This window comes from Trachemys scripta, chromosome 11, assembly GCF_013100865.1.
Source record: "Trachemys scripta elegans isolate TJP31775 chromosome 11, CAS_Tse_1.0, whole genome shotgun sequence".
Classification (NCBI taxonomy): Eukaryota; Metazoa; Chordata; order Testudines; family Emydidae; genus Trachemys; species Trachemys scripta.
This window is the reverse complement of record NC_048308.1, coordinates 56,166,079-56,308,039: the sequence shown is the minus strand read 5'-3', so window position 1 is coordinate 56,308,039 and position 141,961 is coordinate 56,166,079. Positions and strand designations below refer to the sequence as shown.

Below are 141,961 nucleotides of genomic sequence, written 5' to 3'. Positions count from 1 at the left end.
TTTAATGTTGAGTCTTTTGATAGACTATTTCTAGTCAGTGAATTAAAATGGAAGAGCAATACCTACAGGCTGATGTACTGTATTTCTGATGCCATCTTGTCCTGCGAGTGAACCATTAACAATGTTTTTTAAGTTCTTCTGGTGGACTATTAAAAATCTGAATCCATGTAGTTTCTTTTGTCTCATGTTCTTGTCTGTCTTCAGGTTTGAGGTGCTCGGCTTTCTCATGCTGTGCTACAACTCTGCTATTGTCTACATGCCTGCCTCCTCCTATCAGTCACTTTGCAGGATGGGTTCCAGGTGAGGATCTCATGCTTAAGGAACATTCCTAGCGTTATAAATATGCAAAGAAAGAGAATGGGTTTACTCATTCCTCTCTGGTAACTTGACAGATCATAATTTAATTAGAAACATAATGCTGTTTTTGCATACAAAAACAATGCATTGATTGTATATCAGTTGCATTTGCTTTAGTTCTAGGTCTTGTAATGTTTTGCTTTGTGGAACATTAATAGTAAAAATTGTAGTGTGTCAAGACCTGCAGTAAAGGCAAATGAACTGCATCTCTTTATAGTGACCCAGTAACCTACCACCTATTTCCTCTTCTTCTGAATATTAGTCCAATTTATTTTTCAGTTGGTTTGGATGGCTGACTTGAACAGCATTTTGACAGTTTGTTTCATAACAACACCACACTTGGAGAAATTGTGCCATCATTTCTCATTCTTTATACCCATCCTTTCCATGACCTCTTACTTGAGTAGTATTTAAAACAGCTTGTTGACATAAAAGCTCTTTTTTGTTCTAGAATCTTAAATATCTCTGATACCCCTACACATCTTCTCCTTTGTACCAGCTTTTTATGCTAAAACAAACAGGCCATGGGTGGCTAATCTTTCTCTATAATACATACTCACGAAGCAGCAGAATCCTTTTCTCTGTTTTTTTTATATCCCTTGTCAGCTTCAGCAGTGTATTTCCTGTAAATTGCTGACAAGCATTATACACAATGCAGATATTGTTTTTCCCAGTGTACAGCAGGATCAAAATAGCTTCTATCAGTTTATATTCCATTAGAACACAATACGTACTCCCACCAAGGGTTCTTGCCAGAAGCTGGGAATGGGTGTCAGGGGATGGATCACTTGATAATTACCTGTTTCTGTTCATTTCCACTAGGGTACCTGGCATTGGCCTCTGTTGGAGACAGGATACTGGGCTAGATGGACCTTTGGTCTGACCCAGTATGGCTGTTCTTATGTTCCTAGTCTATTCTTTTCTTTTACTTGTTCTTTCTACAATTCCTTTGTTCCTGAATCTCAGAATGGAATTTTTCCTTGATATGCTTCTGTCACCTTCAGTTGAGTTATACCAGGGCTGAGTATGGCCAAGTGTACTATACTTCTTTACATTTTAAATGTTTCCTTTCTTCAGATATAGAGTGGAATAAAACCTATAACAATGGACTGAATTTTAACACTGAATAATTTCACTATGGAAAATGGTGCCCCGTAACTGGAATTGTAATTTGCACATTGAAATAGTTTGAAAATTTTATTCAGTTTCACCATAAACTGAGCTTTCCTGCATCCAAGTTGACTATAATCTGGTTCTACTATATATACACTTCACACATATGTGGAGAGCCTCCAAACTCCTGTTCACCAGTGCACCATCTTCTCCCTGTCCCTCCCTAAAAACTAGCTTCTGCATTGTTGCCTACAAGAAGTGAGCTAAAAATAGTCATGTGGCTATCAAGGTGTGCAAACCAGTAATTGTGTAAATTGTTATTCTCTTATCTTAGCTCACCCTTTCCCATCTCCTTCTGTTTGTTTGCTACCCCCACTTCTTTTATCATAATTTATCACCTGGATTTTAGACATTTGTGGCAGAAATCTGAGTTTTACTACTTCTATAAAGTGCTTAGTACACTTCTGCATAAACAATAAATAATGCTTACCTCTAAGCCTTCTGATTTTTTCTTTCAGTGCATGTAACTAGTTTTGAAATGATACTCTGTCCCCTACACCCCAAAAGTCACTTGTATACATATTTGAAGTAAGTGATCCTAAAACTGATTGTTATATCACCCCACTCATCACTCCCCATCCTGAATGGCTCCTTTTCATTGGCATCTTCTGTTTCCTGTCCTTAAACCAATTTTGTGATCTCCTTTCTCATACTTCCTTTCTAACTTTGTAAGTCACTCTGTTCTGTGATACATTATTAAAGTATTTTATGAAATTTAGGTAAATCATGTCTACTCTTTCATCTTGTGCAACAATGCAAGTAATGTGCAGAAATTTGTCAGGCGTGATTTTCCATTTATAAATCTGGGAAAGTTTTTTCTTAACATTCCTTGATTTAGAATTTGTTAATATGTAGAAATGTACCATATTACTTCAAATTTCAGTGTTCAAGTACAAACCTAAAACGTCCTATAAAATCCCAGAGTACCACAATAACAGAAACTTGCCTTTGTTAAACTTCTCACAAGGTTTTTGTTATGAAACTTATGAATTGCAACCTTACAAATGTTCCATTACTGCTCTCTAACACAATTTACAATTAACAGTGTTACAAATGGATGGTTGTATGAGAAAAGAACATTGCATATGTTCCTATATGGCTGAATCTATAATACATACCTTTGTGATTGAAGTTCAAAGGGAAGTTAGAACATAAGAATGGCCATGTTGGGTCAGACCAATGGTCCATCTAGCCCGACAGTGGCCAATGCTAGGTGCTTCAGAGGGAATTAACAGAACAGGTAGTCCTCAAGTGATCCATCCCCTGTCACCCATTTCCAGCTTCTGGCAAATAAAGCATGGTTTACATCCCTACCCATCCTGGCTAATAGCCATTGATGGACCTATCCTCCATGAACTTATGTCGTTCTTTTTTGAACCAGGTTATAGTATTGGTCTTCAAAGTATCCTCTGGCAAAGTGTTCCACAGGTTGACTGCGTTGTGTGAAAAAATACTCCCTTTTGTTTGTTTTAAATCTGCTGCCTATTAATTTCATTTGTTGACCCCTAGTTCTTGTGTTATGAAGAGTAAATAACACATCCTTATTTAATTTCTCCACACCAGTCATGATTTTACAGACCTCTATCATATCCTCCTTTAGTCGTCTCTTTTCCAAGTTGAAAAGTCCCAGTCTTATTAATCTCTTCTCATACGGAAGCCATTCCATACTCATAATCATTTTTGTTGCCATTTTCTGAACCTTTTCCAATTTCAGTATATCTTTTTTGAGATGGGATGACCACATCTGCATACAGAGAGTAGCCTTGGAAAATCTAATGCCCTGTGGATTTTCCTGTATTTCTTGTATTTAACTTCCAAGGATTTTGCTTTTCTAAGTGCATGTCTCCACTAAACTCCACCCAAAATTCAGCTGAATAGTCAGTGGCAAATGACTAAGTGAGTTGGTTATTCCTGAGTAAATCTTCCTATCTAAACACATGTAGTTTGTCAGTGGGAGGCATATTCCAATTTTGCTGTATGAAAATAACAGCTCCTCCATTAATCTTGTAGCAGCATCCTGAAGTTAATTAGAAATTGGTTCAGTATGATACAACTATTTCGTTACATTATCTAGTCTGTGCTGAAGTGCAGCAAGGCTTCAAGTCAGTGCACTTTCATGTCTTGATGTTCAGGTTCCCAGTCAACAGATTTTCTAGAGATAGCAAGATATGAGGCAGAGGCTTTAGGAGTAAAGAACAAGTTGTTTGGTGGAATAATTTTAGATTTTGGCATGTTGACAATTTGTTCCTAACAAGGTTGGGAACAAGAAGCTAAGAAACAAGACCATACCTCAGAACTATGGCATCTGCTCTTCATCTCATGCAAGTTGTACCTTTGATGCAGTGCTTGGTTTTCCTTTTTTCCTTTCACCCATAGCTGAAATTAGACCTCCAGGTTTGTAGATGCTTGCTGGGTTAACTTATTTTCTTTCTTAAATGATTGCTACACTTATTAAATTATTTCTCAAAAAGAAGAACAGGAGTACTAACACGGCTGTTACTCTGAAACCTAAATTATTTCTGACACTTTAAAGCACCCAAACATTTGCTCTAAGTGAATCTACAGTAAAACACTTACAAAACAAACCCATTAAAATAATAAAGCCTTCCTTACCTAGTAAGACCATCAAGACTAACAATAGCAGCCAGCTAAAACCACATACACCTTGATAACACCCACTTCTTAAAAAGATGAGGAAACTATAGGCCAAGGGCACAAGTGCACTCTTCTCAAGTTGACTGCTATTCTTATCCTCCATGACATTTCTGAAATCCATGCAATGGATTTCCAATTTTCCTTGTCACTTGAATCCTGGGATAATCTGGGTCTGACATTTATAAACCTGAGTATTCCTGCTACCTAATGATCATAATCTGCCCTGGATAATGGTCTCTTCCACATTTCATTTTTCCTCCTGAATATGTGTTTTACCTACAGGAATATGTTGTAAATACAAATATGTGAGTGTCTGTCCTTGTTCTTGTATTGCAAACAACCTTGAGTGAGGAACTCTCACTTGTATAAACACTTGCAAGTTCCCCTTAAAGAAACCCTTTCAGAAGTCAGTTTAGGAACCACCTCCTTTCCATCAGCATAATTTTGACATGCTAGTCTGTGAAACATTGAGTTACCTTTTCCCCATTGTGTCTGAATTTATGCTCATAAACCTGTAAAAAAGTTCCCTAGCTATTCTCAGAATAATTACATAGAAATTTCCCCTCCTGGCTCCTTCCAAAGTTCCTCACTACTGACTTGGAAGAACACTGGCACAATGATGAGAGAGTTTGGTTAGATCTTCATACCCATTCATTCCTGACTTTCTCTGCCCAGAGTTGCCCGTTAGTGCCATGTGTGCTATCAGTTTTTGTCCATATCTCTCCTTGCCCACTAGGAAGGGACTGGACTACCAATAAGTTTTATGTAGGCCATTAAACACATATTGAATAATAGATTTTGTGTCTGGATTGGATTAGAACCAGCAAACTGGAGATTAAATTATTTTAGTATTTTAGGCTAGATGATTCTGTATATTAAACAGTGGTTATCTTATTCTCTAGCCAGATTCATTCCCTCATATTTTTGTTATGAGAGAGAGAGATAAATATTCAGGCATCTAGGGTCTCTTCTGGACAAGTGGTACAAAATGCCATTTACAGTATTTACTGAAAAGAGGATTGTATGTGGTGCAGTGCTGGCCAAAAGGAATTTTTTTAAATGGAAGATTAGCATTCTCAATACCTTCCTCTGTCATTATTAATATCATCACTGTGCCCTTTGCTTGAGTTAGGTGTTTATACAGCCTTTTCCCAGCTCTGTCCAGAACCTTCATAGAAATTTCCAGACCCAATATTTTGTAAAACTCACTGTAAAAGTTGAGCATTGAAATGTCTGATGCAAGAAAGAGCTAAGATGTTTATCATCAGCCCCTAGGCTCCATTGTGTTGCTTGCTCTTAAGGGCTAATGCTTGTTACATTAGCTCTTTGCCTGAGAAATCCTTGTTGTGAGTGTAAAGAATAAATACTTCTGCATTAAATACATTAGAATGGTTGTGTGCAGCTTCCATGTTGTTTGGTATTCAGATCTCAAAGCTCTAAATAAAAGAGGTGATTATATTTGTTGAATATATATGATGTGCTTCAGCACTGAACTGGATCAGGGCCGGTGCAACCACTAGGTGAATTAGGCAGTTGCCTAGGGCGCCAAGTGGTTGGGGGCGCCTGAGATTTTTCCTCCCTTCCCCTCACGCAGAGTGGGGCGTGGCTGATTGGGCTCCTGGGCCTGATTTAGCTGCTCCCATTGGCCTCCAGCAGGCAGAGTCCCTCCCCCGCTCTCCCCTCCCCTAGCCTCAGCATCGCATGGCCAGCACGCTGTGGGGGAGGGGCTGTGGGCTCCGCAGCCTGTTTGTTCTGGTCCCTCATGGAGCCAGCGGCTGGAGCGACATGGTGGTAAGGGGAGTCCGGGGGGGAGGGGGAGTGCTGTCAGGGGGCGGGGGGAGGGTTGGATGGGTCGGGAGTTCTGGGGGGGCCTGTTAGGGGGTGGGAGTGTGGAGAGGGATTGGAGCAGGCAGGGGGAGGGTTGGATGGGTCAGCAGTTCTGGGGCAGTCTCTCAGGGGGCGGGGAGTGGTTAGATGGGGCGTGGGAGTCCCAGGGGTCTGTCTGGGGATGGTGGTGTGGATAAGGGTTGGGGCAGCCAGGGGACAGGTAGGGGGTAGGGTTCTAGGGGGGCAGATAGGGTGGGGGGGTCTCAGGAGGGGGCAACCAGGGGACAAGGAGCGGGGGGGGAGAGTGTTGGGCATTCTGAGGGGGGCGGGAAGTGGGAGGGAGTGGATGTGGGTGGGGCTCTCCCCCCTGGTCCTCTTTTTTGATTGTTGAAATATGGTAACCCTAAAAAAGCATTACCCTGGCTCGGCAGGGAGGAGATACCTTCCGGAGGCACCGGAGAGCCAGAGCGTCGGCTTGCGGGGATGGCGCGCCCCAGCCATGGAGGAGCTGGCGCAGCAAAGGGGGAAGCCGGGAGGCGCACGGGGGCTGCCGCCCACATGTATCTACTGCAGGAGCCCCTGGGGGGTGCCAGGTGGGTTGCAGCCTGGGCAGGTGCACCCCCCCCCCCGGCTTACCCATCACCACCCTTGGGTTCTGTGGTTCCTGGGCATGTGATCCACCGCTGCCCCTCCCGGAGCAGGCTCAGGGCTCTGCGCCCCGGTGCCGGCTCACGTGCCCGGGAGCCTCATGGCCTGAGCATGGCGAGGGGGCAGCCAGGAGATACATGGGGGGTCTGCATCCGCTGCACCCTGTAGGAGCCCCGGAGGAGGGTGCCCAGCTGCAGCCTGGACAGGAGGGGCAGAGGACGCTGCTACTCCCCACTAGCTGCGCCACCGCTTTTATAGGGCTGCTGCCCCCCTGCGCCGCGCCTGCTCCTCCATAGCTGGGGCTCGCCGCCACCACAAGCCGATGCTCTGGCTCTTTGGCGCCTCCAGAAGGCGGCTCCTCCTTGCCGAGCTGCTGCAGTGGCCCAAGCCCGGCAAAGCCAGTGAGTGGACTTGGGGCGGGGACCGCCGGGGTGGGGTGGGGAGGGCTCGTGGGGGGGCTGTGCACCCTCCAGGGGAATTCAGGGGGCGGAGACGGGGGAACCTGGTCTAGGGAGTAGCCTCTGGGCACGACTGGCCCATGGGGTCTATAAAGGCTCGTTGGGATTTGTCCCTCAATGAACCAATGTGCGGGGGGGGCGCAAGGTGGAAGTTTCGCCTAGGGTGCAAAATATCCTTGCACCGGCCCTGAACTGGATGTGGGGAAGGCAAAGCACCTGCTCCAAGGAGCTGGCAGTATAAAAAGATGCCATTTGAAATAATAGTTCTTTTCATAGAGAAAGCAACTTTGTTTTCCCCAGTTTATTTTTTGAAATGAAACACTCACCTATTAATATGTAACAGTATGTTACAGAGGAGATAAGCTCTCTGTTCTGTAGCATTAAACTAAACATTCTATCTGAGGCACATTCACTATTGTTCTCACATCTTCTGGCTAGCTTCTGAGAAAGTTCTGTCTCCCACACTCAAAACTAGCTGATTGGTGATTTCACCCAAGCTATTGTGAATAAGCGTGTTTGGAGTCAGACTACTGGAATTATGGCCAATGTTTCAAGGCTCTGCTGTGAAGATACTTGCTAAAAGCATCAAGAGCTGACTTGAGACTTTGCAGCAAGAAACTGAACAGTTAATGTTTGGCAGAATAATCAGAGCTTATTACCTGAGTGTCTCACATTTAATGGATGTAAAGCAAGTTTTCTTAAAGTGTTCATGAGGTCAGAGTTTTGATTCTGTATTATGTTTTGCCAGGCTTTGTGTGAGTGGATTTCCTCGGCAGCATGAGAAACGCTGGAAAGAATTCTGTAACAGAGTGGTACTAGATCCTGACTTCATGGTGCAACTGCTCACAGGTGTCTATTATGCCATGTAAGTAGGTGGAGTTTGGAAGAAGAAGAGCTGGATGGCTTCTAGTGAATTAAAATACTCTCTTTTCTCTCTGTCTTTATGCATGAAAACATGAATTAAGCCATTACTTCATTTGAGGATCAACTGCTTTATTTCCCTTATTTTCCTTTGACTTGCGATCTTGGCCAGCTGACATTTTGGGAATGCCTTTATCAGCATTCAGTCACCAGAGCTGGGTGCTGAAGAGTGGTGCTCCTCGCTTCCTCTTCTTTCCCAGGGATGTCACTTCCACAGTATCCCTTCTCTTCACCAGTGTAATGTTTGCAAGCTTCAAGGTAGCTGATAAACCTGGGTCCCCTGGAATGGCAGTGTGACATGAAGCCACTAGGTTAGCCTAAACACATGAATCCAAAACAATTATACCAAGTAATGTAATTTTCGAATGGTGCCCCTCCATCCTTCTTTACTGTGATCCTTACCATGATAACATCCTTCTGGCTGGGAGATGGGAGGGAACAATTAATTGTAATATAAATTAGAATAATAACTGAGGTGCTCCATCTATTCCTTTATGCTTTGATAGTGTATGTTCTTTGTAGATACAAAGAGAAGGGTTTGGGTTCAAAAAGTACTGAATAATAAATGTCTTGTTTGTTTTGTTTTGTAGATATAATGGACAGTGGGGTCTTGGCCAGGAGGTATTGGATGACATAATTTACAGAGCACAGCTTGAACTTTACTCTCAGCCACTGCTGGTAAGGAAGAGGCCATTGAAATCATTTTATTTGATTTTAAAAAGCATATGAATGTGCTGATAAAATGGATTGCTTTTAAAAGGTTCATTTAGCAGTTACAACCATTTACTACATTCTAACCAGAATTTTATTTGTAGTCTGATGCTTGGTATTTTAACACAGCTACTATTCAGTCACGCTCTTTTGCTTAAGTGTTAAGCTCTGGTACTTAGCGCTTATAATAACTTCTTGGTGCTAGGAAACAGGATTTCCTAATATAATGTTCTAGTTTAAAATACATACACTCTTGTAGCAAGAGCTACACAAAGATAACTCCTAGGATATGTCTATATTGCGATAAAAAACGTTTGGCACCGAGTCTCAGAGCCTGGGTCAGGTGACGCAGGTTTGCAGGGCTCAGGTTGTAGAGTTGTAGTGTGGACATTCCAGCTCGGGCTGGAGACCAGGCCTGGACAGCAATACTGCAGTGTTATAGCCCTGCAACCCGAGCCCCGTGAGCCCAAGTCAGCTGACCTGGCCCCGCTGAGGCTGTGCCACGTGTCATTTATTGCACTGTAGACATACCCAAAGGGGTCAAATTAAGTAATCATCTGATATCACATGACATTGGTGGTGAACAAATTGGTATTCTGCTCACCTGTGGTTCATCGAGGTTTAGAATTTGTTCAACTGACTCCACCCACAGTATTCTTGGTGATAGGAGCAGAAATGGAATAGTGCTGAACTTTCTCAGACGAACTTCATCAACAGAGCTATCTGCAGTCTTAAACTGACTGACTGTCGCCCAGTCTTAATCCATTCCATTCCATTCTGCAGCCAGCCCTCCAGATAAGACATTTTTCTCTAAGAATATAACTTAAAAAAAAAAAAAATCTACTGCAGTTGCTAGCCTGACCCTAAAAGATGAAAGGAGAGAAATAAAAAAGGAGACAGAGAAGGAAGAGGAACAACGAGAGAGACAGACAAAGGTGGAGGTGATTGAGGGGAAGAAGAGAGACAAATAGAGAGGAGGAATTCAATATTTTTTCTTTCTGGTGGTGGTGGTGGTGGGGAGGTGGGGGGGCAGATTCCAGGTAAGGAAACAAAATCAGCAGAAGGTAGAAACATGACTGTTGCTGTCTTTGGCACCTTGCACCGCTTTTGGATCAGGAATTAATGTGGGCAATAGGCTTTGGTGGTGGTCTTCTGGACTAACACACAGTAAATCAATTTGATAACTCTAAATATTATTTTTCCCCATAACTTAGAGTAGTGGCCTGTTTGCAGAGAAGAACTGAATGGGAAAGATCCAAAGGCCAATCCCAAGATAAATTCTGCACTTCTCCAATAAATCTGATAAAACTGTTCTCATGATGAATTAATATTGGCTAGGACACTTAGTTTTGTGCTTTCTGAGTGAAGCATTTTAAATACATCTTATCCAGTGAATTATTAGAACAGCAATTTCGTTTAGGAAATGACTCATTGCACCATTAGATTGGAAGTTTAAATTAAATATTGAACCTGAGGAAGTGGGTACCTGTGAGAATATGCTACAGTACAAAAGCATGTAGGTGGATCTGTATTTGAATTCAGTTGATGGTGTAACAGCTTTTAGTCCTGATTAAAACTGAACAATCAGCTAAAAAAAAAAAAAAATCTTCTGAGTGATTGTAAATCCTTCTAGGTTATCTTTATTTTTACAATGTTAACAGCGTTTTCTCCCTCTTCTCCTCTTGAACAAGCTATTTGGTAGTTTCTGTCGACTGTTAGTGATTGTTATAGCCTTGTCTCTTACCTCCTCCCTGCTCTTTACTACTTCCTTTTTTTCCTTCTCTGGTCATTTGCTTGTCCTCCCCAGCCTGCCTTTTTGCAACTATCAAAGGACACTTCAGGAAGCCCTGCCTTTTTCTAAGCATGTTTTACAAAAATTGTAGTTAAGTTCTAGGACAGATGGATTGCATGTCCCTTGTCTTTCTCCATATTAAGGCAGTTGACCCTTCGGGTTCTTTAACAAACAATTCTCTTTGTTTAAATTTTGTTTAAATTTTCCAGAAGTCACATGCAATCTAGCAGCAATATAAAACAATGTTTAAAATAACATTTAAAGCAATTGCTGTCACTCAGTGAAGTACTTCATTTAGTCTCCCACGTGATTTTCAATCCCATCCCCCTCTGGCATATGTAAAGACAACAGCAAATTATCTGAAGTCCATGCAGGAGTGAAAGTTAATTTTTTTAGACATTTGTACCAGGGCATTTGCATAGTTGGGGAAATGTTATTGGTCTACGTTAAAAAGAGCAACATCACAGCCCACTGTATTTGGTGGTGGTTCTCAGAAAACTCCATATAATGTATCAGTGCTCCTGTACAAACAAGATTATGTCCCTTTGTGTTCCTCTAAATAGAAAACATGACCGAAATAGCAGCCTCAGTAAGCTACAAAACAATTGAAGGGTAAATGACTGAGTGCCAGCAAGCACCTTTAATGTTGCCCAGGGGCTGTACCAGAGGTGGAAAAATAATGCAAGAAAATTAACTTAGTCCAGGAAGAAAAACTGAGCCCTGGTCTATACTGCAAGGGGATCGATCTAAGTTACGCAACTTCAGCTACGTGAATAACATCACTGAAGTCGCCGTACTTAGATCTACTTACCGCGGTGTCTTCACTGCAGTAGGTCGACTGCTTACATTCCCCTGTCAACTCTGTCTATGCTTCTCATTCCGGTGGAGTACCGGACTCGATGGGAGAGTGCTCGGTGGTCGATTTATCGTGTCTTCACTAGATACGATAAATCGACCCCTGCTGGATCGATCACTCCAGAGGTAAGTATAGACATACCCTAAGTTGCTGCAACCAAATGTCCTGTGCCAGTCTCACAGCAAAGAAAACTTTGTGGGAGGGGCTTCCGCAGTGGGAAGTTAAGCAAAAAGATGCAATATTCCTGCCCAGCTACTGTGGACTAAAGAGTGCCTCTCTATCATTCCATCAAGCATCTGCCCTATACCAGTTCAGGTCCTCTGCACAATGCTTCAAAAGGAACTCCCAATCTTTAGTTCAAAACAAGATATCCAGGCTACCCTAGTAAGCATACACCCTCAGACAAAGTATGTTGGGCAAAATAACAGGTTTCAGAGTAGCAGCCGTGTTAGTCTGTATCTGCAAAAAGAAGAACAGGAGTACTTGTGGCACCTTAGAGACTAACAAATTTATTAGAGCATAAGCTTTCGTGGACTACAGCCCACTTCTTCGGATGCATATAGCTATATGCATATATATATTTATATATATTTATTATATATATAATAAATTTGTTAGTCTCTAAGGTGCCACAAGTACTCCTTTTCTTCTTTTTGGGCAAAATAGTTGATTGTAAGCAAGAGACAAGCATCACTATGCCCACTGACCTGTTAATTTGATTGAGATGCATCCCATACCGTCACTGCTTGATGCCCCAGCTTCTTTTACTTGACTAACTTTGGCTGAGCATATATTCCTCCTGGGAAAGGATGGATGTTTCTGGCCTGTGGCCTGTTCTTTGTCACTGATAGTTGCAAGCTCTGTTCGCAGAGACAGAATGCTGCTTCCTCCATGAAGTGTCTTCGGGCCTTTCAGGTTGGGATCACCAACCTTGGCCTTAATGGGCCTGGTTTGGGATGATAAGGCAGTAAGACAGGATAGTATCATAGAAATGTGGGCTGGAAGGGATCTCAAGAGGTCATCATGCATCCAGGCCCCTGTGCTGAAGCAGGAACAAGTAAACCTAGATTATACTTGACAGGTGTTTGGTCTAACCTGTTCTTCAAGCTCAATGATGTGGGGATTCCACAATCTTCCTTGGAGGCCTATTTCAGTGCTTAAAGTTAGGCACTGCATCTTTTTGCATCACCTTTCTCTCAGGAGGAGCTGGGACTGATGCAAGTGGACTTTTTAGCAAGTTTTTCCTGCTGGTCTATTTTTCTTGCATGATTTCTCCCCCGCCCTTTTCCCCTTAGCCGTACAATCTGGGTTGAAAGTGCTTGTCAGTCAGTCTTCCACACTTAGGGTTCATATTTTTCTGGAGCTGCTGTTGCACTGAGATTTTTCATTAGTTCTGATTGAGCACTGCCCCGTTCCTAGGTACTGACAACGTAAACAGACTGAGATCAGGGAAGGAGAAAAACAATGTACATGTTATATCCATTTCAGCTTGATTTGCAATAAGCAGCACAGCAGGAGTTTTTAAGAGGGAATATGAGCAGGGTGCAGATGAACAGAGCCATCCCTTGGGTAGGGCGAATCAGGGCGACCACTCCAGGCCCCGCTCTTTGGGGGGCCCTGCAGCCTGGTGCGATTGGCCACAGCAGTCAGTACTGGAAGACATAGGTGCAGGAACTAGGAGTGCGGGGGTGGGGGTGGGGTGCTGCAGCACTCCCAGGCTCCTGGCCCTGCGCACCACCGGGGGGGGGCTGATTTGTCCCGGATCCCGCACCCCCTAAGGATGACCCTGCAGACAAATGCAGGGAGATTGTACTTTGCATCAGGGAATGCATGGAAGGGGATTGTGAGAGATGCTCACAAATCAAATGGATGAGGTTTGGGAGCAATAGCGGAACAAAAAGGGTGTGGGGGGGTGAGACCAAACAAAGTTTGACAAGGAAGGATAAGCGGGGAGGGACAGAGTTATGTACAACTCTGAAGGAGAGAAGAATCTTAAAATTTGTTATGTCAGATGGGAAGCCAATGGAGAGATTCGAAACGGCGTGTTACATGATCAAAACAACAGGCAAAGATCAGGTTTGTATGGACTGAAGTGGGTCAGGGTGTGTGTTTGGAGCCAGAGGAGATTGTTGCAGTAATCAAGACAGAATGTAATGAGAGATTTGTCTCTAAGGATGGAGAAAAGGATGAATTTTGGAGATGCTGAAAAGGAAGAAGTAGCAGGATTTGGAAATGGCCTGCATGTGTGCGGCAACGAAGGGGGACGAGTTACAAATAACCCCCAGGTTACATGCCTGGGTGATGAAAGGATGGCAGCATGGACAACTGTAATAATAATAAAAAAAAAAAAAAAAGAAAGAGGAGAAGCTTGTAAACATTACACAGTATTACTCTGCTTGTTCCTGAGAACATCCACATACATTGTGTAAAATTCTCCTTTCTTTTCTCTCGTGAGTTTTCCAAGATAAACTGTTACACTTTTCCAAAGGGCAGATGACTACCCAACTGACTTATTTTTCCTTAGACCTTTTGTGGGCACTATAGAGAATTTTATGCTGTGCCAATAAACTGGGAGGAGAGATTACCCTCTACCAGAATTTCCCCAATCATGGGGAACAATGGGATTACAGTTTAAAATTAATATTGTTAAACAAGACACATAGTTCAGATATCACAGCCACTACTTACCCTCCCTTCCTTGGGTAGAACTCCTTCCCAAAGGAATATTTATTCATAACTATGTACAAAATATTTGATACAACCACAGGAATTTAGACAAAGGATGTCTCACAGTTTAAACAATGCATTTTCCTGTGTTTCTCTTCAGTATAGAAGAGACTAAAGGTATAGAGCAGGGGTCGGTGACCTTTCAGAAGTGGTGTGCTGAGTCTTCATTTATTCACTCTAATTTAAGGTTTCACGTGCCAGTAATACATTTTAACGTTTTTAGAAGGTCTCTTTCTATAAGTCTATATTATATAACTAAACTATTGTTGTATGTAAAGTAAATAAGGTTTTTAAAATGTTTAAGAAGCTTCATTTAAAATTAAATTAAAATGCAGAGACCCCCGGACTGGTGGCCAGGACCCTGGCAGTGTGAGTGCCACTGAAAATCAGCTCCCGTGCTGCCTTTGGCATGCGTGCCATAGGTTGCCTACCCCTAGTATAGAGTATGGACTAAAAGAACACGTTAACAGAAAAGTAAATATGACACTTTCTTGGGGTGCCTGGGACTACAAGTCACCTTGTTAACCCTTTGCCTCAGACAAGAGGGAGTCTTTCTTGTGGTAGTGAGGTGTCAGCTCCCAGATGCCACCAGTCTTTCAACCATTCAAGCAATCACCCCAGGGCTCTACCAGCCGCTCCTTTGCCTTACAATTTAACAACTCTTGGACCCCAGCCCCTGAGCCACTCCAAAAGCATCCCCCTCTAGAATCCAGCCCCTGTCACTTGACACTCGCAGCAATTACCAGGTTCCCTACTCCCAAGGGAATAGTATAAACGCACCAGCCTGTTTGATTCAAATGACTATCTGCTCCAAGATAACACAGCACTGTAATCTGTTTATTGTGAAAGCAGGTACAGTAGAACCTCAGTTACAAACACCGGAGTGACGAACTGACCGGTCAACCACACTCCTAATTTAGAACCGGAAGAGTGCAATCAGGCAGCGGGGGGGGGGGGGGGGGAGCAAACACTGTACAACACTGTGTTAAACGTAAACTACTAAAAAAAATAAAGGGCAAGTTTAAAAAAAATTGACAAGGGAACTGTTTCTGTGCTTGTCTCATTTAAATTAAGATGGTTAAATGCAGCACTTTTCTTCTACATAGTAAAGTTTCAAAGCTGTATTACATCAATGTTCATGTGTAAACTTTTGAAAGAACAACCATAATGTTTTGTTCAGTGTTATGAACAACCTTCATTCCCAAGGCGATCATAACTTTGAGGTTCTACTGTATAAGTTTTAGTAACAGAGGTAAAGATTTTAAGAGATCGTGAGAAAAGGTAACAAGAATAACAGGTTACAAATAAAACAAAATTATAACACACTTCTGGAAGACTTTGAACTATAACAAGCTAACCTCGTCTAAAGCAATTTCTCATTTAAGAACTTCCTTACATCATTTCAGCCAAGGTTGTTTGAAATCTTGTTTTCATGGGCATAAGCGCACTGCCTGGTTACCCCCTCAAGCACAGAATAAAAGAGTGGTCCCTGTGCTTCCCTCTTATACCCCAAAGTCCATTGTCTTTGCACCCCAGAGACAAGACAACCCCCTGTGGATTCTAGTCTCTAGCATCTTTCCATCTGCCTGTTTCACGGTATTCAGATTTGGCTTTCAATGCTCAATTTACATTTGACAGAGAGATACATCTTATCTCCTGTCTGGAAGAAACCTGTTTGTCAGCTATGCCTGGTTAAAGACTTTAGATACTACAGTATCTAAACAAAACTTTTTAAATGTCAGTACAGTACATATATTTCTCAACAATACAATGACCAGCTTTCATTTGATACTTTACAGGACACTATTTATGGATAAATACTATGAAAGCAATGTGTTAGGTATAGTGAGTTTGTCAGGCCTAGTAGGAGTTGCTGACAGTCATGAACCCTTTGCCAGTTGGTAGCAATGAGCCTCTATGTCACAGTAGAGCCTCTTGTTAAAGGTGTATACTCAAGCTATGTCTGCACTACCGTGATAAATTGACCTATGCTACGCAACTCTAGCTATGTGAATAACGTAGCTGGAGTCGACATACCTTAGGTCAAGTTACCGCAGGGTCTTCACTGTGGGGAGTCGACAGGAGAAAATCTGCCGTAGTGTAGGGGGAGGGAGGGGTAGAGTACAGGGGTCGACTGGAGAGCAATCTGCTGTCCATTTGGCGGGTCTTTACTAGACCCCCCCCTAAATCGACCGCCGGTGGATTGATCCTAGAGTGTTGATCCCGGCTGTAGTGAAGACCTGCCCTCAGTTAATCTGGATTTCAGTTGAACTGATATAGGACTATCCATCTCTGGGTTTTGTTTTGTCAATTTAAAAATATATTTCACTGATGTTTGCATGTCTTTGCCATGAGCAACCAAATAAATTACTTGATTTAAAAAGGGCCATGTCTTGCAGCTCTGTTATACATCCCAATACAAACTTCAGTCTTTAAAATACTTCTGTCTCTGCAGTTTCGACTTTTGATAAATCACTGATGACTTTAAATGATCCAAGAAAAAAAACAGTTGGGTGACTACATAGCATTGTTCTTCTTAATGCCTGTTAACTGCATTGAAGGAAGAAAAGCTTGTCCTACTTACAATAGCAATTGTTGCTGTATAGGATGGGACTGAGTGAGATTAAAGGCAGAAAAATAACTAGGGAAACGATACCTTGTTACTCAACTTATCACTCCCCTTTGAGTAATATCAGCTTGCTTTGTTAGGGGAAAGTTTTAATAAATGTTGAGATCCTTGAATTAAGATACGTAAGTGCAAAGTATTCATATTTATTATTTTATTAGTGTATTAGTATTGCAAAGTCAACACTGCCACAGATGATGAGCTGGATTCTATTTTTCTCATCTGTCAAAAAAGGTGTGAACCAAATTCTGACTGCAAGTTTATTATACTGGTGATGGTGCACAAGCTGCAAAAACCCCAACTTGACTTTCGTATCCTAGTTTGTTAGCAGTTGGCTATTCAAATGGCTATCTTCTAATTTGTAAACTGGGAAGTTTCATCTGGAAATTACTGAAAGAATAAATGTGGAACCCCATAATGCCATTTTTACAGCTGCTTTTATGTTTACAATAGTATGTTAAGTCTCAAAGCTGGAAGAGATCAGTTGCTCTCTCTTAGAGCTGCAAAAATAGAGTTCCAGCTTTATCAGCACTTCTCGTACCTATCGTTTATTGTAGAGAACAACTTATTGTGGAGCTTCTCTAATTGTCATGCTGCAGTTCTCTAAAATTTTGTAGAAAACTGACAAAAAGGGGTAGTTGAAGATTGAGAGCTAATTATGTGACCGTTGTGAAGGAAACACTACTTTTATTCATGTAGCCATTGATTGCACTTGTGCTGTTTGCATTGACATGGTTTGTGACCTAATTCTTGAAGGATAGTACTACTGGGTTTCATTTGAAGTTTGACTCTGTTGGAACACTCTCTTTTTGTGCAGTGAATCTGCAGCAAAACAAATAGATCATTTAATAAAATAAGAATGGGGAAGCTCAAAACCTCCTAGGGAGAAGGAAGTCCTGTATAGTCCAGATATGTCAGCTTTGCAATGAGCCTGTCAGTGGTCATGAAACATGAAGTCCTGAAGTCGCTGCCATGTCTATGTGTGGCAGCCTGATATACTGTTGCCAAATCTTTGTCTCCCCATCCAGTCTGACAATGAAATCTGGCACTGCTCTTAGTATAGTTGAGGGTGGTGAATTTGCATAGGATTTTACTGTTACCGTAGGTTGCGAATGCCATGAAGAACTCGTTGCCCTTTGATGCCCCTGATATGTCGCAAGAAGGCCAGAAGGTACTGAAGGTGGAGGTTACTCCTACAGTGCCCAGGATCTCTCGGACTGCCATTACGACAGCTTCCATCCGCCGCCATCGCTGGAGGAGAGAAGGTGAGCAGTCCCATGGCGCCGCGAATAACATACTGTACTGTGTTCATCTCCATCGTTACCAATTAGCTTCTGAATCTGAATGTTGGCAGAATAGTTTCATTTAATTGTTTTTCAAACAGCAGTATTTTGTAACAATATATAGCGCTTTACATCCTTTCAGAGCACTGCATGGCCATGAACTCTTTAAACCTCACAGTACTCCTGTGAGGTAGGTAAGTAAATGTTACCCTCCTTTTACGGATGGAGAAGCTTGAGAGGTTAGGTATCTTTTCCATGTTGCGTAGCATGGCCAAGGTGTGATTAGATCTTGGGAGTTCTTGGTTCCCAGTCCCACACTCAGTCCGTTAGACCACATTGCCTCCCATCTGTTGGCCTGACTTTTTCAGTGGTCCTGAGCAACCACTGATCCCACTTAAGTCTGTGGGAGATTGAGTTGTGCCCCTCTAAATCAGACCATTTGTTCTTAGAGAAAAATTCCTAAACTACTTTTGGGTAACTTATCTCATTCCCCTTCACTCCCCTATTTTTCTTGATGGATACCTGTATTGCTAAGAATAATATTTAATTGTGCAAGGAAGAAAAATAGATGTGGTGGTAGTTTTTTCTTGATGTGGGCAGGTGCACCTTCAGTATAAGTATGGCAAAAAGCTTGCTTAGAAATCACTGTCATATTTAAAAGCTTTGTGTTCCTGCATGTATAAAAACATCCATTGAAAAAGCTGCATAAATGGCTGAAAGTAAAAAGTGGGAAATTAAAATATCGCAAAGGGAAAACTTGATCCCTGGTTTCAAACCCCTGTCCCTTCTTTTACAGTTTATTTTTATGCATCAAGAATTGGAGTGCTTCATGATCTGTCAAGTCAGGTTGCCCAAGCCTAGAAACAAACGTTACCATTTTGCAGATTTTCAGTCATGTTTGTTCTTACCACTGATATCGTTTTGTTCACTTGCCAGTCTCTCACACGTACAATATATTCATCTGCCTCTTTCTGTGGTGTGCACACAAATGTACTCGTGTGTGTATATAAGTAAGGCTATGTCTACACTGCATACAGTGTGGATTATGAGGGTGTGAATTGCGGAGTGCACCAAAAGCCCTGTGTGGAAGCTGCTGGCATGAACTAAAAGGTATAAAGTTTGCATTTAACATACTCCTCTTTCAAAAGCTTAGGTATCTTTTAGCTTGCTCCAGCAGTGTTCACATGGAGCAGTTAGAGCATACCATTGTTGTGTACTGTGCAATTTGCTCCCCCTATAACCCACTGTACAGTGCAGTGTAGACCAGCCCTAAGTGTGGATAGTGCTTTTGTTTTTCCATGTCCACATAAATCTTCTCTTTTCCCTGCCTGGATTGGAATGCCTAGAAAGGAATAGAAAAGCACTAAAATTTTATGTGTTGAATCCCAGATGGCTTTGACTTCTCAAACGAGGCTGACTCAAGCATTCCTGGCTCCCCGATCCAACACGGCTCCACAGACCTAGGGATCAAACGTGAGCAAGAGGGGGAGGTGCTGGTGCGCAGGACCCCTGAGCATGGCTCACCGGAGCCCACCTTGACAGCAGCCACAACAGAGGGTAGGACAGAGAGGAGGCAGAAGTCAGTGAGGCAGTTGCCGGAGGAAGATCCTGGCTCCCTATCCCCAAGCAGAACTTCTTTCCATTCTAGTGCGTGTTTCCACTATCCCAGGGTGTATTAGCTTCTCTTTGCAATACACACATCCCCTATATACCTAGCACCAGGTCAGGTACTACCTTTTGTTATCATGTGGGCTGGCCTGGGGCTTGCATCTCTGTGTGGTGAAAGGCAGCTTGGCATGGCTAACGAAAAGGCAAGGGCAGCATCTAAGAGCATTGAGATTGCTTGGAAATTTCCTATTACTGAGCATGTTTACTCTAATATTTGCAAGAAAAATACTGCACCAAATGAGCATGAGCCCAGTTCAGAAAACCCGTTTTAGGGTATAAAAGAATCTTACTACAACTTTAGATTAACAAGCTAGTATTGGAACAATGTTTCAAAATTCAAAAGTGAATTTCCTGTCACTGTTAAAGTTGGGTTTGCCTAAGAAGTAGATTCCTAGTGTTCTGCTTTGAATAAATTCTTTTATATTTATTCCCCACACTTCTATTCACTAAAGTGTCACCATCTTGTCAGCCTGCGTGAGTGGACTGGCTGTAAACAACCACACCAATCCCCTAAATGGAATCAAGTTGTCACGTTTCCAGCCACTTTAAAACAGTGACTGTTTTTCTTCACAAACAGGTTCTCTTAGTGTATGCTGTTGGATTTTGCAACAGCTGCCCTTGCAGCCACATGTAGTATTCTGTGGGTTGTCTGATACAGGTTCATTTTCCTTTAGTGAGTCTATTAACTTATCATCTGTACTTGGTAAGAGGTATGCTTTCATGCAGTGAATTTGATTCATGACTTCTCTTGGTGGTGGTGGTGGTGGTGTGCTTAATTCCCTGGGCTTTTAGCTGAAAATGTATTCCCAAGAGTCCTCTGATCTTCCTAATCTGTTTCTGTAATTTAAGTTTTCTTTTCTGTGTGAACATTCCTTTGGCATTTCCAACAGCTATAAAGGTCACAATTTCTCTGAAACAGAGAAGGTATTTACAGACTGTTTCATATGTACTGCATACCCTTCGGGGTGTCCTTGTGGAAACAAAAATCTGAGATTCTTCTAGATTTGATGTATTGTTACCATGGAACCCACCGCAGTGAATCAGCCCGTAATGAATGAGGGTCACAACATCCCACTTCTTTGGAAAATAAGATACTTACAAAACATGATGCTGTTGAAGTTTTAGAATCTGCTCCTTGGTGTGTAGTGAGTTTGAGCATGCTCAGTAAACAAGAGCCCTACCCCAGCCTTACTCCATTTGTTCTGATTCGTCTTATTCCACTGTACTGACGATTGCATGTGCATGTCCTGAAGGATATGGAGAAGGCCTCAGCTTTGCAGAGAACCTTCATTAAAAATGGTTGCCCAGAATGTAGCCTCCCCTTTCTAACACTTGAGTTATTAAAATATCCATGTCGTTTGACTTGTTCCTTTGGAGTCTGCATCACTTTGCATGGTTTTCCTGGATATGAAAGTGAAGAATATTTGAGCAGATAACTGAACATAGAAAGCTGACAATTGCCTGTTTGCTCAAATTGAACAAACTTTGCCATTCAGTAATATTATGGGGTGGAAAGTGGCCATGGAGCTAAAGCAGATTTGACTACTAATACTTAAATTATTATTTTTATGTTATGTATATTACCTTGTTAATTTATTGATGATGATAATTTTGCAGAAAACTTAAATTTGCAAATACCCTCAATTGAGTGACAATGTCCTACCTGACAGCAGCGTGAAACGAGAAAGATCTTTCTTGGTAAACCCTAGTAATCCCTTTCATTGTTCAAGTTTGTTTATGCATCTAATTATGAGAAGGATAAACAGAATAAATACCCCTTTTAAACTAGTGTTTGGAACCAATACATGGAATGTTCTGCTGGTTTCCGAGAGGTGGCTTAGTGACACCTCAGAAAGGATGTGTGTTTAAAAGGGTTACGTGTGTTGATACTCTTCTGTTGGGTTGCAGCAGTAGGTATACACAATCATTTGTGGCCAGTAGATGATGGTAGGGGGAAAGCTGACATGGAACAAATCCAAAAATAAATGTAATACTTCTGCTGGATCTACTTCGTATTGACTTCTGTGTCACACTAAAAGTGCATTCTTTAGAGAAGCACTAATTCCTATAGAAAATGTTGAGAAACTTGAAGACAAAAGCTGTGTGGTTGACTTGTCATTTTCTCTCTCATTTTTATATCACACGAGCTCCTTTCCTTTCCAGGATTTTAGTCAATTATGGGGCTGTTCAGGAAAAGATGCTGTTTTGATTGTTGCTATTCTCTTGGAAAAGAAGAAACCTACCACTTTTTCTGAGTTCCCTGTTCCAAATAAGGGGTATAGAGAACTGAACTGCACTCTCCCTTTCCTTGTCTTTGAGGGTAGTGTTAGAGGAAAACTACCATCCAGTCTGTATATATTTAAGGTGTATTTTACTAAGGTGAAAGACTTCACTCCAATGAGAACTTTCCTGAGTATCTGGGATCTGACTAGCGAGAGATTTTCCTGCATGTTGTTTTGTCTGTTTTCTTCATTCTTCAGCATTGCTGTGCTGCCTGGGCCTCTGCATGGTTGCAGCATCCGAAAGCTTGCACCAAGCCTCTCATTCTCCTCTCTAAATTGAATGGATACTTGACAGTTTTACCTTTCCAATTTCTTTCTGCTGTCTCATGGTGTTTTTTCTGAAGTAGGATAATCTGTTTAGCATCCCTGATTATTTTCTCATGAACACTTCGGTGCTTCTTCACAGTGTTTGCATCAGTGTTCAAATAAAGCTTTTCCATATTGCTTAGGGGTGTCTCCCTGCAAGTTACACATCATCCATTTGAATAAGGGAGGGTTGAGAGAGGAGGTGTTAGCTGCTGCTGGGGTTCCTAATCAATGCACTTTCATTCAGCTTTGCATGATGGTATAAAAGAATATAAATGCTGGGTCTGATGGGAAAAGCTTCTTTTGTTTTCAGGGTATTTCAGTTGTATTATCCTTTAACCAGCACCTTTGAGGATGGTGGTGGTGGGTTGTTCGTAAAATGTCTCATTGTTTAATGTGGGGAAGTATTTGTGTGAATAAATGAGAAGACAAACACTTTTATATTTCTAAAGGACTGATTTGATCAAACAGGAAAAAAAACACATTTTAAATATATATTCAGGAAGTTGTAGTAAATGCATTTTAATAATTAGAAAATATCCCTTAGAGTTTAAAATGCTTGTCTTGTCCTGAGGCTAAAGTTTTTTCCAGGTATGAAGATTGCAGTACTGTGAAGTTTCCTACAGTTATGGGAGGTTGAATATTAGAGTAAACCTATGAGGATTACATAATAAAGCAGACCAGCATTGTACTCTACTGAGAATGGCTTTAGGTTAGAAAGTGGCTGAGTGCCCCCTTGCAAGGCTGAAACCAGGAATAACAGTGATCTTAGCTTCAACAAAAAGGGTTTCCTAAAAGGGAAAGGGATCCAAAAAACCCCATCTGTAAAGCTGTTCTGCTTTCTGCTTCTGAATAGGGCCGGCGCTTCCACTAGGCGACCCTGGGCAGTTGCCTAAGGAGGCAGGATTTGGGGGACGGCATTTTGCCGCCCTCGGCGGAAATCTGGTGGTGGGGGGTCCTTCTGCTCTGGGTCTTTGGCGGAAATTCAGTGGCGGGTCCTTCACTTGCTCCAGGACCCGCCGCCAAAGTGCCCTGAAGACTCGGAGCAGAAGGACCCCTGCCACCGCCGAGACCCCAGGATCCCTGAATGCTCGGAGGAGGAGCGCTGCCACCTAGGGCGGCAAAAACCCTGGCGCCGCTCCTGCTTCTGAAATATGATGCATAGCCAAGCTAGATATTTTTGCGTGGTGAAGGAGCACCAAGAGCCAAAGTACTGGCCTCAATAGGCTGCTGTGTAACTCGAAAGTTTAAAGACAACTTGTCACCTTTGTCAGTGCACTGGCAACAGTCTGTGGAAGGGTAGGTTCATTCCTGTATGTTAGACTCATAAACCTTTTGCCACCATTTAATGAGCTTCAGATAATCTCTATGGTATGTGCCAGAGCAGAGTGAGCAAACTGCCACTGGAATAATGCAGCAGATGAAGCTGTCAAACATGTACACTTCCTGGGGTTTCCCGCAAGCAGTCATACTTAGAGTTATCACAGGGAAATCTGAAATTCTTACAAATGGAAGGCCTTATTTAAAAAAAAGGTGAAATTTTGCTTTTTTAATCTTGAAAGTAAGACAGCTGGAGTGAAAATGAGCTCACTTTCACTCAAATGCAAAAACTACAATTTTTGAAATTCAAAGTCCTGTTCAGTTACGTGAGAAATGCATATTTTGTCATGTTTTGATGTAAAAACTACTTTATGAATTTCCTTGGGGTTTCAAAATGGCCTGAAACAAAATTGCATTTTTTATGAAAATACTTGCTATTTTTTGTACAATCCTTTTTATGGTATAGGACTGAAAGCAAACACTTAAGAAGTAAATGCATCTGTTTCCTTAGTAATGGAAAATAAGGGAGCAAAATGAAAACCACAAACTAGAAGTAGTTTGCAAAGGAACCTGCTGCCAGTAAATACAGCCAGTAAAACAGCAGAGCTCATCCACCTTTGCACCCTGTCAAGTCAGACTTACTTCCAGAGATCACTGACTTAATACACTCAAGGTATGTCTACACTGCAGTTAGACACCTGCAGCTGACCTATGCCAGCTGACTCAGCTCTGGAGAAGGGTCTGTTTAATTTTGGTTTAGATGTTAATGGGGACCCTGCCACTTTGCAGGGTCTAGAGCCTGGGCTCCGGTCCTAGAGCCTGGGCTCCAGCCCAAGCTCGAACATCTATACCAGTTAAACAGACCCTGAGCCCAAGCCCCATGGGCCAGACATGGGTTTTTAATTGAAGTGTAGACATACCCTCACAGTTGGGTTTTAAACTCCTAACTTTCAAAACCAGACTTCAGGTTGCATCCTAGGAAACTGAGGCCACCTCTAGGTATTCTCTGTTCTCCATTCATGGCCTGGAGTGATAGGTTCCTGTTTGACAGGTAGGTCCTGTTCAGAAGCACAAAGTCTCTTCCACAGGGTGCAGCACTTTGCAGCTTAATCTTGTATTCCATATACAAAGAGGTATTTTATAGATAGAAGATATTTAGGCAGCCAGGTTACAAGTGATATGATGGAAGCCAGCTTCATGTAATTGCTGGAAGTGCAAGGAGGACTGGGGTTTGGGGGAGAGATGACAATTAGGAGTTAGGGTTTATCTCCAGGAGAAAGTTTAGTCACATTATGTGCCAGTTAGCATCTGCTGAAATCTACTACACCTGCAGGCGGGGTGGCGATTGGTGACCAATGGTCTGACCTGTTCCTAAAGGTTGCTGAGCTCTTGCAGCAACTCACATTGACTTCAGCAGGAGCTGCATTTACTGTACTCAGTACCTCTCGGGATGCAGCCCTAAATCAGGATAAAAATAGCAAACTAGGCTGAAAGGATGAGTGAAGGGGTTGTGGAGAATCCTTCAGACTGAATTGGCTAATGGATTGGATAGTCAAGCAGAGTTGTTCAGATGCTCACAATTATCTGTGCCTCTACTAGTAATGCTGGAGCTGATCAGTTCTACAGAAGGTGATAAAATAATACAGATGAGAGGTTTACCCAGATAAAAAGTACATACACAAGAGGCTCTGATTCTCCTCTCACTTGTGTAAACAAAAGCATAATAGATTTATACAAGTGTGAGAGAACCAGGCACAGTGCATATGAATGGAACAGAGATAAATAAACCATATGGAGCCTGAGTTTTCGTATTTACACATGTAAATCAGGAATAACTCCCTTGAAGTGAATGAGGCTACATCAGTGTAAAATCAGGCAAGTGAGAGGTAAATCAGGCTGCTAGTGTAGAGTACTGGAATTTGGTGCTGACTAAAGTTACTATCCACTATGTATAGAGGGAAGATTTTTGGTTGCAGGAATCCGTTAACAAGTGGAAAAGTGTTTGGATCAGAAAATGAAGTTCGTTTTTAGTGACGTTTTGTTTACATCTGTACACATCTACTTCATATAACTTGACTGTTTAGTTTCTGGGTCTGATTTATTTGTGTTGGGTTTTTGTAGATACTGAGGGTGTAAATGGAAGAGAGGAATCCGTGAACTTCAATGATGCTGACGAAGGATTTTCATCAGGAGCTTCCCTTAGTAGCCAGCCAGTTGGGACCAAACCTCTATCGTCCACATCCCAGAGGGGCAGTTTAAGGAAAGCAGCAAGTGGGCGTTCAGCTAAGGATAAAGAAACATCATCTGCCACTAAATCCAATGAGAGCCCTCGAGATTCAGTAGCTCGGAAGCAGTACCTGCACCAACCAACTGACCTTACTGCAGAAACAATTGAGATGACACCTACAAAGAAACACCTCAGCTTGCCTGCTGGGCAGGTGGTACCAAAAGCCAGTAGCTTGAGCCTGATCCGGACCGCCAGTGCTTCCTCCAGTAAATCATTTGACTATGTGAATGGTGGTCAAGCAGCTTCCATTGTTGGGGTTGGCACTGAGGGTGTTACTAATCTAGCAGCTGGCAATTCCAATCGGTTTTCAACTATCAGTCTACAGGAGGACCGGCTAGGCCAAGCTGGGGAAGGTAAAGATCTCCTTACCCCAGGGGCTCCCCTTACCAAGCAGTCTCGATCCCCAAGTTTCAATATGCAGCTGATATCCCAGGTGTAGCTTTGACTCCCCTCTTCCTCTTTAACCAACAGACAGTTCATCCTTGGGCAAAAACAAGAACCTTCATCCCACAGTGTGAAAATACTGACCATTGTGATCTCATTTGATTCAGTTTAGATATCATCCTGTATTTTGTATGAAACAGCAATAAATCTCCCCTCACCCCCAGTCCCTACCCCTTGTGAACATGGTTGTGAAGCAGTATAAAATGTACTGTATGCCTTTTCCACACCTTCCTTTCTCCTTGGGTGATGTGCAATCCATCGTAGGCTGATCAGTCCCATTTCAACACTGTGAGACTGGTGATATTGGAGGAAATGGTGAATGTGATCCCTATGAGATGATGCTTTGCTTTGTTAAGAAATAGAAACGGGTTAGTTTTATCAGTCTACAGTACTGCAAAGACTACTGGATCATGATTTTTCTTAGAACCAGGAGTGCCTCAGAGATTCTAATGTGACTTTGGACCTCTCTGAGTTTGTGCAATCAGTTCTGGGGGAGGGGAATGTCATTGTTGCTCCTGGCTGACCAATGCACTTTTCCATTAAAATGAGAATTGTTCTTTTCCTTCCCCACCCTCACACCTCCACTCTCCTACTTCTGAAACTCTTCCTGTTCAACAGTGGAGACATGCCTATTACCAAGTCGTTGCCCCTCAGATAAAGAGAGGCCTGTAAGTAGAGAACGTAGGTCACAGTGTACTACTTATGGCGTTGTAGCCATATTTGTTATATGTCTTCCCCTCCAGGACACAGGGTCATTCCGCTTACACACTGGAATTTGGAAAGGCCAGACCTGTTGAAATAATTCAAAAGTGGGAAGGAGAGATACTTTCCCAGAAATAATTAACTACTAGCTCTGCTTCTCTTTGTGTGAGGTGATGATCACTGAATTGAAACAAGCGCATCTTCAGGTAAACAGAGGGATTCTCAGGCTGCATTCTGTGGTATCATAGCTGTTAGGGAGCCTCTCCTGCTTTCTTAGCTGTTCCTAGCTCAGTCACAGTATAGATTAAGAAATCTGTAGTCCAGACATAATCCTCCAAGGAGATGCATCAGGGATTGAGATACTGGTTTGCTGGAAACACTGAAGCGTCAATGTGCAACACTTTCTAGAAACAATGTTGGTATAACGGGGTACTCAGTCTTTTCTCCCAGAAGGACCACACTTCACTGCCTTTGTATTTACAATCCATTGCATTTTGTAAATATTATCTGATCATTTTGCTGACGGAGGCAGGCAGTCTCCTAGAAAACTCTGAACTCATGCCATTGAGCCAAGTCCTGAATCTATGTGATTGATGTATGGGCAGCAATTGGTACCTGTGCTAGAGATCACTACTTAAAAGTACATTTCTGATTACAAAGGAGGATGTTCATCATATTTTAGCCTGTGTCTTTCTTTGGATAACTAAGGAGAAAAGAGGAAGCTCAGTCTTTTCTCTCTTCTCTGTTGTGACCTGGAAGTTTACAGGCCATTAACCCCTGGAACAGATTAGAGTTACATTTTTTCATTATGTAGGCACTTTTGTTTTATAATTTTCACTGTGAAAAAATATACACAAATGGCTACAAATAACAGGCTATCTTTTGATTTATAAAGATTGTACGAAATTCAGAACTAAAATGGCATTACATTGCTAGTGGTTATTTAATGTTGTTAAAATGTTATTTCGAGCTTTCTATTCTTCTCTTTTTAACACCCTCATTTCAAGTACCATTTTTCCAAAGTGACTTTCAAACTTCTAGTTTAAACAGGTAAAGGAAGACATTTTTATGGTTGAATGAGTTACTTGGTCTCTTAATCTTCATATTTCACATTCAAAGAGGAATGATAACATTAAACAGCATTCAGAATTATGCCAAAATTTCAGTTAAACACTTTAAACACCAACATTCAGTTAAGAAAAAAGAAAAAAAACACTTTATATTCTCGTTAAAAACTGCAGCTAAGTCGCAAGAACTGCCAGGGATGCATAAAGTGACAGAACAAAGACAAAATCAGGAGTAGCCAAGAGGTAGTACCCTTGAGTAAAGTTGACCTAAAAAATATGTACTGTGAAAAATAGTGATGCTTCACAACCTAGCAAGAGATGGCTACACTTGTCAGTTTATTTTCTAGAGTACTGGCAATGGAGACACTTAATATGATGGCTGTGGTTGTGCAGAAGCTTGTCTGATGTTTTTAAAGAGGAGTAAAGATGTATTCGGAACAGATTAAACCAAAAAAGGAAATATTACTGAAGATAAATATAATTTCAAATTGATAAGGACCAAATTATTCCTTTATATTAGTTCTTGAGGTGGAAATGTAAGTCAGGCGGTCAGGCTAGTTTTGGAAGAATCCCAATATATTTTTTCAAGTGTGTGTGTGTGTGTGTGTGTATATATATATAAAAAAAAATAAAAATAGTAGAGGTATATACAAAAAAATACATAGTGATGTTTGTTAGCTCTATTGAGGTTCTATATTTTCCATTGTTAGTTTTCACCTAAGGGATTTATAACTCTTTTAAAAATTTTGCATCAGGCTAAAACTTAGCAAATAAATTTCCATATCATGATCCATTTCTTTTACAAAATGCAGTTAAACCAGTTCAGCAAAATGAAATAGTCCTGTGATTTCAAATTGGGGAGTCAAATGTGGGTGCTCAAATTTGAATTAAGATTTAGTCACTTTTTGAAAACCAGTTTTGCAGGTATTTAGTCCTTATTTTGGTGGAGTGCCTTTTGTTATATTTTATAAATCTGTTATAAGTATTCGTTAATCTGCTTTTGTGTATATGCACACTACTTTTGCTATAATATGCTTTTTGATAGAGTTCAAATTCTGTCCCTATTAACACCCTAGATGTTCCACACTATGGACTGACATGATATACCATAACTTGTCCAAAGGATCCTTTGAGTGCTTCGTGTCAGACGTTCACTGATAACCTCTCTGTGTTCTGGAATGACTCATCCATTAACACAAATGAAGCAGCCATTATAATGTGTCATGTCAGTGCTATATATCATTATTGCTTTTAGATGTGTCCATCAATCCATGTCAAGGTAGTTGTGAAATATGATGTACTGAGCTTCAGTGAACTTCAAAGTACTGTGGCATTAATTGAAATGGAAATACTTGGGATACAAACAAAGAATAATCAGAGTTGACTTTGGAGGGTATTGTATGTTACTGTTAAACTAAGTACAAAACTATTAAAATAATAGGTTTCTGATAATGTGACATAGATTTAGACTTAAGTTCTTTATCGTTACCTCACTTTATTGTCTCTCCGTAATTATAATGCATTTGGTATGTAACATCATGCACTTGTTTTAGACCCTTGCAATAGTTGAATACAGTTGCAGTATACAAGAGGTCAGAATGCAGAATACGACATTCCTCCTTATTTGAGATAGTATATATGCACAACTCTGAAGTGGGGAACCATGGGTACTTGTAGCTAGGTGTAGATACACATTTAAGTAAGGATAGATGTATTATCCCTTGATTTTAGCATAACTGTGTACAATAATATGCTGGCATTTGTAACTCATTTTTTTTCTGGGGCTTCATAATTTAAGGAAATATAAAATAATTGGCTGCTAATTAAATCTTTGATCAGCTTTTAAGCTATTTTAAGTGGCTTTTTGGTTGAGCTGTGAGCCATTTTTCATGCAGGCAGCAAGATGACAAGTAATAGCTGTTTAAACAAATGTTGCAAGTGAAGATTAAATACTCTACTATCCATCCATTTAGTTTAGTTTTCAGAATATAGAGACTTTGTACCTTATTGTACATCTCAAATACAGATTTGTGATGTGACCTTGAAAAAGCCTTTTTAGGAGTGTGAACAGCCTGTCCTTCCATTCTGTAGCAGTGAACATTTTATCACACCGGTTATGTATTATATCAGATATTTGTATGGTTTGCAAATATAATAGTCTCAGATACATAAATCTGACATTTCCAAATAAATTCTCGTATTTCTCTTACTAGCTTATAAGGTAATTAAAATCATCTGCTTTGAGATTGGAATAGTGAAAATATTGTTTTCTGACAAAATATTTTATTTGCACTACTTTTGTGAATAGTAGAATGTACTGGGGCAGAACTTTTTCTCACCATGTGAGGTTTGTGTGTGGGTAGGTACATACATTTGTCACATGTTGTCAATCAATTGCCTCAGTTGTGTCTGTACTGTATATAAATGTAAACATATTAGAAAATTATGGGGGTAAGATCCACTACTAAATAGCGGCAAATACAAAGTGGGTTGCTTTACTTTTTGGATAATTAGTAATTAATTTTAAAGCTTAGTTCAAGGGGAAAAAAATTCAAAATAATGATAAAAGGTTCACAAATATATTTTGAAGATTAATTTTGGAACAGATTATTCTACACTGAGGCGATTTTTAAATCAACAGTTTAAACCTTTTTTGTCCTTCCAGATAAGCCAGTTGCTACCTGCTTTTAAGATTTCAGGTGTTTTAATTTTCTTAAACCTGGAAACAATTCAGACAAATGGATTGATAGGTAATTTCGGTTTGATTTTTTTAAATCAAAAATAAAAAGCTCTTTAAAATCAAAACGATCTGAAGATGGAAATGACCAAATTGACTTTTCAAGAAAATAAATTTTTGAAATTAAGTTGTACAAAATACTGTCCCCCTAAATTGTGGAAAAAAGTGATAAATAGAATATGAGCTAAGCTATTATTTATTATGCACTGTACAAACAGAACAAAAAGACAGTCTTGATATTTTAAATTCTAAATCATACAAACCCTAAAGTGTTGCAATCTAGCATTGCCTAAGTCTAAGACATGTTACCATAATATGTTAAACTTACTATCAAGTGCATTAGGTATATTTATTGTATCCATTGGCATTGTGAGAGTAGTTTGTATGTGGACAGTGAACATGTATTTTTATTTCTTGAGTCAGGAATGATTGCAGAACTCCAGGGGCAAAGCCAGAAGTAACCTGTGCCAGTCCATTCCAAACACGTAAAATAAAAAGGGCAAATTCACTGTAGTGTACATGCACTGAGTATTCATCTTAAACCAGACCATACAAGATTTGATATCTTGTTTGGTATTTTAAACTTAGTGTTTGTTTCTAGGACCTGGGCCTTCTTGAAAATTCCCTTGTTACTCCTCATTTATTCCTTGTGGCATTTGGATAATCAAGGTTGTGCATTACCCGGACGTTTATTTAGATATTTTCTATGGCTGAAGTATAAATGAACATATAAACCCTTCTTTCAAAATTGTCATAATAGATCAGCTGAGAGCCCAGTATATATACCGTACCAGCCTATTACATTTTGATGGAAGACAATGGAGAGGAGTGGGGGAAACTGATCCGTCACTGGTACATCAAAACAAAACACCCCAAGTGAGTGTGAGAATAAGATTTTGCAAGGCTGGCATATATATGTTCATATGACCATTGCTAATATTTTTAATATGGCTTTTTAAAATCCTACCTTATTAAGCCCAGCTTGCAAACAGGAAGCAAGAAAATAGCTGTAGGCACTTAAAATAATGAATACATTTTACCTGAGGGTTGGCTAGGGTCAGTATCTGTGATAAGAATAAGTTCCATTTATTTTGTAGTTATCCCTAGAAGTCTAATACGGAGAACCTCAGATACAATCTGGATGAAAAATTAACTTTTTATCAGTGGACAATCCATCCCAAGCCAGACCGTTTAATTCTAGATTTAACTAAATTAGATGCAAACTGCTGTTTCTGTTTCAAGATTTAGTGTGATCCCTATAGTACAGAAAAGCAAATTCCTTTTTATCTGTCCTACATGCATGAGACAGTATACCAAAAGAGACCATTAAGGGACCAAATGTAATTAAAATGGGGTCCATCCTTCAATAAATTGTCCCTTCTAATGTAAAGGATTGCTTTTCTATTCCTGTGAGGAAACATGGATGGAAACATGTTGTATAGTTATTTTGAGATCCTGGACTACATTTTGAGCTAGGATTTTGTCAACTAATTATTTTGTCATGAATTCCTATTACAGGTTTACAAGCAGTGAAGTGTGAACGAATAGAGCAGAAGACCCCTGTATTTTGACTGAATATTTCTGTCAAACTACATTTAAAAAAATTGAATTTCCAAACAAAAGAATTAATCGGCTCTAGAAAAATCAAGTTAATTACTGAAATGTCTTCAAATGAGCAAATAGCTATATTGTGTCTGTAACACAGATAACTAATAGTTTAGACGTATCCTCCAATAAGACTAGACTCCTTTATGGTGCTTTGTCACTGTATCTTTATTTCAGGTGTAGGACAATTGATCCTGCTCTTTTCCAGCACTGAATAGGAAATTTAACAGGTTGATAGTAGCTTCTCTAAGTAAATTAAATTTCTTCTCCTTGACATTATAGGACTTAGGAGTGACAGAAAATAAGTTACTGAAATTTTTCCCTCCAGTTCAGACCATTCACTAGTCTTGCATATTTTTTTGTTTATGAAAAATGTTACTAGCAAAAAGTACATGGCTTCTAATTTGCAGTCAGTATGAGTTAGCAGTCACTCAGGATAAATTACTTATCTTTGCAAAGTACTCATGGGTTTGCTAGTGGTCAAAATGTTTGTGTGTTCAAATATGACTTGGAAACATTACATTGCTGCAAGAAAACAGTAAATACTTTTGGGCAAGGGCATTACTAGTTGGTTATTTATGGAATGAAACCATGTAATAAAGTAAATAACCTTAAGAGAGTCATTTAATTGGAATCATTTTTCCATATCAAGGACACCAGGCAAAAGCTAGTAAAGATTTTGAATAATTAGGTCATTTTAACACAATACATTTTGAACTTACTATGGTAGCTTTTATTTGCTATAAGTAAACTGAGGTACCCCATGCTGTGTTTTTTAAATTTGTAATAAATTCCTCTACTTTACAATGAATCTTTTGAGTCTTACTGTTCGTGTAACAATATAGAATTTGCAGTCAGTTTGACTAGCAAAATTAAACAATCTGCAAGGATTGAGATAGTATTTTCTTACTGTTTCTGTCATACAAGGTTTGTTTCTCTGAACTAAGGTTTTTGAAGGATTTTTACTACTTTGGCATTTTATGTAATCTTATCATTGTCACAAAAGGAATACAGGCAGCAAATAACCTACTTTCTGTGGACAAATCTGTTTGGCAAAAGGGCTTGAATTGTGTAGATGCCCTTTTTTCACCAGTGTGTAACCCTGCATGTTGGTATGCACTCCCAAACATTCAGGATATAGTGCTGGTGAAAAACTAAACAGAATGGGTAGTAAATGCAGTCTCTGTTGCATGTCGTCCTTTAACCTGGGACCAGTGAAAAATCTTCATTCTTACAGAGCTGAAGATAACACACATTGAAGATCATGTTATTGGTGCATGTAAGCCATTATCTTAACTGTCTTACTGAAACTGGTTAATGCTGTTGATCGTTGTTGAAATGTGAAATGTAGTTACTGTTGACCTTGTATATATTTGCCAGAGATTAAAAAAATAAAGAATATTTTAAATCACTGTAAATAGAGATGTATAAAATGGAAAACAGTCTGCAATGCAGAATATATATATATATACATACAATGTTAAATAAATATTGTGTTTCTGGATGAATGTGTATACCTTGTGTCAATTCTATTTTTTAACCTGAGCATGGTTTTCTTGTTTAATATTTAGATTTGCTTCTGTTAAGGTGTCAGTATGTAGTGGATCTTTCTATATAGTTTCTTAGTGCAAATAGTCATTCATTTTACAGACTTAGATGATCTATGCAGATCAGAGCGCAGATACTGAGTGGCAAGGGGGGAGTATTGGACAATTAATATGCAGTATATCTCTGTCAACACTAATGGACTGTATTTCAGATTAATATCCTGCTAATGCCAATTTACCTGATAACTTTCCTTGGGTGTCAGTCTGTTGTGTAAATACTCTTCATCCCATACAAAAAAGACAGGTTTCAGAGTAACAGCCGTGTTAGTCTGTATCCGCAAAAAGAAGAACAGGAGTACTTGTGGCACCTTAGAGACTAACAAATTTATTAGAGCATAAGCTTTCGTGGACTACAGCCCACTTCTTCGGATGCATACAAAAAAGAGTATTTTACTGATTTTATTTTTTCCAAGTAAACTTAATATGGAGTAAAGGAGGCTATCCTTGTGAAGGAACAGGAAGAAGAGGAAATTACAGAGAGTAAAAGGGAGGAAGAAAGCCCAGAGGACACAGGTGGTGAGAAGATAAAGTGTATCATTCTGTTACTGTTTTACAAATGGAAATGCATAATAACCGAGAGAGACTAGTTTATTTGGATGACAGGAATACAGTCCAAGACAGGTCTTGCAGGCACAGACAACAGGGACCCCCTCAGTTAGGTCCATCTTGGGGTCCCCGGCCATCCCAGCCCAGCCCCCCTTGGGAGGTCAGAGCCCTCTCTGCCTCCCAGCCATCTCTCCAGCCTGCTTCCCCCACGCTCTGCCTTTAGCGACCCCTCCCACAGCCTTTGTTCAGTTTCCCGGGCCCCGGAGTCACCTGCCTCCAACCTCTTCCTGGGTTCTCATGTTACAAGCTCAGGTATGTTCCCTTGGGCAGACTCCCATCCACCGATGCAGACCATCCTAGTCACACTCCCCTGTCAGCATTCACACACCCCAGCAAGAACAGGCCCAGTTCGTCACATCTCTCCCCCCTTCGAGACCGAACTGAGCAGGGTCACTTTAGCCAGTGACCCGGGGAAGTTCGAACCTACCCCCGTTCCCATGGATGCCCCCGCATCCCTCCCATTCCTTGGTGAGAATTACACCAGGCCCCTCCAGTTTCACGCCCCCCCCTTAGGTTGGGGGTGCTTGATGGCACTCGCAGTTCGCATGTGGGAAGGTTTATGCGGCCTGTGCCCTTTTCTCACCCCCATACCTCTGGGGCTCCAACTGGGCTGTGGTCTTCTCCCAGCGCTCCAGTCTGGAGGTCTGTGCTTTGGGCTCTCTTGGTTTAGAGCCGCCCTTTTAACCTTGGCCACCCTCCGGAAAGGCTCCTCTATGCTGGGCAAGGGTCCTAAAGCTGTTTTCCCCTTGTCCCAGGCCTTCCTCCCCCTCTGACAGGGGTCACAGGATCCGCAGTACTGTCGGACAGTAACAAAGACCCCAGGCCAGTAAAAGCTCCGTAGCAGCCTCTGCTGGGTACGCCAGGTTCCCTGGTGCCCTGAGAGGGGAATGTCATGGGCCCGGCACAGCAGCTGGCGGCGATACTTCTGGGGTACCACCAGCTGCCTCCTGATCCCCCCTGACTCCATTTCCCCTGGGGGAGCCCATTCTCGGTACAGGAACCCCTTCTCCCACAGGAACCTTTTCCGGCCACCTCGTCCCATGGTCTGTACCGCATTGAGGTCGGCTAGGTCCCTTATCTTCCGCAAGGAGGGATCTCTCTGCAACTCGGCCTGGAACTCAGCAGCTGGGACAGGGATGGCCACCTGCTCTTCCTCGCCTGCTGGGCCTGAAGCTGCCGCCTCCCAGAGCCGTGTCCCTGGGCGTTCCCTCCCCACCAGGTTAGGGTCCTGTGCCTCAGGCAAGGCACCCCCCCCAAGGCCAGGGCACAGTGCCCCTCGCCGGCTCTGACTGCGGGTCACAACCAGTGCCTTTTGGGGGTTGCTTGGCCAGTTCTCCAGGTCCCCCCCCATCAATACCTCAGTGGGCAAATACAGGTGTACCCCCACATCCTTGGGGCCCTCCTTGGCCCCCCACTTCAGGTGTACCCTTGCCACGGGCACTTTGACTGGTGTTCCGCCCACCCCCGTCAGGGTCAGGTAGGTGTTGGGCACCACCTGATCTGGGGCCACCACCTCGGGCCGGGCCAGCGTCACCTCTGCGCCCGTATCCCAGTATCCATTGACCTTCCTCCCATCCACCTCTAGGGGAACAAGGTACTCTCTCCGGAGGGACAGCCCCGCGCCTACCATATAAACCAAAAACCCTGAATCTGGAGCATCCAGCCCCCCTAGAGGAGCTGGCCTGGAGCTCTCCTCCCTCCTTAGCAGGTGGTACTCTGCCAGCCCCCCTTCCCTGGGAATGCTGCCTTTCGCCGGGCTGGGTCTCTACCCAGTCAACCCTCTGTGGGTTCGGTCTGCTCAGTCTGTCCCTGAGCCTAGGGCACTGGGCCCGTATGTGGCCCTTTTGGCCACAATGGTAGCAGCCCATGTCCCATGGGTCCCCCCGGGTGGGTCGGATGGTCCTGACGCCGGATGTTCCCCTCTGATGGGGTTTTTCTGTATTTTCCCACGGGGAGGTCCCATGGTGACTCTCTCTCTGCGTTGTGGTGGGACTGTTCCTTTGGGACTCCTCCCTTCTATCTCCTGACCGGCTCTTTACAAACTCATCGGCCAGCTGCCCTGCGTGTCGCGGGTTCTCTGGCTTTCTGTCCACCAACCACAGCCTCAGGTCGGATGGGCACCGCTCACAGTTGCTCCAGTACCAGCAGTTTAATCAGGTCCTCCTTCGTCTGGGCCCCACCAGCCCACTTGCTGGCATATCTTTCCATGCGGGCGGCTAGTTGCAGATATGAGATCTCAGGGGTTTTATCTTGACTCCGGAACCTTTCCCGGTACATTTCAGGAGTCAGCCCAAACTCACGTAGCAGGGCCTTTTTGAATAGTTCGTAGTCCCCTTTCTCTGCCTCTCCCAGTTGGCGGTACAATGCCACGGCTTTGGGGTCCAGTAAGGGGGTAAGGACCCGGAGTCTGTCCGCGGGATCAACCCGGTGCAGCTCGCAGGCCGTCTCAAAGGCCTCCAGGAAGTCATCCATGTCCTCCCCCTTCTTGCGTGGGGCCAGGATGCACTTATCAAAGCTCCGTGCAGTCCTGGGTCCCCCCTCACTCACCGCAGCCGGGGGTTCGCTGCCCTTCAATCTCGCCAGTTCCAGTTCATGCTGACGCTGTCTCTCATTCTCCTGTCTCTCTTCATGCTGACGCTGTCTCTCATTCTCCTGTCTCTGTCTCTCTTTCTCCTCCCGTTCATGCTGTCTCTGTTGTTCATGATCCTCCAGCTCTCTCAGTTTTAGCTCTTTCTCCCATTCCAGCCAATTCCGCTCCACGGATGCCGAACGTCGCTGGGAGGATCCTCTGCTGGCCGGCGAGCTTCGCCGGGAGGGTCCCGTGCTGGCTGGGGGGGTCACGGCGCCTTTGGTATTTGCTGGGCTCCTCCCCACCCTTCCCCTAGGCATAGGAAGGAGGGGTCTCGGGAAGCCCTCAGCAGCCGGCTGACCACTCCCAGCTGGGACAGACACTGGTGCCTGCGCTGCATTTGCCCGGCTGCTTCCCTGAGGCACAGGGATAAGTTCATTCGCGCGATCTTCCGCCTCCAGCCGGGCAATGAGCTGTTCTTTGGTGAGCCTCCCAATGCACAGCCCCCTCTGCTTGCACAGCTCCACCAGGTCGCTCTTAAGCCGCTTGGCATACATCTTCCTGCTGGCCACTCACCGGCCTGTGTGCTCACAGCTCCCCACAGTTCCCAGGGGGCCCCCTAGTGTGCCAGCCCTTCTCGAGGTCACCACCTCTCTGCCAGGGTCGAGCTGCAGACTCCTCCGCCCCTGGGACCACTCACTGCGATCCCCCCGGGGGACCCTGTTACTGCAAAAGTCCTTCTCGCTGGTCACACACTCCCAGGGGTAATAACCGTCTCTCTCTCACTCTTCAGCACGCCTGGTCCCCGTCAATCCCCCTTCGTTTTACTGCTCCCCAGTCACTTACTGCAGGAAGCGCCGTCCACGGGGTGCAGTAGATCCCACCGCTGCCACCAGTTGTCACGGAGTATCGGGGGACTCAGGGCCCTGCACCCCCAGCTTCCTGCGATTCACTGCGACTCTCAGCCAGCCAGTAAAGCAGAAGGTTTATTTGGATGACAGGAATACAGTCCAAGACAGGTCTTGCAGGCACAGACAACAGGGACCCCCTCAGTTAGGTCCATCTTGGGGTCCCCGGCCATCCCAGCCCAGCCCCCCTTGGGAGGTCAGAGCCCTCTCTGCCTCCCAGCCATCTCTCCAGCCTGCTTCCCCCACACTCTGCCTTTAGCGACCCCTCCCACAGCCTTTGTTCAGTTTCCCGGGCCCCGGAGTCACCTGCCTCCAACCCCTTCCTGGGTTCTCATGTTACAAGCTCAGGTATGTTCCCTTGGGCAGACTCCCATCCCCCGATGCAGACCATCCTAGTCACACTCCCCTCTCAGCATTCACACACCCCAGCAAGAACAGGCCCAGTTCGTCACAACTAGTTCTTCTGAAAATACTGGAATATGCTTAAATCTTTATATGGCACACACTCCAGGTGCTGCTGAGTTCAGTAAGCTAATTTGCTATGAGCAGAGACAGAGGCCTTTCCACTATCTTGTTTATACAAATTTTATGGCCATGAAGGAAGACTTCAGTAGGAGAGGGGGCTTCTGATCTAAATTTCAGATTGTGGAATCACTTTTTACACAAATAAGAACAGGAATGCTCTGCACATATCCTCATTGAAAGCCTCCTTTTAGTCAGACACCTGCTTCAGCATGTAGAATAATGCTTCTGCTGTCATTAAGAATTGGAATTAATTTCAATACAGATGTCATTTCTTCATCTCTGACATGTAGCTAACTTGGGATGAAACATGGCAGCAGTTTAACAGTATACACTAGTTTTATGCTACAATTTGATCAGAAGTTAAGTAAAACATAAAGTTCACCAATCACCTACTTTTAGGGAGGGAGAATGTAATTTCCAGAGTTGGAATTTGACCAGTACTCCCCATGCAACTTTTAGGAGACTGTTAAGTGTCCTCCTTAATGATTTAACATGCCTTGTTACTTTTTTTGTATTTACTCGTTTTTGTAAGCAACGTTTTTAGTGTTCGGGAGGGTGGCTTGCAAAGCAGGCAGGTTCCATTCACCAAAACCAGAGTTGATTTGGTATGCAGCGTCCCAGGTAATTTGGCTTTGTGGCAACCTCCAGAAAATGCCACACGGTGCTAGTTGAAGATGTAACCCTATTTGTTAAATGAAACAAAGGGGAGGAAGCATTTGAGTAACTAGGATCATCATACAGAAAGGGTTTCTGGAGATATTTAAGAGTAGGTTAGATAAATGTCTCTCAGGGATAGTCTAGACAGTATTTGGTCCTGCCATGCGGGCAGGGGACTGGACTCGATGACCTCTCGAGGTCCCTTCCAGTCCTTGAATCTATGAATCTGCACATGGCCTCGTTTTTGAGCTTCCTGTCTCTGTGAGGGCAGGGTTTTCAAATAACATGAAATGTCCAAGGCCCTCTGCGGGTCCTTTTGCAGAGCAGAAAGAGCCCCATGCGTCCCTTCCCCTGCACCCGCAGATGGTTGGTCTATAGTCCCCTGCGACCTACAGCTGCTGGATCCCACCTCCCCCCCAGCGCTGAGGAGATGGCTGTCGCTGGGGCCCGGGCTTGCTGCCCTGCCAGGGAGCCCTAGTGTCCCCGACCTCCAGTGATTGCCCCCTCCAGCACCCCCACCGGTCTCTTTCTGCTCCCCCGCCCCTGCGTCCTCCTCTTGGGAACCCGACCTATGGCGTCTCCGAGCCAGGGCGCTTCTAGGTGGCGCGTGAGCGGCCCGGGCGGCTCCCCGCGCGCTGCCCGGCACTGCAGCGAGGCGGGCACGGGCCAGCCCTGCCCCGGGGGATCGCCTCAGGAAACGGTTCTGCATTGGCGGGCGGCTCCCGCCGGGCGGAAGAGGCGCAGCGCGGCCCCGCTGTGAGCGGGTCGGTTGATAGGGGCCCCCCCGCAATTACACAAGGCGCCGGGGGCCCTGCCCGTTGGGCGCTTGTTCCGGCCTTACAAAGGGGCCGGTGTGACGACACGTCCTGGGAGCGGGAGCGGGAGCTGTTTGTGTGGTGACGCCGGCGCGCCCCGGACGCAGCCCCGAGGACAGGGGAGGAGACGCGGCCCCACCATCCCCGGCTCAGCAGTGAGTCAGTGGCGCGGGGCGGGACGCTTCAGAGCCGTGGGCCCTGGCTCCCGCCCATGGCCTAGGCCCGCCTTACCCAGGGGCCGTGCGGACGCGGTGCGTGCCCGGCTCGCGCGCCCCTCCCCCTAGCCGAGGGCTCTCGGCGCCTCCGCTCAGGAGCTAGAAGGGGGAGGAGTCTGGGGGCGGGACACCTTCTTGGCCACGCCCCTGTATTGGTTGGTTGAGGGCGATACCTCCTGGGACGGGCGGAAGGGGCCAGCCAGAGGCGATGTTGATTTGCTGGCGGGAAGATCGATCTCGCGCAGCTGCGTTTCCTATTGGTGCAGCGCAGTCCCCGCCCCCTGTTGCCCCCCCTGGTTGGGCGGTAGATTCGCGTTGTGCGGCCCAGAGCCCGGAAGGATGCACCTCGTTCCGGCTCGTTCCGCTGCCACCCGCCTTGGAGCCTGCTGTGAGCCGCGGGGGCGGGGCGGGACTTGGGGGCGGGGCTCGAGGCAGCTGCAGCCTCCGCCTCCAGTTCCGCGGGCAGCTGGGGGCCGGGCTCCCCCTTTGCAAAGTCTCCGTGCACAGCCCCGGGCTGTAAGGCGGCTGTGGCGGGCGGGTGCACGTGGTGCTTTACTGTCCGGAAAGGGGGGTGCATAGCTGCGGTTTGCGTTGTGCTCTGAGGGGTGAGCAGTGCCTGGCCGCGTGCCTAGTTAACGCTTGTTGGCATTGCAGGTTGTCTGCTATGAGTCAGCTGGAGTTAAAGAGAAACCAGGTCCTGGAAGCCAGGTTTGTGGCAGATGAAGATGTTCTGAAGCACATTTCTGATAACGGAGGTACTAGTGGTTTAAGTGTAAACAGGCACCTTGTTTTGTAGATATTGAAATGTATCAAGGGTCAGGGTTGTCAAAATGATGGTAGCCTCTGGGTGCCCAACTTCATCTTGGAGGGGTCTGATTGCTCAGAAAGCAAGTGCTCAGCACTTCCTGATAACTAGGCCTCTTTAAGTATCTGGAAACTGAGGTACCTAAAATCACTAGTTGCTCCTTAAAATTTTGAATGTTAATAATTTGCATATTCCCAGCAGCGGTAATGTCGTGTGAGCATCTCCTTGTAAAAACGTGGCTTGGGGTATCTTTTTATGGTGGTGTGTGTGATCTCTTTAGACTTTATGGGACTCAAATCCTGATATGTGCAACTCTGCAGTGGCAGTTAACACTTCAGAATTGCACTGATGGCATCACTTATATGGATATTGAGAACTTGGTATGAAATTTAGAAGTAGCTATGAAACAAAAAACAGCCATGTTAATGTCTCAGTTCCAGATCCGTTCCAAATCAGTGTTTGGCAGTTGGGACAGGTGCTGTCTTGAGTTTCCATATGATTGTTAAAAGCCAGAGACCTTCACTGCAGCTTTGGTTACTTAAATTGTAAGCATTTGAGACGGGGTCTGTGGTTTTTATTCTATTTGTACAGCCCCTAGTAAAACTCTGAGGGGGCGTGAGAAAGGGGGTTGCTCCGAGGTACTACTACAATACCATTAATCAATAATTACATTAGCTTATCAGAAGTTACGGTTTTGTGGTTGTGATTCTAGGTGTTAAAGTTCGGAAGGACAGAGCTCAACTTGCGCTCAATGTAAAGAGATTTGTGAAGAAACTTGAGAACATTTCTGATGATGATGATGAGGCCCAGGAGATCATGGAAGAGCAGAACTATGTGGCTGTTTTGGGGGCATGTGCTGAAGGTATTTCTGGGGAAGATATAGCATGTGTCTAATTCAGAAAACTCCTGTAACATGTAAGTGGTGGGGTTGTTTGGCAAACAATTGTTTGGCTTCAGGGAGTGATGCCCAGTGACCACAAACTTTGGCAGTATGTGGTTGAGTTCTAATGGTTCTTGGACTGATTGTGGGCTTTTTTCCACTTCCATAACATAAACAGCCCTTTCAAGTCCAATGATAAAGTGTTAGTCTTGACGCCCATGGCTCAGGAATATGTCAGTGATTTTTATGTATCCATGACTAAGAAATCATTAAGAAAGGGATAGATAATAGAATATCATGTTGTCTCTGTATAAATCCATGGTATGCCCACGTCTTGAATACTGCGTGCAGATGGTGGTTGCCCCATCTAAAAAAGATATATTGAAATTGGAAAAGGTTCAGGAAAGGGCAACAAAAATGATTAGGGGTATGGAATGGCTTCCGTATGAGGAGAGATTAATAAGACTGGGACTTTTCAACTTAGAAAAGAGACAACTAAGCGGGGGATACGAAAGAGGTCTATAAAATCATGACTGGGGAGAAAGTAAATAAGGAAGTATTATTTACTCTTCAAAATACAAGAACTAGAGGGTCACCAAATGAAATTATAGGCAGCAGGTTTAAAACAAACAAAAGGAAGTATTTCTTCACACAGTTCCACAGGTTGACTGTGCGCTCCTTGCCAGAGGATGTTGTGAAGGCCAAGACTATAACAGGGTTCAAAAAAGAACTAGATAAATTCATGGAAGATAGTTCTATCAATGGCTATTAGCCAGGGTGGGCAGGGATGGTGTCCCTAGTCTCTGTTTGCCAGAAGCTGGGAAAGATGGATCACTTGATGATTACCTGTTCTGTTCATTCCCTTGGGGGCACCTGGCATTGGACACTCTTGGAAGACGGGCTAGATAGGCCTTCGGTCTCACCCAGTATGGCCATTCTTATGTGTTTTCTAACAGATTCCTTGAGAAATGGCCCCAGTGCAGGTGGTGGTAAAATTTACTCGTTCCAGACTCCAAAACGTTCTGGCAAGATGGCAGAGCTGGGTATGTTTTCCTTTTCGGTATTACCAGGTGGATAAACTCTTCCTGGAATCTTAGTCTGGCAGCCTCCATACATAATTTACTTGTATTTTAAAAGTACTATTTTTGGTGTCTTACGAATGGCTTTAGATCAAAAGTTTTGAGAAACAGAAGCTCGGGATTTGGACATATTGGTGACTGCTTCTTCTGTAATGGCAGCTCTCATGTTATAGTGGTCCCCTTTCTGTATGTGTTAATGCAGAGGTTCACATCCACTGTATTGTGTCACCAGTAATTCAGGCTTTAACCACTGGTGCTCTGGGTTTCCCTTACTGTAATGCTGAACCTTTGTTGTGTCTCCTGTTCCACTGTGCGTGCCATAATCCCACAGCAGAGTCTGAGCTGATCCATCCTTTAGTCTTGCAGGCGGAGTGTGAAGTTTGGAACATTTCGAGCTCTGTTGTGGGTTAGAACAAGCCAAGTGGAATGGGAGATTCTGGCTGGTAAAGCTGAAGTCTTAGTTGAGTGAACTGAGTGAAGTTTAGATTCTCAACACTGTTATTGCAATTCATAGCCTTTTGCATTCAAATCACCAGTTCAAATCCAACCCACACTGATAATTATCAGAAGGGAGTCAATAAAATGTGAGTTTAGTCCAGTTCCCAGTGGACTGATGATCTCAACACATAAGCCATTACCACAGAGTCCAGTTCAGCAGCCTCAGACAGAGGACCAAGTGTCATGACTAAAATATTCTCTCACCTCCACGGGTGGCCCCTCCATGAGGGTGACACGTAGGTCAGGCTAACTCTGTACCTGTCTTGTGGATCAGCAGAAGAGTGTAGTCTTGAAGAACCTTTCACGAGTACTAAATTTACTCACAAAGGTAGAGAAAGAAGGGAAATATCTGGTGCAGCTCCTTGAAAAGGTTGGGAAATGGGGTTAATATGTAAGAGATTACTTTGGACAAAGAACTCTGTGTGTCACTGTGACAAATCCACAGCTGTCCAGTGTGAGTTTTGTGCCTATCACGTTTTGAAACTATTCTCTTTTATTTAAAGCCTCTGAACTAGCCCAGACACCAGGGAGGAATGTAACGTTTGATTCCTCTGAGTATCCTGAGAAGCCAGCCTGCACCCCTCAAAGCAGCAAGAGTAAGTTCTGAGAAGCTTTGGTGAATTGGAGGAAAGTAGCTAGCAGGTGTATCCCAGCACAAATGGCAATTAAGCAGGTTGGCGTTCAGGGTCCAACTCCCAGCATACTTGATATTCCAGAGTTAGTGCCGCTTAGTCTGCCTGGTGCTCTAGTTCTCTTGTGGATCATGCTGTTTTATTGGGTTTTTTTCCCTACTGGCTTAGAGAAGAATGTGTTTGCATCTCCCTTCTGCTGCTGCAATGCACAGCAACGTTGAGTCAGCTGAGAAACTCCTCTGACTTGGCTGCATACGCTTCACTTGAGTATTCTTTAAATCAGGGCTAATGAGGACTGTGAAGGACTAGACTGGCAACCCCTGTACAGGTGCACTGGGGCATAGAATATGCAGGGAGTGCTGCCTAGGGAGCAGAGAGAATGGAGCATCAGTGCTAGACACCTAGTGGCACGTCTCGCAACAAAGAAGGCATGGCAAGCTGGCCTTTGGAATAAACAGGGCCCAGATCCTCACCCTTACCTACCTGTTGGCTTAGGAGTTTTAACCTGGATTAGTGTGTGAGCTTGAAGGGGAGGAGAGTGGTCCAGGAAGCAATCAGTCTGTTAACACATGGCCTATGCTATGTCATTGTTTGAGTGCTACGGGAGGAGGGAGAAGAAACATCCTTTGCTGCATTCCAACCCTAGCAGGAAGGCCCTGACTTGTGTTCTCCAATGATGTCTGGAGCTGGTTGGTGCAGCCCCAGAGCAGGAGAGGGACAGGGACAGACCAGCCTGGAGATGTGCTTGTTTAGCACCTCCCCATGATAGCTCTCCAGTTCAATGGGTGCATTATACCACAGCCAGCCCTGCTCCTCCTCCTCCATGCCTCACAGCCAGCCCTGCTCCTCCTCCTCCATGCCTCACAGCCAGCCCTGCTCCTCCTCCTCCATGCCTCACAGCCAGCCCTGCTCCTCCTCTCCATGCCTCACAGCCAGCCCTGCTTCCCTCCTCCCTAGGGGTCCTGGGAGGCAGTTACTTGCTCCAAGCTGCAATGGCTGGAGTGCAAGAACTGGACACCCCTACCGCAGGGTTGGCTCAGGCTCCCCCTCCTGTCCCACACCACAGCTCCTTGCTGGACTAGACATGGAGAATAGCCTCGCTTGCTGTCCCCATCCTTCCCCACTCCCCCTAAACCCTTACCCCCTTCCTGCTCACTCGAGGTTTCCTGTCAGTCCCCAGTACCCATGGACCCTGGCTAAAGCCACCAGTGGTGGTAGCACCACCGCCCCTTTCGTGGGGCGTATTCCCCCCTCTGGGGCAGCTGCGGGTTGCTGCCCCTTGCGCCCATGAGGGTGACTGGCCAGAAAGTTAACATGCAGGGACACTATCTCTGAGACACTGAGAGCGGATGCCTGCATTTCTTACTTGGGGAAACATGAGCATCTTGTGCCCATGTTTGTAGGAGCTGGCAGTGCTGGAAATATATGGTACTTTCATTGTTTCGTTTGCTTTACAGAGTACTCTGCTTCGAACAAACCCCAGCTGAAGGTGAGTGACTGCTTTTTGCTTGATCTTATTTTAAAACACAAACCATCTGATTGTCATGGGGGTTGGGGCTTGAAGAGCCTCTCCCCACCCGGCACCTCCCTAGATTTTTCACAATGCAGATGTCTCCATTTTGAAGCAGGCAGGGAAGGGTTTAAATGAACACTGGAACCGCCGCAAATGAGGATCTTGGATTTATGGGCTTTAGAGTGAACGCGCAGATCAGTAGGTTTGACAGACTAATTAGCATGAGTGAGAGATGGTTCCCTTGCCTCACGCAACTGGACATGTTTGACATTCCTTTAATATGCAGTTAAATGCTTAGCTTTCCAGCAGCTTGTAAAACTTGCTGGAGGAAATTGTATAAATTTTAGGACTGGAGAATGTCAGTGCTCCAGAAATGCTGCAAACAGTGGTGACTCATTAGCATTTGGTCACTTTAGTGTCCACTAGTAATAATGGAACTGTAATGCTGGGGAAAGAGTGATGAGACTGAAGTCCTCCTCGGGTACAGTACGAAACAGGCAAACTTCATGCAGCAGCAATGCCAGCTTTCCTCTACGCTGCCCCACCTACTTGTTTTAACTCTGAACTAGATGGACAGCCTAGAGGTAAGAGGGTAGTTTAGTCTCCGTAATTCAGTTAGGCCTTGGCAAGTCTGCTGAGGTTGCATCAGGGCAGGACTGCCCCTGGGGGAGTTCATGAAGTGAATGCTGGGAAATAGATAGGGACCAGACTCCAGTGAATGATTGCTTATATAGCACCGTGCTGTAGGTGTGTGCAGTACATTTCTACCCCGATATAACGCTGTCCTCAGGAGCCAAAAAACCTTACCGCGTTATAGGTGAAACCGTGTTATATCGAACTTGCTTTGATCCACCAGAGTGCGCAGTCCCGCCCCCTCTCCCTCCCGGAGCGCTGCTTTACCACATTATATCCGAATTCATGTTATTTCAGGTCGCGTTATATCGGGGTAGAGGTGTACTTTGAAGCATATTTAAAGTGCTGTTCTAATTTGAAAAGTGAGTCTAAAAGATGGCATCATGGTTCCACATGTGATCTACACAGTTCTAATTATTGCAAACTCAACCTGGAGTCTGAGTTCGGCTGTGCTCTTTCTGGGTTACTTATCGGTGATAAAGAATCTGCAATTGGAACTTGGTTTACAGTTTTTGCAGCAGAACCCAGCTCCCTCTTGCAGATCTGTATTGGCTTTGCTTGCTAACAGGAATACAAAGCAAAAAACAAAACAAAACCCCAGACTTATTGCACAAAGTAAATTGATGCAACTGAACATGCACAGATGATTGGACTGACATTTGTACATAGTCACTTTAAGAATAAACCTGCACTTCAAATGTGCTAACAAGGTCCAAAGCTACAAAAAAAGGTCTTGAAACTTTCCAGGGCCTTGCCTTTAAACCTTCCAGGGCCTTTATATCTTAGCAAAATTGTCCTTAGGAGTCCTTTGTCTGATGTCCTGATAATATATTGTGTTTAACTTGATGAAAAGGCTCTGCTGTGGCTTTGCACCTCGTGTGTTCTAAAATTAAACTCTCTTGGACATAAGAGGTAATCATACCTCCTTCCCCCACAAAACAGAAACGATCTGTTTAACAGGGTTAAGCGAACAGCGACTGAACACAACTGCTCAGTGCTCCTCAGACACATTACATTGCTGCTGGGCTTCTCAACCCTGCCAGCCTGTTCTGGGTGCTCTGCTATGCTTTGCTAGTCGCTCGCTTATTGGAACTCCCAAGTGACTTTGGTGAGTAGAATATGTGACCTAGCGCATCATGGCTGACAGAAGTGTTACCATTGTCATCACTTCCATGTGGCTCCTTCAGGGGTAAAGGGTTCTGAATTTTCCACATCCTGGTTGTGATTTCCCCATTCCCCCAGGGCTCGGCGTGGTCACCTGACACAAGGAATTCCCTCTCCCAACCACATCTTTCTTCCTTCTGCATTCTCAGGTCCCTGACAGCTGAAAGAGAGAGCTCAGAAATGAAACCCTGGGCCCCTGCCTGGCAAAGTGCTGCTACTGATAGGGCACGTGTGACTTTACTAACATACTTGTACTCTTGCAGAGTAAAAAGAATGAATTTGTGTCCACAACACCTTACAGACTCAGGAAGAGATTGACAGGTAAGGAGCACTATTTGCAGTAAGCTCCAGCTTACAGGAGTACAGTAGCATTGATAAGTAAAAGCTTAGGGTGGATCTTAGTGTTTCTGTTACTTACAATCTGCTGTCTGAGTTCCATCTAAAGAACTAGATACATTCATGGAGGATAGGTCCATCAATAGCTATTAGCCAGGATGGGCAGGAATGGTGTCCCTAGCCTCTATTTGCCAGAAGCTGGGAATGAGCAATGGGATGGATCACTTGATAATTACCTGTTCTGTTCATTCCCTCTGGGGCACCTGGCACTGGCCACTGTCGAAAGACAGGATACTGGGCTAGATGGACCTTTGGTCTGACCTGGTAGGACCATTCTTATGTTTTTATCTCCTCATGGGTGCTTCAAGGACATTGCTGTCTGCATAGAGAATTCAAGTGACTCCCAAGTCAAAATAGCATAATAGCCATCTTTACTGAGCCAGTGTTTGGGATACATAGTTCCTTCACTGCAAGATACTGTTTCTGAGGTGTTGGGGTGTGAGTGGCAGCACCTAATCTCTTACTTCAGTGACTTTGTCTTAGCAGGTAAAACATGTGAATAATCCCATGTATGCGGATGCTTTACTAAATGTGAGGAATTCGGTTCTTCTCTAATCTCTGTCTGCTGTAGGCTGGGAGTTTGTTTCCGTCAGCCTTAATCACTTGAACTGACTTAAGAAGCTGTTAAGCTTTTCAGAGGGGCTGGGATTTTAATACTCTATATCTATAGTAGATGATTTCAAATCATTGGCTGGCTTCAAGTGTGCAGGATCAGTGTGGGAGAGATTTGCATGCATGTTCTTACACGTTTTAACACGTGTATATGTGACAGTAAATTGAAGTAGGTTGGGGGTTCTCAAACAGAACCCAGCTTATGTTTGGAGGGCTGGCAGGTGGAATAACTCTTCTTACTAGTATAGACTGATGTAGAGTCTTCAAGAGAAACATGGAATCCCACAATGTCATTTTTAGAGCTACACTTAGAGGCTTGTGCCAATTTGCAGAGCCTTACTAAATAATTGGAAAAGAGAGCAGTATGCATATTTTCAGGTCTACGTAGAATGGATTTTTTTTTGAGTAGCATGATGGCTATGAAACCAGATTAGGACTTGGATGCTTGGAAGAGGATAGACAATGTGTAAGAGGAGACCTAGGCTGCAGGAAATGTGTAATAAGGGTTCTCTGTAAAAAGATATTACCAGCTCTCAAATGCTTTCCCCTTAGCTCCAAGCTTGCGTTCAGACAGCGAGAGTGACTATTCTGCTTCATGCTCTGAGGAGGAGGAAGAGGACAAGGACCACAAAGAAACCTGTGATGTCATATTGGGCCAAAAGACCCCAAGTAAAACTAGAGCAGCTCCTCCTTCCAAAAAAACACCAGCTAAGAAACTGAAGGAGGAAATGACGGTGAGTGTGGAGGAAATACAGCCCTGATAGGAGAGATTCAGAGATGCTTGGTGACAGCGATTGTTGGAGGGGCTGGATTCACCACCCTGCTAGTGCGCTCTACATACCTAGAGCATGTTAATGTAGCCCCGCAGGGTCCACATAGGGCAGTTTGAACACCACATGCTGCTGGGTGAATCCAGCATCCCAGACCGCACCTAACAATTGCCGTGGCTTGTCTCCTGTCAGACCCTCATGGCGGGGGTGAAGTGGCAGGAGGAGGAGAACAGGAACGTGATGGAGGAGGATTATTCTGAGAAGGAGTTCCAGACCTAACATTGGCCAAGGAATTAAGGGCTGTAGATGGTATATGAGGGCAGCTTTCCTACGCTCTGTCTCCCTGTTTGGGGGTAGGGTTTCAGCCCCTCCCCCTTGCCAACAGATGGGTGGGGGGGAGAGAGAGAGGTCAAAGTAGCCTCCCTAATTCCTCTCAAATCTTTTTCATAACATTCCTAAAAGTCTGAGAATGAGGTTGGCATCTCTGCTTTGTTTTCTCCTCAACCCCATCCCCTCTGAACTGAGGAGCGGGTGTGGCTGTAAAATGGCATCCTAACACAGCAATTTGAGCCTTGGGGGGGGGGGGGGGGGGGGGGCGGTGGAGAGAGCGAGCCCCCAGAACCTGCCTGAGACTGACCTTGCACTCTGCCTTTTCAGAGCAACCTGGTAGAAGAATACTTTGAGGCACACAGTAGTTCCAAAGTTCTAACCTCCGATCGAACCCTTCAGAAGCTGCAGAAAAGAAAGCTGGATCAGGTAAAGTTTGTAGCGGATGAAACCGCCTTCAGAATGGAAGGTCTTGTCTGTGGTGGATCCCCCCCCCCCCCCGAAATTCCCCCCTGTTGCTACCACCAGTTCAGCTGTACTAGTGATATCAGTGGCAGGAGCCCTAGTGAAGACAGTGTGCCAACAGTCCAGTGGTGTTTGAACTATTATGCATTGTACAGCTGCTCTGAGTAGGGTCAAGTGACCTAGTGGTTAAACTATCGCCTTCTCTGCTCTAGTGCTCCCACCATTGGAGCTGAGAAAGTGGTAGCAACAGTGGGGTGGGAAGAGGGAAGTATGTAGTAGGTGCTGGCTAATAGGTCGGTTGAATGTTGCAATCGCTAGAATTCAGAATGCAGGGGAGATTGAAAGGGATGATACGAATGGAGGGCAGCGATGAAGTCTGCTACCAATCTGGGCAGCAATGAAGTCTGCCTTTTGTGAACAAATTTGTTAAAAGTAAAAACCCATCTATTCCCCCAGATGAGCTGAGGGGAGTATTAATGGTGTGGGGGAAGATTTCAACTCTGGGTTTGCGGTTCAAATCCCACGCAGGTTGGGGGCAGCCCGAAGCGTTACTATCTGACAGCTATTCGGTGGCCTCTGTATATGTGTGAAAAGGAGTGTTGTCCCAATCTGGTTCCCAGTAGACATCTAACTCTGGTGGCTTTTTAAAAAAAAAAACTTAAATGGACCACTTGTTGACACTCCCCGTGGAGAGGCCATGGATTGAACGTAACACAGAAAGCAAATGATCCCCTTGTCCCTAGAGGTGGCCCCTCTGGAGCAGGGACTCGGAGAAATATGTACTGTTGGTGCCTGCTGTCTGTTCGGTGAATACATAAGATTTTTGTGTCTGGGGTTATCGGTCTAACTCCATGTTACCAAAACACATGCATTCAGATTACCTACTGACTGCTGCCTGGATTCTGCATAATGCATTACCCAGGGAAAACTCTGGTGGATTCCAGGTGGTTAAATTGGACACTCCTGTGTATTAGGAAATCCAGACGTGCAGTTTTAAATCGTCTGCTGATATCAAAGGGACTAATGGGCAGCTTGATGCTCTGAAAGCTTTGTGTTTATCCAAAATAGCACAGTTGCCTTCTGTTTTCTCTCCAGAGTAAACACTCTTCTGCCACATGGGGGTGGGAAGTGAATGCATTAATTGGAGAATTTGAAGCCTGCATAGGTGTCATGCTACAGTAGTTCCAATTCCGTTGCCAACATTATAAGTAGCGCTGCTAGCTTACATCTCAGGACTCTGGCATGTCTTTTAAAAGCCTGAACTAGCCCTCCAGATTCGTAATACATTTCTCATAGCACTTTCTCTGGTGAGACTAGTTTTGATCTGCAGGTGAATTCTTTCCTGTTTGTTTTCTAATATTCTGGAGTCTTCTCTTTAAACCTAATATCTCATGGCCTTTAACCCTTTAGTGACTGAATCAACTGAACTAACGCAAACCACATTGACAGGCACTCTGGTCTTGCCCAGTGCTAATGGGATTGTCTCTGGTTCGGTGCATCCATTATTGGCAGAGCATGCTTAGTGGAGAAAATCCAGCTGCTGGTGCAGAAGAAGCTGGGAATGTGCCATTGTCTCAGTAGCAGCATGCCCACGTGCTGCAAGGTGAAGCAGAATGGGGTGTGACCAAGACACAGGACTGAGCATCAGCCTTGATCCTGTTCTTGGATCGGCCACAGGTTTCTGTGTAAAAGTGGGCAAGTCATTTGATTTCCTCATCAGCAAACTTGGGCTAATTGTTCCCACTGGAGTATTGCAGTTTAATTAATTAATTATTTAATACAGGTAAAGCACTTGGATCTTTGAATGGAAGGTGCTGTAGAAGTGCAGTGTTTATAAGGGTTCAGTCACAAACTCCAGGCACACATTTAGACACCTGTTTAGTCATTGTCTTCAACCCTAAACCCTGTATGACTGTCCTATTCTCCCTTTCTAAACACAGCAAACGCTGCTTGTCCTCCTGAACAAGGCTCCCTCTGCCTTCACTGCTGAACTGAAGGAACTAAACCAACAGCATGAATCCTTGTTTTCCAAATGGATGCTGCAGTTACAGTAAGTATCTATGGATTCCTCTAAGAAGATACAGTGAACATTAGTCTCCAGCATACCATCAGGAAAGCCTCTGCTAATTTAAATCATTGTCCCACAGATGGGCAATGGAATGATTCACTGACTGAATTAGGGCTGAGGTTGCAGGATAAGCAGGTGTAATTTCTTAGGGCGCAGTCTGGGTAATGCATCTCTTGTGAGACAAGTTGTGCAAAATTTACTCTTTATGAGCTGAACAGCCAGGGTTTTTAGAGGTGTAAAGTGTCCCCAGTTGATGGGAGCTCTAAGTGCTCATTAGTATGTTTTATAAACAGTCAAGTAGATGAGGAAAGGGGGAAAGACAGTTTAGAGCATACAAGTCTGTTAGCAAATCGCCAGTATCACTTACCATAGAATCTGGTTTTCTTCAGTGGTGTAATAGTGAGCTTTCTTAGCGTGAGGGATCTAATAGTAGATGCGAGAAGAAAAGTGCCGAGTCTGTTGAGGTCTGTAGGAGCTCGAATTCTGTGTCAATTTGTGAGAGAGAGAGAGTGGGGTTCAGGGCACACTTCCATTATACACCTCTACCTGGATATAACACGAATTTGATATAACGCAGTAAAGCAGCGCTCCAGCGGATCAAAGCAAGTTCAATATAATGCGGTTTCACCTATAACACGGTAAGATTTTTTGGCTCCCCAGGACAGCATTATATTGGGGTAGAGGTGTATTTAATACTGGGTGTTGCTTATAGAGCTATAAGATTCCATGGTGCTTTACAGAAGACAAGGTCCCTGCCTCTAGGGGATTCGATTCTAACTGGGACAAAGGATACAGAGGCTAGTAGCTCAGAGGAGGGCAGGTGCAGATGTATGGGAGGACATCAGTGCTAGAAGGCTTTGCGAAAAATGTGCTGCAAGGAGGAAATTGCGGTGTCATGGTTCATGGGACAGTCCCGGGCATATGGGATAGTGTGAGAAAGATGGCAGGCTGGTGAGGCAGAGGAAGCAGGTGGGGGGGTGGGAGATGCTATGTGTGGGGAGGTTTACAATAAATATTCTCGTTAGGCCAAATCCAGAGAGGTGTCGTGCTTGCACTGAAGTTAATGGGAGTTGTTTGCGCACAGCACCTTGGGATCTGGCCCACTCTTGCCTCTTTCGTGGACACATCATTCTTCTTTTGAGCCTTAGATGCTGTGCCTCTCCTCAGAAGAGGTCAGTGATCTGCAGTGTCCTAAAGCATCCTTGTATCTGCCTGTCTTTCACTACATTGGATAGTTAAAGGTTAAACCACAGTACTAGGATAGCATGCCTTGATTTTGAAATCATGACCTTTGACCTGACTAGAAAAGACACATCAGAAGCAACTGGTAGGCTTCCATTTGCTGTCTCATAACTGCTGTGATTCATGGGAAAAGCTGAATGTACTGTCCCTGAATAGCTTGGTGGAGGGGCCTATGCAGTGGCTTTGTGAGCAATTTCTGTTAGTCTGCACTGTTTCAGAGGACCTGATAGTCTTCAGTCAAGTGTCCCTTTTGTGTGAGGACCGCAAATTCCCAAGTCTTGAGCATGCTGATACTCACTCCTGTTAGTTACATGGAACCACCATACCCGCTCATCTCAAACCCCCTACAAACGGAGGGACTGGCTGGCTGCAAGCTGAAGTAGCCTGGACTTGATTGACTCTTCAGAATTGTAAGATTGTAGGAGGAGAGGGAATCAGATTGTTTCATGTAATGAAAACAGAGATGTGAGATTCTAAAAGGACCTGTCAGTTTGATTCCTTTAATCTGCTCTCTTCGCTGCAGCCTGGGGTTCAGTATTGTGCTTTATGGACTGGGCTCAAAGAGAGATCTGTTGGAGAAGTTTCGTACCTCTCTGCTCCGGGATTCTGTTCACCTGGTTGTCAATGGCTTCTTCCCCAGCATCACTGTGAGATCAGTAAGTGTGACAGAGCTTGTGAGGTTTTTAACTTGCTGCTTGTTATCTGCAACCACTAAAATCTTCCAATACAAAACGTTTAGTGTAGACCACAGGAAGCTTTCCCAGTCTCTAAACACCGACTCCTCAATGAATAGCATTCCCCATTCTCCCTTCTCCTTGAGTTTAAAGAAACTTTGGCCACGCTGGGGATAGTTACCTGAACTAGCGCAAACTCCCTAGTATAGATGAGGTATCCCATACTCCATACTCCAATACAACTTACCTGTGCTTGAAATTGGAGAAAATATGACTTACCTTGACTACCCTAGGGGTTTGCACCATGTGCAGCTATGCTGGCAACTGGCCACAGATAGCTGGAATTGGTGAAGATCCCTGGTGTTAGCTAAGGCCCAACTCTTAGATTTGGTGTTAAGCCCATAGTTCTCAGAAGTCCCTCAGGATGATAGTGATCTTGCACTTTTCTGTTACAGATTCTGAACTCCATAACAGAGGAGGTGCTGGATCATGTGGGGACTTTCCGCAGCCCTATGGATCAGTTAGACTTGATCATGAAAAGATTTAAAGAAGGTAAAGAGGCTGAGCAGATGCCCTAAAGCTTAGACTCTCTCTGATCTTGGAAAAGCTTGTGCAAGTCTGGTGTCTTCCTTGAAATCACATCTACTTCCCACTTGCTCAATTGCAATCTTTGTGTTGACTCTTGACGTTCTGTTTCCCGTCTTGTGATTTTGTGGCCTTCATGGAAAATATACATAGTTCTCTGAATAGATGCATAAGTGCACCACGGTGTTGGCTTCTTGGTTGTGAAATGTGTGAAGGTGTCTTGAAATTGAGTACCTGGAAATACAGCATTCCCTTTCCTCAGTTTCAGCATATTAGCTTAGACACCTTGCCAAGGCAAGGTGAGAAAATGAGCATTCTGACAATGAGCATGAGAGCCTCATGTCTGCTCTACCGAGTGCTTAGTCTCTTCACTTGGTTCATTGGAGGAGTTTGTGCCATATTTCTCCTCAGCTGTAAGTTCATTGATAGAACAGAATAAGGGTAAAACCTAAGCTTTTTGTATGGGGGTGGGTGGGAGAAGGAGATTCTGACTGGTTGCCTGAGGGCCTGAACAATACCCATTGAAGCCAAGAGGTGAAAATTTCAAGAGCCTAAGAGAGCCCAGATGCCCAAATATCACTGACATTTAATGGGAGTAGGGGGCTGAACTTCCTTAGGCTCCTTTGAAAACCCTGGCCTAAGAGGCTTGCCATAGACTTCAGTGGACATTGGATTGAGCTTTGACGGTACAAAGTCTAATGGACTGAAAGGGACTGGCAATGTATCTTAATGTATGCAGGCCCCTCTGTGGCTGGCTGTTTTGATCAAACAAAGTAGGAAGTGGGAGTTCAGGTTCCAAAAGCAATGTTAAATGGGTCATGTCATATATACAGAGTGCTTGCCGAGTTCCATATGTAACAGTATAGCTGTATGCTGTGTATGTGTATAGTCCCGGTGGCTAAATTTTGTGTCTACTTCTGTGCATATGTGATGTTGCCATTGGAGCCTTGACTCTTGTATCTTTTTTGTTTTTTTTTCCTCAAATGTTCATCCTTCATGTGTCTTCGTGCTTTCCTACAGAGAGTGGGTAGGGGAAAGGTTGGCTGGCTGGAGGCAGGCCCCCAATTGTAGCTGTTCTTATGCAGCATGACAGGTGCTAAACTCTAGCTGTCTCCCTGTAGAAAACCCAGGGCTATGGGCAGTTGAGTAGCTACTTGGTTTCTGCACAAAACAGAATATATAATTGGCTAATGGTTTGTCTGGGAGTTTACTGGGCTTGCCAAGCAGCTGTTTGTTTGGCAGCTTTAGCAGCAACAGGCCAAGTTTGAAGTTTTAAAGATCGCCCGTTTACATTCTGTGTGTCAATAAGTCTCAGAGTACATCTGTGCAGCAGCTGGGAGATGCAATTCCCAGTTTGGGTAGATATACAGGCCCTAGCTTTGCTCAAGCTAGCACCTAAAAATAGTTTCTGTGGCAGCCAGGGCTAGCCCCTGGAGTACATACCTAGGAGCTTGGGCATGATTGTACTTGCCTGCTCAGGCTAGCTGCCCACCACTGCCACACTGCTCTGCTCAGGTTAGCATGTGTACCGCTACCCTGTTTCCCCGAAAATAAGACATCCTCCGAAAATAAGGCCTACTTACAGTTTTGCCTCTCGTTGTAATATAAGGCATCCCCCCGATAATAAGACCTCCCCGATAATAAGGCATCCACCGATAATAAGGCATTTTTCATTTCTGAAAAATAAGACCTAGCGCATCTTTGGGAGCAAAAATTAATATAAGACACTGTCTTATTTTCGGGGAAACAGGGTACCTGCACTGGGAATTACATCTCTGAGCTGCTGTGTAGACATACCCATACGGAGCTCTTTAAAGGCATGTTGAGAGAGATTTCTGTTCAAGTCAGTGGGCTTTGGATCAGATCCTCTGAGAGTGGACGGGTTTTATTTGGTCTCTCACTTGCATAATTCAAAAGTAGTAGAACAGATCTGTACTTAAACCCCGCTCCTAAAATAAATTCATATTGTCTAGAACAGTGGTTTTCAAACTTTTTTTTTTTTTTTCTGGTGACCCAGTTGAAGAAAATTGTTGATGCCCGTGACCCAGTGTCGTTGGGGATGAGGGGTTTGGGAGGGGCTCTGGGCTGGGGCAGAGGGTTGGGGTGCAGGGGTGAGGGCTGTGGGGTGGGGCTGGAAATGAGGGGTTCAGGGTGTGGGAGGGGGCTCTGGGCTGGGGCAGGGGGTTGGGGTGCGAGAGGGGGTCAGGGCTCTGGGATGAGTGTGCAGGCTCTGGGGTGGGGCTGGGGATGAGGGGTTTGAGGTGCAGGAAGGGGCTCTGAGTTTGGGGGGGGCTCAGGGCTGGGGCAGGGGATTGGGGCGCAGGCTTACCTCGGGCGGCTCCCAGTCAACAGCACAGTGGGGATGCTAAGGCAGGCTTCCTGCCTGTCCTGGCACTGCGGACCGTGCCGCTCCCTGGAAGCGGCCAGCAGCAGATCCAGCTCTGCCCCCCGCCCCCCAGCTTCCTTTGGTTGGTTCCTGGACAATGAGAGTGTGGAGCCAGTGCTTGGGGCAGGGGCAGCATGCGGAGCCCTGTGGCACCCCCACCCCCAGGAGCTACACCTGCTGCTGGCCCCTTCTGGGGCATAGCGCGGTGTCAGAACAGATAGCACTAGCCGGGCAGCACCACTGATGGGACTTTTAACGGCCCGGTTGGTGGTGCTGACCAATGCTGCCGCGACCTAGAGCCTTCCGTTCCACGAACCAGTACTGGGTCACAACCCGCCGTTTGAAAACCACTGGTGTAGAGGCTCAGAACTAAAGGCATAGAAAGCTTCAGCCCCAAAGAGAAACTTCTGGACAAGTTATGAGCAAGTGAAAGGGGGTTATGAAAGGAAAGCTGCAGTGGTGGTGAGAGCTACGGAAAGAGCTTGTAGAAAATATTTCAGATGCCCTGAAATACAGGCTGATTGGCATCCGCAGGGCCTAGTAACCTGAAAGGCAAAGTCCTCTGACACTGGAGTGCTGGACGGACATGCATAGGGGATTTGACAGGACTGGCTTGCACTCAAACCACAGTGAGAACATGGAATCTCTTCACTCTTAGTGTAGCTCCTTAGAGTGACTGTTCCCTTGCTGTTTTTTCCCCCCTTTGTAGATTCTTCCTTGGAGCTCTATCTCCTCATCCATAACCTGGACAGCAAGATGTTGAGAGGAGACAAAAGCCAGCAAATTCTTGCACAGTTAGCATCCCTGCCCAACATCCACCTCATCGCCTCCATTGATCACATCAATGCTCCACTCAGTGAGTCCCAGGGCCTTGGTTTCCGTTACTGTGCTTCCAGAAGAACCAACCTTCTGGGATTGTTAAATGCACTGTGTATATTGCTTGCATTGTCTTATCTCTGCTCCGTGGGTGCATAATGTACAGGTAGCTTTCTATTAGCACCTGGAGACCATGGTCAGGATGGGAGCCCCATTGCCCATGGGGCTGTACAAACACACAACTATAGCTGCCAATCACTGTCAGATTAGCTATAGAGTATTGATGCTTCACTGAACCACTGGTTCAAACACCACGTTGTTCAGACTGGCGCTATCCTGTAGTTTCTAACTGAAAGTGGAATGGAAAAGGGGATGTGTGCAGTGTGCGTGTAAATTCTTTGGTGCAGGGAACATGTTTCACTCTGAGTGTAAATGGCTGGGTAAATAATATTGCTCTATGTAAGTGAGGATTCGCTAAGGCAGTGGTTCTCAACCAGGGTTATGTCACAGGGGTACACAGAAGTCTTCCAGGGAATATGTCAGCTTGTCTAGATCAGGGGTCATGGGATGGATTTAGAGGGGTCGCAAGTGCAATTAGGGGGTAGTAAGCAGGGTAATTGCCTGGGACCCCAGGGGCCCCCGTGAAGCTAAGTTACATGCTTCAGCCCCACACAGCAGGACTTGGGCTTCAGGGGTACAGTAGTCTGGAAAGGTTGGGAACCACTGCTCTAAGGTTGTGCTGCTGCACTAAGCATTAGACCTTAAGATGGTTTATATTGTATGACTGGGAGAAGCTAAATCTGCAACCGTCTCTCCTTTCTTCCCTTTTGTGTGTGTGTGTGTATGTGTCTAGTGTGGGATCAGGCAAAACAAAGCCTCTATAACTGGCTCTGGTATGAAACAACCACTTTTAGTCCCTACCTGGAAGAAACCTCCTATGAGAACTCGCTCTTAGTGCAGCAATCTGGGTCTCTGGCTCTGAGCTCCCTAACGCATGTCTTGCACAGCCTCACCCCCAATGCAAGGTAAGATCCTATCATGTTATCGTTCTAGCAGCTAGAAGCCCCAGTTAAGATTGTGCTAGGTGCTGTGTGTACATGTAGTAAGAGAGAGTCTCAGTCCCAAAGATCTTACGTTCTATATAGATAAAAGAGACAAAAAGGGTGAGAGAGACAGGGCTGCCATCCCCAATTTCCATATGGGTAGAGCCCTGTGTGGATAAAAATTTATATCCATGGATATAAACCGGTATCCGCAGAACCTCAGGGCTCTCGCAGGAACCACAGCAGCGAAAGGAGCAGGACGTGGGCACTGCTCCCAGGAGCCAGTGCCCCACGCCGACAGTTCCTCTACCGTGGCTGTACCGCCCCCGGCCGTGCCCACTGGGTGGGCACCAGGCTTACAGGCAGCTGTGCCTGGTTGTGCTCTTGTGTGCAAGTGGCGTGCACACCCCCGAACGGGAGAGACAGCTGCGTGGAGGGGGCAGGGGTGGGGGCAGGGCTGCGAATGGTACAGCGGCGCTGGAGGAACTCCCGGTGCCGGGTGCTGGCTCCTGGGAGCGACGACCCCACGTTCTGCTCCTTTCACTGTTGTGGTTCTGCAGATACTGATTTATATTCACGGATATAAATTTGTATCGCGCAGGGCTCTACATATGGGGAACTGAGACATGGAGTGATTAAGTGACTTGCCTGGTGTCATTAAGAAGTCAATGGTGGAGCTTGAATTGAACCCTGATCTCCTGAGTCCCAGTCCAGTTCCTTAACCACACGCCATCCTTCAACTCGCTTCTTTTCTCATAATTGGAAAGCAAGGTTCCCATTGGCTGTCTCTCAGCAGCATGGATCTCGGTCTAGCTGGAGGAAATTTAGAATGCAAAATATTGGGGTGCCAGCAGAGTCTGGCTACACAACGACTTGGATTTCGTGTTCTGCTAAGTGCCCCTCTTCAGACTGCTTAGTGAGTCGTTGATGGGTGAAGAGTTGGGAGAAGCTCCACCTTCTCTCTCAGCACTTCTTTGCGTCAGTGAAATGTGCCCTATAGTGAAGGAGCAAGGTGACAGCTCTTAAAGCGAGATTATTGCCCCGCCCATTCAGTATTGCAGAATGTTCCTGTGGCAGCTGTTACTTTTCTACGTAAGCAACTGCAACTTTAGGAACATGCATATCTGCAGCTGCTTTCTATGCCGTTTAGCAGCTGGAGACAATGTGTAGAGTCCTCACCAAGAGACCAGCAAGTTCACCATGGACCATTAATAGTCCATGGACCATAGTATGGGAGCCACTGATGTACAGCACTAGAGAAAATAGATAGCTAGTATGCTGGGGTGGATTACTAGACCTTTCATTCTAACAACCAAGAATCTTGCCATACAAATCAAAAATGGAGGATCTGGCTTGCTATACTGGTGCTTCTATCCCCACACAGACACAACTCAATCTCAATTTCTATAGCACTTCCTGCTGCATTTGCACATAGAGTGTGTGGCTACAGACACAGACAGACTGTTTCTAACAATACCGGACAGCTTGCTTTTGTCCATGGAGAAGCCTGTGTGTGTCTTGGCAGCCATCCCTTGGATGGGGTATGGCAACATCTAAAACTGTCCACCTTAAATCCAGCTCAGACTCCTTTAAAATACAAATTCAAAGTTTTAATCTGAAAACCTGCAGGGAAAAAGAGACTGACTAAATGACTTCAGTGTTAGCATCTTATTTGACTAAGAAAGTCGAGCTTGTTATTTCTGTAACTCACAGTGAATATTGCTCACTGCATGAAAGGGGCAGGTTCCACGACCAGCATATTGGTTGGCTTTGCAAGGCAGTGTATGAACTACAGAATTGCTTTGCATTGCAGTACGATCTGCCATTTTTGATTTCTTGCTTGTAGTGGGCAACAATAAAATAATTAGTTGACTACATGGGTGTACTCCTGAGTCCTCTCTCTTGGGCTCTATGGCAAGGGTGGGCAAACTTTTTGGCCCAAGGGCCACATCTGGGTGGGGAAATTACGTGCAGGGCCATGAATATAGGGCTGGGGCAGGGGGTTGGGGCGTGGGAGGGGGTGTGGTGTACAGGAAGGGGCTCAGGGCAAGGGTGCAGGGAGGGTGCTCTGTAGGGCGTTGGGGGCTCAGGGCAGGGGGTTGGGGTGCAGGAGGGGTGTGGCGGGGGTTGGGGTGCAGAGAGGGGTGCAGAGTATGGGAGGGGGCTCAGGGCAGGGGGTTGGGGTGCAGGGTGCAGGAGGTGTTGGGAGTGTGGGCTCCAGTCTGGTGCTGTTTACCTTGCCATTCCCGGCCAATGGGAGTTGCAGGGGGCAGTGTCTGCAGGTGAGGACAGCGCATGGAGCCCTCTGCCCCACCCCCTATCCCGGGGCCGCAGGGATATGGTGCCGGCCACTTCCGGGAGCGGTGCAGGGCCCAGGTTGGCAGGGAGCCTGCCTTAGCCCCGTGGTGCCACAGGTGTGCCCACGGGCTGTAGTTTGCCCACCCCTGCTCTATGCAATGATAACTTAATTTGGACTTTATCTGTAGAACAATCAGCTTTCTGACACTTTTCAAGTTGATTGTTTAACTTGGGTTCCAAGTGATCAGTAGCCCTTACATGATGGAGGAATGGGACCAATTTAAATGAATGGCTCTCGGAAAGCAAGTCTTTTCCTCCATCTGCTGTGTACGCACAAGACTCTGTTCTTCAAGAAAAATTGTTTAACATTTCTGTAATGGCCTTTTTATTTTTTTTCCCCACAGAGGGATTTTCAGACTGCTGGCCCAGTATCATCTGGAGAACAAGGATAACCCATCTTACCCAGGTACCCGGTGTTTGATGTAGGAATGCACGTGGCATTTCCTCTCTCCTCTGATGTGGCACCATTGACATTCAGTCAAGGTGGAAGCTGGGTTCTCCCATTTTAGCATGTGTTGCCATAGCAGATTTACAGAAACTGCTGGCTCTTGAATGTGAGTTTAGCACAGAGCATCTGTACTAGTGCTGTGCATTGGGCTACGTGTTCTGGTGTGTGACGTGAAATCAGATGAGTGGCTGAGTTCAGAGGATCTCTTCTTACTGTCACCCAGTCTGATAGTGAAATCCTTCATGTGGGGCTAAGTTACAAAACCAAGGAAGAAGTTGACTGTCACATGCTATCCATTGATTAGGAGAGACAAGGAGTCAAGACCTCTTGGGTTCTGCTACCACTTCTGCCACTGACTAGCTGCGTGACCTTAGTCAGTGCCACTTAATCTATGTCCTGGCTTGTCCTCCTACGATACCTACAGGTTAATGTCTGTAGTGCTCTGCAATTTGCAAATAAATGGCATAGTATTAATCTAGGAAGATAAAGATACAATAATATAGGAGCTGTGCAGTGAAAGAGAATCCCACACTGGGCTGTGCACTTGAGTGCTCTGAAAGTTTGACTTTACCAAATTGGATGTCCCAGTAATGCTGTTTTATAGTGAGCAAGCAGTGCAAGCTATCCTTCAGAATTGCAGGAGAGGAAGAAACTCTGCCCTCTACCAGAGCACATGAATCTGCTTTGGATGCTGGCTGTCTTGATTTATTTAACTCCTCTCCATACCCAGGACTATCTTTCCAAGACTTCTACCAGCGGTGTCGGGAGGCCTTTCTTGTGAACAGTGACCTGACTCTTCGGGCTCAGCTGACAGAATTCAGGGACCACAAGCTCATCCGGACCAAGCGGGTGAGCTAGGCAACTGTTATCTTGACTGTGGCTACAGCTGGTGGCCTTACTTTTTATTTCACTACTTGCAGCTGTTGAGTTTACCTGAGATGAGCTGTACCTATGTCCAAAGTACATTGTTTGAAGCACTGAAAGAGACTGCAGAAAAGGGCAACATGGCTTAGTTACTTAACAACACAGAGCTCCTCTGGGTATTCAGTGGCACCCTGATTACCTGAAGATCTCGAGGAGCAATCTGAAGCATTTGGGTAACTAGAATAGACTATTTAGCAAGCTTTGTAGTCTGTACTTGGAGTCCCCGGAATGGAGACTGCTAGCCAGCTCCAGCAACGAGGCTGCATTCCCAGGTCTCCCAAACCCAGAACACTGTGTAGAGGATCTTCTAGCTGCAAACGGGCTCAGCAACAGGGAGCAAGAACAGTGCTCTGGCCTTGAGGGACTTGGATCAGAGGAATGAATAGAGGCACGTTACACCCTTGAGAACATAAAAGAACTTTGATTAACCACAGTTGTACTGTAATGTCTGCCTGCATTATAGCTGATAAATGTCTGAAGAACTCCTGTTGCCACTTTTCACTTTTAGACCATGTCCCTCTTTTGCAAGAAATATACTCTTATGTCCTGAGGCAATAAGTCATTTAAGTGAAGTGGATAGGGACTGCTCCCACTCTCTCGTGTAATATGCAAGGGTAACTGAGTCAGCTGCCTTCTAAAGCTCTGGGGTTTGTCTCCCAAACCAGATATGAGCTGATTATTTCAGTGTGCTTTTTCGCTTGTTGCCATGCTAAGGAAATATTCCTGGATTAATATTGTAGTTAGTACCACTGAACAGTGACCTAGCTGGGCACCATAAGGCCATGTTGGTGTGTCGAATCTGCTGTTTGTAACGGTGTTGTCTAGTGGCTCATGTTGCATTTTGCATCAGTGCGATTTCTTTGCCACAGTCCTGTGTTGACAGTGTGTGTCCGTTTTCAGGGAACGGATGGAGTGGAGTATTTATTAATTCCTGTAGACAACGGGACCTTGACTGATTTCTTAGAAAAAGAGGATGAAGACATGTGAATCCTCTCAAATCCCAAACCATCTACACCAACTGCTATCAAGGGATGCTGGAGAGGGGTCTGAACTCGGATCGCTCTCCCTTCGACCATGGGCTACTGGACCACTTAATGAAATGTGACACTTTCCAAGTCTGGTGTTCTAATTACTTGAGTAGTTCTGGGTAGAGTTTCATATGCAAGACATATCTTACTCTTGAGTTTAGATTTGTATTCTTTTAGTCTTCCAGCTCACGTGATGCCTTTTTCATATCTATGCAGCCACTTTTACAGACTAGGAAAACTAACTCTTCAGTAAGATTGTGCCTTCTGCTCATTACCTCTCTGCAGAGGAAGGTTTGGCTGGAGCAGTTCACTTGAGGAATGCAATGACTCCATGCTCAGAGCTTTATTTTGTACTAGAGTAGTAATTTTTCACAGCTCAGTGCTTTCCAGTACTCCCCACATTGGTCAAGCCGATGGGCTCCTAGTGTGTGAAGTTGCTGAGATTTTAGAATGCCAAGTGATCTACATTGAGTAGTCAAGTCAGGTGGAGTGGAATAAAAGTGGAACATAAAAAACAAGGGGTTGGAATGTTGTGGGTAACTTATTAAACCTTCCCTCTTTGCTGAAATGTTGACAGTAGAATAGAGGAGCTTTCCCAAAATCCGAATCTTTTTACAAGGGGGAATCTGTATTGAAAATTGTGACTGGGAAGGGCTCTAAAGTGACCTGTAATGGGAGGGAAGGAAAAACAATGTGACTTTTTCCTGCTTTATGGTATGTACAGAAGGCTATAAAGTATTTTTTTAAAATCAGGGATGTCCAAGTTGGCTTTCCTGGAGAACTTCTGGAGGTCCTGAATAGAAGATAAGTTCAACAAAGATCACTTTTCTCCATGGTATTTTTTAGGTATTTGCACTACATTAAAATTTATTTTTTTATGTTCCAACAGTCCGCATAAGAATAACGTCCAGTGTTGTTTCACCTGCATGATTTATCTGTTCTAGTCTACCAGTTCTCCAGTATCTATAGTGCCTTCTAGGAAAACCAGAGACTCTATCTGAATTTCTAATGTAGAAGAAAAAATGTGGTTAATATGGGAGTGTAAGGGTACTTTGGCACCTTCTCCATATATCAGAAAGAAAGAGGCACAGATGTAATTTTTTTTCCTTTGCAGGTCACGTTTAGGCTCTGCAGTTCTATCACCTACATAAAACGATCTGCCAGTCAGACTTCAGGGACACTTGAACTTATTGCCTAATCTTGTGGCAATCCATCTTATAAATGACTGTTTTGAATGACAGATTGTTAAATAAACTTTTATTCATGTTCTCTAGTTCTCTCACAGATCTCCTGGTGTATAGATGACAGAAACACCATTTTCATTATTGCCTACACTATAGCAGATGACACAATGCATGGCTGCCTTAAGAAGTGGATTTAAAATCACACTTCATCCATATGTTCTCAGGACCTTATGTTTCTGAAAATCCAAAGGGAAGTCTACCCCCTTTTACTACTAATACTTAACATTTACAAACATCACAATGGGGAACTGAGGCAGAGATTGTGACTTACCTGAGGTCTCCAAAGGAGTATCAGCTGGGGCTAGACCTCAGAACTCCTGGTAGTGACTCCCATCTAAGCAGGGGAGGGAGGGACTTCTTTTTAGTGCCCATCACATACTCAGTCCTGTGCTTAGACCACTTGATGCTCAGGTTACTGTAGAACTGAAAACTGAACTGAATTCTATTTTGGAGGGACATAATTCAGTGCTGTACACAACCCCCACCCCTTATTATTAAAGATAGAGGTGGAACTATGTGCTTTCAGTGTAGTTAAGTATCAGCTGTTTTTTGCTAGATTTGAAACTCACTCGGACTAAGCACTGTGGTGCTGTAATACCCCTAACCTTTCAATTGATTCAGATTTTTTTATGTCAATGAATCAGGTGTCAGGAGTGAGGCAACCTTTTCAGACCAGCTGCATGGCTTCCTGGGATGATGTGCATTTCTGCTAACAGACAGGTGTGGGTCTGTGAGAGAGAATCTGTTCTTGCCTCATGTAGGCTCAGGTAAATTATCCCTGCAGTATGTCTAAATTTGAGCCTCTCAAAACAATTAAATGACTGCCTAAGCTGTGCATTAATTTCCTGTCACTTAATGGCTGCCCGTTTAGTACCTACTGCAATACAGAATTAATTTCTAGGTTTTTTGGGATCAGTTCTGCACCCATTGACTTCGAATGAAGGACCCACTCCTACTTTAATAGTCTTAATTCCCCTTCCTGCTTTGTGGGGTCCAGGGGCTCTGCATTTTTATTTAATTTTAAATGAAGCTTCTTAAACATTTTAAAAACCTTGTTTACTTTAGATACCAACAATAGTTTAGTTCTATATTATAGACTTATAGAAAGAGACCATCTAAAAACATTAAAATGTATGACTGGCACGTGAAACCTTAAATTAGAGTGAATAAATGAAGACTCAGGTACAGCACTTCTGAAAGGTTGCCGACCCCTGGTCTATATGACACAGCCGAGCCTGCTGCAATACTGCATAATGCAATAATTGTTCCATTTACCTAAAGAAAGTTCAGGAAAAAATAAGCCTCAGAAAACATTTTACTAATGATGAAATGAGTGCTTTGGTTAGAGGGCAGAGACTCTTTAACCACCTGCTTCCACTTCTCTAAGTGAAGATTCCTGGCTAAATCCCTCACATGACTTGAGCAGACATGGTAAGTCTATGTATTCAGACTGCTCACAGGCACACTACAGTGGCCTAATACCAAGAATGGACTTCTAACCAATGTGGGCTGGCAGGGCCTAGTGAACTGGATTGTGCAAGGTCTAGGCTCGAGGAAATTAACATTAAAGGGAATTGTACGTAAACTGGGTCAGTGAAGTTTCTTCAGAGCCTCAAACAAAGGCGATGCATATGACAATATTCAAACTATGTATGAGGAAGGTCCCGATTGGATCTGTAAAGCCACTGGCCATGGTAGGGATGCTGTATTACAAGTGGAGCACCTGCAGCTAGTGTTGTGAAAGCAGGCACATTGCACAGGGAAAGTTTAGTCTCTGGGATTTCCACTGAAAATGCAGTAGGCACCTTTGCTGCCTTGTGAAGAGGGTCATGATCCCCAATCACCCCTCCCTGCCTAGTTTGCAGAGTCTAGTGGCCATCTGTTTGCTACACTAAGCACTAGTCTCTATTTTCTGAGGACATTAAAATCATTCTGGCTTAACAGGATCTGCAGCTGTGTTTGAATTCCAACTCCACTGCTCAGAGTCACATTTCACTATTCCCATGTGTGAGAGTTCTTGGGTAGGTGGCTTTTAGAAGGGTGAAAATAAGTGACCCGTATTTACCAGAACTGTTTCCAGCTTCAGGGAAGTGGAATGAGCCTAAGTCTCAGCTTCCTGCCATAGAAAGAAAGAATAGCAGGAGAGGCTCAGTGCTGGCTGGAGGCATTCACTCTTCATCTTCCCTGCTGTCATGATACTGGGTGGTTTTAATTCAAAACCCTACTACTGGACATAGGATTGCACAAGAAAGCTCAATTGTCATTTAAAAAAAAGGTATTTAGCCTTCATGGTTGCTGAGATAAGCTTCAAAACATGAAGCAACTGCACGGTAAAAGCTCAAACCAGCATGTAATCAGAACCTACATGTATTTATATAAAAAAACAACAACCTCCAAACACTCCATTTCTTAGTGCTTAGGAATACAATCTTCGACTCAGGTGGTATCTATTGATCCAGCCTTGAAGATCTATAAATCATCAGGCACCTCCAAAACACACACAGCTATGTTTCTCCTATGCTACCCTGACTGCTTCCTGATCCAATTCCTTACCCTCTCAAACAACTTTAACTCCAACAGAAGATTATTTTTACTAAGTCCAGTCTCTTACATGCACTAAACAAGGATGTGTCCATTTTAATTTAAAGTCTTGGAAACATTTTTAGTTTGAATATCAATATCTCTCTGCTTGTCTACAGTCCAAACATGTGAAACCCGAAGAGTTTCCTTTCATTTTCAAAGCTTTACTGAACTATAAAGTAAGTGCTCAACATTTATGGTGAAAAATAGACATTACTTCACTGTAGGTAATCCTGCAGTGTTAGTAGCATAGGTAAAGAAATTGCTTTATAAAGATGAGACAAATTGAAACAGATACTTATGTATAATGAAGTTAAAGGAACAAGTTGGAATTTCCCAATTCTTGTGCATAGAAGAACCTTAATGCAACATCAAGGATTACATATTAGTACCAAATGCAAAAATTTTGTTCCACATTTTTTATTCAGTTTGCTGTGCATTTGCAGTATTTAGAGTCAACAATCTGTAAATAGTTAATGAAATGTTAACAGGAGTTCCACTCTCTAAAATGTAAGTCACTTTTGTACTAATGATTAGGAACATATTCTAGTACTGGTGGGGCTATGAAACCAAGCTACAGAGGCTTGATGTTACCAATCTATATTGTTCTTGCTGGATTACTCGGTTACAGTCTCATTATCCCATCCCTACTGAATACAGCAAGTAGTAAACTTAAGGAAATAGTTTTTCAGCCCAAAATTAACATTCTTCTTTACCTGACAGATATTTTACCTCTCCCACACTTTGGGGAATGTACTGTACAGTTATTCGGGACTGCACCAGTTCAGAGCATCTTAATCAAATTTGCACGTGCATTAAGTCTGTGTGGGACACAAACTCTGGACTCCATGCTGCAACCCTTGCTTTCTTCTATACCACCCGAAGAGGGTCTCTGTCGCTCTCTGACACAATGATGGTGATCTTATTCTCTAAGTGTGTAGCCAGCATATCTCGCAGTTCTGACAGAAAGCCTCGCTCAGTGTTACTGTGCTCACACAGAATCACACTTATCCCTTTGGCAACAGCATCCAGTACTTCATGGTGGGACATCTCTCCTGCCATAATGAGAAGAGATACCATGTAGATTAGCCATTTAGACCTGCATCATTTTGTAGTTCATTATAAGTAATATATTTTAAAAGTCTCTGCTCTTGTGGAAGAGTAGTGTTGCAAAAATGCTATGTTATTCCATTTTCTAGAATACAGTTCTATAGAGAACTATGGAAATACATTTCCCTCAAAAGGAGAAATGTGGTGCAGATTGTGATAGACTCCACCACTGTACAAGAGAGTGCTCTTTTTAAAGAATTCATGAATGTTAACTTTACAGAATTGTTTACTTTAAATGACCTCAAACACTCCATTACATAAAATTTAAGAGTATTTCCCCCACAATCCCCACCTCTGCAGGAATTTTTGCTCTTACTATTTTTCCCCTCACTTCCACCCAGTGGAGACTTATTTTTAAATTAACATTCTCAATAGTACATTAATAGTCTGATGTAGTTTTCTAACACATCTGCCCTTAGCACTAATAGAGTTATTTTTAAAAATGTTTAACTTTCAGCGTGTTATATAATCCATCTACATGGAGGGCCCTCACTCCTAAAGCACAGCTGCCGGCCTGGGGCAGCACCACCACCATTGTGTCTCTACCTCAGTTTCCCCTAGTGGACTTCAGAAGTCCAGTGAAGCTTATGTATACTGAACAGTGTTCCTTCAGGGTCCAGTTTATTTAACCCACAGCTGGAACTTTTGTACAAATTCCACCAGCATCTCTACCTGGAAGGGGAGGGGCTGAGTGAAGTGGAGTTGATGGACTAAGGTTATGTCCAGCCTCCAGGTCCCTTACCAGCAAGGCTCTCTTGACCCAGAACCCTCTTCTGGAGCCACAGCTTCTTATTAGCTAGGATGAAGTTACCCTATGACATCATTCCAAGTGAGTCTGCGTTACTATGTAGTTCTTTGTCAACAATAATAGTTACATTTTAGCATTATACACAGTATTTTAGATTGACATACAATGGCTGAAATTATCTTTCCCAGACGCTATCCAGAGACCTCCTGAGGATTTAGCCAATGAGGAACTTTTTCTACCTCCAAAGGTTAGAGCTTGAATTTACACAGCGTTTCAGACACCAAGTATCCCACTGTACCATTTAAAGCAATATTAGATACTGGAAGTGCAGTAACTATGTGCAAACACACCAGACAGTTTGCTTTTCACACAGCACTGGCTGTTAAAGGCTGTCTTGCTTATGTGATAGAATTGCCTTTCTGTATGTCTGCAGAGCACCTACCACATTTTAGGCACTAATGTAATACCAGTAATTCTAGCAGATGTTTTGAAATGTTTAACTGAAAAGTGTGTTAGAACAACGTGACATGTTCCACAAGGTGCATCTTTTGGTTTGGATTTTGTGCTGGGAGATCTGGGTTGGAAGAATGAAGGTGAGTTGCCCAGCCTTAGGAATGTGGAGCTACACCGTCCAAAAGGTGGTGGGTTTCCAGGTTTACAAGTTAAAACTTAATAGCTAGATCTAATGGTAGGAAGATCTAGTTGTAACCTGAAGAGAGGAGAGGTTCCATGTCCATCTGGCAGAATCCTCCTAACTTCTTCCACAACACCAATACACAGTCACCTACTTATCTCAGTGTGAACTGCTCACATGTAGGAAGAACAGGTTGTAAGGATGCTGGAATTGAAGCTGGGAACCAGGGTGGCAGAAAGACATGATTTTTAAATTAGACACACAAAACCAACAAATGAACATCCAGCTAATGAAACATATGCCTAGCCTCACGCTGATCACGTCACTTCCCCCACTCTTCACTTTTCTTTTTAGAATGGAAGCTCTTTGGGGTTGTAGACTGTCTTCCTCTCACATTTTGGGAGCTACTGCAATCTAGATTATAGCCATCTCCTAAAGAAAAATGCTATGTTAAGAATCTTAGCATAGGATTAAGTTTTTACTGTAGGTCTCCTCCTAGATTTAGTCCCTGAACTTTGCAATTAACTGCACCATGTGGAGCTCCTTTTAAGTCAACGGGGCTCCACGCAGGCCTGCACCCATGTGCCTTCAGTTGCAATACTGGAGCCTTGTTTTTGCTATTTATTTCTTAAATTTAGATATTTCAAAAGCCCATCTAATTTTATTCTTAATGATTAGAAAGTCGGAGCCCAAAATTTTGTTAGACTTAAATTGTTTGCATGTATATACATCTAATTCAAGCATCTACACTATAATGGGATGACTGACAAATTCCCCATGGACACTGGGCTACAATCTTGAACAGAAAGTTTCCTACATTTGACATTTTTATCAGGTTACCAGATGTTCAGTCTAGCAATGGACCTGCATTGTTGCTTGTAGGATTTATTTGTTCTTTTAGTAACTAACTGATTCCTTGCTTTTTGCAATTATACCAAATTCTTCTTCACAGCTGGATTCCTCAGCAACCAGATTGCTCTTTCTAGTGACCATTTTATAAAGATAAGTATGGAACAAGAAGTCTCATACCAGTGAGATAGAGGTCGGCTTCCACACCCTGCAGGACACTGTTCCCAGAGCCAGCACACACAGCAGCCACCTTCACGTTGGCTTCTGCAAGACAGCAAGGGCCACAATTAAACTCCCTTCCTACCCCTCAGCCTTGATGCCAGCTTCAGTACAGATAAATGCAGTGCTAACCCATGTCTTGCTCTTACACCCAATGGAAATTTGTTGGGTGCTGGGAGGGGATGTTAGTTTGGAGGAGGCGTATGGGCCACTAACTTATCTGGGAATGCAGCAAAAACCCATGGTCATTGTAAACTAGTGATGGATGGACAGCTCCTCCTCACTAGCAGGAACCTTCTCCAGTTGATGTGCGGAGAAGAGAGGAAATGTTTTCAGGACATTGCTACACAGTGGCTGGTTGTTGACCACTGCAGCTTAGTTTTCACCTGTTGAAGTGTCTTAGTAGTAATGAATAAAATGATCTCGTATGTATATGGTAAGAACAATTAATCTATTCCCCCATCACGCACACCATGTTCAATGAAAACAAAATGTTTTGGGTGACAAAAGAATTTTCAAAATTTAACACTCCTGTGCATCACCTTATGAATAATCATCCAACTTCTGCTGACTTAAGTAGGAGTCCTAGGATTACAGTCTACGCCAGTGGTTTTCAAAGTGCAGGTCGCGACCCAGTACTGGATCACGGTATGCAAGGCACTGGGTCGTAGCGGCTCTAGTCAGCACCGCCAACTGGGCCGTTAAAAGTCCCATTGGCGGTGCCTCCCAGCTAAAGCAGGCTAGTTCCTACCTGTTCTGACACCGCGCTGCACCCTGGAAGAGGCCAGCAGCAGGTCCAGTTCCTAGGTGGGGGACTACGGACTCTGTGCATTGCCTCCACCCCGAGCATCGGCTCTGAATTCCCCTTGGCCGGGAACCAGCCAATGGGAGCTTGGGGGGCGGTGCCTGTGGGCAAGAGCCGGACCTGCTGCTGGCCATTTCCAGGGTGCAGCGCGTCCCAGGAGAGGCAGGAAGCCTGCATTAGCACCTCTGCTGTGCCGCTGACTAGGAGATGCACAAGGTAAGCCCATGTCCCAATACCCTACCCCAGCACCGAGCCCCTCCAAACCCAGAGCCCCTTCCTGCACCCAGAGCTCTGACCCCCTCCCGCGCCCCAGCCCTGAGCCCACCCAAACCTGGAGCCCCCTCCTGCATCCCAACCCCCTGCACCCACACCCTGAACCCCTCATTCCCAGCCCCACTCCACAGCCCTCACCCCTGCACCCCAACCCTCTGCCCGAGGCTGGAGCCCCTCCCACACCCCAAACCCCTCATCCCCAGCTCCACTGGGTCATGGGCATCAACAATTTTCTTTTACTGGGTCACCAGAAAAAAGTTTGAAAACCATTGGTCTACAGAACACTGAACTAGGGGCTTTAAAACACTGAGCATGGTTTGGGAACACAGCTGCTAATCTCAGTAGTTTTTTAATAAGACTTGCCTTTCTCAGGGACAATACCAGGAATTAAGAACAAACTTTCCCAATTATTCAGCCTCACAAGTTATTCTGTTTGGAGGGAGGCAGTTAGGGTTTAGGACAGGTAACTGGACCAAGAGAACCTGAGTTGTATTCTAGGTTCTGCTACTGATTTGCTGTTTGACCTTGAGCAAGTCCCTTTCTCTGTGTCTCAATTTCTCCTCCCACAAAACATGCATATTGTAGGATAAATATAAAATAAAACAAATTAAAGTTAGCTTAAGATTGGTTAAAAAAAAACAACATATTTTCTTTATAGTTTGTGGCTAGTAGGGAAAAGGCCCCAGTAGCAAGTAAAAGAAGGCTATGAAAATAATTAGTATTACTTGTAGTGTGAAAAGGACCTATGGTTCCAAAAGTAACTAATAAAGAGCTGCAGTAACAAAAACAAAACAAAAACTGTCTTTAAAAAAACCAAAACAAGCCCAAACCTTCCCACTGTTCTGCTGGTAAGCAAGGCGCGGCAGAGAAAATAAAAATGAAAGGAAAAAAGGAGACTGTAAATCTTACCTAATTTAAAACTGAAAATGAGGGTAAATTGTCTCAAATTGGCTTTTAGCTAAAGTCGGTAATTGGCAATGACCGTCATTTGTTTGTGAAAGGGTATAAAAAGTAAATTCTTAAGGGGTTCATTGCTAATATCTGCCTGACCACGTTGAAGTCAACCAATATGGGTCTAAGCAGCCCTGGGATTAGCTCGCTTGTAAGCATCTTAATCAAATGCTTAATGTTTTGTTACTGTTTGGATGTAGTAAATTGCTTATTATTTAGGATTTTTAGGCATGTTTAAAGCAATTGTATAAATATCATTTGGCCTCAACAGGAGGTGCTATTGTATAACTCATGGAAAAAGATAACTCATGCTGTTTATGTGCTCTCTCCCTCACAGTGATAACCAGTGTAACACAAAATTCACTGTTAAAATTCAGACTATATTAGAAAAGGAGTCTTCTAGAGCAGGGGTCGGCAACCTTTGGCATGCAGCCCATCAGGGTAATCCGCTGGCAGGCTGCGAGACATTTTGTTGACCGTCCGCAGGCACGCCCCGCCCCAGCATCTCCAAGTGGCTGCGGTTTGCTGTTCCCGGCCAATGGGAGCTGCGGGAAGTGGCAGGCAGCAGGGATGTGCTGGCTGCCACCTCCCGCAGCTCCCACTGGCCAGGAATGGCAAACGGCAGCCACTGGGAGCTGCATGGGGCCGTGCCTGCGGATGGTCAATGTAAACAAAATGTCTTACAGCCCGCCAGCGGATTACCCTGATGGGCCCCATGCCAAAGGTTGCCAACCCCTGCTCTAGAATTTATGTAGTATAATAATTACTAAAACCAGTTCCCAGTTTTTCTTTAGACCCATCTGGTTCTAGGAAGCATATCAGTCCTACATGAGAGATAATACACCAGTAATAACCACTCCACCCACCCACTTCTTGTGTTTATGGGGCACTAATTATAGTGGAAAAATCAAACACGCTTGTGGACTTGTTTACCTAATGTCTTCCCCGTTCCCAGGGCCAGGCGTATGTAAGGCAGCCTTAGGTGGCTTTTGATTCGTTCAGTCAAGGCTGACAGGGAGACTGGCTCGCTCAGCGTGCATAGGCGTCCCATTCCAGTATGTGGAAGCAGAGGCTGCGTAGAAGTAGAAGTTTTAAAAAATTACTGTGAATGTGCTCACTGCAGCTGTTCACATCACCTTTTACTCTAACAGGAACTGACATCTAGACACCACAATGCTGAGTACAGGAGGAATAATTAAACATAGAAAGTCAGTTTCTGAGTGCTTTGCAAAAGAAAGATACAGATGATATTCCAAAGGACTAGGTAACACATTGGCCACATCTACACTAAATACTGGTTGAAGTGCTACTGTAGGTCACAGAAAACCATTTTCACAGATATAGAAAGTGTAAATGCTTTCAAGTCCCTCAAGGTCAGTGTTAAGGCAAACTGATAGAGGCATCTCAAGGAAACTTGCATTGCTGCTGCTAGTGCTGTTTCTGGTCTGCGAGTAGAGGATTTCTGTTTCCAGGGCTATCAGCCTGGTGCCTTTCACAAGCAATAACTTAACGGAAGGAGAAAGTGGTATGTGAATTCTGTTACCTTCTGTAATAACATTATTTCAGTCTTGTGATAAAGAAGGGTGTTCCGTGACAATAATGCCACCACCTCCAGCAGTGCCTTCTGGGTGCAGTTCAAACTGACTCGTGTCTGCTCCTCACCTTCAGCCCTGAGAAACAACAGCATTTTTGGTGTTTACTAAGAAAAAAGAATTTCATAATCTGTGATAGAAAGGATAGTTATTCCATTAACTAGAAGAGAAAAAAGGAGACGTGGTAACAGCCCAACGCACTACTATAAAAGAAACATACAGCGTAAGGGGAATGAGGGAATTAAGCCATACTGTTCCCATCAAACTGAATGACAAAATTGTTCCTTTCCATCTCTGCAATTGGACTGGTACCTGTAACTTCTTGAGTTACTAGCCATCTTTAATCCCAGTTTGTACTTAATATTACATTTAGATTTTGTGGAGCAAACTGAACACAATTCTTTCTGCCCAATGAAACACTACAGAAGGGTCACATGTTCTGTTTGATCTCTTAATGCCATTAGCATCCATGTTTAAAAATTTTTCCACAAAGGTTATTTTCACTGTTCTCACAAAAGCAGATTGGAATTTCAACACTTGGTAATAAAAAGGGCTTCTTTAAAAGGAAAGACCACCCATCTTGCTCGGTCAGTTCTTCTCACTCCAAATAAATTGTGAAATGGATTTGAAAATGAGATTTTTAAGGTTTCCTTATGGCACTAAGACCACTTTTCAGCTTCCACCTGGAGGTAAAGTTCAGTTTCATACAAAAAGCTATTCCCACTACATCCACACACCAGTTGGCCCACGCATTCTGCTGACACATTAACCACTCCTTATTGAGGTCACTGCACTTAAAGTTAAATAACTTCCCTCATTAAGTCCTAACACAGAAGGCTGTACCTGAGAAAGTCAGATTTATTATCAAATGCATCCAAAAGTCCACCAACTATGAACACAAAAACCAGTGCCTGAAGAATTCCCACAGAAACTGATAATAGTTAAATAATCTCGATCTCCAGTTTAAAGGCCCACTAACCCACAATGGTAAAAACTTTCAATAAGAAGTTATAACATCTTATCCAGACCTTAGATAGTCACCTGTATATTCTTTCCCATTATTGTAGTTTGTATCTTAAGAAGCACCTTTCCCTTTTCAAAGCAACAGAAGAAAACACCAGAGAGCCATGCACAGTACCTGGCAGGGAGAGTAATGAGAGATGAAATCTCTGGGATCCCTCGCATGCTAGATAGGATTGTCTCCAGGTGCTCAGTATGGTCCACACTGAATTCCACTCGGTGAGTGCCCTCAGTTGGGTAGCTGGGAGCCACTGATGGGTGTAGTGGGACAGTGGTACAGACACCTGAGAAAACAACATGCAGTACAGAAATTTAACAGCTTTGCAAAATTGTACTGGTCCACTCGATCACAGCAGACTTTATTTTTGTGACAGGTGAATAAAATAGCATTATTTTTTTCCTTATCATCATCATCACTATGGGCAAAGTAGATTTTTGTTCTTGGGTTGGTAAATTGCCATAATTATTTTGCAAGGCTGGTTTATGGTCAGACACAAGACTCAACTTATTTTTATGGTCTACAGTAACCTGTTCAACAGCTTGATGATGATAATAATAATAATAATAGCATTTCTAGTGCTTTTAATCTAAAGATCTCAAGTGCTTTATAAAGTGGGTAAGCACTATTATCCCCATTTCACAGATGAGGAAACTGAAGCACTGAGATGTGAAGTGACTTGTCCCAGGTCACAAAATGAGTCAATGGCAGAGAAAGAATTGGAACCCACTTCTCCTGACTCCAACAGTGGTCCCCTAAGCCATGCTGTCTCCAATGAACTGAATCTGTTTTAAGTACCTGTAGGCTAATACTAACATATTATTTGCATTGTGTTGTGTTATTGTCTAGGGGCCATTGTGCTAAGTACTGTACAAACACAAAGATGTACTGTACAAACACCTGCCTCAGAAAGCCAACCACCGAAAATATAGTACCAGTGATTCCTGAACCATTTTTCAGTGTAAAGAATACAAATCTAGGCGGTTTATCTAGGGGACACTAGAGCACATCCAGTGATCTGTGGTTTAAACTGTTGTAGTCAAGTTACACACCAAATGTGCTCAAATGGTTCTGTTCTCATACACTTAATAATAGAACTATAGAAATAACAGATGGAAAAGACCAATAAGGCTCATCCCCCAGAGGCTGGTGCAGGATTGTTCCTTACAATATATTTTTCTAGTACACCTCTACCTCGATATAACGCTGTCCTCGGGAGCCAAAAAATCTCACCGCGTTATATCGAACTTGCTTTGATCCGCCGGAGTGCGCAGCTCCGCCCCCCCGGAGCACCGCTTTACTGCATTATATCCGAATTCGTGTTATATCGGGTCGCGTTATATTGGGGTAGAGGTGTACTTTTTCTAGTCTAGTGTTAAATGTCAGCATACTTGCCTCTGGGTACTGGTTGGAGTGCCTTATGGAGACCCATTTGGCCAATTAAATAACACCTATCATTCATGAACATGTGGAACACTTTGCCTTTTAGTCCCAATCACGTAACCTCTCTGTAATACCTATAGCAATTGCTTACAGTTGCTTGGTAGGAAGGACAGTCTGATGGTCAAGGCACTGAACTAAGACTCAGAAAACCTAGGTTCAGTTCTCACTTCACAGGCTTCCTGCATATTTATAGATTCCAAGGCCAGAAGGGACCACTGAGATCATCTAGTCTCCTACATAACATAGGCCATAGAACCTCCCTTATATAGCTCCTAGTGTGTATCTTTTAGAAAAACATCCAGTCTTGATTTAAAAATTGTTAGTGATGGAGAATCACCTACAACCCTTCATCAATTCTTTCCAACAGTTAATTACTCTTCCTGTGGAAAAAAATGCCCTATTTCCAGTTTGATCTTGGACAAGTGACAATCTGTCCTGGGCCTCAATTCCATAATATTTCCCTATGTCCCAGACATGCTGCAAGGATGAAATCCATCAATGGTTAGGGGTGCTCAGATACCATGTGATGAGGGTCACATAAATAAAAGGATTGAAGAATGTATACATATTTAGCTGACAGTGAAATATACATGTTGTCCTTTTTGGGTATAAAAATAAGTACTTCATCATGATCTCCCATCTTTTCACTAAGGTGGAAACAAGGATGAGATCCAAGATTATGTGATCAGCCAGTGGTCCACAGACTAGTTTGGAAATTCTGCCTTAAAAGTTCTCTCTTAGGTCAGAGCTGAGTCATATTTATCATGCAATGTGGGAAAGCTTACTCTGTGGATAAATAAGAGACTTAATTTATTAACTTTGGTTTTTAGAACTATCTGGAACTTTTTACCAACATATGATTATTTAGATTACTTTAAAATTATGACAAAATACACTTTTTAAAAAATAAACTCAAATCATGCATATAAGCACATGGGAAAATTGATAAAGACGTTCCTCATAGACTTACACTGTATTGATAAAGAGTAATTTAAATTGAATATCAGTTAAAAAAGGGGTATCTCACCAAGTCCTTTGGCTAGCCAGTTATTGACTCCATGAGGTATGGCATCATATGCTGTGTGTGGAGAGTAAATGCCAACTCTGTTTTCCAAAGCCCGGATCACAAGACGCTCTTTCCAGGTTTTCCATGTTATGCGCTTGAGTGCTCGGAATATGGGTGGGTGGTAAGAGAGGATAAGATCTGCCTTCTTCTGCAATGCCTCCTGCATTACGTCCTCTGTAAGGTCATTAGTTAGGAAGAGTGTGCTCACAGTATGGGGTGGGCTCGGTTCTACCAGTAGTCCTACATTGTCCCAGCTTTCAGCCAGAGAGAGTGAAGCAAAGTCATTCAAGGAGGAAACTAGAGCTTTTAGATCCATGAAGGAGCGTGAAGGCAAGACAAGCAAAGGCTGGATGCACTGGAGAGGTCGGCGAATCAGGTGCACACAGGACAGCAGCATGCATATATCTAAAGAGGCAAAACATAATTAGGGATGTTGGGGGATAGGGAAGAAGTTTAAGATAATTCTGAGTTAAACACCAATATCTGAGCATTCAGACTGGACAATGTCCAGCTCAGGTATGAAAACACCTCCACTTGGGCAACACATTCAATATTTTTCAACAGAGATGGCAATAGAGGTGGTTTTGGAACAAATTGATAAAGTAGTAAGTCACCAGGGCCAGATGGTATTCACCCAAGAGTTCTGAAGGAACTACTACCTGTGGTATGTAACCTATCGCTTAAATCGGCCTCTGTACCAGATGACTGGAGGATGCCAAGGGCGCAGAGGCGATCCTGGGAATTAGAGGCTGGTAAGCCTAACTGCAGTACCAGGCAATTCTGTTCTTTACTACAGTTTCACCAGTTTAACAGACACATAGATGAACATGATATGTTGGGGACAAGTCAACATGGCTTTTGATCAGACTGTAACTGCAACAAGAACTGCTAGCCACAGGGGGAAAGAAAATGTGCCATTCTTTGCTCTCCAACACTGATGAACGCTGCATGTGAGATAGAGGCAGACGCTAATAAAACTCTTATAGAAGCAACCAGGGCTGACTTTAAACATATGCAACACAAGAGAACTTGGGATCCTGAACTTTTGTGGTCTTGTGCAGACTTAAATAGCAAGTCATGGGCCAAACAATCCTTCTCTCAGCTCAATGTCTTTGAAAATCTTAAGGCTGACTTTGCAAACCCCATCATAAAGATAGACTTTTACTTCATCTTCTAGTGCTGGCACTTGTCTTCCTTTCTCTACTTTCACACTCCTTTAACACGGGGGTTAGCAGCACAATGGTACCCTGCTGAACTACTGTTTCAGGCTCTCTGCAGGCTGGGGAAGATGGGGCAGGCTCGGCCATGTTCCCATGGTTTTACTGCACACCCATAAGGACTAGAAAAGCTAACTGATCTAGCAACACTGGTTAGGTAGGACAAGCTGTGGCTATGCCACCATAGGGAAGCCACTGGCAGGTCTGGGGAGCCAGGGTTTCTATAGGGAGCAGAGTCAGGGAAGACGCTATGGCAGAGTGTGTGGGCTCCGCCCCTGCCCCCAGGCGAGGGCTCCTGCTCGGGCCAGTTTGTTCAATTTGCAGCCCAGGTGCCACGGGGAAGGGCGCTATGACCTCCGGCGCCAGCCCGGCCGCGCCGGGGCAGCGTCTGCGCCTCTGTCCGGGAGCGGGCGCCTCAGGCAGCACGTCGCCTGCCACTGCCAGGCAGGGCAGCCCCCGAGATCCGGCCCGGCAGCCCCCGCGTGAGGCAGCGCGGACCCACCTACCTCGGCCCGGCTGAGACGGGCGGCGCCTCACGGAACAGCGCTCCCGCCCTGGTCCGTCTGGGAAGCGGCCCCTTCCGCTGGGCCGGCGGGGCCTGCTCCGAGCGCGGGAAGCAGGTGAGCGGGCGGCTGCGGCGCTCGGGGGCTGGGCTGGGCTGGGCTGGGCCGGGCCCCTCCTTGCAGCCGGGGCAGCCGGGCCGGAGGCCCCAGTTCCCCTGCCGCGGCCCCTCAGCTGGGCTGAGCAGCTGCTGCCCCGGGCCGAGCGGCGGGGCCTGCGAGCCTCGGCGGGCACGGGACGGGAGGCGCTGGGGCGCAGCCCCGTAGAGCCTCGTTAAGGGCTTGGCCCCCCTGCCCAGCCCTCGCTCTCAGGCTGAGCGGCTTTGTCTTTGGACCCCGTAGTACTAGTCAGCCCTGTCTGAGGCGGGAGGGGCTGGTCCCTTCCTCCATTTCCTAACCATGCCTTGTGATGGGTGGTTGCTCTCAAAAGTCCTGATGGACCATAACAGACCCCGGGTAGCCCGATTTCAGACTTCATGCTGAGGGGCTAACGGGAATTGATCCCTGAACATTACATTGGTAGTTACTCGGGTGCAAGTGATCACATCCGAATTTCGTTTATGTGCGATCAATATTGTCGTGACCACTAGAAATAGTTATTTACTATACTGGGTGCTTTAAAAGGGCCACTTTCCCAAAGCAACTATGAGCATAATTGAGTGTGGGAGGGAAAATGTAACCTTAAAAATGTGAAAGGTAATAGAGAGTTGTTTAAGAATGTTTTATCTGATGCCCAAATAAACCACAATTCCATAGTCACATAAGCGGCTAAGCGGACAAATACAATCCTGGAATATATGAGCTGGGAAATGTCATATGTACGGAGATTGTATTATGTCTGTACATTAGTGAGACTGTTGGCCACTCTTCAAAAAGGATGCAGAAAAATTGGAAAGTATTTAGAAAAAAAGCTAGGAGAATGATTAGAGGTCTGGAAAACCTTCCTTATGCAGAGGTACTCAGGAAATCATTTGTAGTTTGTTAAAGAAAAGGTTAAGAAGTGAATTGTTCACAAGTACCTGTATGAGAAGATTTCTTATAGTGAACAGCCATTTAAACTAGCAAAAAAAGACATAATGAGATCTAAGAGTTGGAAGCTGCAGCTAGACAGATTCAGACTAGAAAGCAGACACACATTTTTAACAGTGACTAATTAAAATTGTTCCAATGGTTTTTCTAGAAATGTGGTGGGTTCTCTATTGTTTTCAGTCTTTAAGTTAAGACTAAATCTCTGTTTCACTAAAAGTTATGCTCTAGCTCAAACAGAAGTTATGGGATTGATGGGAATTATTGAGAGACATTCTTTGGCCTGTATTATGCAGGAGGGCAGACTAGATCATCATGGTCCCTTTTGGCTTTAAAAATCTTTAGAGAGAAGATTCATATTGAACAGTTGCAATCTCTGCAGACTCTCATCATATGGAAGTTTTTTTCTATATATTGATTTGTTTATAAAAATACTTTGTTCTATTAATTTCTAGCTCTCTAAGTGGTGGGTAGTTATGTTATATACATAAAGTGCTTATGAACAGGTTGATATGAACACTACTGTAAAAATCCATGGTGCAATCACTTGTATACTTTAATTGACAGCCTAAAAGATTTTAGAATTTTCAAAGGAGGTGGTGAAGAAAAACTAAATTAAACATGTTTTCTTTGCAGGAAACCATCTGACCTGTCTGCATTGGGCTCCTGACAAAAAGACATGGTGAGACAGGCAGTTTTTAGATATATTTTTAAATGTTGTGAATCTAGTATTGAGAACTGGACAGCAGCTCTGTATCCCAAATAATCCCACAATTTAGTTTATGGTAAAGAACTTGTGATGTAAAGCTCAGCTACACATTTAATTGATTTCTGTCCAGTGGGCCGTGGAAAAGGGAATATGTCAGTTTTACTATTTCATGACATTAGGTAGTGTATTAGCTTTCTACTGCTAGAGCACTAAATTCAAATTCTGGTTTGGATAATGATTTTGGTCATCTCATTTGGTCTCTGTTCCCACATAAAAATGTGTTAAGGGTGTAAATACATATCTGTGGTCTGAGTACATACCTTTTAAGAATGTTAGAGTTTAAAAAATGAAAAAAATTGAAATCCAAGAAATGAAGTGTAAGGTTGCATTTCTCAAACAAGATAGATACACAAACTTCTTTTATTGTGGCTCCATAGACATCCCAGCCAATTGTCTTCCCTTCTTTCTATGTCAAGTATGGAAAACATGCACCACAGAACATTGGTTTTGTAATTTTTTCTGTTCATGTATGTCTCTACTAGTAAGTGTGATGCTTTGTCACCACATTAATATAGTTCTTTCAATGTAAGTGCTGTGATTTTGTGATCTGGGTGAAGAGAGGAAGCGGCGTGTGTAACACTTGGATAACTGGCACACCCATCTGTGTGAAAACTGATGTATCCCATTGCTTATTTTCAAAACTCTAATCAACATTCCCTCTCATATACACAAAATACATTGTGAATAATCCAGAGCACAGACTGACTCATGTGAGTGACACTCATTTTTTTCCCCCTTTCAACTAAATACTTCACATCATTTACTAATCCTTGAGAAGAAAATTGCGCTTTTCAGCCACCATCTTTCTGAGGGAGGACTATATAGGACACTTTTGCAGTCCATCCATGCTAACTCTACCAGAAAGATTGCAAGTCAGTGACATGAGGCATTTGTTCCTTCTACTATAGACTGACTGAGTGCATGTACTACCATCTCATGGAATGAAACTGGGAGGAACTTGGGTCTCCAGCATGGCTGTGCCAAGATATGACTGACTAGGCTATTTTTTCTGTCATCTTTGAGCTGAGTGTGTTGGTCTGGTTCACAGAGATGGAAAAAATATATGCAGCTGAGCTTTGTTATTACTCTGAAGAATACCTTGTTAGTTCTTTTTAATTACGGGCCTTATTCACATGAAGTCCAATCTCTTCCTGTTGACTTCCCTGGGGATGTGAGCAGGTCCATGGGACACAGTCTCTCTCCTCAGAGTGATGCTTGGCGACAGCACGAGAAAAGCTCTGAGCATTAATCTTTTATACTTGTTCCCAGTTTTACTGACAACTTTTTTATAAACTAACTTCTGGATGCAGTTCAGCTTTTTTGTGTCTATGAGATCCCATGCATAGGGGCTCAGGGAGTTCACTTAATTTAGAAACAAATCCAGATTTTGGTCTCCATCTTAACTTCACATACACAGACAGTTAGCTGGAAATGGAAATGCATTTATATTCCCAGGGTGACTAGTGAATAGAGCAGAGTTAGTAGCTCTCAGTCTTTGATTTTGAGTCAAAATTCTGGTTTAATTTTTTTTCCCTTCACCCTCAGGCTGTCACACTGCACACTGATGTGGGAGATATTAAAATAGAGATATTCTGTGAGCGAACACCTAAGGCCTGTGAAGTGAGTAATATGACAAGACTGGGACTGTTTAGTATTGAGAGGAGACAAATAAGATGGGACATGATAGAAACAAAATAATGAATGGCATAGAGAAAGTAAATTTGGGATGTTTCCATTTATCTTTTTGCATCATATGAGAACATTCAGTGAATGCGAAAAGGAACAAATATAAAACTTATACCGTGAGAACTTTTCATACAGTGCATAATTAACCTGTGGAATTCATTGCCATAAGATATCATTAAAGCCAAGAGTTTAGTAAGATTAGACATTTATATGGAAAATGAAAACACTATTATGTTAGACAGGATACAAATGTATAAAAGATGTAAACCTTCATGCTTCTAGGCATAAGCTAACCACTGACAAGGATCAGGAAGAAAACTCCTCTATGGGCAAATTATTCCATAATTGCTCATGATGGGGCTTCTTGCATCTTCTTCTTTAGCATCTAATACTGGCCGTTACCAGAGATGGGATACTGGACTAGATTGACCTGTGGGAGACTAGTGTAGGACCTGCAGTGGGACCAGGATCCCATGAGTTCTACAGGACCCGCTGCCATAGTAACAGGAGCGGGATTAAAAATAGTCTCTAGTATGGCATTTCTTATGTTCCTAATTATGGCCCTGAACCCAAAAATATTTACACATGCTTAATTTTAAGCAGCAAGAGTAGTTCAGTTGACTTCAGTTAGACTACTCACAGCTCCTAGAGTTAAGTACGCACATAAATCTTTGCAGAATAGGAGCCTAGCTATGAAAATAGGTTTATAGGACCCTCTATCTAACTCAGCTTCCTAACAAGTGACCCCACTTTGTAACGTTCTGTTACCAGTGTACATGGAAGAATAAAAAAGATAAAATGAGTTTAAAAACAAAAAGGGGGGGGGGAATTGTCCATCTTACCTTTTTTCTGGTTTGTTGTTTTCTTTTTATAATTGTTATTTATTTTATTTTATTTTTATTTTTGTAAAACTTTGCCTTTTCCTAAATTAGTCTTGAGCAGTCCCTGTCTGAATATAAATAAAACACTGGACTATATAGAGGACTGTTTTTTTTCATGTAATGTGACAAACTATTTGTGTCCATTAGATATTTTTTCCCCTCTATATAGTATATGTAGGAAACCACCAATCCTGATGCATTGTTTTGGTGTAAAAGGTTTCAGTCTACTTTTTATTGTTACTGGCACAGTTTGTATTTTTGGTAAGTCTTTGAGGAATAACGGAGAGGTAATGAGGGATCATGGAGAACTGACTTTTTTTTTAAAAAGTCAATTTCAATAACCAGAAGCAGTCTGAGATAACAGAGTGATAGCATAGTACGCCCACAATACAAACCAAAGCTGGAAGGGTTAATTTTAATCCTGTCACCCTTGAGCATTCCTCTCAGAATAACATAATGTGTCCAGCACAGAACATGTTACTTCTGGACTGCTTCTTAATGAGCACTCTTGCCCTTCCTATAGAACTTCCTGGCTCTTTGTGCTAGTAACTACTACAATGGCTGCATATTTCATCGGAATATCAAAGGATTCATGGTACAGACAGGGGATCCAACAGGTAAATCCTTCCATCAATGTCTGGTATATTCAGCCCTTTTTCAAAGGTGGGAGGCAAGATAAGTAACACAACACTGTACTGATGAGAGAGACTTCCATGATCTGGGTACTCTTCTATGGAAAGATTTCGGATAAGTTGCTATTCACTCTGGATTTAAAATATTAATACTAGTCATAAGCTAATTACATCTTCAACTCACTGTATACATTTTAATCCTCTCAATCAACATTCAGGTTTCAGAGTAGCAGAATGTTGATTCTTTCAATCAACATTCTGTGCCTAGTATTATCTCCATGATCATTTGCCATGATTTGACAGCTAATCAGTGGGAGATCCAGCATTTGAATGCAGAGATTCCTGTTTTCCATGCTTGTGACCAGGTCACACTGCCTCTGAACACTGTCTGTGTAGCATTTAGGACTATGATCCAGAAAGTGTCTGCTATTTAAAGGAAAGTCTTGTTCACTTCTATTGCTGTTTGCCATCATATTGATTTGAATTTGGGACTATCTCAGTCTCTTGTTCTCCTGCTCTAAGTTATTATTTATTTAAATTGCAGTAGCACCCATATGTTCCAATTAGGATCAGGTCCTCGTTGTTTGTACAGCACCTAACACACACATGAAAACCTGATTCCCTGCCTCAGGCAGCTTACAGTCTATCTAGAGTTTTAACTGTACCTTAAGATACCAATATTCTGGTTCAGATTTTTCTGAAAATGACTGTGATTGGAGATTCTTTCTCAACCCATCCCTGTCACTACTTCCTCAGGCTCTGGGAAAGGAGGTAACAGCATTTGGGGCAGGAAATTTGAAGATGAATACAGTGAACACCTAAAGGTATTTCTGTGCTCTTCAATATACTTTTGTTGTTTCTTCACATGAATTCATTTTCAAGAGCAAGAGATGATCAACGTTGTGTAGTACTGGGATTAAATGATGATTTAGAAAATATGTTAAAGTCCATGCCCACAGTAAGAGAATAGGAGGCTTGTTATTGAAGTGGGATACTGGAGAGTTTCAGTAGTTTGGGGAATTTAGAGTTAGGGGTGCTTCTCTCTGTGGAGGGTGAGATGGGGAAGTTTTGTATTGGTCTAAGGTGTTTGTCATGCATCCTTGGGAGGGGGAAAGGGAGGCATTTGATGTGGTAGAGTCAGATCGGAGGGGCTAGTTGCGGATCATGAAGGAGGGTTTTGGCAACTGGGAGGGAGTCAGATTTTGTTGTATATTTTAATAAAGATTGGGAGTCAGAATGCTAGGTAACTAAGCCCTGGCTGTCGGCTGCAGTCATGCATTCACAGAATACGTATGTATGCATTTTCTTCCATTTCTACCTCTCTTTCAGCACAGTGTCCGTGGTGTCGTTTCCATGGCAAACAATGGCCCAAACACCAATGGATCTCAGTTCTTCATTACATATGGCAAACAGCCACACCTAGATATGAAGTATACTGTCTTTGGGAAGTAAGTGACCCAGCAGTGTGCCTCCTCATGATACAGTGTGAAGGGCAAGGATACATCAGGGCAACTGTAGTGGAAACCTATAGTCCTGTTACAGCAGAAACCTGTAAAAGTCTTGGCTACATAACTGTGAACTGTGACTGACTTCTTTAGATACTACATAAGTTTTGTTGTACTGTATTTTAAAAGACACAAGCAATGTATTTTTCACTTTTAATTATAATTGCCCCTTTAAAATAGCTGAATATCTTTATCACCCAGGCACACACTAGTTTATTACGTAGAATTGTTCATGGACACAGCCAGTGAGAGTCTCAAGATATAGAAATTACAAAATGAAGTAATTCTACCACAAGTCAATATTTTATGAAATGTGCTGCAATTAATTTTTCATGGAAAATTTTTATAAATTATAGCATTACAAATGTGTAGCCTGATCTGCAAATCCTTTTCTCTCACAAGTAGTCATACTGAATTAAATAGACTTGCTTGTATGATTGGACCTCTAATTATTTTTCTTGTCTGATGTTGTGCAATGAGGGTCTGAATGGCATATTTTTGGTACACCGTGTGTGCTTTACCAACTACACTGTAAGTCCAATTATACTGCAATTGGGCTTATTTTAGCTTCTGAGAGATAAGAACATACATGTTGATGGCCCCAAGAGAACTCGGAAGTCAGAGATTTAAACTAACTTACTAAAACTGAAACTTTCCTTTAAAATATGTATCAAAGAGTAGCTTTCCATGGAATCTGACACTCAGGTTGAATAGAAAAAGGAAAAAAAACCTGTGAATTATTGTTGGTCCTGTTAATGAGTGCTTGGGGGCTACTGGCATATATTTCTTTTGGGAAAGAGCATTGATATGCGTGGCATTTTGGGGGATGAAACTTTAAAGAATTACAAGGACTATATATACAAATTGAAAAGAAAAAAGTAGGTCCAACTTGGGGCCTGTTAGTATTGACGGTGTCTTTGTAAGTTTCTCTCTTTTGGTTTGTAGCATTTCCCTCTTTGGTCACCACTACAATTTTGCATACCAGTCCTCCTTTTTATTTTAAAGGGAGAAATAAACCAGCATGAGATGTTTTTGAGAGCTGAATATTTAATTTATTCACATGAAGTGAGGCTTCATGAATTTATCCTAAGAGTTTGGGGGATGAAACTATTAGGAGAAACACTGCTTTATCTCCCTTTGCATTTAAAATTGCTCAACTGATAGAAGTCTCGTACTGCTTCAGTTGCTTTTTCTACATCATCAGAACAGATAGAGATTACTATTTTTGGAGGGGTGAGGTGGGGGGCGGGTTGGCTCCCTTTAGGTAATATTTAAATCATGAGTTTTTATAGTGACTTAGTGCTCCAAACTTTTTTTCTAACATCACCTCCTTAAACACACACAAAAACAAGTCCCTAAAGGGCACATATGTTTCAAGGTGGCTTTAGCACTGTGGTTGGCAAGGGCACATGCCATGCCTTGCAGAGCCATTGGCCATTATCTTTGAAAACTCATGGTGATCTCGGGAGGTCCTGGATGACTGGAAAAAGGCTAATGTAGTGTCCATCTATAAAAAAGGGAGGAAGGAGGATCTGGGAAACTACAGGCCAGTCAGCCTCGCTTCAGTCCCTGGAAAAATCATGGAGCAGGTCCTCAAGGAATCAATTTTGAAGCACTTTGAGGAAAGGAAAGTGATCAGGAACAATCAGCATGGATTCACCAAGGGCAAGTCATGCCTGACTAACCTAATTGCCTTCTATGATGAGATAACTGGCTCTGTGGATGAGGGGAAAGCAGTGGACTTGTTATTCCTTGACTTTAGCAAATCTTTTGATACGGTCTCCCACAGTATTCTTGCCAGCAAGTTAAAGAAGTATGGGCTGGATTAATGGACTATAAGGTGGATAGAAAGCTGGCTAGATCATCGTGCTCAACGGGTAGTGATCAATGGCTGCACGTCTAGTTGGTAGCCGGTATCAAGCAGAGTGCCCCAAGGGTCAGTCCTGGGACTGGTTTTGTTCAATATCTTCATTAATGATCTGGAGGATGGCGTGAACTGCACTCTCGGCAAGTTTGCAGATGACACTAACTCTGGGAGGACTGGTAGATACGCTGGAGGGTAGGGAAAGGGACAGAGGAACCTAGACAAATTAGAGGATTGGGCCAAAAGAAATCTGATGAGATTCAACAAGGACAAGTGCAGAGTCCTGCATTTAGGACGGAAGAATCTCATGCATTGCTGCAGACTAGGGACGAGTGGCTAGGCAGCAGTTCTGCAGAAAAGGACCTAGAGATTACAGTGGACGAGAAGCTGGATATGAGTCAACAGTGTGCCCTTATTGCCAAGAAGGCTAACAGCATTTTGGGTTGTATAAGTAGGAGCATTGCCAGCAGATCGAGGGACGTGATCATTCCCCTCTATTTGGCATTGGTGAGGTCTCATCTGGAGTACTGTGTCCAGTTTTGGGTCCCATGCTACAAGAAGGATGTGGAAAAATTTGAAAGAGTCCAGCAGAAGGCAACAAAAATGATTAGGGGGCTGGAGCACATGACTTATGAGGAGAGGCTGAGGTAACTGGGATTATTTAGTCTGCAGAAGAGAAGAATGAGGGGGGATTTGATAGCTGCTTTCAACTACCTGAAAGGGGGTTCCAAAGAGGATGGATCTAGACTGTTCTCAGTGGAAGCAGATGACAGAACAAGGAGTAATGGTCTCAAGTTGCAGTGGGGGAGGTTTAGGTTGGATATTAGGGAAAAATTTTTCACTAGAAGGGTGGTGAAGCACTGGAATGGGTGACCTAGGGAGGTGGTGGAATCTCCTTCCTTAGAGGTTTTGAGCAGGGGGTTGGACTAGATGACCTCCTGAGGTCCCTTCCAAATCTGATATTTTATGATTCTATGACTATACAAGGGAAATTACACAAAGTGAGGCCAAATGCACAAAATAAACTTCCAGCATTTAAATCAATATTTTTTCCTCTGATCTTTCAGTTATAGTCAACTACACACAGGTGTTACTTTTTTACCTACTGTTGTTACAAGTATCCCAGAGAAACATGGTGTTTATATTGATGTTGTCCTCTTAGTGTTTTGGATGTTTCCTTACCTCTTTCTCAGATGGTCAGAGTAACAGTTGTTTAAAAACTTGTAAGCTGTCTATTAGTGTTAAGTTGCTTTCTCATGTCACCTTTCCAGCTTGGACAGAAACCCAGAAGTATAAACTCTACCTCTAAATTTATCCTGCAGTAAATCAGTATCTAGGATGTCCCAGAGCTATCAGATTTATGTGGTCAGTAGTGGTTCTGGTAGTACCATTCCTGCCTCTGTGTCAGAACATTATTGATTAGAATCTGTCATCTGGGGGCTGATTCCCCAGTCAGAGGACATGAGTAATTCCCAGTGAAGTCCAGTTTGATGAGTATCTTGCTAGTGTAGTTTTAAATGCCATGATCAGTCTGACCAACCTCTCAGGAATCCACTCAGGCACTTTATAGCTATGGAGTGAAAGGGTTGGGATGAGTTGTGATATCGCAAAGTCAATGGGAGTTACTTGTATCCTGTTTGTGGGGAGGAAAAATCATAACCCAATTTGGGTTTAATATTAAGTGCTGACAGGGCAGGGCAAAGGAGCATCCTTTAAATGGAACATTAGATCTCTCTGGTTACCCAAGTGGAAATTAAAAGGACTGTGGCATCCTCCCGAGAGTCATATGTGGCCACTCAAAATTCTCTTTCACAATAGGTTATGATGTCCAAGGGACATTAAACTACTAGTAAACTCATAATGGCTATCTTACTTCCTTACTCAGTCCTTGCATTGCAGGTATCTTAATTCACTGTAAAGTGCTTTGTAGTACCTGGACTATGAAAAGCAAGGTGGGCCTTTCATTACAAGAGAATTCTCATGATTGTTCTGCTTTCTTTCCAGGGTAATTGATGGTCTGGAGACCCTAGATGAGCTGGAGAAGCTCCCGGTGAATGAGAAAACCTACCGACCTCTTAACGATGTTCACATTAAGGACGTCACAATTCATGCCAACCCTTTGGCTTCATAGACATAAAGTGCCTGGACAGATTCCTGAGAAGCTGGTCAGACTGACTGCTAATCATAGTATTGAAGTGACACTAAAAAGGTGTCAATTTGGATCAGACCTTTACTGCTTGAATGCAGGATTTTCAGGAGCTGACAGAATCAGTCAGGGTCCAAAGGGGTGCCTCAAACTGGCTCTTCTAGTTCTAGCTATTCCAGACAATCTGCCAAGGCTCTGATTGTGAACTTTTAGTTTACTTTTTGTACATTTAAGATAAAGGGGAAAGAATCTTTTTAAAAATATATTTTTTTCAATCCTTTGTTTTTTGTCTTAATATAACATCAGTTAAAATTAGGGCTGTGGATTAATCGCAGTTAACTCATGCAATTAACTCAAAAATTAATCATGATTTAAAAAAAATTAATTGCAATTAATCACAGTTTTAATCACACTGTTAAACATTAGAATACCAACTGAAATGTATTAAATATTTTGGATGTTTTCTTACATTTTCATATATATTGATTTCAATTGCAGCACATAATGTAGAGTATATTATTTTTTATTACAAATATTTGCACTGTAAAAATGATAAACAAAAAATAGTATTTTTAATTCACCTCATACAAGTACTGTAGTGCAATCTCTTTGTGGTGAAAGTGCAACCTGCAAATATAGATTTTTTTTGTCTGTTACATAATGGCACTCAAAATCAAAACAATGTAAAACTTTAGAGCCTACACGTCCAATGAGTCCTACTTCTTGTTCAGCCAATTACTAAGACAAACAAGTTTGTTTACATTTACAGGAGATAATGCTGCTCTCTTCTTATTTACAATGTCACCAGAAAGTGAGAACAGGCATTTGCATGGCACGTTTGTGGCCAGCATTGCAAAGTATTTACATGTCAGATATGCTAAACATTCGTATGTTCTCACTTTTAGGTGACATTGTAAACAAGAAGCAAGCAACATTATCTCCTGCAAATGTAAACACATTTGTTTGTCAGAGTGATTGGCTGAACAAGTAGGACTTATTGGACTTGCAGGCTCTAAAATTTTACATTGCTTTATTTTTGAATGCAGGTTTTTTTGTAAATAATTCTACATTTGTAAGTTCAACTTTCATGATAAAGAGATTGCACTACAGTACTTGTATTAGGTGAATTGAAAATACTATTTTTTGTTTTTTTTACAGTGCAAATACTTGTCATAAAAATAAATATAAAGTGAGCACTGTACACTTTGTATTCTGTGTAAATGAATTCAATGTTTGAAAATGTAGAAAACATCCAAAATATTTAAATAAATGGTATTCTATTATTAACAGTACGATTAATCACAATTAATTTGTTTAATTACGCAATTAATTTGTTTACTCGCTTGACATCCCTAGTTAAAATCTTTGACCAAAACGTCATATTGCTATTCTTCTGAAGTTTTCCCATTAAATCCTAACCTACTGTAACAATTCTTTGGAAAAACTGGTACATTATTTACCTTGCTTCTAGGTGGAACCACTCTCATAGAGCTTTTTGGCTTGTGGGTTAAAGGTTCTGCACAGAGAAGCCCTGCCTTTCATTTCTCCTGCTGTGTTGAAGTCTGCCAACTTCTCCAATCTACCCAACAGGAAGATCATAAATAACTGCTCCTCCCTCCACTATTACCGCTGAAAATTGAAATAACTACTTCAATTGTTAGATGAATACATGCAAGGAACATTTGTTCAATAGAAAATGTATAAGTAGTTTAGCTGACAATTCACAGCCAGTCCAAAAATCAGACTTTAGTCTTGTAATAGGAAAGTGTGACCTGTAATGCATCACCTGGGCCTGTCCTTAGCTAATATATAATAAATCTATGACATCCATTGCAACTGTGTACCAAAGAAGGCATGTCTAGTAGTGGGGCATACTAAGCACTCACTTTCCATCTAAAGTGCAATTATAGCATTCTCTCTCCTCCTGCACAGCCCTTAATACATCTATTACAATACTAGTAGTACTGAACATGATAGTGTGACTTTCTAGTGTACAATCCAGACTAATAAGTTCCTGTGTCACCCTACCCCTTTAACCTAGGATGCCCTTTACAATGCCTCACTGCTGTAGGCCCCAACCTGGACTGCTCACTAACAGCCACCAGCATACAAGTCACTCCCAGCTATGTCAGTGTGCATGCTGCAACTAGCCAGCCATGACTTGGCTCTTACCAGCCGTGGCTATACTGCAGGGTGACCCCAACACACTCCAAGTCTTAGATTCCTCCTTCGTGTGAAATGTATGTCCTATATTGTCCAGGCTTGTCTTGGACAATGCAAGTTTATAAAAAGTCCATTATTTGCTTTTAACAGAACTAATATGCACATAACTTGCTATCCCAAATGGAATTTCCCAGACACTTCAGGTTACACACACTGGATTAGATAAAACAAATTTATTAACTACACAGAGAGATTTTAAGTGAGTACAAGTAATGAGGCATAAAAGTCAGAAATGGTTACAAGGAAATAAAGTTAAAACGCCACTGGTGCCTACCTGAACACACTATATCCGATGAAAGCAAAATTTCTTACCACATGTTTTCAGCAGTCTTACTGACCAAACTCCTTAGGTCAGGACTCCTTCTCCAGTCCAATGTCTACTTCCTTTATTCCTTTGGGTGCTGTGAATTGATGGGCAGAGAGAGACAGGGGATATCTTAGGGTGTTCGTCCTTCCTTTTTATAGTGTCAGTCCCCCTTTTGAAAAACATTTCCAGATGAGATTCAGGAGACAAAGAATCTATAGGGCAGGATGTTCGTTGCTACTTTTTCCTCACCTGTTTGAGTGCCCTTTGTTTCCCTTCCTGTTTGATTACTTTGTTTACTGCTTACATGCAAATTAAGCAGAGCACACATTCTTTTGTTTGAGACAGACCTGTTTGCCAACCTCAGTTTGGAACATGAATTAATAACACATTACAGTGGAATCTCATGACTTCACATGCAGTGTTGCCACACATTTTATCAGGATGATAATGACCAGGAAATTATGAGTTCTTAAATGATTCTGTAAGGGTATGCTTTGTGCAAAGATTATTACAACAGGATGTGGGGTGTGGACACAGGTACATTCTGTCACACAGGTAATATAAATGTTCATGTCTGTGCACAGCTACTGTTCAGGAATACTAGATGACCATGCATTCACTAACTTCCTTTTGCTCCTGTTATTCCACAAGTAATAGGGGCAGAGGGAAGATGGGCCTAGTAGAAATCAGTGTGTTGTGGGATAAGAGCTAAAGTGACCTAGGGCAATGCAATATGATGATGAGCGAAAGGAACTCTCTGACAAGTGAAGCCCAGGAGCTTCCATTTGTAAAGAATGCAGCCTTAAAATGCTTTTGTGCCCCTTCTCTTTCCCCTCCTAAGCCCCTGCTTGAAAGTGAAATAAACTTGCTGATACTATCCTCAGTTCCCACTTGCCAGAATCCCCAAAAGAATCACACTTAATTTGGTACCCTTCAGTCTTTGCTCAGTTGGGACCCAGCACTGAGCCAGATATACTGATGAGTGAGTCTTTGAGTTATGTAAAATCTGCTCTGATGCCTCTTTCCATTGTGAAAATTAGTTTTAGGATTAATTAATGTTTGTGGAGTGCTTTGAATATGAAGAGAGTATTCATTAATGGTTAATTTGGGAAATTGGGATTCAAGAGATCTGAGTTCTATTCCCAACCCTGTGACGGACTTGCTCTGTAACCTTAGGCAGATCACTCAATTCCCATGCATCTGTATCCCTCTCAGTAAAATGGGGATAATACAGGTTGAGTTGGAAAGCATTGAAACCCATAAATCAAATGCATTCCCTGTGTATCAAAGTATTATTATTTTGTCCCTAAGAACAGACAATACATTTGATGTGTGAGAAAGTAGAAGAGGCTTAAAACCAGCCCAATTGCAGGTTGGAAAGGAGGTAGTGTGGTAAAATGTGTTTAGATACTCATGCTGCTTTAGAGCTGCTTTTCAGTGCTGAATCTCAATGGGGTGCAGGCTGATCGGAGTGTCTAATGGAGATTTACTTTGATGTGGTCAGTCTCTCATGTAAGGGGTTAGCAATAACAGTTAGAATTTAGACTGTTTCAAAACACCAGAAAACAAAGTAGGAGTCTGCCATTAAATTATTTGTTTATATAGACTAATTGATTAAAGTCAATATCCCAAATGGAAATGGTGAAAGATTCAGCATTTCAGTCCTCTTGTTTGATAGAACAGCAAAGCTGCTTACAATCATTATCTTTGAGGCATGCCATTTAAATATTCCAACACAGGGTGCGGCAGTGGAGTTGGTATAAATTCCTGCAATAAAATTAATGGACCAAATTCAGCCCTGATTCAATAGAGCTGCACCCATTTAAATTCAATACAGTTTACACCAGGGTTGAATTGGGCCCACTGTCAATTAACCAAGTCCATCTGCAAATTAATGCTTTAATGCTAATGGAAATAACAAATCCCTAGTTGCACTGGATAGTAAAGCTATATTTATCTACAGAAGAAAAACAGTTTATTGGGTCAAACTTGTGAGATTGGGAGGCTGTACAGTGAAATTGTGTTGTGCCTGTCCTATGGTGGCTGCTTTCTCACTTCCTGGAGCTTCTGATTCTGCTTATTGATGTTGCCATATATTCCTCATTCCTTTTCACAGCTCAAAGCCTGAGTTATATTTGCTCTGCATTGCTTGTATCTAGGGTTGCCAGGCATCCAGTTTTTGACTGGAATGCCCGGTCGAAAAGGGACCCTGGCGGCTCCCGTCAGCCCCGCCGAGTGGGCTGTTAAAAGTCCAGTCGATGGCACAGCAGGGGCCCGGGGCTAAGACAGGCTTCCTACCTGCCCTGGCTCCGCACTGCTCCTGGAAGCGGCTTCCAGGTCCCTGCGGCCCCTAGGCGCTGGGTTGGCCAGGGACTGGGAGGCTCCACACGCTGCCCCCACCCTGAATACCAGCTCCGCAGCTCCCATTTATTGGGAACCGTGACCAATGGGAGCTGCGGGGGGTGGTGTCTGCAGGTGCAAAGACAGTGCACACCGTGCAGAGCTGCCTGGCTGCCCATGTGCCCAGAGGCTGCAGGGACCTGGCGGCCGCTTCCTTGGCACCACGGTAAGCATCGCTGGGACCCCGCACCTCAACCCCCTATCCCAGCCCAGAGCCACCTCCCACACTGCAAACCCCTCATCTCCCTGGCCCAGCCCGCAGTCCCCTCCTGTATCCCAAACCCCTCATCCCCAGTCCCACCCCCAGCTGGAGCCCTCACCCCCCCCACACACACCTGCCCCAGCCCAGAGTCCCAGCCCACACCCCAAACCCCTCATCCCTGGCCCTACCCCAGAGTCCATACCCCCTCCCACACCTCAACCCCCTGCACCAGCCCACTGAAAGTGAGTGGGGGTGCGGAAGAGTAAGTGATGGAGGGAGTGGTGGGCGTGGTCTTCTGAGAAGGGGCGGGGCTTTTGTGGGGCCTCAGAGATAGGGTAGGACAGGGGTGTTGAGTTTTGTGTGATTAGAAAGTTGGCAAATAGCAACCCTACTTGTATCTTCTACTTCTGTTCCTAGTAACCAATGGCAACAGCAGGAGCAGATGAAAGCAACGGATTGCATATTTGCCTGCCACACTGCCAGCAGGACAGAAGGATGAAAATTTTCCTACGATGCCAGACACTATTAACATGAGAAGTGCAGTGCATCATGGCTACCCACCGCTACAGTAAAACTAAAAGACATATAATGTGCAGTATCACAAGCTTCATTTCAAACCAAGACATAGTCACCTAGCTATCCTTAAAAGCACGTTGTTTGCAGTGTTGTTGCTGCTACAACACTGCATTGCCTCTGTATCTTTTCAAAAGTTGTTTGCAGTGGTGATGTAGCCACGTTGGTCCTAGGCTATTAGAAAGACAAGGTGGGTGAGGTAATATCTTTGATTGGACCAACTTCTGTTGGTGAGAGAGACAAGCTTTTGAGCTACACAGAGCTCTTCTTCAGGTCTTCGGGGAAAGGTTTTCAGAGTATGTCTATATTGCAATAAAAGGCCCCTAGCACCTAGTTACAAGGGTCGGGCCATGGGGCTACAAACAGCAGTGTAGGTATTCGGGATTGGACTGGAGCCGCGCTCTGAGACATCGTTACTCCCTTCCCGCAGGAGTCCAGAGCAGCCGGGGTCCAGCCTGAGCCTGAACACATACACTGCAATTTTATAGCCCCACAAGCCACACTCAGCTGACCTGGCCAACCACAGGTCTTTCACTGCCGTGTAGCCATGCCCAGGGTCACAGCTAAATACAAGGTGGGACACACTGTTTATCGGTGAAGGGGCCTGTCAACTCCTCAGCGGGGGGCGAAGGAGGGACTGAACCCCATTCTCCCGGCCGGCCCACTAGCCCCTCTCTGGAGGTGTTCCCTGGAGCCACTGGCAGAGAAAGGCATCGGCCATATGGCGGGGCAGCCATAGAAACCGAAGCCTCCCCCTGACGTCACTAAGCGCACCGCGCAAGTACAAACAGTCACGAGGACGCGCTTTTCTCCGCGACTTGCGGGCGCGCGCGCCCCCCTCGCTCCCTCCCCGCAGAGCCGCCGAACGGGCCCGCGCATGCGCACCCCTGTGTGACGCGCTTCCCTGCTCCAGAAGGTTCTAGCAGTCGGCGGCACCATTTTGTGGGTAGGGCGGACTCGCAGGCTCAGTACCAGCAGACCCCTGAGGTCGCAGCGGCACCCGCCGGAGCGGTGAGTCGCTGGTTGGCGGTGGGGTAAAGGGGAGTTGGCGGGGGCGCTGTCCCCCGCCCGCGTGTGTCTGTGGTGGGGGTGTCGTTTCCTGCCCCAATCTAGCGGGGGACGGGCAGATATCGCCGCCCCGGCCCCTGCTTGAAGCCCGGGGTATTGCCCCCACCTCGGCAGACGTGGGACTGTCGCCGTCATCTGCCCTGCACGGCTGGGGGGGGGGGGGCTGCTTGTTCCCTGTGGGTTCGACCCTGATTCCGGCTCATGCAGCCGCCCTGCCCCGGGACGGCTCCGCTGGGGTTGTGGCGGCCGTTAAATGCGTTAATCCGGGTATGAGCTGCCCGCCCCCGCCGCCGCCGCCATGTTCTGTCTGCCTGCGCCGGACGGCGAGAAAATGGCTGCGGCTGGTCCCGTGGGGAGAGGCGCCGGCCGCGGCCTCGCGGGGCCAGGGCATGGGCCTGCCTCGCCCCCAGGGCTTTGGGTCGCGAGTGAGAGACCCGGCTCAAGCTCGTCCTCCCGCCCCCGGACGGCGCTGGGCTGGCTCGGCTGCCTCCCCAGCCCAGGAGGGACGTGGCGGCGCTCGGGGGGCGCAGCAGTTGCCCCCGGTATTCGGGGAGGGGGGAGCCGCGGGGCAGGGACGATGGGCTGCAAACCCGTTGGGGCAGGAGGGACTGGAAGAGGCTTAACACGTGTAGCGAGGTGACCAGCTCGGCCTGCTCCGGCCTCGTTCGTGGGGAGTTACGGGGTGTCTCGGTAAGAAAGCCCGGTGCTGAGCGCCCCTGGGAAGGATTAGCTGAAGGTCCCCAGTCGAGAGTGAAGGGGGATGTTGTTTTCCCTCCCCTGACTCGTCCGACTAATACATTAAAGAGCACTTGAAAGTACAGGGCAGCAGGAGTGCCAGCGTTGCAGGCACTGCAAAATCTCTAGCTGGGGATACAAGGTGTCAGGTTCGTATTTATTGTATTTGTGTGGCAGGAGTGTGTGTTAGGAACTTGAATTGGTTTATAGCTGAAGGGTGGGCTAGGAGAGAAGCTTTGAGTGATTTTTTTTTTTTCCATTTCCTACTCTTCCCTCTTTGCAATAAATTAATCAGACTGAGTACATTTAAGTAGTTCACAGTGTATTTTGGTAGAGGCTTGAGAGTTTCTGGTAGGTGTAATAGGAGGAGGAAGGTTTGTAATACTTTCCTCATGGATTGTATTTTCTAAATGTACAACCTACCCTAAATTCTTAATTACTTAGGGACAATCTTCACTCATTGCTATATTTGCTTTCCACAATCAACTAGCTGCTCTCTGTGTAACTTTTCATGAGTGATGTACCAGCGTATTCGGATTCTGATATCTAAACTAACCATATTGTTAAATGTATTCACCTAAATTTGGGTTATTGCTAATTATGTACTAATGTATATTATGACTTTTAAAACAAACTTTGTATTTGTGGATTATCTAGGCACTATACCCAGATGTACAAACACTCATTTCTTAACCTGCGTATTATATATTTTTTTTAATATTAGCTTTAATATTTTTAAATCTGTTAAAAAATACACTAAGTACGTTGCTAGCTTTTAAAAGCATGTTGGCTGGATGTTGAGGTAAACACTTTTTGCTCAAAAATTGATTTAATGGGGGGTGGAATTTGAAGAATGAGTGGTCCCTGCTAGAGTAAGAATATTTGAGTTGATAAAATTTCCTATAAGAGGTTGGTCCATGTCTCTCTATAGAGATCTTGATTTTTTTTTTTTTTTTTTTTTAGACAAACACATTTAGGGGGTGGAGCAAAAATAATTCTACAAAACCATGAAGTTCACTGGGAAAACAAACTATTTTAATCTCTGTTAGCAGTTTAGATCAGTGTGCTATTTATATTACGTTGTATTGGTAAATTGTAACACTATTTGGGATGTAATTTAAAGGGGGAATTGGCTTGTCTCTGACAGATGCGGCATTCCAAACGAACCGAGTATCCTGATTGGGATGAAAAGGAAAGTTGGGATTCCAGACAGTGCAGCAGCAGCCATAAGAGAAAGAAGAGATCACACAGCAGTGCACGGGAGAACAAGCGCTGCAAACATAATCACTCCAAAGTTTCTGATAGGTAAATACATTTTGGATTTTTAATCGTGGTAAACTGCTAATCCTTAGTTTTAAGAACTGTTAAGTTTAAATTTCAGTAAGTGCATAAGCAGATCATCTGTTAACTTGTTTTGTTAGTATTTTCTTGATGCAGTATTTTGCAGATATTTCAAGAGTGAAGCCTTCCAGTTAGAATTGTCTTGATGGTTCTACTTGACATAAATTGATGTCAATTAAATTAACTTGTTTTTTATTTCTAGTCATCATTCGGAAGCCAGGTCCATAAATGAAAGAGATCATCATGACCGGCGTTACATTGAAGAATATAGAAGTGATTACAGTCAAGTGTATGAAAATGGGCACCATCACAGAGATCATGAAAATGGTTATCACAACCACAGTAGCAAGTCTTCAGGCCATAGTGGGAGGAGTAGTTATAAAAGAAAACACAAGACATATCACAGTGCCTCACATCATCATTCACAAATGGTATGAGTAATTTTTAAACTTTTGATTATTTTATTTTAAGAAAATAACTTCTCATCTGAGCAGTAGCAGTCAAGTGTGCGAGTTCGGGATGGTTTTATTGCTAATATTCACAATAGATTTTTTTTTTTTTTCCCCTTGAATGAGAAGTTTCTATTTCACACAGATATACTCACTAAACCCTAGAACGTATAATTGTTTCAGATAGAATTCCACTGATGAATGAGTAATAACCACCGATTAATTACCTTTATTTAAAAATTATCTGAAACATAAGTATTGCCCCTCATATATCTTAAAATGCAAGTCTTTATATGGTCATGTAAGGTACATATTTCCATCTTGCTCAAAATCCAAACCATTTATGTACAAGCTATTACTTAAATTTGCTTTTGTTAAACTTAGTAACTTTAATGTCTTCGAAATAACAAGGAGACACATATGTGCAGTCTTTTTTTAGCAACTGTTGTTTATCAGACATTTTGTTAATTAAGTGCAGTATGGGTTTGAGTATCCGACACGCATGCTGTCTATCCACTGGCAGGGCATGCTGTCTGATCTCTTAATGTAGTTGTGCATAACTTTAATTGACAGAACAGTTGAAGACAATATGGTTTATACTTTTATGATAACTCTTTAACTGAAGAAGCTTGGAGTAGATTTATCTTTTTGTGACTTTTTTATTTCTTCTGAAATATTACTCAGAAGAATGTTTAATTCTGATAAATACTTTAAACTGAGATTTGTTTAACTTGGGTATTCTAATTTGGCCACAAGGCTATTTTATATAGACCAGTAAATAATAAATCCTGCTGTTTTTACAGCATTAGACTTGCAAATAAGGACACTGCAATCCTAAAATAAATTTCAGTGCTTCAAGTGAACCATTTTTTTTAAAAGAAAAAAACAATTGTGTTGTAATTTTTTGTTGCCACTTTGAGTATCTTATCTGAAAATCTGTTCCTTGCCATGTTTTTCTCCTGTAACATAAACTATGTGCCCTGTGAATTTCTGGGGACTGAATTTGAAATTGCTCCTGCCAACCGTTTGTGGCCTGGCGCGTATCTGAATGCCTGAATATCTCCCCGCTGAATGAATTTCGTATTCTGCCCTGAATTCACTCGGGTTTATTGATTGGCTGGATGATCTTGGTGCCGCCCACATGCCGTTTCCAGAAGAGTCACCGAAGGAAAAGATCCAGGAGTGTAGAGGATGATGAGGAGGGTCACCTGATCTGTCAGAGTGGAGACGTACTAAGTGCAAGATGTATAGAATATTTTTCAAAATTTATTAACTTTTCAGATAGAATAATTTCTTTTAGAATAAGATGTCAGGGGCTTTGGAAGTATTTTCTTTCTTTCTCGATTTTATTTCATTTTTATTTTTTTATTTTTATTTTTTTTATTTTGTGGGGGGATTATTTTTCTTTCTCTAGAAATTAAACATTGATACTCATTTTCCAAAATAGTTAATGAAATTTGGAATGACATAGCTATAACTGTTTTGATGAGTTGTTCAATAGAATAAATATTCTAGCTTAGAGATGTTTAGTTACACTTTTATAGAGGCACAGCCTAGATTAATCTGCATTGATAGAATTTAGTTTTGTGAATAACTAATTAGACTGTCACTACTTCTTTGATTGAGATTTTTTTTCTCTTTTAGATGAAATTATTGCTACTCTGGGCGAAGGTGCTTTTGGAAAAGTTGTGGAGTGCATAGATCACAAGGCGTAAGTCATTTTTTCTTATAAATGTAACTTTCTTGTCCATGCCAGCCTGGCCTAGTTTACAAAATGGTTTCGCATTTGTAGTAAATATGTATTCAAATTTTATTTGGCCCTTTAAATTTGTTGTTTTTCGGGTTAGTTATTTCTTGACTGTCTTTGTACTAATTGCTTTTCTATTTATATATAATGGCACTGATACAGGGAAACTACAGTTCAACTGTCACCAGTTAGAGGATCAAATTATGCTACAGCTGTCTGTACTTGACTTCCATTATGAGTCATTGAGAGTTGCTCATGTGCATATCTGAGTATCTCTCCTATCTACAGAACAATAAATAGCATGATTTAAAAGTTTATTCTAGCACACAGTTGCAAGGTTACTGTTTATGAAGGTGCAGTCCGATTTAATATTTGGATTACCTGTATATAATAAGCACTTGCTAAATCAAGAATACATAAATTTGCATTCAATTAATGGACTGCATAATTGACAGGCAATAGCACCTGTTTATATCTGATTGTGTAATCCAGTCTACAGTCTTAATGGTTACATAATTCATTTGCAAATATCTCACTTCAGAATGTAATTTTTTACCCACTTATGACATTGGATTTACATTTCTTTTCAATGTCTGACTATCCCAAGTTTTAAGATGGCTGACAGACACCACATCTTAGTATATCAAACTTTTATCCAACACTAACATGGGACAGAGAGAGAGCTGTATATAGTCTGTAACTTGCTATCATGTTGAACCCACATGACTGTTTTAGTACATAACATAAAGACTATAAAAATAAAGTGGTAGGATAAAATCAAACTAACACAGGTGCAACATAATTTATGATTGGGCATATTTAACACATTACAATGAAAATTAGCAGTGGGGAAAAATTAAGTTTTGTGTCTGAATGTATGAAATTTAACATGAATTTAGTTTTAAGGATGAAAAGCACTATTTTTAAAAACATTATTTATGATGATCATTTGCTAGTTAACTGGGAGTTTTGCAGTTGAATTCTGCTGTAAAGGAAACTTATGGGGGGGTGTTACGGTATGCTGTAATTATAGTTCTGCAGTTGTCTAACGATTCAAAAACTTTATTTTACAGGGAAGGTAGACACGTAGCAGTGAAAATAGTAAAAAATGTTGATAGATATTGTGAAGCAGCTCGTTCAGAAATACAGGTATTGGAGCATTTAAATGCATCAGATCCCAAGAACACATTGTAAGTATAGAATTAGAATGGAAAATATTTTGGTTTTAGGATTTCTTCATTCCTTTGACTCCTTTCTAAAATTCCTCTGACTTTCTTTAAACCATAATTGTAATTTTAGTATTACATTGACACTGTACTGCCTAAATAATCCAGTAATTTTATTCTTGTAATTCCTTCGTCTCCCATGTTTATTATCTTCCCCAGTGTCCTATCTCATTATTAATCTAGATTTTAAACCCTTCAGAGTAGGGGACCATGTTTTTACTTGCTATTTAATTATGTATACTTCTGGTCCTCTACAAAATTATTTCTATTTGTGTAAACTCTACTGACTAGTTTACAGTTGCTGGGTGAAATGCACCTCTGACACCCCTTCTGATCCCCCTTCCTGGCCTGTAGTAAGCACTATCTGGCTCAGAGTGGAATCACATGATTCTCACAGACTCAGACCAGGTCTTTTGTAGCAGCCCCCCCGGTACTAACCATGATTGCCTCAACGGATCTGGTTTTTTAATGCTTAGACCAGGGGTGGGCAAACTATGTCCCGCCAGCCATTTTAATCCAGCCCTCTGACTCCCACTGGGGAGTGGAGGCTGGGGCTTTCCCCGCTGCAGCTCAGGGCCACTTCACGTGGCTCCTGGAAGCAGTGGCATGGCCCCCCCTCCAGCTCCTATGCGTAGGGGCAGCCAGGGGGCTCCGCTCTGCATTCTGCCCTCCTCAGCTCCCATTGGCCAGTGGGAGCTGCAGGGGCGGTACCTGCGGACGGGGCAGTGTGCAGAGTCACCTAGCTGCGCTGCCATGTAGGAGACGGAAAAGGGACATGCCACTTCTTCTGGGAGCCGCTTAAGGTAAGCACTGCCCAGAGCCCGCACCCTTGAGCCTCCCCCTGCATCCCAACCCTCCACCCCAACCCCAATTTTGTGACCATTCATTGCCTGCCATACAATTTCGATTCCCAGATGTGGCTCTCGGGCCACAAAATTTGCCCACCCCGGCTTAGACCCTGGAGTTCTGTTCTCACTCATTTGCAGCCTCCCAGGAGGACCCAGACCTCTGGGCTATGTCACTTTGAACTGGAGCTTAGAAGTGTGCAGTTGGCTTGTGGTTGTCCCTGTTAGCTGGGAGGTTGCTTATCTGGAATTGTTGTGTTGCCTTCTCCTTAGTTCTTCTAGCTCCCAGTTAAGCTAGAACAGTACATTCATACAGGAAAATCTTACTATATACTGGGATTATAACTCCATACTCACTGTTCAGGTCAAATACAGCCATTTATGAACACAGTATCAGCATTTATAACACTTGCATATCTGCTGTATGTCTATTACAGTACATCTTACTAGGTGTTTTTTTTTTTGTTTGTTTACAGTCGCTGTGTACAGATGTTGGAATGGTTTGAACATCATGGTCATGTTTGCATTGTTTTTGAACTACTGGGACTTAGTACCTACGACTTTATCAAAGAGAATAGTTTTTTGCCTTTTCGGCTTGACCACATTAGGAAGATGGCATATCAGATTTGCAAATCTGTAAACTGTAAGTATGTTTAATATTTTTCAGTTGTTGAAATTACTATCTTTTAAATGGTTTGATAACTTTCATTTTCTCTTGCAGTTTTACACTTGAACAAATTGACTCATACAGATCTGAAGCCTGAAAATATTTTATTTGTGAAGTCTGACTATGTAGAAGAGTATAACCCCAAACTGGTAAATCTGTAGTTTCAAATTGTTCTCACTACAACATATTTTTCGGGATTATTCTGTTCATATATTTAATGGTGTATATTTCATTTTAGAAACGTGATGAACGGACACTAAAAAATCCAGACATCAAACTTGTGGACTTTGGAAGTGCAACATATGACGACGAACATCACAGTACACTGGTGTCTACAAGACATTACAGAGCTCCAGAAGTTATTTTAGGTCAGAAAACACTTTTTTAACTTCAAACCAGCTTATTTGGAAATATTGTATTATACTTTAATTTCTACTCGTCTGCAGTGCTTATTAATTCTGAAGCACCTTTTTGTCACATTATTGCCCTAAGTAGTGATTCTGATATGCAGCATTTTTTTGAGGTCAGTTTGCATTTTCAAACCAAGGTACTTGCTTTTTCTAGAGTTGGTGTTTACAATATGATAGTTAACATTTTGGCAAACTTACACGGGATTTCTATTCCGCACGCCATTTACTTGCTAGAAAGAGAACTGTTTTCAGTTGCCATCATAGTATAATGGATATAAAGTTGTTTAATTTATTAATCTGTCTACAACATCACTTGGGAGTAGATTAACTGCTTAATATCTCTTAAAATGGGTATTGCTCTTGGGTATGAACTTTGCATGTTTCTTCTTCTTGACAGCCCTGGGATGGTCACAGCCTTGTGATGTTTGGAGCATAGGCTGTATTCTCATAGAGTATTACCTTGGATTCACAGTATTTCCGGTAGGTAACTATGAAAATTCTTTATATGCAGAGTGAGGGGGAGAGAATGGGGGGAAATACTTTTCTATAGACATTCTGATGGTTGGAAACAATTTGTCCTTTTGTTTTGTAATGGCAATATGAAGAGAAATAACAGCGGCACAGATATGACCCCTGTTCACTGTGAAGCTTCTCCGTGCCTATGTAGGCACATTATAGTATACCACCAACATAGTTATTGATACATAGCAGTAAATATTTTGCTCCTTTAAAAAAATCCCCAAAACTAGCTTGTTCTCACTGTATGTTACTTATGGATCAGAAAAGTTGTCTTGTCTTCAGCAAATAGATTCAAGATCCTAAATCAGTAACTAAAATATGTAGCTTTAAAACTGAAAACAAGTAAAACAGTTTGTGGTCTCTTTAATTTCCAGTCCCAGAGTTCATAGAATATCAGGGTTGGAAGGGTCCTAAGGAGGTCATCTAGTCCAAGTCCCTGCTCAAAGCAGGACCAATCCCTAAGCAGATTTTTGCCCCAGATCTGTAAATGGGCCCCCCAAGGATTGAGCACACAAGCCTGCGTTTAGCAGGCCAATACTTAAACCACTGAGCTAGCCCTCCCCTGGTTCTATTTCCCTTGCAATAGTTTAGGTACACTGCTTAGAGAGGTCCAAGTCTTAGCAGGTATAAAGTTTTACTGGGGCACTGCCAAGGAGCAATGCATCTATTTCAACTGTGAGCTTTATTTTAATGATTTTGAAGCAAGCTATGTTTAAAATGAAATGTGTTTTAGAAATGGCCCAAAAAAGGCCAGTCTCCTGGATTTGCTTGTAGTAGGAACAAGATGTTATGGAGAGAAGGTAGCTTTTAAAAAAAGCTTTAATACTTCAGCCTTGCTTGAAAGTGTGTTTAATATCAGAGATGGGTGGGATTCTGAATGTTTGTAAGTTTAGATAAAAACATATAGCTTCTCCTAAAACAGCCCACCACCATCTCAAATTCTAGTACTGAAGGCTGATAGTGGTATTTTAGAACTTAATCTGCCAATGTGAGGGAAGTGTTGCGATAACATTTAGCTGTAAATGATTTGTGGAAGTTGACACCTACAAATAAGCTTCTGATCAGTGAAAACCCAGAATGTACAGTTGTCAAGTTTTCTGATTCCTATTTTGATAATTGTATGTGTGGATTAATATACTAAATGTGTTTTCTGCTGTTAACTTGGGGGGGAAAATACCTTAACGTCTCTTGGTGAATTACCATCCCCTAATCTGTTTAAAAGTTCAACACTCTTACTCTTTTAGACACATGATAGTAAAGAGCATTTGGCAATGATGGAGAGAATACTGGGGCCTTTACCAATTCACATGATAGAGAAAACCAGGTAATTAATTTATACTTAAACCTTTCTTCTTTCTGTAATATGTTTTGGTTTAAAATCCAATTTCATCTGAAGTTCCAGTTCATGTATTGATTAATCTAGATAGTTTAGTAAAGCAGAGAACAGCACTGTTTGGCTTTACTAGGATTGGGGAAAATGCATACAAGTGTCTAAGGGGCACAGATACCTCAGGACCTTGTAATTACTTACATATGTCTAGCCTCTTACAAAAGGATTAGTTTTCTTTATAGATGCCTGAGTTTATGGTCATATTACTGTTCCAGAACATTGGTTTGTGATTGCTTCAAACAATTCTTACTCTACAGGAAGCGCAAGTATTTCCACCATAACCAATTGGACTGGGATGAACATAGTTCTGCAGGTAGATATGTTTCAAGACGTTGTAAACCACTCAAGGTAAGAGTTGATAAGAGTTGACTTCTTCCCACAAAGAAAAATTGTTAAGTTTCTCAGCTGACTTTCTCCCTTCCCCTTCCAGGAGTTCATGCTCTGTCAAGATTTGGACCATGAGAATCTGTTTGACCTCATTCAAAAAATGTTGGAGTATGACCCAGCCAAAAGAATTACTCTTCAGGAGGCCTTGACCCACCCTTTCTTTTCTGCTCTAAAGCAGGAAAATAAGTAAAATCTACACTTATAATTCTCCAGAGCAGATTATAGACTGTGTCAGTCAACAAAACAAGTATTTATTTTGTACAGTTAGCTTTGTAAATGTCATTTTGTATCATGACCATGTTTCTTATTTGAACACTTAAGTTTATTTCAATAAAGCTTCTTGAAATGGCTTCTATGCAGCCAAAGTGGTTCTTGACTGCCTGTGTTTTGTCTATGGTCAAGTACTTTGAGTTTGAATACACTAATAAACCTTCATCTACACAGGGAAGGTGCTAGTTTAAGCATTAGTGTAGTTTTACCAGGTGTATAGTGATAAGCCCTTAAACCAATTCTTTGTGCAAGAGCAAGGAAGACTCATGATTTAGAAGGTACAAAAAAAAATCAGAATAAACTTCAGTTAACAAAAGCTGGGACAATATTAATATGAGCAGGTGAGGTAGGTAGACTAAAATACATCTAACACCTCCTGTAAACTAATCTAGCTTCACTATTATGCTGAGGAAGCTGTACCTCTAGTTATTAGCATATTTCATTTTAGAGGGTGAAGCTAGACAAAGGTTCCTGGACTCTAATTAGAGTGCAATATCTGAAGATTCAGGTTTGAATGACTTTTTGTAAAACAAGGTTTACACCACAGCACAAGCCAGCTTGGTTTTGGCAAAACAAAACCCCCTAAGTGTAAGGATGGACTTTATTTAAAAAAAAGTCTTTAGAAGACAAGTTACAAAGGAAGCAGATCACTACAGTAGAAACCTATTGAATACATTTTGTGCACCAAAGTTCTACCAAGATCACTCATTTAACAAATACTTCATTCACAAGGGGATCAGTTAGTATTCTTTTCATTGTTATGACAACATTACTCCAAAATGGATTTTCAACATTAACAAAGGTCTCTCCCTATTCTTGATTCAACAAGGATGTCCTGAGAAAGTGATGACATTTCAGTGTTTAGCAGTTTTTTTTTTAAACTCTGGCAGCATTTAGCATTAGTAAGCCTATTGCTACAAGATGCCTGTGCACAGTATCTTTTAATCCTACCTTCTAATGGCCATGCATTTAACATTATAGAAGAGCTAAGGGAAAGGGGTTTGGGTTGAGGTGAAGCAAAAATCATAAGCAGTGGAACACCCTGAGCAGTAGGCACCTTAAATGACAGTTAAAACTAACCAACCCAGTACCACTACATTATTGCACTCCACTGAATTGTAATTTTCTACTAATGGTAAACTGCTAATTGTCAGCCACACTTTGACCTTTTGGTCTACCCCTTTACTCTTAGATGTTAATCATTCAATTTGATAGTGAGTTCTAGTCCATTGATCCATAACCAATAAGAATACATGGCATTAAAACTTTCAAGGGCAAGTTTAATAGTCTTAAACATACATAACAGGCATGTGATAGCCAGTAGGCTCAGAATGCCTGCTTCCTTTGCTTGGTGAGGGGGAAAAAAAAAGTTTTACTACAGAATTTCACCCACCAGGTCACTCAAATGGCAAAAATCAGGGCTAAACATTGTGCAGAAACAACAAATTTAAATTCTTAGGCTCTTTTGGCAGCCCTCAAGTATTGGCTAGACTTTTGTTTAGAGTATTACTTTGAGAATACATACCTGTATAAGTCAGTGCTTGTGAAATCAAGAGACTTGCATGGAGAAGTTATTTCCATTAATGTGGACTTTCTATACCAGTTAGTACAATTTCTCATGTTTCATGCCAAATCACACCCTCCCCCCTCCATGGCCTTTTGAGTTGATACTTGTATGGTTTAATCTGCAAACAGAATTTCCATAACAAATCTCATTTACCAAATCATGACTGCTTGTAAATGTTTATATAGAAAACCCAAGATAAAATGATTTTTGTGGAAGGCCTTAAGTTACATTATTACAGTAGAAAATACAGGAGGTAGAATATAACTGAAAGGACTAATGCAATGTTAGTCAAATCTATAGCTCCTGTAAGCTACTTAAAACATGGTTTTAAAAACTAAAACCAGCATCTTCAATAACTATAGAAAACAGTTAAAATAAATTTGCCATGAGAGCCCTTGTATCATGCTTGATACAGGGAGGTAGGATGTAAGAACCAAAAGGACACACAAGACATGACATTTATCTACAGCTCCTGTTTGCTTTACTGAGGACAGTTTCACAAGTCAGTCACCTTCTTCAGTTTCTGACTCAGACTCTGAAAAGAAAAAAAATTAATTAGGAGATGGGACTGTGCAACATAAACCTATAATACAAGACAGCTGGACACTGCCAGCTCAGCCTAAAAACCCTGTACTTTGCACTTCAACTCCATAGAGTCAAAGCTACAGTAAACTTTAGCATGACAACAGTACTTTTGGGACAACTACTCTACAGTCATTTAGGTATGAGTTAAAGATTATACACAAATCAGCAAGTCTGGTGAATTTAAATGCTGTACAAGGAGTTAGTATTAAATCGACTTGACTTTCACCTAGAGGAGCCCCCAATAGATAAGTCTTGAGCCTAGTCTCATTGGCCTACCAAGGCAGCCACTGTTTACTAACTAGGCTGTTTAATTTATGGTATCTGAGCTTTTAAATGGCAGCTAGCAGTTTCAAGACAGCCACCATGTTGTGGAAGTTTTACACAGGGTTGGGATCAGATTCTGTTGCCTACATCCAATCTTCCCAGTTGGAAAGCAATCAGGAAGAACAAAGCTTAATGAAAGACTCTATCCACCCTGCTTTGTTAAAAGCTTATCATTAAGGAACTTCTACCCCACAATTTCAAAATTAAGTATCAGGCAGGCTACACTAGCACTTTTTGTCAGGCAAGTGGGGGGGGAACCCCTCCCTGACCAGCATAAGTTTCACCAACAAAAGCACTGGTGTGAACAGTACTGTCAGCAGGAGATGCTCTCCCCACAATAGAGCCACTGCCACTCATTGGGGATGGTTTAATTAGCTGGCAGGAGGCACAGAGAGGCTACACAGGGAGACATCACAGTGGTGCAGACAAGAGGAGACGCACTAACTACTAAATCCATTCTCATTGTTTAACTTCAAACTAAAGTTTCACGGTAATTGTTTAGTTACCTTCTTCAGCATTCTTGAGCCATTCCACGAACTTTTTCATTTGTTCCAGAAAAACACTCTTTCCTTTTGCAAGGTGTGCATCTTTATACCATTTCAAGATGGGTTCTTCACTCAGAACTTCAGCTGTTTAAGACATGCCAAGGCAGAGTTATTGTGGAAGTAGTCTGTGCCAACATACTGCTTTGAGGGCTAGCTTATTAGGTTCTCCCAGCCACCCCTTATTGGCAGCCATGTCCCATGGTCACCCTTCACTGCTCTTCCCCAATATATTCATTCCCTTAAGGCTCCCCATTCTACACATTACTAGGAACAAGGTCGTTTAAACTGAGTACTCATTTGTGGAGTTTGACAGACATGTCTGTGGTATACACCAAAGTCACCATTTGTTAACATTAAAGGTGACAGAGGAAATAAAGTTTTTTCTGAAAGATGCAGTAGGTGGTGAGTGAAGTCTGTATTTGACAGTCATGTGACTAGTCAGTTGCTCTTGTTTGTCATGCTAACAACTTGAGACTATATTGGAGACCAAGTTTCAAGATTTATATTTAGGGAAAATTGCATCCTTAAAGCAGTCTCCTCTGAGACTAGAACTTAGCCAGTAAACAGTTAAGTTCCCACAAAAGGAACTGACTCCATATCCTACCTGTTTTTGTTTATCTACTCTCAGAAAGACAGTTTGTCATCCATATGTTACTGTTTGTGAAGTGGGTAAGAAAGATCTATAGCAGCCCTGTCCCTGGAGTGCCATCATGCAGCCATATGGCAAAGATGAAGTAGAAAACCATTTTGTCTTAGTGCAGAGTGAGCAAACTTATGGAAAGAGACAAATGGTGATGCTTGTAAACAGTACAGAAACCAGAAGAGGTTCTGGCTGGCTAATCTGTACAGCTTTTGCCAGAAAACTGGCTCAAGTTTCTTTTCCCCATACACCAATATATGTTTTTGCTATTAATAGATGGAAAACCTTAAGTTATCTTTGTATAGAAGCGAGACTGATCTGATTAGTAGCCATGGTGCATTCTTGCCCAGACTCCAGCCAAAGATGAGTAGTTGACATTAAAACTCCCCTCGCTAACTACATCAGAGACAGAGGCCCTTGCTCATCACTGCAGTTTAGCAATTTACCTCAATTGACAAAGATATCATGGTTTGTATAGATGGGCATGCAAGCACCAGAATTTCAGCTACCAATTAACTGACTGCAGAGAATCTTGACAATTTCATTTGCCACAGGTCAGAAATTAGCTTTTCAGAGCTCCAAGTTAAGAACTGGAAGTCATTGCAAACAGTTACATTCTGCAACCTTAAAGCTTTAGTTACCTTTATAAAAGAGCACCACTATTTTCTGGAAGGCTTTCATGAAGTGAATGTTGTCATAACAGTACTCCTGAATCTTCAGTAACAGAGTCAGCTCAGATTGACCTTGGGTAGTAAAGGCAGCAAGCAGAGGGCTGTATTGCTGTAAAGAGTACAAGAGATTAGATAGTGACTTACACATGGCTAGAAGTATATTTCAGAGGGCATAGAAATTGTGAAAATACCTCCACATGGATTTTAACTAGGTCCCCCCCCTCCCCACCTTAGAGAAAATTTTTTTTGGGGGGGGGGGGGTATATTTAAAAAAAAAAAGTTACCTTACTTGCAAAATTTTGTCCTTGAAATTGAGTAACATTACTTATGTTACTTTCAAGGATTCATTCCATCCTTGAGATGGTCTAGGTTTAACTGTAAAATTCATTCTCTGCAAAAACACTGACATTTGATATTTTTGCCATTTACAGTTTTGAATTTTCTGAAAAAAGTTGCTATTTACACAAGAAACTAGTTATACTTTTATGAAGTATAACTAATCACCTGATTAAGGTGCAAAACATATCCTGGGCTTGGCAGAATTTAATTTTTTAAAATATAATTTCAACAGGTAATATTGATTTTAAGCTGTTTTTGTCAATATAAATTCTGTTGTGGGTAAGTATGGGGGTCAGAATTACTTAATGACAAATTAAAATATTAAACCAGTAAGGCACAAGTTATCAACATCACATCAAAATATACAAAGTAAATCTTAAACCAGACTAAGACCTCAAATTTTTCTTACTTTGCCTCTCTAAATGTAGATTGGTACTGATGGAAACATTTCAGTTTGAGAAGAATGGCGAAATGGATGCTTATCAAGATTTACTGGATGATAGTCTAATCCTTTCCCAGCCAATAATAAAGTGCCACATATTTAAGTATAGTGGTTGAAAACCAACTAGTGTTTTAGTACAAACTAGTTACCTGCAGGAACCATCTCTTCCCCCATCATTGAGTAGCATCTCATTTGTATTTCTAGAGCATCTGGAATCCTCAAGCAAGATTGAGTCCCCATTTTGCTAGGTGATGTACAAAGTTAGGCCCGGTCTACTCTAGAACGCTGAACTACTTTAACTACACCAATAATACAATCACTTCTTTAGTGTGGATGCAGTTCTACTTGGAAAAGGGTGCAGTACACTCACACTTGTGTCAAACTCTAGGAGTTTTATGGTATAATTAGGTCAGGGGAGAGGAAAAAGGACTAGGCCAAGCCCATAAGTGTCTTTATAGTAAATTTAGTTATTCACAGTTCTTGTATCAGAGCTACAGCAAATACCTTCAGATGCTTGATGGCTTGTTCTGCTACCAGCTCCTCTTTTTTGTTCCACTCCACAGTGCTCATTACACTAGACCAGACTATGCCGATCACAGTCTGTTCTGAGATGTTATTTTTCTTCATCTCCTCCTTGACATACAAGATTATCTGCAAAAATCAGTGAGTTAATGTTAGTATGAAAACTACTGATTAAACAGCTTCCTTTGTGGCTTATAATCAGAATACTTAGATTTCACTTCCAAAGACCCTTTCAAAGTTCTGACTGCCTAAGGCCTTGGTTACACTTCCAAGTTACAATGCTGCAAAGCCTCCCCCAGCGCTGTAATTCACTCCCCGTCCACACTGGCAGGGCACTTACAGCACTGTATCTCCCTGGGTACACCGCTGCAGGTACTCCACCTCCCCGAGGCCTTGGCTACACTGGCAATTCACAGCGCTGCACTTGCTGCGCTCAGGAGTGTGAAAAACACCCCTCCCCCCCAGCGCAGCGAGTGCAGTGCTGTAAAGCGCCAGTGTAATCAGCACCTGCAGTGCTGCACGCTCGCTTGCAGCACTGCAAGCTATTCCCTTCAGAGAGGTGGAGTACTTGCAGCGCTGCGAGCGAGCTCTCGCAGCGCTGGCGGCACGACTACACTCGCGCTTCACAGTGCTGCGAATCCGTGAGGGTAGCCATGGCCTGAGAAGCATAAGAGATACAGTGGAGTGGCTACGACTCTCCCCCTGTGAGTGTGTACCAGGAATCAACCTGCAGCGCTGTACTGATCATCTTGTCAAGTGGCCAATCCTCTCCATTGTTGTGACTGACTGCAGGAATGCGGAAGTGCCGGTTTCAAAGCTCAAACTGCAGAGAAAAGCAAACAGATTGCAGCTTGCTTTGAGTGAATGAACGAGCAGGGGGCAGGTAGTTCGGAACTTGCAAAATAGAGAGCTGAGATACTCCAATAAGCATTCTCTCTCCGCCCACACTCCTTGTCACAATACGCCCCCCACCCCCGTTTTGAAAAAAGCATGTTGCAGCCACATGAATGCTGGGATAGCTGCCCATAATGCACCACCCAACACAGCTGCAAATGTTACAAGTGTGGCCACACCACTGCACTGGCAGCAGTCAGTGTGGACAGGTTGCAGCGCTCTTCCCTACTCAGGTGCACAAAGACAGGTTTACCTCACAGCGCTGTACAGCTGTAAGTGTAGCCAAGGCCTTAGTTAACAGCAGTTCAGTCATAGGTCAAGAAGCAGGGATGAGTTTTACATTTTACAACGCAAATACCAGGTACTGCACCATTAGTTTAAAAGATTAAATGTAAGTGGCACTAAGTGTTGGAGACCAAGAATATCAGTTTCTTGAGCTGGTGGGAAGAGTGAGAACACAGGCCAAGACTTTCTATTTGAATTTACCAGCTTAAAATTTAAGTAGTGACATCCGAAGCGTCACCTTCAGCTAATGAATACTACTGCTGCCACTACTCCAAATTCAGAGTGCCTGGGAGTTCTATCCTCTTTAGAGGACAGGTGGGTAAGACATACAGATGCATTACAGGTTTAGTCCTCCAACAGCCACTGAGTTTCTCACTCAGGTACTAGTGACAGTCCAGGAATCAGTTCTGTAAATTGACTGCTTTCCCTTCACTCTTAATAAGAATCACAGTTCTAAGATTCCAGGAAGTGAAGATCCAAGTAATGGTGGGTTAATTCTATGTCAAGAAGCTTTGCAACAAGTTCACTTTTTTGTATCTGGTTTAAATATATGTATACTTACATCCTTAAATGGATCTCCACGTGACATTTGCTCTTGAAGTTCTTTCTGCAGCTCTTTACGAGCTCCAATGGTTTGTTGGTTCCGAACATATTCTGAAAGTTCTTTTAGTCCTGCATCAGTGAAATACTTTGTGAAGTGTTCAAGGCTTTGTTTGTTAGCCGGAAAGAGTTCCTAAAAATAAAAATAAACCCCAACATTTATATTGACTCCTATGCACAGGAAGTTATTAGTGCCTGCATTTTATATTGGGACACATTGAAGTCCAAGGGTTGCCAAGTTTGCTTTAGAGACAAAGTGGATGAGGTAATATTTTTTAATTCGACCAACTTCTGCTGGGGAGACAAGCTTTCAACCTTAGACAGAGCGCTTCAGGTGACCTGAAGCACTCTGTAAGCTTCTCTCACCTACAGAAGTCTGTCCAATAAAAGGTTACCTCAGCCACCTTGTCTCTAATATCCTGGGATCAACACAACTACAACACTGCATACAGTTTTAGTAAGTCAGACAGGCCAAGTGGACAGGTATCTGCAAGAGTAAGGACAGACAAGAACAGTGTTCAGGTCATCCATTTGACTACTCACCATCAGTCTGTTGTCCATGTTGACTTTACGAAGGCTAGCAGCCACTGCATTAATATCTTTCTCATTTATCCATGATTTGAACAGCTTTACTGCAAAAGCTGCAGAAACACCTGCACAACAGGAGTTAGAAAGTTACTGTTAATAGTTCAATATGAAAGGAAGAGGAACTTGCTTGCAATGTTAATGGTTCTTCCCATCCTGTGGGGTCTTCAATGCCATAATATATCAGCTACCTGAATTATGACAAACCCTCACAGGTGTGCGCATGGGGTGGAAGAGAGATAGATGACTGCAGTTAAAATTTTGCTTCAGAATTCGTTAGGCCAACAGATTGCGTCACTGGATAAGACTCACTGTTATGCAGCAGAGTATGTGGTTGCCACAGTTGACATCTATGTTAATTTTAGCTTTGGTTAAATCTGTCACTAATGCCTCTTGGTCCCTGCTCCCAGCACCCCATACCATCCAAAGGAATTGTTTAATACTAGTAGTTACCTTCTTTAACCAAGTTCTCATTATAGAGACTGTTGAGAATTGATGCATTAAGTGTCCCATTGGCCAAAAGAATACCTGTCAACATGGCCAGTTTGTTCCGCTCAGACTCTGAAAAACCTTTTAGGAACAGCAGCAGCTGCAATAGAAAGAAGAATGGTAATCCTTCCAAAATGAAGGCACAAAGCTTTAAGTATTATCAGCTGGTGTAGTCAGTGCCTCCCTGAACCAAAGGTTAAGATACAGAGACTTGATGCTGGCGATCACAGTAGCTTATGATGGGCAGAAATACAAGATTACTCCATGAGTAGAATGTTACCCTGGCTGAAATTTAATCTCACACTGAATTAGTTGTCATTTATATAATCAAATGCCACATTAAGATACAAGGACATTTATTCTAGTAAGTGAAGATTTAATCACAGCACTCTTCCTTTTAGAGTGTGTGGTCATCTTGAAGCTTAGCCACTGAGTTTTTTGCTGTTATCTGAAGCCTGTTAAATACCTTTTTGACTTCATCTTCAAAGCCTTTTTCCAGGTATTTGTAACGCCTGATTAGCTTGTTAAAAACCTAGAAGACAGAAAATTAGTACATTACATTTGGACTCTAATCAAGGCAAAAAGTAATGAGTTTCAAACCAGCTTTGTTGAACATTTGGTTAGACTATTAACAAGTCTGGCATTTTTGTACCAATAATAGTTTGCCACCCTACAGAGGTTTTTTTTTTTTTATGCTGCATGTCTAAGGCCATTTTCTGGGAGGTTTCCAAAATTATATAAAAGTTATAGTTTATTTGAACACCAAGACCAGTTTTTGTACAGTTATTCCACAGCAATGCTAAACATGATAGCAAGTTATCAACTAGTACACACAAGGTGAGAATCAGTCAAGTTCAGCTGTACACTCAGGACTAACCTGAGCAAATGCTTGCATGGTTTCTAGATCTTCTTGTGCTGCAAATACACAGACATCTGTACGCATCAGGTCATCTGCCAGAGTACCACCTGGGGCTAGAAGAAGTTTTAGTGTTAACACTTTAAAACTGGTATTTCATATTTAATTTCTAATCAATTTTTTTTTGATCAGCAAGAATTACACTATTGCTTATATATGCAAAGAGTCAGTAAAATGTGACTTTTTGAACTGCTTTAAGTTTCATGTTGTATGATGCGGAATCTTATAGCTGTCCTTTACTGAAGATCAGTGGTGACTATACCACTAAATATAGGCCTCCAGATAATTTTACTTGGCCATCTACTACTGCTGCATTGAAACTTAAGTCAGGATGCATCAAATAGATTGACAACGCTCAGATTTGATATTCTGTACAACAGTAGAGCTTTACACACTTGGTATTATGAGAGCCATAATAGACTTTTTTTTTTAAGAGACAAAACTAAACACACACACCACACGCCACCCATGACCAACAGTTCATGAAAGTTTTCCTTCCAACTGCAGCTACAAGAGACCTTAAAATTGGTTTAATCCTAAATATTGCATCTACTAAAAAGTTACTTCACACACGATTAACAGTTATTTTTTTTAAATTGAGTGACCCAGTCCTGGAAGCAAAGTCTAACTGTTGTAGAGTTGCATATACATACACTAAGTTTTGAATGGCTCAAAAATTAAAGCATCACAGTTTAGTTTTGGAAGAAGCAACAGAGGGTCCTGTGGCACCTTTTAGTCTCAAAGATGCCACAGGACCCTCTGTTGCTTTTTACAGATTCAGACTAACACAGCTACCCCTCTAGTTTTGGAAGGTTCTTTTAAAGCCTAACCTCAATAAAGTCAAAGGAGAAAGTTTCTAAGAGCGTGCTAAGCAAAACAGCAACCATGGCTCCATCCCATAGCTCACCCTTGACTCCAAAAATATCCACTTCAATGCATAAGTCACTTGTAACATTTAAGATTGGATTTTCAAAAGCATGAGCATTGGTTTAACTGCTTCTAGATAACTCAATAGGAGTCTCACCGCTGATTCCAGAGCAGGAAGTTAGTCCAACTGTGAGCAATTTTGAGAAGTCCCACCCTAAATCTTCACACCAAATTTGTAAGAGGCCAGTCAAAAGTACTCAAGGACAGATCAAGTGGGGCTCAAGTCAGTTTTTATTTAGAACTGAGTCTTTGTAAGATGCAACATCAAAACTAGTCTATTAATTCATGTGTTATACAGCAGGACTTCTGGTTAAAGACAACACAAAATCCTGTTACTTTAAGACAGCGGTTCTCAAACTGGGGGTTGGGACCCCTCAGGAGATCATTACATGGGTGGGTCCACGAGCTGTCAACCTCCACCCCAAACCCCGCTTGCCGCCAGCATTTATAATAGTGTTAAATATATTAAAAAGTGTGTTTAATTTATTGAGGGTGGGAGGGTCCTCACTCAGAGGCTTGTGATGAGAAAGGGATTTCAAGTAAAAAAAAGTTTGAGACCCACTGCTTTAAAGGAGACAGAGGTCTGATCTACAGTAGAAACTTTGGTCATCACACCCGTGTGTGTTAGGGATGTGATTTTTTTGTGACATTTCTGAATGAAAAAGCAAAGAAAAGCCATCACTTGAGTTCAGATATGGAATGTGCTAATCAGGTATTAGAATACTGAATTCAAGAGTTGTCAGGTGTTCTAATACACACAACATCCAAGAACTTAAAATAGTACCACACCACGTGGGTAGAGAGCTCTTATTCTTTGGCAGAACAGCAGTAGGAGCACAAGTTAACATTTTTCTAATGTTTGCAGATACTACAAAGGAAACAGTAATGCAATTATTAAAAAAATCAAAGACCCTTTAGAATACCTGTTTCATCATCTATATCGGATGACTCTTTATGGATTGAGGTTTCCCAAAAGATGGTAATCTGATAAGAGCAAGACTTCGGAAACACATCCTATTTGAATGGACAGGATACTCTTAACAGTGAGTGTAGAGGTTTTGGGAGGAAGATAAAACTGCCATCCTCCCTACTAGAGGGTAGGCATCAGTGGAAGTGATTTCTGACATCTCCCTGCCCTGCCCAATCAAATCCTGCTACTACTTCCCTATTAGAGTTTAAGACTCGTACATCTTTTCATACCCAAATCATAAAATTTCTCATTTAGGGCCTTCTCTGGTCTCAAATACTGCACCATCCTCCCTCTCTGGAATCCATACAGCACACACTATCCTCTTCCAACCTACACAAAATACAGGAGCAAGAGTCCTCTTCCATGCCCTTCATTTTGATTATGTTACTCCACTTGGTTCCCCATCTATCACCACATCAAATTCAAGCATCATGCATTGTAATTGAAGTCCTATATAAATTTTTCCCCCTCTTTATTTATCTAAACTCATATCTCCTTCTGCCCTCTTCCCAGTTTTAAGAGTGGGAACCTTGACAAATGCCCATTTGTCAGCTTATCACACGACAAGCTTTTTCTTCCACATTGCCCTCTATACATGGTATGGCCTTTGAGCTAATTTACAAAGCCCCTACTTCTCATATTAAAGTCTCTTGAAGATTTACTTCCACATACATCAAATCCACCTGACAAGTAGTAAACATCTGTAGGTGTCTATCCATAGGTCATGGGCTTCTTGAGGCAAGGACAGTTCATTCTTATCTGGAGAGTGCTTAGCACATAGTGGATACTGCTATAAGTAGTGCTTTCCACAGTGAAGTAGTCTGTTGGATAGTCAGGACCCTTTGGTTCTATTGACTCAGTCACCAATATACTACGGGACATTAGGCAAGTCACTCACCCTATTTGCTTTAATTCCCTGATATGCAACTTTACAAGCCTCTCACTAGTATTGTGTTTTAGTATTAGTACAGTGCTTTAAAAGTGTTCTAAAGAAATGCACGTTAATTTTAAATACCATTGTTAGTGGCCATTTAAAGTTAACCAATCCTTTGAAAGGATTATCATAGTGAGTAAGCACATGCTGCATGATCCAAATTCTACTTATGAAAGTTATACTCACTGTTGAAGATGCACCTTTTTTAAAAATTATAATATAGAAAACAAGCTTGCCAAATTATGCACAATTTAGAATGGAACATTTAAGCTTTGAAGAGTTCAAGGTCAATCATTTAAGACAGTGTCCCCTCCCAGAGGGGAACATCCCTAACACAAAGGAATTAAAGATTGTCAAACTATTTGCTGTTTTGCACATTCTCCTCAAATCCTGGTGCACATATTTCCCAAACCCACTGCCATAGGTCGCTTCTACAGTAGCGAGAACAGGGGACCTGGCCGCAGCATACCAGAAGTCTTGTTAAGTCACCTGAAGCGAGAAGTGCAGTTTACTGTTGAGAGACTAATAGTTGCCACAGCATCCATAATTAAATGAAGTGTTGCTGCTGGTCTGCCACTACTGGATGCTGAGGTCCTGTTTGGAAGCCTATCAGAACAGTGACAACTTAAAGCTGAAGCATGAGCCCCAAGCTTTGGTGCTGTGGCAGGTAGTAAGTAATAAAGGCCAAAAGAGGAAACAGAAAAAAATAACTGAAAAGAGAAAGCCATCAGTTATGAGAGCTGTGATGTCGCTCTCCATATATTTTATGGAAATACGTTTATAAGTGTGAATATGCTTTAGGCAAAAGGTCTCTTGTAAGGAATCATTACAAAGCTTATAGTTCTACTCAATGTGTTCATCTTATTTGTATGAATGCATCATTATTGTATCTGAAGCTAGAAATATGACGTATTACTCTGAAGTCCTATTGTAACTATGCAAATTGTGGACCATTAATGGTGGTTTAGAATCTTGATGGCTCCCATTAACCAGGGCAATTGGTTGTAAATGGCTGTTTACTTGTAAGCCTTCCTGTGTAGGAGAGTCAGACTGGAAAGAATGGAGGCTTGGGGTCTCACATGGTCACATTGACCACGTCACCTGGTACTGGAATCCATCTTAAACCTAGCGCTTTTCCATTTAGGAGGGGTGGGGACCCAGAGAGAGAAAAGATTCCTGCCTTGTGCCAAAGCCATAAAAAGGCAGTGGAATAGAATAAAGGGGGCTGCAGTCATGAGAAATTCCCTAGTTACCACCTGAGCTGGAAATAAGAACTGTACCAGGAAAAGGATTGGACCCAGAGTCTAATCTGTGAAAGAAGCTTATTGGAACATCTGAGGATGATATTTACTTGTATTCAGTTTCTTAAATGTATTGGGCTTAGACTTGCATATTGTGTTTTATTTTGCTTGGTAACTTACTTTGTTCTGTCTGTTATTACTTGAAGCCACTTAAATCCTACTTTTTATACTTAATAAAATCACTTATTAGTAAACCCAGAGTAAGTGATGAATACCTGGGCGAGCAAACAGCTATGCATCTCTCTATCAGTGTATAGAGGGTAGACAATTTAGGAGTTCACCCTGTATAAGCTTTATACAGAGTAAAATGGATGTATTTGATGTTTGGATCCCATTGGGAACTGGGTGTATGGGTGTTGGAGATAGGTGACTTGCCGAGCAGGTTTTGGTTAAAGTCTGCAGCTTTGGGGGCATGGACCAGACCTGGGTCTGTGTTGCAGCAGACTAGCGTGTCTGGCTCAAAAAGGCAGGGTTCTGGAGTCCCAAGCTGGCAGTAGAAAACGGGTTCAGAGATAACTTCAGCACATCAGGTGACAATCCCAAGGGGGTCTCTGTGACCGAACCTGTCACGAGCTCCTCCATCCCTGAGCAGGTAACCACCATAAGACAAGACATTACAAGAGCAGTGATTCTCACTGTGTTCAAAGATTAAAAAAAAAGTGAGCCATTTCTGCTGCAGTGCAAGCAGCCACCCTCAATCCAATGTAGCAGAGATTATGCTGTGACAGAGCATTAATTTATGTACCACAAAGGTTTGAGGCAATCCAAATAAATAGCATCCATTTTTAAACCTGGGTGACAAATTAGATCAATAACCTACATTTAAGCATTTGAGTCCAAGTGAGAGAATGATGTGGTCTAGCAAAGCAGCCATATTTAAAAGTTTAGCTAGACACTTACCCAGCATTCCACCAGCCACCAGAATGTCAAAGAGTGTCTCTGCATAGCGGCGATAGTCAAGTTTTGCTCCAGAAGCATCAAGAAACTTTGCTACTGCTTCCAAGTCACTGCCAGTTTCAGTTAGACCTTGAATAATACAGTCCTGAAACTGAGTAGGGTCAAACCTCTCTTTTTCATCTGCAATAAAAGAGAAAGCATTGGTATTGGATAAGCCTACTAGTTGTGAGACGAAGCTCCTACTTTAACTTAAAGATAATACTGTCAATTTCTGTATCAGCATCTTCCAACTTCAGGAATTCATTCTGTAAGGAAACTGGCAACAGTTTCCAAATGTTTGAGTTTACCAGGGAAGCCAGAAATAACCAGTGCAGACAGTGAATTTGCCATTAGTTTCATATAAATACATACGAGTTTAGCATTAGCCATTTGACCCGAACGTGTCAACTATCAACTGCAATAGCTGCAGTAATAGCCACCATTGACTTTTTGATCACTTCAATGAGACTAAGCAACTATGTTTAGCCTTGAACAAGTTAGCTGTTCATTTCGAAGTTACAAGATTTTGACTCCTAATGTTTTCTCCACTTAAGCCAAGAAGCACCAATACTTAAAGCTACACATATTGCATTCTAATCCTTGCCTGTTCAGCAGGAAGAAATTACTGTGGGGAAAATTCTGTAACAAGACCAGTTTTGCCCATTTTACTGTCTCTTCATCAAGATAGTCAGAGCCAGATTATGCTAAGGCCAAAGATTTATCTTAAAAAAATATCCAAGAGTCATGGAGCAGTCAAATATTAAATTTAATGAGTCTCAGATTACTAAGGCTATGTCTACACTAGAGACCTTGCAGTGGCACAGCTGTACTGATGCAGCTGTGCCGCTGTAAGGTTTCTCGTGTAGTTGCTCTATGCCAACTGGAGAGAGCTCTCCCAGCGACATAGTTAAACTATCCGCAATGAGCAGCAGTAGCTATGTCGGCCGAAAAAGCTCTCCTGCCGACATAGCGCTGTGCACACTACCATTTATGCTGGCAAAACTTACATCGCTCGGGGGGGGAGGAGAGAAGAGGATGGGAGGAGCCGGGGGCAGGGTGGGGAAGAGGAGGTTGGGTGTTTTCACACCTCCAAATGAAAAGTTTTGCAGACATAAGTGGTAGCTTAGACATGGCCTTACCATGACAGTTCAGATTTTTACTATTTATTATTATTACAATAATATAAAAACGCCACTGCAATCTCCTCACCCCAAGACATTTGGGTCCCAGGCTCCTCCTTCGCTAGCTCGAGCTAAGACCCAGCAGCCGCCACCTCCCAGGCCATGCCTGAGACAGCAGAGTAGGTAGCCCTGTGGCCAGATACCTCCAATATGGGCAGCAGGTCATGGGCTAGGGTGCTTGCAGCCCCACCCAATGGGGAGCCCCTGCCTGAGTTCCTGCTGTGAGGGGAGGTCCCAGCATTTCTCCAAGCCACCTGACCTAGCCAAGGCACCCGCAGGGAGGACTGCAGCCTAGATGCTAGGACTTCAAATCCAGACATCATCCAACATGAAACTGGGCATTTCTCATTTAAATTAGAAGTGCAAAGTCCCTAATGAGGCTAACCAATATTTACCATTAAATTAGTTAAATCCACATTACTACTTTCTGAACTATTCACTCTAACTAGTTAGGCCTACCACTCTTTTGTAACAGAAGCATCAAAAAATGTTTGATTTTCAGCATTTTGCCTGTTATCAAGTTTCAGCTAAACCATGTATTGAAAACTATTTGCACGGTGCTCAGATGAAAGGACTGAAGTCTAGTTTTTAACCAGAAGAGATTCTGAATGCAACTGTTCTGCTCTGAGGTTTGCTTCAAAGTGGAAGAGCATGAAAACAATAAACTGTGTCAGAACTTTGTGAGCAGAGATTTAGGATAAAAACTTGTCTTAAATATGAAGTACTAGAAGGAATGTGATTCTGAATCACATTCCATTAGCCGTGTTTCAGCCTTTTCTGTTTTGGACAGAACCTGTACATTTTATATTTGGGATCAGTCATGCTTGCTAGGGCCTGTCTTCACTACCAAAATAGATCGCTCTTAACATAACACCCCACTTTTTTTGGCAGTGAAGAAAAGGCCTAAGCAATGGAAAGGGAAGGTTATACAGCTTCTCTCAATCATTCTTTCAGGGTTGTCCTTGAAGGAGTCATCATTTGTCAACTAGGACAGAGATTCCTACTGAGACAGTGGTGGAAACCTTAAGTCGATCAAGTCCTCCCAAATGCTTCCTTCCATTGTTTTGCCAGCTGTTGAGTCATTTCACACCCGACTGACATAGCTATGCCAACCTAAGCAGGAGTGTAGAAGAGGACACTATGACAACTTAAGTATGCTTCCATCGAGGTAGCTAACTTTGGGGAGGTGGTGTTCCCTACACCTATGGAAAAACCTGCATCTCTGCAATGGGGTTGTGCCAGCACAGCTATGCAATTATAGTCTCCATAGTACAGACATATCCTGAGAAATGGGGGCAATCCTTTTTTGAACAGCCATCTACAAGACTCACAGAGGTAGCAAAGTCACCGGAAGATGGGAATATGGACTTAATCTGAAGCAGTATTTTGAAGACAATGAAGTTAGAAATGTTTCATATGCAAAACCAAACTAAACCCTACCCTTCCTTCCACTTCAGTGTTTCATCCAATGGCACATCTGACCTTGAACCAGAGAAACAGATTTACTGTACTTTGAGATAAGTATGAATCTTATCTTCAGTGTGTTTTACTTTGATGAACCTCTTCATTATTATTGCAGCCTATTTAATTCCTTATTTCATTCTACTTGAGACAAACCAGGTAAATTCATACACCAATCAAAGCCAATCGGATGCTTTCATAGCCACTACTGTTAGAATGAGAAATTAGAGAATTGAAAAGTGTGAGCTAGCTAGCCTTCTAGAGAAAATTAGAACCCTCACCACCCTCAAGAAGTTCCTAGATTAGAGCAAACCAAGACCCCTCATTTATAACAGCATCCATTTCCCTCTTAAGAAGAGAATGGCAGTTTTCTTCTAGCTATTTACTAGCCACACCACTCTCCCATTACCAATGACCACCATTCCACTCTAGCCTTTTACCTATATCTCCACTTTTATTGTTTCTTCAACAGTTAGAATATTTGTTCCCATTAACTAATCTAGGAATGGGAAGAGGAAGTAAAGTTGCCTTCACAGAAGGAAGTTGAATCCTAGAAGAGCCCATCAGCTCCCTCCCACCCCTTGAAGAAGCCTGAGTTTTCCCATAAATCTAATGGCATCCTCATTTAGGCTCTTTATTACTGACAAACTTTCACACTGGTTGAAAGTGTTCTAGATTAGGCATTGTTTGGAGAGGAGCATAACCAAAATTTAAGCTGTTTTTTATGGTGCAAGGCACATTTAAAATTAATTAGCCTACGTTGAAAGGCTAATTTTTATGGTAAAAAATGTACTTCATGTTTAACTTTATAGGTCTTTATTTACAGATACCTACCTAAACAAGTTGGTAAGAGGCTAGACCAGTGGTCCCCACACTTTTGAGGGTTGCACCCCGTGCACTCCCCCCCCCGGGGCTGGGCCACTGCTGGGGGGAGGAGGGAGAAGAGATGGGAAGTGGACAGGGGGCAGGTCTGGGGCCACGGCCAGGGCTGAGGAGAGAGCGGAGTCGCAGACAGGCTGCGGTGGAGGCCAGCAACCAGGCCCATGGCCAAGTGCGGTTCCACTCCCAGCCTCCCCCAGGGAGCGGAGCTGCACAGAGGCTGGGGCTAGGTAAGGGAGCCGGGGATGTGGGACCAGAGCAGAGCTGGGCGTGAGGAGGGGCTCCCTCCCTGCCACCCGGGGGGGGGGGGGGGGCTGGCCCCAGATGTTCCTCCACACCCCCTTAGGGGGCACACCCCACAGTTCAGGGACCTCTGGGCTAGACACATACTAATAAGCCTGTGTGTATTTATTCTCTTGCCCAGCACATGCTGATAGGTCTTCTGTACAGAGTTGGCCATGAGCTACTCACAAAAGTGATTAATATTTACCTCTTTTTCTAGTTTTAAAACGCTGGCCTGATAGCGTTGGCTTCTGCTGCTTTTGATTATTCATAAAAGACACCCTGTGAAAAAAGAAAAGTTCTTCAAGATATCCTTAAGAGAAGGATGATTCCCACACCATGCTTTAATTTTAAGTATGTGCATCAGCTACTGTACACATCTCCTTGTGGAAGGAGTCCACACTTCAAAAAGAAAATATTATTTGAGAGTGGCTGAAGCCTTAGAGTGCATGCCCCCCTACTTTACTACAACCACACTCTTGTCAGGGCTATGAAATGCAAATCCTGCACTGCTAGCTCCGGGGCCTGCCTGTTGGCTAAGAACATCTACACTGCTGAACTAAGTCTGAGGCAGATCACAGTGCATTTTCACTTAAGCCATGCAATATTTATTAGCTGTTGTGGCAAAGACAGGTTAGTCTAAGACATAAAAGAATAACCTCTGGGTGAATGTGATTTCTTAGCATCTGAGGTGACCTTGGGCAAATCACGCTCTCTCTGTACCTCAGTTTCCCTATTTGTAAGGTAAGGATAATTTGACCTCCCGTTGTAAAGCACAGTGACAGGCAACGAAAAGCGCTGTACAGAGGTGAGGCGTGTTTAATTAGACCTAGATCTCAGATCGGGCAGAGCCGCGCTCAGCGCCGCGCAGGCCGGGCCCACACGAGACGATCCCGCACAGCAGGGTCGCAGGCCCGGATCAGCCGGGCGGGACAACACGCATCAGGGCGGGAGTAAAACTCCCGAGGCCCGTCCTCGCTCTGCGCCCCGGCTCCCCCGCCGAGTTGGCGGCCCAGCATCCCGTGGCCGCTCCCGGGGGAGGAACCGGCCCCCACGCCGCACCGCCCGAGCGGGACTGGACAGTTCCCAGCCCCCGCGCGCCCCCCTCTCGCCGGGCGCTCAGCACCCACCGGGCCTCCCTGGGCGGAGGCGGCCGCAGCAGGCGCTCTGAAGCCGGTAGAACTGGGGGGGGGGGGGGGGGTCGCCCCCAGCCGGGCCGCGCTCACCGCCGCGGCCTCCCCGTCACAGGCCGCGGCTTTGTTACCCGCCAGGGCCAGGCCGCCGCGGGACGGGGGTGGAGGGGGGAAGAGCCCTGCAGGCCCCGGCCTAGCCCCGCCACGGCCCGGCCTGGGGAGCTCCTCCCAGCCCAGGGCCCGGGGGAGGCCCGGCCCCGGCCCCCCTCCTCCCAGCCCAGTGCCCGGGGGAGGCCCGGGCCCGGCCCCGCTCGCTCCTCACCGACTTTAAGGCAAAGAGAAAACGTCCAGGAGCCTCTCACTGCAAGCGGCACAAGCGGAGACGACGGCAGGCGGCGGCTAAATCCTGCTGCGAGCGGAACCAACGCGGAGAAGGGGAGGGAGGAAAGGGAGGGCCCCGCCTCGCCTTGAAAGACTCGCTGGGAAAGACCATCCCACCCCGGAGGGGGGAACGAACCTACCTAATTCATTTTCTGACACACACGCCCAACAGCACACAGCCCCTCCCCTCTCTACACTTACAGTGAGGGGCGCCGTGGAGTCCCAGCCACACACAGCCCCCAGGTGACAGGCACTTTCCCTTCCGTCGCAGCAAACGGGCGGATTTAGCTCCCCTACCCCGTCAGTGAGCGCGTCCAAATCCCTTTCCTCCTGCTTTACCGTCAATGGCCGGCGACCGTCTCACCGCCCCTCTCTAGGCAAGTGGATCAGTCCATTGAGGGGGGCGGGGGGAATCGCAGCTACCCGGGAAGGGGCCGTTGACGGTTTGCTTTCCCGGGACGTCACTCATACTCTGAGTGGCGGGGGAGGGCGAGGTAGCGCCCCCTGCTGGGCACGCGGCGCGCAGCCGCCCAGGGCCGTGAGCCGCGTGCGTTGGAAGCGTTGCTGCCATTTTAGCTGGGCTGAGCCCTCCTCGTGCCCCCGCAAACCCGTCTACAGAGCGCGGCCGCCGGCCCGGCTCCTGCCCCGGGATGGACCCTGCGAGCGACGGCCTGAAGAAGGCTGATAATACCAGTGACAAAAATCTGAATTCTCCACCTGGAATTGTGAATGGCTGTTAGAGAGCGAACGTGGCTGTCCTGATCCGCCCTGCTTCGTTGGGCTTATAAAGAGCAAGTTCGTTCCCGCTCGGATTGCAGTGGGCAATAGACACATGAGAGCTAATGAGTAGTCTGCCCCCAGATAAAGATGGCAAAATGAGCCTTTGGTTTTCTTTTGTTGCAATATAAACTATTCAGTTTGTGGACGCTCTCAATTTTTGCCAGGTTTAAAAAAATTACAGAGGGAGAAGGGATTTTTTCCCCCCTAAAAATGTAAAACATTTACATATGGTGGCATTATGTATTTTTAAGGTACCAACAATGTGCTTAGCGTTGTACAACATACAAAAAGGACTTACAATCTAAACAGGGCAGGCATGGCATAGATAGACTGCCCTATGAAGCCCAGAGGGGTGAATAACTAGGGTGTATTTGTTATTTTATCATGGTTACAGTATTAATAATAAATAATAGCATTTGTTTGGTCGCAGATAAGTTCTCAGTAACACATTTGCCTTCTGCTGTTCCTCCTTCTGGTTCCTGTCAGAGTTTTAGAGTAACTGCACCTGCATTCACATTCTGAGTCTTTGGTGAAGGACGACATCTCACTCCCTCCTGACCAGGGATTATTAAGGCTGCACAGATCCCTGCCTGCAGTTTGGTATTCCCAGCAAACCAGACTATTGAAAAGGCTAGTGTCTGCACTTTTTCTCTCCAGTGTGTTGCCTGCAACTCCACCAGAGAGGTCCTTTGGGGCCATCTGCCTGTCCCAAGTCAGGATAAAGGAGGAGGGTTGGGCGTGGGGCTAGCAACTCCACCCCGTAAAAAATCAACCTGCTATAGAAACGCCAACAATAGAGATAACAGAGACTTTTAGCCTGGAAAAAGAAGGGTCTTCGACTCGAAGACGCATGACGCTGGGTGGTGAAAGTCGTGAGGAAGCCACTAAGCTGATTACCCTTCTTGCAACCAGGAGGATTACCATTGGTACATGGAACGTGAGGACCATGTACGAGTCAAGAAAGATGGCACAGGTCGCAGCAGAGATGAGGAGCAACAACTTGACCCTACTAGGCATTAGCGAGACAAGATGGACGCAAGCTGGACAAAGACGACTGTTGACAGGAGAGCTGTTGTTGTATTCCGGACATGAAGAGAGTGACGCACCCCACACACAGGGAGTAGGCTTCATGTTGTCCAAGCAGGCACAGAGGGCATTGATTGGTTGGGAGGCACATGGTTCCAGGATCATCACAGCATCTTTCAGAACTAAAATGAAGAGGATTAAGATGAATGTTGTACAGTGCTATGCTCCAACCAATGACAGTGAAGAGGGGGACAAAGACTATTTTTACAATAGACTTCAGAAAATATTAGAGATTCTCCCAGACAAAGACATTACCATCCTTATGGGAGATTTTAATGCCAAAATTGGACCTGACAACACAGGATATGAACAAGTCATGGGGACCCACGCTCTGGGAGAGATGAGTGAGAATGGAGAGAGATTTGTGGATCTGTGTGCACTTAACAACTTGGTCATAGGAGGTAGCATCTTTCCTCACAAGCGGATCCACAAGAGTACCTGGGTATCGCCAGCAGGCATGATAGAAAACCAGATAGATCATGTCTGTATTAGCAAGAAGTTCAGAAGATCTTTGCAGGACGTTAGAGTTAGAAGAGGAGCAGACGTAGCGTCCGACCATCACTTAGTGGTGGCCAGATTGAAGCTGAAGCTGAAGAAGAACTGGATAGACGCGTCAGATAGAAGAGTGAAGTTCAACGTTAGCCTTTTGAAGGATCATAAGATCAAGGAAGATTTTGGACTGACGCTGAAGAATAAGTTTTCAGTACTACAGGATCGGTCTGAGGAAGAGGAAGACAGTGTATCCAACAGATGGCAGAAAGTGAGAGAGACACTTAGGTCAGCATGCCAGGAAGTGCTTGGAATTAAGAAATATCAGCAGAAAGAGTGGATCACAGCAGAGACCTTGACTAAGATAGAAGATAGAAAGAAGAAGAAGGCAGTAGTTAATAACAGCAGGACTAGAGCAGCAAAGGCTAAAGCGCAAAAAGAGTATGCTGAAGCCCATTGAGCAGTGAAGAGGAATATTAGGAAGGATAAGAGAGATTATGTGGATGGACTGGCAGCAGAAGCAGAGCAGGCAGCATACAACGGTAATATGAAACAGCTGTATGACATCACCAAGCGACTGTCTGGAAAGTTCAGCAAACCAGAGCGTCCCGTCAAAGACAAGCAGGGAAAGTCTATAACAGAAATAGAACAACAGATGAATAGATGGGTGGAGCACTTTGAGGAACTCCTGAATAGACCAGCACCATTAAATCCACCAGACATTGACCCAGCCAACGAAGACCTTCCAATCAATTGTGATAGACCAACCAGAGATGAGATCAGAAAAGCCATCACTATGATGAAGAATAGGAAGGCGGCTGGACCTGACGATATTCCAGCAGAGGCCCTGAAAGTAGATCTGGATGTTTCAGTGGAAATGCTGTACCCCCTCTTTGAGAAGATATGGGAAGAAGAAGTGATTCCAGCAGACTGGAAAGAGGGATATCTTATTAAAATCCCCAAGAAAGGAGACCTCAGCAATTGTGCCAACTACAGAGGAATCACACTTCTGTCGGTGCCAGGGAAGGTCTTCAACCGAGTTCTCTTAGAGAGAATGAAGGATGCCGTCGACCCACAGCTACGAGATGAGCAAGCAGGTTTCCGGCAAAATAGATCATGCACGGACCAGATAGCAACGCTTCGCATCATAGTCGAGCAGTCTATGGAGTGGAACTCCTCATTGTACATCAACTTTGTTGACTATGAAAAAGCATTCGATAGTGTGGATCGAGAGACTCTCTGGAAGCTCCTTCGGCACTATGGCATCCCAGCAAAGGTGGTCAACCTGATTAAGAACTTATATGATGGCATACACTGTAGAGTGATCCATGGAGGGCAGCTTACAAACAGCTTCCAGGTGCGAACCGGAGTCAGACAAGGATGCTTGTTGTCACCATTTCTCTTTCTCCTTGTCATTGATTGGATTATGAAGACATCCACTTATGAGCGTAGGAACGGAATCCAGTGGACGTTGTGGACCCAGCTTGATGACCTGGATTTTGCCGATGACCTTGCACTCCTTTCGCATCGCAAACAGCAGATGCAAGAGAAGACCAACGTAGTGGCAGCCATGTCATCACAGGTTGGCCTCAACATCCACAAGGACAAGACCAAGATCTTCAAGATTAACTCCATCAGTAATGACCCAGTCACACTGAATGGAATCCCTCTGGAAGAAGTGCAGTCCTTCACCTACCTAGGCAGTATCATCGACCAACAGGGTGGCACGGACGCAGACATCAAAGCAAGGAGTGGTAAGGCAAGAGCAGCTTTCTTACAGCTCAAGAACATCTGGAGCTCTAGACAGCTGTCTTTGGCAACAAAGATTAGACTGTTCAATTCCAACATGAAATCAGTCTTATTGTATGGAGCTGAAACCTGGAGGATAATTAAAACAACCACCAGGAGGATCCAGACCTTCATAAATAGTTGCCTTAGAAGGATTCTCCAGATCCGCTGGCCAGACACCATCAGCAACATCTACCTCTTGGAGAGGGCCCATCAACTTCCAGCAGAGGAAGAAATTAGAAGGAGAAGGTGGGGTTGGATAGGACACACACTACGCAAGCAGCCAACCAACATCACTAGACAGGCATTGCGGTGGAACCCCCAAGGCAAGCGGAAAAGAGGCCGTCCAAGAAACACCTGGCGACGCGACCTTCAGGCTGATAGCAAAAAAATGGGCTATACCTGGAACCAGCTAGAGCAAATGGCCCAGGATAAAGGACTCTGGAGATCTGTGGTTGGCGGCCCATACCCCGACTGGGGTGACGGGCATGAGTGAGTGAGTGAGAGTGTGTTGCCTGCAGTTTCAAGATACCACACTGTCCTTTCTAAGCAAGCACATTTATTCCTAACGTGAAAGCATTACAGAGAAAACATTTTAAAAACAATCAAAAGAACCTACCCACATAGCTAGAAAGCTTACCACAGGTAACCCCCCAACTCCAAGCTCAGGCTCCGGTAGATGTCAGTTCTTCAAAACCCACAAGTAGATTTTCCTTGTGGTTACAAGTTAGGGTGACCAGACGTCCCAATTTTATTGGGACTGTCCTGATATTTACTTGTTTGTCCCGTGTCCCAACCGATGTTCAGTCGGGATGCGAATTGTCCCAATATTTTGCCCACCAGTGCACAGGTGGAGGGAGCTTGTGCTCCCCTGCCCCAACTCCGCCGCGGCTCCGCCCCCTCACTCCCCTATTGGATCCCTCCCCAAATCCCCACCCTGGCCCCGCCTCTTCCCCAAGCACGCCGCATTCCTCCTCCTCCCCTCTTCCTCCCAGGCTTGCGCTAATCAGCTGTATGGCGGCGCAAGTGCTGGAGGGAGGGGGGAGAAGCAGGATGAGGTGGAGGCGAGCTGGTGCGGGGGGGGCGGGGTGTGGAGCTGCCGCTGGGAGCTCAGCCCCCACCAATTTTTCCTATGCGCCGGTGGCTCTTCTTTTTTTTTTTTTTTTTTTTTTTTTGCTTTTGTTTTTGTTCTTTCCTCTGCTGGCTCTTGGTTTGTTTCTTTTTTCTTCCTCTGCTGGCACCCCCCCTCCTCCGTCGTCCCGATATTTCACGTCTCTCATCTGGTCACCCTATTACAAGTTCATAACATAAGTCAGAACCAGAACACAAGCTAGGTAGTTCAGCTGTTTATTTATATAGCTAAGGCCTTTGACCTCCAGTCTCTGGAAACAGATGATCAGTACACAGTGATCCATTCCTCAGGACGAAACTCCAAGAGGCTGAGTTTTTGTATAACCAGGGAATTTGCCTTAACCTCTCTGTAGGTATTTCCCCAGAAAATCCACTTTACACTTGTCCCAAAAGTCCATTCTTCTCGGACACATTTTCAGTATAGTCCTATGAACTCCCAGGCCTCACATCATGTCTCACCCTAGAGAGGTTACATGCAATCTCACTCCACAGTAATACCTAAACTTTGTGTTTGTACAATGGATTGCAAAGATACTTAAACTTAATTCAGTAAGGTCTCCCAACTATATGCAGGAAATAGGCATATCTGTCACAGTCCTAATTCAGGAAAAGATTTCAGCACATGATTAACTTTAAGTGCTTAAGTAAGTACCATTGACTTCAATGGGGCTTATGTGCTTTCCAAATAAATAAATTAAATTTAAATAAATAAATTAATGGAGATACCCTATCTCCTAGAACTGGAAGGGACCCTGAAAGGTCATTGAGTCCAGCCCCCTGCCTTCACTAGCAGGACCAAGTACTGATTTTTGCCCCAGATCCCTAAGTGGCCCCCTCAAGGATTGGATGCTTTCCTGTACTGGGACTTATTAGAGTAGACTGATTTTTAGACGCAGATTTGTTTGCATCCCATATAAATGTGCTATCTGAGTTAGCAGTGTTGCAGCCATGTTGGTCCCAGGATATTAGAGAGACAAGGAGGGGGAGGTAATATCTTTTATTGGCCCTATCACAGGAATAGACAGAGATAGTAGGATGGCTCCCTAGTATGCCAACTTCTTCATGGGCCACCTTGAGGAAGAATTTTTGGACAAATACTCCACAAAACCAATGATATACCTGAGATACATCAATGATGTTTTCATCTTCTAGGCAAATGATCTAAACTACCTCATAGATTTCCACCACAACTTCAACAAACACAACCCATCCATTAAACTCTCTAGAACACTCCTGCACCAGCATTGCTTCCTGGACATCACAATCAGCTTCGACAATGGAACCCTACACACAACAATATACAAGAAACTCGCAGATCACTACAGTTAACTTCATAGTAACCACCCCAAACACACCAAGAAATCTGTTATCTAAGCCAGGCACTCAGATACCACAGAATATGCTCCAAGGAAAAAGTCCAGGGTACACATCTTGACACACTTTAAACTGCCTTCACCAAACAAGGACACTCCACCAGAGAAGTAGATCACATCATGGAATACCCCGAGAAAACGTGTTTCAATATGGGGAGGAGGAAAGCCTCTGACTGCATATCCGTAGTTGTTACCTACAATCCCACACTGGAACCCACATGGGATATCATTAAACAATTACAACCCATACTTGATGGGGACCCCATCCTGAAAGAAATCTTTCCTAAACTTCTCTTCTGGCCTTCAAACAACCCTCTAACCTTTCAAGATCCATGGATCATACAGGTGCCTATCACAAGATGTGGAATACATCATCCAGTGCACTAAATGCCCCAGTATCAGCTGTGTATGTGAAACCAGACAATAACTACACTCTCAAATGAATGCACTGCCTAGGGAGATTGTGGAATCTCCATCTCTGGAGATATTTAAGAGTAGGTTAGATAAATGTCTATCAGGGATGGTCTAGACAGTCTTTGGTCCTGCCATGAGGGCAGGGGACTGGACTCGATGACCTCTCGAGGTCCCTTCCAGTCCTAGAATCTATGAATCTATGAATCACACAGAAAAATGATAAAAGATAAAAACTCCCTCTTACTCATGGGTGAACATTTTTCACAAAGCACTCAGTCCCTATCTGACCTCTCAGTCTTCATCCTCAAAGGAAACCTGCACAACAGTTTCAAAAGATGAGCCTGGGAGCTTAAATTCATAACTGTACTCGATACTAAAAATCATGAACTTAATAAAGACACTGGATTTATGGCTTATTACAATAATATGTAACCCACTAACACCCATTTTTTGTCCTATGATTGCAGATATGTTAATGAGCCACTTCACCTTAAATAGTCTCTTATAATGTGTAACTACTTATGTTAACAATCTGTTCCACATTATATTTAGCTGTGACACTTTGAGCATCTTTCCCAGACCTGAAGAAGAGCTTTGTGTGTAGCTCAAAAACTTGTCTCTTTCACCAACAGGAAGCTGGTCCAATAAAATATATTACCTCTTCCACCTTGTCTCTCTAATATCCTGGGACCAACATGGCTACAACCACACGGCAAATAGAAAATTTAAAGTAATGGTACATTTAAAAGACAAAGCAAGTACTAAAATACAGAATTGACATACCTCAAAGCACCTTAAATGTGTTCTCATACTCCTGCCAAACTGGTTCAGCCTTCATGTTAGGTGGATGTGTGTGTGTGTGTGTAATATCTAGGGTGACCAGATGTCCTGATTTTATAGGGACAATCCCGATTTTTGGGTCTTTTTCTTAAATGGGCCCCTATTACCCCCACCCCACCCCCTGTCCCAATTTTTCGCACTTGCTGTCTGGTCCAGGGCCGCCCAGAGGATTCAGGGGGCCTGGGGCAAAGCAATTTCAGGGGCCCCTTCCATAAAAAAAAGTTGCAATACTATAGTAACGTATTTGGAAATGTAAAAAATAACCAGTGAAATACATTCAAAAATTAATTTTTAATCATTTGAAAATACACAAAATGCATTATTTAAAAACATTAAATGCTTTAATGATATGTATACATTTGCAGTTACATAATGCTTCTTATGAAATCGTTTTTTTACAAATTGTTCTGAACATTAATTATACAGCTGCAAATTTTTTCCTCACTTTCATTTTGGTGAATTCATTAATAATGTCATCAAAACTTATGTCTTTGGCCATTTCATATTCTATGCTCAAAGTGAGCAACTGGTTCAGCCTTTCTTCCCTGATGGCTGAATGCAAACGATTTTTAATCAATGTTAGCTTACTAAATGCACGCTCTCCCGACGCTACTGACACTGGCAACACTGTTAGTAGGCGTAAACAAATACAAATCGATGGAAACACATTTTCCAACACTTTTTTGAAGAGAGCATTAAGAAGTGTAAGTGCAGAGGTTATATGTCCATCAGCTCTTAAGTTGGAATCTTCTTTTATTTTGTAAAAGATTCTAAGTTCCTCTTTAAGATCTTCTCTCTGGAGGTCTTTTGGATATGCTATGGCAAAAGTGTCAACAAAATTTTCTATAGAAAATTCATCTACTTCATCCGGTGGACACAAAATGGGTGAAAATAAATTTGAGACTTCAGCCATTCTTTTGCCAAGACCTCCTAGCTCTGATAGAAGCAAATCCATTGTTGGAAAGAACACCTGTACTTTGAACTGAATATCGGGAGAGTCAAACATATAGTCTGCATCCCCTGTGTCGTCAAAGAATTGCTTGTTCTTCCGGATCCTTGAGTCACTTTTCATTTTTTGGGTCAATGCCGAGGCTTGAAGCGACTTGTTTGGCTTCTTTAAAAAAAATTGGCCAAGAATCTTTCATTGTTTGAATTTCTTTGATTAAGTTGCTCACGTGTTTAGCTCCCTCTTCCATTGTTAATTTGGCGCTTTGTAGGATCTTGTTCTTATTATTAATACACTGAAGCACTTTAAACCATATTGTAGTAAGAAGTACAAATTCAAATGACTTAAGCCACTTAATCAAACAGTCAACATCTGCCTGGATTTCGGGAGGTAAATGAAGCTCCTCTTCAATTTTAATTAAACTTTCCAGCACGCCTGTGTGATTTTTGATTAGGGGGTGAACAGCATCAACTCTTGCACTCCACCTAGTTTTAGATACAGAGTGAAGAGATATATTCGCAGTGGTCTGCAAAATTTTCCATCTCGCAGGGCTAAGAGCAAATACTTTATAGAGTTTCTGAATATTTCCAAAATATGTTTTTACCTCTACACTGGTTTCCATAGCATGGGTGCCACAGAGGTTCAGCGTGTGAGTGCTGCATGGAGAAAAATAGACTTGGGCATTTTCTTCCAAAATTCTTGTCTTTACTCCCTGAAATTTTCCTGACATGTTAGAGGCATTGTCATATCCCTGCCCGCTGCACCAAGATAGTTCTAAGTCACATTCTTTAAAAAAAACTCTTTATCTGTTCTGCTATATCTGCGCCAGTCTTCTTTTCAAAATCTACTAGTTTAACAAATCTTTCATGCACATCCCAATTTCCATTCTTTTGCATCACATATCTGAGAATAAAAACTAACTGCTCTGTGTGTGAAACATCAGGTGTACCATCAACAACAATGCTGAAATATAGGGCTTTTCTTACCTCTTCAAGAACAGAGTTTAAAACTTTCTCCCCACACAGTTTCAAGAACTCATTCTGACTACGCCATGACAGGTAGTGAGCCTGCATTCTTTGACCAGACTCTCTGCATTGAGCTACCATCTCTAGATGTTGTTTCACCTCAGTATTGTACCTGCTCACAAGCTTCAGTGTTGACAAGAAAAGCCCACAGTCGTCATAATCAACAGTAGAATGGCTACCACAAAATGGTAGATTATTCTTTGCTAGGAAAAGAATTACGTCAACAACGGCAGTTAATATTTTACGCCATTTTTCCTCCTCCTGTTTAATACTATGCTGTAATGCTGCATCAATGCCTCTTTTATCACTGAGTGTCTGAAATAATTCCTTCCACTTAATGTAATTGCTCAAATGTAAAGTGTTTTCTTCATGACTCTTGATTTTCTCGTAAATCTTTTTCCAATTATCGGCAATTCCACCTTCGACAAATTTTGAATGATGTAATTGGTTAGTTTGAGTTTCACTTCTGTAGAGACTGCAGGGGAAACAAAATATTGCTACAGCATCTTTACTCCACACCATCCATTCTCTTTCAATACATTCGCCATTACTCAGATGTTTAGAAAAAACTGTTATCGGCAATTTCCTGCCAAAAGAATCACGAGGAAAGTTTTCGGGCTTATGTGGTGGACCCATCAATACAATAAGATCTCTTTTCTTTATATCTAGGTACTTCCAAGAGGATGGGTCATTACTGCACAACTCTTCTTCGTCATTCCCATTTACAGCAGCAGGACTAGTCAACTGTACCAGTTTCTCAGTTATAGCAGTGTTACCGCTATTCTCCATTGACTATCCAAAGAGGCTGGATTTCCTTCTCTTCCTCCGCAACAACCATAACATTGTTTTCTGAATGTGTACTATTTTGGTTTGGCACACCCCACCTTTTCTTTTTCTCTTACAACATCACTTTCACTTCCCACCTCTGAAGAGCCTTGAATGTCAGCATCGCTCAACTCAGTCAACTGACTTGACTTGGATTGTGCCTGAAGAAATTTGTGAAGAGTTGTTTTTCCCTTTTCTTCTTGCGTCTGTCTAGCTTTCTTCTGCTTTCTCTTCTCAAAACATGAAAGATATGTACGTTTCATTTTTCTAACCCCTACGATCATTGACTATGCAATGATACCTGCAAACAAATTAATTCCCTTGGTATCTTTCATTTGTTAGGTAGTGTGACGCAGTACCCCATAATGCTTAATATGGAACATAACTGGAATATGATCTACTGAATCTATCTATGCTACATATGTTATGTAACATATAAAGTTTATGATCTACTGAATCTATTAATCCTATCTGTATGCATGTATCATTTTTGTATTCGAAGTTATAAATATTGGCTGTGTACTGGCTTGATTTCTAAATAACCTTAGTAGAGCATTTGGTCAGTTCCTGGAGAAAGGAATGTTGAAGTTAAGTACCTAATCAAGAGACACTTAAAGGACAATGAATCTTGGAATGCTACAATCCACATAAAAAGTCTACTTGAGGAAGTTCAAGGTAGCATGTAAACAATGGATGCTACCTGTAAAAACTGTGAGTCATGCATGGACATGTGACTTGCCCAGGTAACTCCTAAACTCCATCTTGGACTGGACTGTGCATAGGAGTGAGGAGGGGGTCTCCACCTACAAGAAAAAGTCTATTTAAACTCCTGAGAGACCCCTCCATGGTGGTCTTCAGCTGGCTAAAGAGAGAGCCTCCCTACCCCTCAGGATACTTGAAAGAAACTGGAACAAAGGACAGTGTGCCAGGGATGTGAGTGATTACTGGACCCAGGCTAAAAGGAGATTAGTCTGTAAAAGGGAGCATTCTGGAACTGGTGAGGATCTTATCTGTATTCAGTTTGATTAGACATAGATTTGCACATTTTTTTTTATTTGGCTTGGTGACTTACTTTGTTCTGTCTGTTACTACTTGGAACCACTTAAATCCTACTTTCTGTATTTAATAAAATCACTTTTTACTTATTGATTAACTCAGAGTAAGTGATTAATACCTGGGGGAGCAAACAGCTATGCATATCTCTCTATCGGTGTTATAGAGGGCGAACAATTTATGAGTTTACCCTGTATAAGCTTTATACAGGGTAAAATGGATTTATTTGGGTTTAGACACCATTGGGAGTTGGGCATCTGAGTGTTAAAAACAGGAATACTTCTGTTAGCTGCTTTCAAGTAAACCTGCAGCTTTGGGGCAAGTAATTCAGACCCTGGGTCTTTGTTGGAGCAGAAGGGAGTGTCTGGCTCAGCAAGACAGGGTGCTGGAGTCCTGAGCTGGCAGGGAAAGCAGGGGTAGAAGTAGTCTGGGCACACCAGGTGGCAGCTCCCAGGGGGTTTCTATGGTCCAAACCATCACAGATAGTTAATTGAAAAATTCCTTATGTACCCCGTGTGTTTCGGAACAATTTGAACTGCGACAGAAATTAAAATAGACGTTGACGTACCTGTCACGACCATCATGCACAGGAGGGAGAATATCTTGCAAAATGTATGCTCTAAATTTTACTTTATATCACTTTGTTATGCTTTGGCAACATCAAGAAGCATTGTCCATATAGGCATGTGCAGCACATTTCATTAGGGTGTGCACCCAGGGAATTTTATTTATTTATTGCTTTATTTTAAGGGGAACATTTACTGAATACTCAGTCATAAAGGGCATTATTTTTATTAATCAAACACCCTAAAGAAACTAAAACTTAACTAAACTTAATTTTTTTTAAATTAACAACTAAACTTTACTTAAAAAATGAGACACAAAATACCAAATTTTTGCTGTAGTGATAACCAGGCATATACAAAGATACAGTCAATTTTCATGATCATTATCTTTAACCAGATAATGAGCTAACCCAAACTGACCAAAACAAATTAAGATTTCTTCATCTTCCTGTCCTAGAGAATGAGACGTCGCTCACCAGGTGTTATGGACTTAAATTCCTCAATCACATCATTGTAATTAACTGATGAAGCCAATTCTTGTTCAATGTACAAAATCATGAGTGAGTTGAGACGCTGTTGGGACATTGTACTTCTTAGTTTGTTTTTTACATGTTCTAGTTTCAAAAAGGTTCTTTCATATGAACAGCTTGTCTGCTCCTTTTCTTATCTTAACAACGAACCAATCCATAACTTAAAATTAAAAGGGGGTATCATACGATTGAATTAAAACGTAAAGCCATGGGCTTGTTATGCTATTTCAGTAGAGTACACGCGACAAAGATTACAAACACTGTAGACACTGCGCTGAGCATGCCTGACATGGCTGCTTATATAGGTCAAAGAATTTTCTAGAATAGTTGTTGGAGGGGAGGGGAGGACCAATGGTAATGCAGCGTTGCAGTAGTGGGGACGCATGCTGCGAGCAAACACGGGCTTTCTATATAGAGCGTATGATGCAATTAAATTAAAACACAAAGCCACTTTTTTTTTTTACATTAGGGCAGGTGTGGGCAAACTTTTTGGCCCGAGGGCCATATCGAGGTTCCAAAATTGTATGAAGGGCCAAGTAGGGAAGGCTGTGCCTCCCCAGACAGCCTGGCCCTGCCCCCTATCCAACTCCCACCCAACCCCCACCCACTTCCTGCCCTCCGACTGCCCCCCTCAGAATCCCCAACCCATCCTGTTCCTTGTCCCCTGACCGCCCCCCCGAGACCCTCCCCCAACCACCACCCCGGGACCCCACCCCCCTACCAACCTACCCCCGCTCCCTGTCCCCTGACAGCCCCGACCCCTATCCACCCCCCATCGAGTCCTGACAGACCCCTGGAATGCCCACAATCCACCCCCCCGTTCCCCGTCCCCTGACCACCACCCCCAGAACCTCTGCCCATCCAACCCCCCCACCCGTGTCCCCAGGACTCCCTGCCCCTTAACCAACCCCCCGGCCCCGGACCCTTACCATGCCGCTTCCCCCCGCTTCCCCCCTCTCCCCAGAGCCTCAGCGAGCCGCATCCAGGAGGGGCCCTGGACAGCACTGCAGTGGCGTGGCTCCAGCGGGACCTGAGCTCCTGCCACTCGGCCTGCCAGAGCTTGCAGCCCTGCCCCTTTACCAAGCGGCTCTGAGCGGGAGGCACTCAGGTCCCACCGGAGCCACGCCGCGGTAGCACTGTCCAGGGCCACTCCTGGACACGGCACGCTGAGGCGCTGGGGTATGGGGGAAGGTGGGGGCGGGCCGGGGGGAGCCTCAGACATTCTTGTGGGGGCCCCTGTGGGGCCCGGGTCCTGGGGCAAATTGGCCCACTTGCCCCCCCCCGGCGGCTCTTGTCTGGTCTCCCTAGTAATATCACAGTTAGTTAACATAATATGTTAAAACCAGGATAACTTGGTGGTTCAGGCAGGAAGCTTAGCACCTGAGGATATTCTAAACCAGGGGTGGGCAAACTTTTTTGGCCCGGGGGCCACATCTGGGTGAAGAAATTGTATGCAGGGCCATGAATGTAGGGCTGGGGCAGGGGGGAGTGTGTGAGGAGGTGCAGTGTGCAGGAAGGGGCTCAGGGCAAGAGGTTGGGGTGCAGGAGGAATGTGGGGTGTGGCAGGGCGCTCAGGGCAAGAGGTTGGGGTGCAGGAGGAATGTGGGGTGTGGCAGGGGGCTCAGGGCAGGGGGTTCAGGTGCAAGAGGGGTGCAGCTGGAGGCTTGGTGAAGGAGGGGGTTGGGGTGCAGGAGGGGTGCAGCAGGAGGCTCAAGGCAGGGGGTTGAGGGCTCAGGGCAGGGGGTTGGGGTGCAAGAGGGGTATGGCAGAGGGCTCAGGGCAAGGAGTTAGGGGGCTCAGGACAGAGGGTTGGGATGCCGGGTGCAGGAGGGGTTCAAGGTGCAGGCTCTGTTCTGGCGTCACTTACCTCGAGTGGCTCCGGGGTGGCAGCGGCACACAGCGGGGCTAAAGCAGGCTCTCTGCCTGTCCTGGCCCCATGCCGCTCCTGGAAGTGGCCAGCATGTCTAGCAGTGGCTCTTAGGGATGGGGTGGGATAGAAGGCTCTGCCGCGCACTGCCCTCGCCAAAGCTCCCATTGGCCATGGTTCCC

General features: G+C 43.4%; 6 protein-coding genes across 16 annotated transcripts in view; 4 read left to right on the top strand and 2 right to left on the bottom strand.

Moving 5' to 3' along the window:
- FAM126B (family with sequence similarity 126 member B) overlaps positions 1 to 33,966 on the top strand; it is a 95,963-nt gene extending 61,997 nt beyond the window's left edge. Inside the window, exons 9-14 of one of the 3 annotated variants that reach the window (XM_034786172.1) lie at positions 205 to 300; positions 7,867 to 7,983; positions 8,630 to 8,717; positions 17,857 to 18,016; positions 19,424 to 19,591; positions 25,732 to 33,966. In XM_034786172.1, coding sequence (XP_034642063.1) covers positions 205 to 300; positions 7,867 to 7,983; positions 8,630 to 8,717; positions 17,857 to 18,016; positions 19,424 to 19,591; positions 25,732 to 26,336 — 1,234 coding nt within the window. In that variant the 3' untranslated portion in view covers positions 26,337 to 33,966. The remainder of the gene's footprint in view (positions 1 to 204; positions 301 to 7,866; positions 7,984 to 8,629; positions 8,718 to 17,856; positions 18,017 to 19,423; positions 19,592 to 25,731) is intronic. The other 2 variants (XM_034786173.1, XM_034786174.1) reach the window with 2 other exon arrangements.
- A 6,223-nt stretch (positions 33,967 to 40,189) lies between these two features.
- Positions 40,190 to 64,973, top strand: ORC2 (origin recognition complex subunit 2). 4 transcript variants are annotated; one of them, XM_034785975.1, is made up of 17 exons: positions 40,190 to 40,294; positions 41,009 to 41,109; positions 41,872 to 42,021; positions 42,996 to 43,082; positions 44,120 to 44,212; positions 45,706 to 45,737; positions 47,822 to 47,879; positions 49,119 to 49,300; positions 49,994 to 50,092; positions 52,069 to 52,178; positions 53,962 to 54,094; positions 54,568 to 54,664; positions 57,793 to 57,939; positions 58,753 to 58,924; positions 61,645 to 61,706; positions 62,479 to 62,597; positions 63,573 to 64,973. In XM_034785975.1, the coding sequence occupies exons 2-17, from the start codon at positions 41,019 to 41,021 to the stop codon at positions 63,657 to 63,659; spliced, it is 1,719 nt and encodes a 572-aa protein (XP_034641866.1). In that variant the 5' UTR covers positions 40,190 to 40,294; positions 41,009 to 41,018; the 3' UTR covers positions 63,660 to 64,973. The 4 variants fall into 4 exon arrangements, with proteins under 4 accessions (XP_034641866.1, XP_034641865.1, XP_034641867.1 ...); XM_034785974.1 differs by lacking the exon at positions 40,190 to 40,294 and adding an exon at positions 40,652 to 40,742; XM_034785976.1 differs by lacking the exon at positions 40,190 to 40,294 and having other exon boundaries at positions 40,929 to 41,062.
- A 2,933-nt stretch (positions 64,974 to 67,906) lies between these two features.
- Positions 67,907 to 80,089, bottom strand: NIF3L1 (NGG1 interacting factor 3 like 1). Of its 2 annotated transcripts, XR_004647742.1 has the most exons (8): positions 79,956 to 80,089; positions 78,194 to 78,637; positions 75,844 to 76,009; positions 74,657 to 74,783; positions 74,047 to 74,185; positions 71,046 to 71,129; positions 69,377 to 70,448; positions 68,461 to 68,579 (listed from the first exon to the last, which is right to left on the bottom strand). XR_004647742.1 is itself a non-coding variant. In XM_034786444.1 (7 exons), exons 2-7 carry the CDS (start codon positions 78,627 to 78,629, stop codon positions 68,395 to 68,397), a joined length of 1,137 nt encoding a protein of 378 aa, XP_034642335.1. In that variant the 5' UTR covers positions 78,630 to 78,637; positions 79,956 to 80,089; the 3' UTR covers positions 67,907 to 68,394. The 2 variants fall into 2 exon arrangements, 1 of the variants encoding a protein (XP_034642335.1); XM_034786444.1 differs by lacking the exon at positions 69,377 to 70,448 and having other exon boundaries at positions 67,907 to 68,579.
- Positions 79,932 to 90,798, top strand: PPIL3 (peptidylprolyl isomerase like 3). 2 transcript variants are annotated; one of them, XM_034786445.1, is made up of 7 exons: positions 79,932 to 80,069; positions 81,672 to 81,717; positions 83,350 to 83,424; positions 84,895 to 84,988; positions 85,760 to 85,827; positions 86,333 to 86,451; positions 90,377 to 90,798. In XM_034786445.1, exons 2-7 carry the CDS (start codon positions 81,715 to 81,717, stop codon positions 90,501 to 90,503), a joined length of 486 nt encoding a protein of 161 aa, XP_034642336.1. In that variant the 5' UTR covers positions 79,932 to 80,069; positions 81,672 to 81,714; the 3' UTR covers positions 90,504 to 90,798. The 2 variants fall into 2 exon arrangements, with proteins under 2 accessions (XP_034642336.1, XP_034642337.1); XM_034786446.1 differs by lacking the exon at positions 83,350 to 83,424.
- Positions 90,799 to 97,094: 6,296 nt separating this feature from the next.
- On the top strand, positions 97,095 to 107,375 carry CLK1 (CDC like kinase 1). Its single transcript, XM_034786443.1, has 13 exons — positions 97,095 to 97,234; positions 99,174 to 99,331; positions 99,570 to 99,798; positions 100,971 to 101,061; positions 101,461 to 101,527; positions 102,637 to 102,753; positions 104,111 to 104,277; positions 104,356 to 104,450; positions 104,540 to 104,669; positions 105,109 to 105,191; positions 106,475 to 106,554; positions 106,878 to 106,968; positions 107,051 to 107,375. Exons 2-13 carry the CDS (start codon positions 99,174 to 99,176, stop codon positions 107,195 to 107,197), a joined length of 1,455 nt encoding a protein of 484 aa, XP_034642334.1. The 5' UTR covers positions 97,095 to 97,234; the 3' UTR covers positions 107,198 to 107,375.
- Positions 107,376 to 108,536: 1,161 nt separating this feature from the next.
- On the bottom strand, positions 108,537 to 127,163 carry BZW1 (basic leucine zipper and W2 domains 1). Of its 4 annotated transcripts, none has more exons than XM_034785563.1 (12): positions 127,008 to 127,163; positions 125,761 to 125,834; positions 121,714 to 121,890; positions 116,643 to 116,737; positions 116,232 to 116,297; positions 115,730 to 115,865; positions 115,235 to 115,344; positions 114,654 to 114,824; positions 112,895 to 113,041; positions 111,580 to 111,718; positions 110,260 to 110,382; positions 108,537 to 109,379 (listed from the first exon to the last, which is right to left on the bottom strand). In XM_034785563.1, exons 2-12 carry the CDS (start codon positions 125,822 to 125,824, stop codon positions 109,348 to 109,350), a joined length of 1,260 nt encoding a protein of 419 aa, XP_034641454.1. In that variant the 5' UTR covers positions 125,825 to 125,834; positions 127,008 to 127,163; the 3' UTR covers positions 108,537 to 109,347. The 4 variants fall into 4 exon arrangements, with proteins under 4 accessions (XP_034641454.1, XP_034641455.1, XP_034641456.1 ...); XM_034785564.1 differs by having other exon boundaries at positions 127,012 to 127,154; XM_034785565.1 differs by lacking the exon at positions 127,008 to 127,163 and adding an exon at positions 126,683 to 126,701.
- Between the last annotated feature and the right edge of the window lie 14,798 nt (positions 127,164 to 141,961).

What these genes read in the sequence shown, in the direction of transcription:
- CLK1 (XM_034786443.1), top strand. Translation starts at nt 99,174, where the DNA reads ATGCGGCATTCCAAACGAACCGAGTATCCTGATTGGGATGAAAAGGAA. An exon ending in GATTTGCAAATCTGTAAACT is followed by an intron (nt 104,278 to 104,355) that starts GTAAGTATGTTT and finishes TTTCTCTTGCAG; the next exon opens with TTTTACACTTGAACAAATTG. An exon ending in CACATGATAGAGAAAACCAG is followed by an intron (nt 106,555 to 106,877) that starts GTAATTAATTTA and finishes CTTACTCTACAG; the next exon opens with GAAGCGCAAGTATTTCCACC.
- PPIL3 (XM_034786445.1), top strand. An exon ending in GAACACCTAAGGCCTGTGAA is followed by an intron (nt 83,425 to 84,894) that starts GTGAGTAATATG and finishes CCCTTCCTATAG; the next exon opens with AACTTCCTGGCTCTTTGTGC. An exon ending in AAGTATACTGTCTTTGGGAA is followed by an intron (nt 86,452 to 90,376) that starts GTAAGTGACCCA and finishes CTTTCTTTCCAG; the next exon opens with GGTAATTGATGGTCTGGAGA.
- ORC2 (XM_034785975.1), top strand. Translation starts at nt 41,019, where the DNA reads ATGAGTCAGCTGGAGTTAAAGAGAAACCAGGTCCTGGAAGCCAGGTTT. An exon ending in AACTGAAGGAGGAAATGACG is followed by an intron (nt 49,301 to 49,993) that starts GTGAGTGTGGAG and finishes CTGCCTTTTCAG; the next exon opens with AGCAACCTGGTAGAAGAATA. An exon ending in CCAGCATCACTGTGAGATCA is followed by an intron (nt 54,095 to 54,567) that starts GTAAGTGTGACA and finishes TTTCTGTTACAG; the next exon opens with ATTCTGAACTCCATAACAGA.
- NIF3L1 (XM_034786444.1), bottom strand. Translation starts at nt 78,629, where the DNA reads ATGCTGCTGTCCTGTGTGCACCTGATTCGCCGACCTCTCCAGTGCATC. An exon ending in CTCATTACTCTCCCTGCCAG is followed by an intron (nt 74,784 to 75,843) that starts GTACTGTGCATG and finishes GTTGTTTCTCAG; the next exon opens with GGCTGAAGGTGAGGAGCAGA. An exon ending in AAATAATGTTATTACAGAAG is followed by an intron (nt 74,186 to 74,656) that starts GTAACAGAATTC and finishes ACTTCTACGCAG; the next exon opens with CCTCTGCTTCCACATACTGG.
- BZW1 (XM_034785563.1), bottom strand. Translation starts at nt 125,824, where the DNA reads ATGAATAATCAAAAGCAGCAGAAGCCAACGCTATCAGGCCAGCGTTTT. An exon ending in ACATGGACAACAGACTGATG is followed by an intron (nt 114,825 to 115,234) that starts GTGAGTAGTCAA and finishes TTTTATTTTTAG; the next exon opens with GAACTCTTTCCGGCTAACAA. An exon ending in AAGCCATCAAGCATCTGAAG is followed by an intron (nt 111,719 to 112,894) that starts GTATTTGCTGTA and finishes TACTCTTTACAG; the next exon opens with CAATACAGCCCTCTGCTTGC.